This window comes from Ipomoea nil, unplaced genomic scaffold, assembly GCF_001879475.1.
Source record: "Ipomoea nil cultivar Tokyo-kokei standard unplaced genomic scaffold, Asagao_1.1 scaffold0480, whole genome shotgun sequence".
In the NCBI taxonomy this organism is placed as follows: Eukaryota; Viridiplantae; Streptophyta; class Magnoliopsida; order Solanales; family Convolvulaceae; genus Ipomoea; species Ipomoea nil.
Window position 1 is genome coordinate 162393 of NW_017616908.1, and position 144179 is coordinate 306571.

General features: G+C 38.4%; 2 protein-coding genes, 3 long non-coding RNA genes and 1 pseudogene across 5 annotated transcripts; 4 read left to right on the forward strand and 2 right to left on the reverse strand.

Annotated features, from left to right (window-relative positions):
• Nucleotides 1-12408: 12408 nt before the first annotated feature.
• LOC109173382 lies at nucleotides 12409-28778 on the reverse strand. Its single transcript, XR_002052888.1, has 3 exons — nucleotides 28689-28778; nucleotides 18713-18718; nucleotides 12409-12419 (listed from the first exon to the last, which is right to left on the reverse strand). It is a non-coding gene; the product is annotated as an uncharacterized LOC109173382 (long non-coding RNA).
• Nucleotides 28779-46934: 18156 nt separating this feature from the next.
• On the forward strand, nucleotides 46935-51510 carry LOC109173346 (annotated as a pseudogene).
• Nucleotides 51511-62098: 10588 nt separating this feature from the next.
• On the reverse strand, nucleotides 62099-62660 carry LOC109173412. The gene is made up of 3 exons (XR_002052895.1): nucleotides 62600-62660; nucleotides 62438-62507; nucleotides 62099-62170 (listed from the first exon to the last, which is right to left on the reverse strand). It is a non-coding gene; the product is annotated as an uncharacterized LOC109173412 (long non-coding RNA).
• A 1207-nt stretch (nucleotides 62661-63867) lies between these two features.
• Nucleotides 63868-81715, forward strand: LOC109173384. Its single transcript, XR_002052889.1, has 4 exons — nucleotides 63868-63935; nucleotides 64156-64159; nucleotides 78927-78930; nucleotides 81703-81715. It is a non-coding gene; the product is annotated as an uncharacterized LOC109173384 (long non-coding RNA).
• Nucleotides 81716-87010: 5295 nt separating this feature from the next.
• Nucleotides 87011-88317, forward strand: LOC109173347. Its single transcript, XM_019322585.1, has 2 exons — nucleotides 87011-87170; nucleotides 87915-88317. The coding sequence occupies exons 1-2, from the start codon at nucleotides 87043-87045 to the stop codon at nucleotides 88315-88317; spliced, it is 531 nt and encodes a 176-aa protein (XP_019178130.1). The 5' UTR covers nucleotides 87011-87042.
• A 9720-nt stretch (nucleotides 88318-98037) lies between these two features.
• LOC109173348 (formate dehydrogenase 2, mitochondrial-like) lies at nucleotides 98038-102436 on the forward strand. The gene is made up of 2 exons (XM_019322586.1): nucleotides 98038-98439; nucleotides 102266-102436. Exons 1-2 carry the CDS (start codon nucleotides 98038-98040, stop codon nucleotides 102434-102436), a joined length of 573 nt encoding a protein of 190 aa, XP_019178131.1.
• Nucleotides 102437-144179: the final 41743 nt, after the last annotated feature.

A 144179-nucleotide genomic window follows, 5' to 3' on the forward strand; every position in this document is an offset into this window, starting at 1 on the left:
GCCCTACAGGCTGGCACCAAAGGAAATGAAGGAACTGAAAACGCAACTCCAAGAACTGCTAGATAAAGGTTATATTCGACCCAGCACCTCCCCATGGGGAGCACCGGTACTATTCGTTAAGAAGAAGGATGGGAGCATGCGCCTATGCATCGACTACCGAGAACTCAACCAAGTTACCATAAAGAACAGGTACCCCCTTCCCCGAATAGATGACTTGTTTGACCAACTCAAAGGGGCAGGGGTATTTTCAAAGATCGACCTAAGATCCGGGTATCACCAAATCCAAGTGGCCAAACCAGACATCCAGAAAACGGCCTTCCGGACACGTTACGGCCACTACGAGTTTACCGTAATGCCTTTCGGCCTCACTAACGCGCCTGCCATATTCATGGACCTCATGAATCGAGTATTCTGACCTCACCTGGATGACTTCGTCATCGTGTTCATTGACGACATCCTAGTCTACTCCCGAAATAAAGAAGAACATGAGAAGCACCTTCGCCTATCTCTGCAAACCCTCAGAGAAAATCAACTCTACGCTAAATTCTCCAAGTGCGAATTCTGGCAAGACAGCGTAGCCTTCTTGGGCCACGTGATAACCAAAGAAGGAATTAGGGTGGACCCCACTAAGGTTCGCGCCGTTAAAGAATGGACCACACCGAACTCACTCTCGGAAGTCCGAAGCTTTCTAGGTCTAGCGGGCTACTACAGGAGGTTCGTACCCGACTTCACCAAGATAGCCCAACCTCTCATTAGGCTCATGAAAAAGGAAACCCCCTTCTGTTGGGGTGACAGCTGCATCTCGGCCTTCCAAGAATTAAAGGATAAACTAACCACTGCACCCGTGCTGGCTATACCTTCCGGATCGGAAGGGTTTGAAGTCTACAGCGACGCATCCAAGAAGGGGTTAGGATGCGTACTAATGCAAAATGGCAAGGTAATAGCTTACGCCTCCAGGCAACTCAAAACCCACGAAGAGAATTACCCCACCCATGACCTCGAGCTAGCCGCTATCGTATTCGCACTGAAAATCTGGAGGCACTACCTGTATGGGGTACAATGCAAGATCTACACCGACCATAAGAGCCTAGAGTACATCTTTACCCAAAAAGACCTAAACATGAGACAACGAAGATGGCTGGAACTCATAAAGGACTACGACCTAGACATTCAATACCACGAGGGAAAAGCCAACGTGGTGGCGGATGCCCTAAGCCGAAAGACGAATCATTCCCTTAACACCACGTGGGTCCTACCGGACCATCTGTACAGAGACTTCCAAAGGCTACACTTGGAAATAATAGAGCAGGGACAAACCCGCCTCAATGCTTATCTACTCAACACACAGGTCGTGCCCACCCTCTTCGAGGAAATTAAATCGGGACAACAACAGGACCCGGAACTAGATAAAATCCGCCTCGACCTAACTCGAGGGAAAGAGGGCCCCTTCGAAGCACACCCAGACGGCAGCCTCCGTTACAAAGGGAGATGGTGTGTACCCTCAACGCACCCCCACTTGAAACATCGGATCTTGGAGGAAGGACACAACTCCCCTTACTCCGTCCACCCAGGCGGTGACAAATTATACCAAGACGTAAAGAAAACGTTTTGGTGGCCGAATATGAAAAAGGAAATCGCAGACTTTGTGGCCAAGTGTCTGAATTGCCAAAGAGTAAAAGCCGAACGATGCAAGCCCAAGGGACTCGTACAACCCCTTGAAATACCACAAGGAAAATGGGATTCCATATCCATGGACTTCGTCGGAGGGCTACCCCCAACGAAAACCGGTAAGGATAAAATCTGGGTCATAGTGGATCGTCTAACCAAGACAGCGCGATTCATTGCCATGAAAGAAACGTGGACGATGACGCAACTAGCCCAAGCTTACGTAAACCGGGTAGTGAAATACCACGGAGTTCCCCGAAACATCGTATCCGACCGAGATTCCAGGTTCCTCTCGCAATTCTGGAAATCACTACAAGCAGCATTGGTGACACAACTAAAGCTAAGCACAGCCTTCCACCCCACCACAGACGGCCAAACCGAAAGAACCATCCAAACCCTCGAAGACATGCTAAGAGCCTGCACGCTCGACTTCCGAGGGACGTGGGAAGAACACCTAGACCTCATCGAGTTCTCGTACAACAACAGCTACCACGCGAGCATTCGCATGGCACCATACGAAGCACTGTATGGTCAGAAATGTAGAACCCATTATGTTGGGAAGATATGGTCAACCCGATAACACTAGGCCCCCAATACCTACAAGACACCATAGCTAAAGTCAAACACATCCAGGAAAGGATGAAGGCCGCCCAAGACCGCCAGAAGTCTTACGCCGACCTAAAGAGGAAGCAAGCCGAATTCAACCTCGGGGACAAGGTTTGGCTAAGGATCTCGCCCACACGAGGGGTAATGAGGTTCGGGAGAAAAGGAAAACTCAGCCCGCGGTTCATCGGCCCTTACGAAATCGTGGAATAAATCGGAGACTTGGCCTACCGTCTCGCCTTGCCCGCCGAGCTAGAACGAGTACACAACGTGTTCCACGTATCCCAGCTAAAGAAATACATACACGATCCAAACCACATACTCCAACACGAGACCGTGGACCTCGACGAGTCACTAGTATACGAAGAGAAACCCGTAAGAATCCTGGACACCAAGACAAGAAATACCCGGAACCGAGTCGTGGAAATGGTAAAGGTCCTCTGGACCAACCACGGGACCGAGGAAGCCACATGGGAACTTAAGGACACGATGAAGGAGCAGTACCCCGAGCTGTTCATTCCAGGTAACTAAGGACAAGCTTTCCTTTCTTTTGTCATCCCGGGCCAAGCTTCGGGGACGAAGCTTCCTGTTAAGGGGGGGAGAGTGTAACACCCCGTGTTACGGATCCTAAAACCAACTGATTAATTAACTAATTAATTAACAACCCAGGAGAAAGAATAAATTATAATGGTTAATTAGGGAAAAAGTCCACCATAGCCCATGGGCCCCATTTATATAAACCCAACCCCTAAACCCAATAGGAATAAACTCTAAAACCCTTGGATCTATAAATAGGGAACTTAGGGAGCACCTAGAACCCCTCTCACACGTCTACACGCCCCACCACCCCAGGAGAGCTCCAAGAATTCCCTTAGGAGAAATCAAGAAATCAAGAAAGCTTAAAGAAAGATCCTTCATAGCCAAGGAATTAATTAAGGCTAAGAGGTAACCCATGTCTCAACAAAACCTATTTTCATAGTTATGAATTCCCCTTAGGGTTTCCCCCATATTATGTGAATGGCGAAATTATGGTGATTATTATTGATTTAATGATTCCATGGGGAATCTTGATAATCTTGATATTGGGAGTTTCTTGATAATTATGATGTCTTGATGATTAATTGGTATTCTTGATGATTATGTGCTTGACGATTATAATGTTCTTGATGATTAATTGGTATCCTTGATGGTTATGTGTTACTCTTACGAATCTTGCAATTAGAAGACGAACCGTATTCTTGTTGATATAAAAGTGATTAGAACCCTAGATTGTATCGTATAATCTTATTCTTGGATTATCGGGTGGGGAAATCGCATGTTTGGGAGTTGATTATGTTAGAAAAGCATGATAGGATAAGTGTAGTTCGTTTCTCGTATTTGATCCGTTAATTGTCTACGTGTTGTCGTTAATTACGTTATAAAGTGTCTAAGCATGGTTTCGGGTTCCACTTTGGTTCCCGGGGCGAAAAGTGATGAAAAGAGTCAGTGGGGGGTAGGTGGGGGGTAGGGGACCCGCCACCTACCCACTACCGGAATAGTGTTCCCGGCAGCAAGCGGCCGGCGGGCGGGCAGCTGCCCGCCGGCGACCCGCTGCCCGGAACAGTAAAACCGGCGGGCAGCCGGCGGGTGGCCCACCACCCACCGGCTACCCGCTGGAATTTCTCCCACCTCGGGACCCCGGCTTCCCCGTTTGATGTTTCCCCGATCCCCGTGGTGTCCCAACGGACCCCGTTTGTCGTGCCTATGTCTAGTTTGGTATTTCGGGTACCGTTCGTAGGTTTATGAGTCAATTATATTGCATGCTAGTTGAATTGGTACCCGGTTGACCTAGGTGGAAGAAGTATGAACCCCTTAGGACTATTCTTAGTTGGTGACGGTTCACGCATAGGTTTATTTATACGTTTATTCCCCTTCCCAACGTGTAATGTGGGTTGCATGTGCTTGCTATGTGTTATGTGTGCGTGTTACCCCAATTCGGTTGCGATTGGATTGGTTATTCCTGAGCTGCGGTTCAGAAGCCGGCTACAGTCAGATGGGAATTCCTGGCTGTGGTCGGATGACGGTATCCTGGGCAGCGGTCCAGAAGCTGGTTGTAGTCAGATGGGAATTCCTGGCTGCAATCAGATAACATTTTCCCGAGCAGCGGTTCGGAAGTTGGCTGTAGTCAGATGGGAATTCCTGGCTACAGTCAGATTACACATTCTTATGAGCTGCGGTTCATTGGTCGGTTGCGATCGACCCCTCCGTGTGGTGATACGGGGCAGGGTGCTGCGGGGCCGTGTCAGAGCTATATGCGCTGACCCTCATGTATGGGCATGCGATTGGTCCTGTGGCGCCAACAAAGTGTGCTATGTGATGAGATATGGATGAGTTGTTATTATGAGTATCTTGGGGATGTGACTATGGGATTTATATTGGGGATTGTTCATATTGGGTTATGATTATTGTCTAATGCCTTGCCTTAACTGCCTTATCTGTTGTGAACTGCATATGCTCGTTATGACTGTTGCTCGTGTCTGGCCTTATCTGTCGAGTCATTCCCGGTTTTAAAGCTAGAGTTCGTCGGATACATCTTCATGTTCAAAATGGTTTTCGTATATCTATATATATCTCTATATGTATTGTATTTCAAACGCGTTGAAGTGGGTTACCAGCATCTCTCGCTGAACAGATATATTTGGCTTTCAGGCACAAGTCACTGGAGCGCGCTAGAACTCGGAACGTAGAAGTAGATAGTCCCCTTTTTGGCCTGCGTGCCGTATTATGCAATTACATTATTGAGGATATTAGTTAGTTGGCCTGTGCACCTGGGTCCTCTAGCCCAGGTGTGGCATAGCACCCCGCACACTTGTATTATGCTTTGAGATTTAATAAGATTCTACCTTTATTTTAAGTTTTAAATGTTTTGAAAATCCGGGGTGTTACATTAGGGACACAGGATTCAGGAATCCTAGGACGCGCGGTGAGATTGTTAAACCTACACATGACCTCCCCTCACTTTATTCCTCCCCTATCTAAAGAGAACTTTCCCCCGCTTATCACATCAAAAGAAGAGCACCAAGCTCTAATTTAACGTTCTTATAAACATTGACCCAGAAAGACGACAGCATGGCACCAAATAGAAGACAATCAAGGACTCCAGAACCCGCCACACACGACCCCCTGACCCAAACACTACAACAACTAACGCAAGTCGCCCAGGCACTAAGCGACGTAGCTCTTCGCAACAACAGGCCCCCGCCTCCTCCATCAAACGCGAACTCAGACGTCGCCCGACAAGTTTCAAACCATCGACCACCCACGTTCTCAGGAGAAGAGGACCCCGTAATCCTAGAGGAATGGATCCGGACCCTCGATAAAATTCTAGGGCTAGTGGAATGCCCAGAAGAACGTCGCGTGGAGATAGCCTCGTTCTACTTCGGGCATGAGGCCGACCTCTGGTGGATCCACGAGGGGCCCGCCTACCAACAAGAACCGGGGTTCGACTGGGAAAACCTCAAAACGCGACTACGAGAGCGATTCTATCCATCACACGTAAAAGCAACCCTGTACGAAGAGTTCCTCCATTTGAAACAAGGAACAGCTATTGTCATGGAATACCATAAATGATTCCTCAAACTAGCACGCTTCGCACCGGAACTAGTCCCCACTGAGGTGACCAAAATAGAGAGATTCGTATCGGGCTTCAACTTCGAAGCCCGAAAGGCACTAGTAGTAAGCAGACCTCGGACCCTCAACGAGGCTTACTCCAGTGCCGCAAATCTCTATCGGATCCAACTACTACAACGTGGGGTTCAAGAACAGATACGGAAAAGGAGCACCGGGGGTGGAACACCACCCATAAAAAGAACGAGAAACGACAGCAACACAAGACCAAGTAACCTAGCCAGCCAAAGGCCACCCCGAGGGAACAATGAAGCTAACACAAGGAGCTTCCCTTGCCCAAAATGCAACAAAAGCCATAGAGGTAAAGACTGGATGGGCAATCCCTAGCGCTGCTTCAACTGCGGAGAGGAAGGACACAAGGCCTTCCAGTGCACTCAACCCCAAAGACCACGCACCACCACCACAGGTCAACACGGAGGCACCACTCGCCAAGGAAACTACGGCACCCCCGGAAAGATATTTGTCATGAGCCGCACCCAAGCCGAACTCGGGGACGAGAGCAACCACGAAGAAGGGAACAAAACCCAAGAAGACGAGGACCACGTAAACCCCCCGGAAGAAAACCAAGAAGACGAATTCTGTCTAGGATAGACCGGCAATTCCCTTGTAATCACCTTCGCAGTAGAACTACTTACTTAGCTTAATTACTTCAAAATTATTATAAATAAAGGATTAGATCGAAATTCGATCCTGCTTACGGGGGGTGGAACTAAAATTATACAAACAAGCCAAGCCTCCCACCACTAAAAGACAAAAGAAGGAAAAAGACAAAAGCCACACCATCAAAAGCCTAGTGTTGCCAATAGGAATTGAACCCTTGACCTCCTACTTACAAGACCAAGGTCTTAACCACTAGGCTAAGGGTGTTTCTTAAAACCACAAGGGAATACTCCCCTCTTAAACCCCCAACAATCCCTAAAACCCACAAATCCCCAAATCAAAAACCCTTATTCTTCTTCCTCTTCTTCCACACTCCCTCACCCTCACCCCTCCTCTCCATCTCACCTCGCCGCCCCCCGAAAACACCACCCAACAACCGCCGAGCCACCGCCACTAGGCCGAACCTCCAACAGCCACCCCGCCGTCGCCGACCCGGAAGCAGCCCGCGACGCCACCACCACCCGTCGCTCACCCGAACGCCGCCCACTGCCAACACACACCGCTGCCAACCCGACACCGCCCAGGACCACCGCTACCTCGACAAGCCACGCCACCCCGCCGCCCTTCGCTGCCGCCGAAAACCCGGGTCGCCGGAGAAGTCGCGTCACCGGAGCACTCGCCGGAATCCCACTGGACGTCCGCCGGAAAACACCACCGAGAAGAGAAGTCCAAGAAAATGCCGAAAAAGCCCCTCGGAATCCGCACCCCAGATAGGAACAACGCCGGCTACACCGTCATCGGAGGTAAAGCCCTCGAACCCGATCAATTCTCTCCGGAATTGATCGACATGCTCAACCACCAAGGGCTTTTGGATACTTATCTCACCATTAAAGGGGATACGTACCTCGAATTGGTGAAGGAGTTCTATCAACAGTTGGTGGCCACCAAACGAGGTGATAAACTAGAAATCACCACTAAGGTCCGAGGCAAGGAAATCATACTTTCCGAAGGCCGTTTGGCCAAGCTCTTGAAATTGACCACCACGGGTGTGTCAAACTACGACCGAAAGGGGTGGATTGATACCCAAAACACGGGGTACAAAGACTATCTCGGGTACCTACTCGAGAAGGAGGAAGGATTCACCTCGGCCACACGACTGAATAGAAAGTGGCTATCGGCGGAGCAAAAGATATTGGTTATGATTGTAACCGATAGCCTCTTTCCCACGAACAATAAGAGAAAGGACGTGGGGAGTTTAGAGTGCACCTTTGCCTATCTCTTGAAACACAAAATCAAGTTCAACCTGCCGGCTCTCATGCTAAAACACATGGAGTTTTGCAAAACAAGCAACCGACTTAGCCTACCCTACGGGATAATCCTAAGTTGGATCATGGAAAAGAAGGGGGTGGACCTAAGCCACACCGAGGTTAAAACCTCGAATAGCGTGATCTTTAACGCCCAGAACCTCCGCCGCAATGATATCTACTACACTAAAGGGGGACATTACCTCACCCTCGAAGAAATTTGCCTCAAACCCGAGGAAGAGCGAAGAGAATTGGTCGACCGATTGGACATCTCCAACGAAAGGCTCAAACGAGCAATGCAAGATTGTGGGGGTCTGGAGGGAAATGAGGACCAGGAGGAGGATGACGAGCCTAACCCGTCGTTGCACCCACGATCGGGAGGGAACCCAAGAGAGCAAAACGAGGGCTCGATCAATGAGCGCATACTCGCACAACTCAACCGGCAAAACCAAATCATGGAGGAAGGGTTTTCATCCTTGATCCGTACGACACGCGCACTAGATCAGAAGGTGGCAGCAATCGAGGCCACCTTTGGCACTCGTGGGGCGTCCAGCTCAGGAGCAGGAGACCGAGGTAGACCCAAACTTTCCTATCACAACACCACCAGAAGTCCAGTTTACCCCAGCTAAGACAAAACATGGGGCCACATTCCTAACCGGGAGGCCAAGTTGCGGGATGTCTAGGGGTGAAAAGAGTGGATTAACACACCGGGCTTCGGGGACGAAGCCCCTTGCAAGGGGGGAGAGTGTAACACCCCGTGTTACGACCCCTAAAACCGATTAATCATTTAACCAATTGCCCAAAAGAAAGAATTAAATTACAATAATTAATTAGGAAAATGCCCACCATAGTCCGTTGGCCCTCATCTCTAAACCCAACCCCTAGTCCTAAAAGGAATAGAGTTAGCAAGCCTATAGTATTTGGGCCCTAAGTAAGACCCTTAGGTATATAAATAGGGAACATAGGAGGCACCTAGAACCCCCACCACAATAATCTCTCACCACACCAAGAATTCCAAGAATTCCCCTAGGAGAAGTCAAGAAAGAAGAAAGCTTAAAGAAAGACCCTTCATAGCCAAGGAATTAATTAAGGCTAAGAGGTAACCCATGTCTCAACAAGACCTATTTTCATAGCTATGATTCCCCTCTTAGGCTTTCCTCATATTCTTGTGTGTTGATGACTCGTTATATTGATCTTGGTAATTGGTGTTGTGATTCCATGGGTGATCTTGATAATCTTGATGATAAGAGGTTCTTGATGATTATAGGGTGTTCTTGATGTTCTTGATAATTATGTGGTGTTCTTGATGTTCTTGTTGTTTATATGATTTTCTTGATATTTATGTAATATTCCTATCGAATCTTGATATTAGAAGATGAATTGTGTTCTTGTTGATTTAAAAGTAATTAGAACCCTAGGTTGTATCGTGGAACTCGTATGGTATCGTTCTTGGTATATTGGGTAGGGATTCGTATGTTGGGGTGTTGATTATGTTAGAGAAGCATGATAGGTTATGTGCCGTATGTTCTTGCTTTTGGATCCGTTAATTGTCTACGTATTGTCGTCGATTGCGTTCGAAAGTGTCTAAGCATCGTTTCGGGTTCCACAAAGGTTCCCAGGGCGTTTTTGGTGAAAAAAAGAGTCAGTGGGGGGTAGGTGGGGGTAGGGGACCCGCCACCTAGCCGCGGCCAATATGGGCAACGCCGGCAGCGGGCAGCCGGCGGGCGGGCAGCTGCCCGCCGGGCAGCCGCTGCCCGGAATTACGCCACCGGCGGGCAGCCGGCGGGTGAACCCTCACCCACCGGCTACTCGCTGGAAAATACCCCACATCAGGTTTCTGGCTTCCCCGTTTGATGTTCCCCCGACCCCCGTGGTGTCCCAACGGACCCCGTCCATCGTGCCTATGTCTAGTTTGATGTTCGGGTACCATTCGTAGGTTGAATAAGTCATATATATATTGCATGCTAGTGAATTGGTATCCCATTGGCCTAGGTGTAAGAGGTATGAACCCCTTAGGATTATTCTTAGTATGTGGATGATCACGCATATGTTTCATTATACGACTTCTCCCCCTTCCCAATGTGTCAATGTGGGCTGCATGTGCTTGCTATGTGTTATGTGTGCATGATACCCCTATTCGGTTGTGATCGGATTGGTTATTCCTGAGCTGCGGTTCAGAAGCTGGCTACGGTCAGATGTACACTCTTGGGCTGCGGTCCACCGTTTGGTTGCGATCAAACGTTTCTACATGAGCTGCGGTTCATATTTCCTGGCTGCGGTCAGATGACATACTCTTGGGCTGCGGTCCACTGTTTGGTTGCGATCAAACTATGATGAGCTGCGGTTCATCGGTCGGTTGCGATCGACCCCTCCGTGTTGCGATACGGGGCAGGGTGTTGCGGGGCCGTGTCAGAGCTATATGCGCTGACCATCATGTATGGGCATGCGATTGGTCCTGTGGCGCCAAAAAAGTGTGCTTGAGTGATGAGATATGGATGAGTTTTTGTTATGAGTGTCTTCGGATGTGACTTTGGGATTTATGCCGGGAATCGTATATGTTGGGTTATGGATATTAACTGTGCTTATCTTCATCTGCCTTACCTGTTTCCCCATATTGTAAACTGTATATGTTTGGTATAACTGTTGTCTGTGCTTAGCTCTATCTGTTGAGTCTATTCCCTGTTTTGAAAGCTAGAGTCTCTTAGGATATATCTTCATGCTTCGAAATGGTTTTTCGTATAACTATGTATATATCTATATGTATGGTATTTCAACGCGTTGGAGTGGGTTACCAGCATCTCTCGCTGAACAGATATATTTGGCTTTCAGGCACAGAAGAGTAGACACTGGAGCTTGAAGCGTAGAAGTAGTTAGTTTCCCTTTCGGCCTGCGTGCCATGATTATGTATTACATTATTGAGGATAATAGTTAGTTAGCCTGTGCACCTGAGTTCTCTAGCTCAGGTGTGGCATAGCACCCCGTACTCTTTGTATTATGTTTTGGGAATTAATGAGATTTCACCTTTATTATATAAGCTTCAAAAGTTTAAAAATTTCGGGGTGTTACACCAATAATCCCTCTATATTTTGGTTGACCCACATCTTTTCCCTCATTATCAATTTCCATACGCAGAGATGTGCTCATTTGAATTTTGACATATGTTTTTCCATCGATTCCAAACTTCCGGATTAAATCTTTCATGTATTTTGCCTGATTGGTGAAAATTCCATCAGGACATTGTTTAACTTCTAACCCAAGAAACTATTTTAGTTCTCCCATCATGCTCATTTCAAATTTTCCTCGCATGAGCTTTGAGAACTTATCACATAGTTCTGGATTTGTGCATCCAAAGACAATATCATCAACGTATATTTGCACAAGTAGGATATGGTCACCATCTTTGATACGAAAGAGGGTTTTATCAACCACTCCTTTCGTAAAACTACATTTGATAAGGAAATATGATAGAGTGTCATACCAAGCACGTGGTGCTTGTTTTAAACCATTTAATGCTTTCTTTAAGTGATATACTTTATCACTATCAATGTCAGTTATGAACCGTGGAGGTTGTTCCACATAGACTTCTTCTTCAAGATGTCCATTTAGAAACGCACTCTTTACATCCATTTAGAACACTTTGAAGTTCATATGAGCAACATAGGCGAGAAATATTCGGATTGCTTCAAGTCTGGCAATTGGAGAGAATGTTTCATCAAAATTTATGCCATTTTCTTGGCAGTACCCTTTGGCTACTAGCCTTGCTTTATTCCTGACAATAACTCCATCCTCACTCATTTTTTTCTAAAAACCCATTTGGTTCCAATTACGTTCTAATGAGTTGGTCTGGGAACAAATTCCCAAAAATTGTTTCGTTCAAACTGATGAAGTTATTCTTGCATGGCTGAAACCCAATCTGGATCACCCAAGGCATCTTCGACGGATTTTGGCTCTATTTGATATAGGAAGCATGCCATCATAGTTTCTTGCATGGTAGCACGAGTTCTTACACTTTCTTAAATATTGCCAATGACTTGGTCAGGTGGAAGATCTCTCAACCAGGTGTTGGTGGATTTTGTGTTGGTGGATTTTGTGCATCCATCTCAGGTATGTAGGGTAGTTAAACATAGATCATTGGTTCAGCTTGAGCATATGGTGCAGGTGAAACTTCTTCGTTAGTTGCTTCAATCTTAACTTGTATTTCAGGTTCAATGGATTGAGATTGACATCTTTGATATGCTGTGTAAAGATCTTCATGATCCAAATCTTATTCTCTTGCTTGACTAGGTTTAGCTTGCATGCTCAGATTTTTGAGTGATGCATTGTTTTGTGAGATCTTTTCAGCACTTTCATCAAATTTGACGTGAATATATTCCTCAATGACCATATTTCTTTTGTTTAGAACCCTAAATGCATTGCTTACTGAAGAATATCCCATGAATAAACGTTCATCAGCTCTTTCATTGAAAGCTCATAGGTGATTCTTCCCATTGTTGTGAATGAAACACCTGCATCCAAAGACGTGAAAATAACTAACAATCGGTTTCTTACCTTTCAATAATTCATATGGAGTCATATTATGAGCTTTGATGATGAGAGTTCGGTTCTGAGTGAAGCACGCGGTATTGATGGCTTCGGCCCAGAAGCGTTTTGGCTGTCCTGAATGTGCTATCATGGTTCGTGCAGCTTCCTTCAAGGTTCTGTTTCTTCTTTCAGCTATTCCGTTTTGTTGAGGAGTGCGTGCGACCGAAAGTTGATGGGAAATGCCATTTTATCCACAGAAGTCCTTGATGGCATTGTTTACGAACTCTGTCCCTTGATCTGACCTGATCCTTACTATGCTGAGCTCTTTTTCAATTTTTAATTGCCTTAATAGATCTGGCAACACTTTCTCAGTTTCATTCTTCTTTTTCAGAAATTGTGTCCAAGTATATCTCGTGTAGTCATCTACGACAGCTAGAGAATACTTTCGTCCACTCAGGCTGGCAGGATCAACTGGTCCAAACAAATCCATTTGTAGAAGGCTTAAGGGGCGAGAATTTGTGTCTGAAGATTTTGATTTGAAAGATACTTTAATCTGTTTCCTTTTTGACATGCATCACAAATGTTGTCTTTGACATAGGTTACTTTTGGTAACCCTTCCACAAGAACTTTCTTTCATAGCTTGTTGATGGTTTTGAGATTTAAATGACTCATTTTGTTGTGCCATTCCAGGCTCAAATCTGCATTACTAGTAGCAACAAGAGAAATGTTAGTTTTACAAAGTTCCCAAGCAACTACATACATGTTTTTCTTTCGTTTTTCCGTGAGAACGATGTCACCATCTTTATTGCTAATGGCTTTGCATTCATCTTTGGAGAACTCCACTTTATAGCCCTTGTCACAAAATTGACCAGTGCTTAGCAGATTGAACTTGAGTCATTCAACGTGTGTAACATCTCGAATGATTACTCCATTTCTAATGATGTCTCCTGTTCCTTTCGTTTTTCCACTTGATTCTCCTCCAAATACAACTTTTGGTCCATCAACTTCTTTGTAATTGCTCAAGTTTGATTTGTCTCCGGTTATATGTGTTGAGCATCCACTATCAACATATCATATGACCTGTTTTCCTTAAAATAAAAAATTATGTAACTTTAGGTACCCCTTCGGTTTCGGGTCCTTGAGGGGTTAGTAGTCAATTTTGGGATCCACATGAACCTAGAGTTGACATAACTCATCCTTGGTCATTTGTACGCATTAGATACTTGATAAACATAATAAATCTTAGCAAATTTTTTGGCTTTGTATCGACTTTGAAAATAGTCACCATGTGGATTGCGATACTGCTTAGAATAGTTGGTTTGTTTATGCCTATGAATCTTTTCAAATTCTGCTTTTGATAAAGGTTCGGGATAAACAAGCCAATCTTATTCAGATGGTCCACTTCATCCGTTGCCCGTCATTGGTCTTCTAAGTGACCTTTTGGCATGTCTGTTTCGTTTTTCTTTCAGATTTCCTCGTAGAGGATCCTTTCATGGATACATAGAACGATTTTGCCTCTAATTTATATTCGATTTTACCTTCGTTTGGTTATTCCTTGTAGGCTGATCTTTTTGATAGTACAGACTAGGTCTATTTCCTTCTGATCCATTCCTTTTGACATTTGTGTTATGCCTAGGATTGCCTTTCAAGGAATTTCCATTCGGAAGTTCCACAACTCGTTGTACAGCCTTTCCTTTCGGTTGGCTTGTTGGTTGTGGTTGATTACGATTGTTAATATGTATCATTGGCTCAGACATTTGGGTAGGGCCTTGAACAAATGCAGACTTAAAACTTTCATGTGAGTAATTGTCTGTAGATTTGTTCAACAAGATATGTGAAGGGGAGCTGTGGTCATAACCAATTCCTGTTCTTTCCCCTGGCGGTTTTGATCCATTCACCAATCGATCCATTAGATTAGATGATTTGTTAAACGAATCAAGAACCTCATGCAGATGTTTCTCCCGCAACTCTCTTTCTGTACACTGCTCCTTAAGAAGAAGAACTTGTTTTTCGAGCTGATCCTTTGCGATGGCTAGCTTGATGTTATCGATTCTAACTCGCCGTAGCGCATCGTAGCTGATCAATAGTCGAGAGTTTTCTTCTTTTAATTTGGAGTATGTGTTTTTTATTACTTTGAAATCCATCGTCATCTCAAAGATAGTTTCATTTGGATTTCCTTCATTTTCCGAACTGGTCTCTATTTGAGTAGACGAGGAAGTCTGAGAGTTTACCTCATCATCATTTGCCATTAAGCACAAATTATCTGCTTCTTCTTCCTGACTGAATAGACACAAAAGGCCATTCTCATCCCTCGAACTTTCGCTCTCTGAACTTGAGCTTGAGGTGCTTGTTTCGGGTTGAGCTTCTCCAGCTGGTTCATTTACCACCATTGCCTTTCTTCTTCTCTCGTGTCGAGAACTTGTTGATTCTAGTTTTCCACTTCTCTTGCTCGATTCAACAGCTTCTTTTGCTGAGCTTGTGCTGGTATCCTGCTCCTGGTATTTGCGGACGATGGGATGAGGACAATTTGCTTTGAAATGTCCTGGATTTTGACAATTATAGCATAGCACTTGTGCATCCACCGTCTCTTGTTTCAATGACTAAGTAGATCTTTCGTATTGCCTTCGGTTGGAGGAATTTGGTGATCTTTGATGATCTTGAAAGTTGTTCTTCCTCATGAACCTTTTCATCTTTCGTACAAACAAAGCAAACTATTCATTAGATAAGAATTCACTAGGGTTAGAGTTTGACCTGTTTGATGTCAACATTTGTTGACTTACAACAAAGGCAATATTCCTAATTTCAGATTCCTCAGACTCTTTGGGCTCATACTCGAATTCGTAGGCCTTGAGATCACTAAAGATTTTACTTGTGTTGGTAGTCTTCATGTGTCTGTGATCTCTCACGGCTGTCATTTTCATCTCCCATGACTTCGGAAACCCTCGGAGTATCTTTAGATTCTTCTCCTTTTTAGTCAGCTCCTTTCCGAGATCTGAAAGGTCACCCATAAGTTTTGTGAACCTAAGCTCCATGTTGGTGATTGCTTCGTTTGGCATCATTTTGAAGTCTTCAAACTTCTTCATGGAAATAGTGAGCTTGTTGTCCTTTTCTTATTCGTCCCCTTCTCTTAGAATCATGATAGTATACCAGATTTGCTTTGTCGTAGTGCATTTCCGCAGAAATAACGAGTCATCTAGAGACTTGTAGAGAATATCTCGTGCAACGTTGTCAATATTTGCTCTTGTCTTCTCATCTGAAGTAAGCTGAGATTTCTAGATCTGCTCCTTGAGCAGCCGCTTGTGTATTCACCATCATAACGACGATAGGACCTTCTTTTATAACGTCCCACATTTCATCATGAATAGCCGAGAGATGAGCCTGCATCCATACTTTCCAATCATCAAATTTAGATAGATTAAAGGCAAGAGGCCTAGAATGGTTAGCATGATCTCTTTCCATTTCTTTTTAAGAAAATACGTGCAAAGACGAAAAAATAGTTTAACCTATATAGATTTTGCAAAAGGGATCTACCAGGCAGTAAAGCAAAACGTTTACTGTAACACCCCGTGTTACAGCCTTCAATCCCGGATTAATTATTTAATTAATCCCGTTAATAATAATTAAATATGATTTAATTCGGTTAGGTTTCCCTTTAATTAATTAATAAGGTCCACCATAAACCATGGACCCTTGCCTAAATTAGAGTCTTAAGCCTATTAGGAATAAAGAATGTGAACCTTTTACTATTCGGATTCTAACTAGGAATCCTAGACCTAGTTATCTATTAGGAATAAAGGAAGTAGGCCTTTTACTATTCAGATTATGATTAGGATTCTCTTTAAGTAATTAATATGTTCCACTATGGACCATGGACCCTTATCCCTAAAACAAGCCCTTAGTCCTATAAGGAATAGGATTAGTAAACCCATACCATTCAGGCCCTAATTAGGAGTCTTAAATATATAAATAGGGATATAGGAGGCACCTAGATCTTTCACCACAAATAATCTCTCACCACATAAGAAATTCCAAGAATTCCCTTAGGAGAAATCAAGAAAGAAGAAAGCTTAAAGAAAGACCCTTCATAGCCAAGGAATTAATTAAGGCTAAGAGGTAACCCATGTCTCAACAAAACCTATTTTCATAGCTACGATTCCCCTCTTAGGCTTTCCCCATATTCTTGTGTGTTGATGATTCGTTATATTGATCTTGATAATTGGTGTTATGATTCCATGGGTGATTTTGATGATCTTGATGATAAGAGGTTCTTGATGATTATGTGGTGTTCTTGATGTTCTTGATGATTATATGATGTTCTTGATGTTTATGTGATATTCCTACCGAATCTTGATATTAGAAGATGAATTGCGTTCTTGTTGATTTAAAAGTAATTAGAACCCAAGATTGTATCGTGGAACTCGTGTGGTATTATTCTTGGTGTATTGGGTGGGAATTTGAATGTTTGGGTGTTGATTATGTTTAGAAAAACATGATAGGTTATGTGCCGTATGATTCTTGCTTTTGGACCCGTTAATTGTCTACGTGTGGTTGTCAATTGCGTTTGAAAGTGTCTAAGCATGGTTTCGGGTTCCACAATGGTTCCCGGGGCGTTTTCTGTGATGAAAGAGTCAGTGGGGGGTAGTGGACCCGCCACCTACCCGCGGCCAATGTTAGCAACGCCGGCAGCGGGCAGCCGGCGGGCGGGCAGCTGCCCGCCGGGCACCCGCTACCCGAAAAGCTGCCGCCGGCGGGCAGCCGGCGGGTGACCCCTCACTCACCGGCTACCCGCTGGATTTTATCCCACCTTGGGTTTTTGGCTTCCCCGTTTGATGTTCCCCCGACCCCCGTGGTGTCCCAACGGACTTCGTCTATCGTGCCTATGTCTAGTTTGATATTTTGGGTACCGTTCGTAGGTTGTATGAGTCTTATTTATTGCATGCTAGTTGAATCGGTATCCCGTTGACCTAGGTGGAAGAAGTATGAACCCCTTAGGATTATTCTTAGTATGTGAAGGATCTCGCATAGGTTTCGTTATACGTTTTCTCCCCATTCCCAATGTGTTAATGTGGGTTGCATGAGCTTGCTATGTGTTATGTGTGCATGATACCCCAATTCGGTTGCGATCGGATTGGTTATTCCTGAGCTGTGGTTCAGAAGCTGGCTGCGGTCCACTTTGGTTGCGATCAAACGTTTCTACATGAGCTGCGGTTCATATTTCCTGACTGCGGTCAGATGACTACACTTGGGCTGTGGTCCATTGTTTGGTTGCGATGAAACATTATGATGAGCTGCGGTTCACCGGTCGGTTGCAATCGACCCCTCCGTGTTGCGATACGGGGCAGGGTGCTGCGGGGCCGTGTCAGAGCTATATGCACTGACCCTCATGTATGGGCATGCGATTGGTCCTGTGGCGCCCACAAAGTGTGCTTGTGTGATGAGATATGGATGGTTTGTTGTTATGAGTGTCTTGGGATGTGACTATGGGATTTATGCTGGGAATCGTATATGTTGGGTTATGGTTATTGATTGTGCTTATCTTTATCTGTCTTGCCTGTTCCCCATATTGTAAACTGGATATGCTTGATATAACTGTTGGTTGTGCTTAGCTCTATCTGTCGACTCTATCCCTGTTTTAAAAGCCAGAGTCTCGTAGGATATATCTTCATGCTTTAAAATGTTTTTCGTATAACTATATATATGTCTATATGTATTGTATTTCAACGCGTTGGAGTGGGTTACCAGCATCTCTCGCTGAACAGATATATTTGGCTTTCAGGCACTGATGAGTTGACACCGGAGCGTGCTAGAGATTCGAGGCGTAGTGTAGATAGTTTCCCTATCGGCCTGCGTGCCATTTACATTATTACGGAATTTAGTTAGTTAGCCTATGCATCTGAGTTCTCCAGCTCAGGTGTGGCATAGCACCCCATACCCTTATGTTTAACAATGCTCTGTTTGGGATTTAATAAGATAATACCTTATTATATAAGTCTTTAAAAGTTTTAAAATTTCGGGGTGTTACAGTTGGTATCAGAGCCTAAGTTTGACCCTAGGATAAGACTCTTAAGACCAGACCTTAGGACACTAGGCTTGAACTCTAGGTACTTAGGAACATAGGATTCAGGAATCTTAGGATGCGTGGTGAGATTGTGAAACCTACACATAACCTCCCCTCACTTCATCCCTCTCTAACTTAAAAGAACTCCCCCCTACGCTTACCACACCAAGGTAAGGGTGCAGCACACTAACTCATCATTACAATAAACATTGGCCCTGAAAACCAACAACATAGCGCCAACAAAAAGACAGTCAAGGACCCCACACTCCTCGCAGAACGAATCCGAACCTTCAACAAAATCCTCGGGTTAGTGGAATGCCCAGAGGAACGCCGCGTAAAGGTGGCCTCGTTCGGAGACACGAGGCCGATCTTTGATAAATCCAAGAAGAACCCACTTATGGGTAACAACCGGGGGTTCAACTAGGAGTGCCTAGGGGCACGACAACGAGGACGATTCCACCCCGCACCCGCAAGGGCAACCATGTACGAGGAAATTCTCCACCTAAAACAAGGGATAGCCACCATCAGGGAATACCACAAACAATTCCTCCAGCTGGCTCGTTTCGCGCCTGAATTAGATCCTACAGAGACAACCAAGATAAAGAAGTCGGTGACAGACCACAAACTACAAAACCCAGAAGGCCCTAATTGTAAGCATGTTGGTCCCAAAAGAGGTAGGGTGAAAGTCTAGAGTGGGGGGTGAATAGACTTTCAAAGTTTTTCGCACAGCACAACAATTGCTAAGACAGAGATAAACCAAAACTCATAAGTAGATTGTTAGAGTATGGTGCACAGCGGAAATAATTAAACATAAAGTGTGTGTGAGATTGTGTGAGCAGTATATCTTCGTGAGAGCATATATGTAAAGAGCGGTTTGTAAAGAAAGCAGTAAAGAACACAAGACAATTATAGTGGTTCGCGAGGTGGTGTAATCCTCCTACTCCACTTGCTCTTTTCTCCAAGAGCCAATTCACTATATCTACCACTCCTTGGTTCCAAGATACAATGAATTTCCGTGATCTAGTGCTTTGATCACAAAGCCCGCACTAATCACGCCCAGTGACACCACACTGCTGCTTCGGGTTTCACGTCGCCGCGCTACTATCCCAGGATTTCACGACTCCGCGTTACTTTCCCCCCGTCTTCCACACTCCGGTAGAAACGTATCCCGTGATCTGGTGCTTTGATCACCAAGCCCACACCAATCACGCCCAGTGTCTCCGACACTGCTGCTTCGGATCTCACAGCTCCGTGTGACAATCCAGGATTTCACAGCTCCGTGCTACTTTCCTCCCTTCTCTTGTTTTGCTCCAAAACAAGTGTTGTCTTGCTTCCAACTTCTGAGACTCTGTAGATGATCTTCAATGATACGCAGGTCTCTTTGATGAAGATAAACACTCTGGAATGATTTTTCTTGACAGCTCTGAGTGTTTTCTCTCTTTGAATATATGAAGTAAAGCACTTGATATTTTTGCTCTGCTTTGCTCTGTTTAAGAACTCTCAGAATATTTCTCTTTTGAAGCTCTCTGAGTTCTTTTTCTTTTCTCACTTCTCACTTGAAGATTTTTGGTATGCTCTGTACCAAATGAGATTTTTGCTCTATGCTCTTTCAAGCTTAATTGCTCTATTCGATCCCTTTGATGGATTCGAATTTTCTGCTCTCTTATTTTTGAGTTCGTTGTATGCTCTTCTACTCTTATTCACTGCTCTGTGCTCTTCAAGTCTTCACATCTTCATCATTTTATAGCTGGTGATGAGAATTCGTCCGTTGGAAAGAGACGCTCCCATGTCAGAAATCTTATCTTATCTTCTGCAAAAATGTTAGAAAGAGATAAGCTAGCCGTTTGAAAGATCTTCATCTCCATGTAAATGAGCTCCCAAACTTCATCTGATATTCCTCTGTTTTAACGTTGAATGGAAATATCTGGGTCTCAGTTTTAGTGTAGAATGGCTTCTCTGATCAGCTCTGAAGTGGTTCTTGTATCTTTGGGATTCAAAAATAATCTTTATTTTAATCCCATACTAGTTAGACTAGTATTTTCCTTGTGAGAATATTTTTCACTGTAAGTTCTGCTTCATCTTCTTCATTCTCACGTCTGGGTGTTCTCAGACTTCAAACTGGCTTTGAACTTCCACCCAATTTGACTTTGACTTGCAATTGGCTCCCAACATCTCCTGGTGCTCCAATTACTTCTCAATGTTGACTTCGAAATTGGACTTCTCTTTGAATTTCATCTCAATTCAATTGCTCCTCAATGTCTTCTTTTAATTGGTCCCCAATCTGAATTGCATCCCATACTACAACTTGAATTGGGAGCACCAATTACTTCTCAATGTTGACTTCGAAATTGGACTTCTCTTTGAATTTCATCTCAATTCAATTGCTCCTCAATGTCTTCTTTTAATTGGTCCCCAATCTGAATTGCATCCCATACTACAACTTGAATTGGCTCCCAATTTCAATTCTACATTGGCTCCCAACTTTGAATTGATTCCATTTGAAACTTGCTCCCAATTTCAATTTCTCTGAACTAGCCAAGTTCCTCTGTGACAACAACATTAGCGTTCATGATCCCCTCAGTCAATCTGCCCAGGCTCCAATGGTCAATACAACATCTACTACTACTACGAAACAGCAACCGTGGATTATGGACTCGGGAGCCTCGCATCATACGGTGACTGACCCGTCCCGACTGCAGTCATTTGTTAACTATACGGGTCCGGATGAGATTGTGCTTGGCAATGGTAAGTCCCTAAGCATTTCTCACACTGGTCAATTGTTTTTGCCTTCTTATGTTCGTCCCCTCACTCTATCTAATGTCTTGTGTGTTCCACACTTACAACGTAATTTAATCTCTGTTTCCCAACTTTGCAAGTCTAACTCAGTGTCTGTTGAATTTTTTGACACTCATTTTGTTGTCAATGATAGACAAACAGGGTTTCGTCTAATGTTGGGGAGATAGACCATGATGTTTAATATTTTCGAGCACCGTGTCATCCACAGGTTAATGTCTTGTCAAAAGTTTCAGTTTCGGACTGGCATCACAGTCTCGGACATCCATCCAATAAGATTCTTGCTTCTATTAGGAGTTGTAATAAATTAATTTATGACTCTAATGCTCTTACTTCCTTTTCATGTACTTCCTGTCATGTGAACAAGAGCCATAAATTGTCGTTCTCAGTAAACAGTATGTTAAGTTCCAAACCTCTTGAGTTAGTTTACTTAGATGTGTGGTCTACCTCTACTGTCTCCGTAGATGGTTATAAATACTATGTCATTTTTGTTGATCACTCACACAATATATTTGGCTTTTTCCCCTAAAATATAAATCTAGCGTTTCTATCATATTCCCCCAGTTCAAGCAAATGGTAGAAAATTACTTTGGATGTTGAATTATCTCTGTCTTATTAGACAATGGTGGAGAGTACAAAAAATTAGCACACTTTTTTAACAAATATGGCATTTCTCACTTCACTTCCCCGCATATATACTCCCGAGCACAATGGCTTGGCCGAGAGGCATCATAGGCATGTGGTAAAAACAACTATGTCATTGTTGCATTTCGCATCCATGCCTATTTTCTATTGGTCTTATGCGGTCCAAGTAGCAGTATATCTTATAAACCGTATGCCCACTTCCCCACTTGCAAATTTTTCTCCGTTTTCCAAACTCTTTCACAAAGAACCAAATTTACGAAAGATTCAACCGTTTGGTTGCTTGTGTTTCCCTTGGCTAAAATCGTACTTCCCCACAAAGTTACAACCCAAGTCAGTTCCATGTGTGTTCCTAGGCTATTCCTTAAGCCAGTCGGCCTACAAATGTTTAGATTTCTCTACAGGGCCAGTCTATCTCTCTTGGCATGTTCGTTTTGTTTATGATGTTTTTCCTTTTTCCTCAACTGCCTCTACCTCAAGTCAGTCTCTACAGTCATCAATTCCAACAGTGCAATATCCTCTATCCTCGATGTTATCTTCGTCTATACCACAAGTTACATAGGTTGTGTTGCCTACTTTACTAAATTCGCTTGCTGCCTCCCAACATACACCTACCATCTCACAAAATTCATCTTTTGCCTCACAAATATACTTGTTGCTCCACAAAATTCACCTTCTGCCTCACAAAATATACCTATTGCTCTACAAAATTCACCTACCGCCTCACTAAATTCACATGCTGCCTCCCAAAATCCACTAGTTATCTCACAAAACTCACCAACTTCACAAAATTCAATTTCTTCACATAACATGCCTGTGCTGCCTACCTCGAGTTTCGTGCCTTAACCAGAAGCGTCTAATGTTGGGTCTGATGCTTCGCATGTTTCTCCCTCTAATTCTGTGTCTAATCTATCTGGTGAGTTACATTGTCCAGCACAATCGCAACAGCCTGTTGTTCGCAGGTCCCAACGAACGAGGCGTCCGAATCCACGGTATTTTAATGACAAGTTTGTGAACTTCGTCACTGTGCATCCGCTATCTCCATCTGTTGAGCCACGCACAGTTACTCAAGCATTGCAAGATACTCGGTGGAAATTAGCGATGGTGGAAGAATATGATGCCTTAGTGCACAATTCTCCGTGGGAACTTGTTCCCCATGCTGATCATATTACTGTAAGTTGTAAGTAAATTTTTAGAGTGAAGCGCAAACCAGATGGCTCTGTTGACAGGTTCAAGGCTAGATTGGTAGCTAAAGGGTTCTCGCAGAACCGGGTCGTGACTATTATGAGACCTTTAGTCCGGTAGTCAAGCCAGTTACTATTCGTATTATATTTACTATTGCTTTGAAACAAGGGTGGTTACTACGTTAGTTAGGCATCAACAATGCATTCTTAAATGGAACTTTGCATGAGGATGTCTACATGGAGCAACCGACAAGTTTTGTTCAACCTGGACTAGAGCGTCACGTTTGCAGATTGAACAAAGCAATTTATGGATTGAAACTGGCCCCAAGGGCTTGGAATTTGGAGTTGTCTTGTTTTCTGCTTTCTGTTGGTTTTTCAAAGTCTGTAGCTGACTCTTCTTTATTTTTTTATCGGCTAGATGGTGTGGAGGTTTATTTTCTGGTGTACGTAGATGACATTGTAGTCACGGGGAACAATGACGGCTTTGTTAATTCATTTATCTGTAAACTAGCAGCTCGGTTTTCCCTAAAGGATTTGGGTGTGCTCTCACACTTTCTTGGTGTGGAGGTTATACCTACGTCCACTGGCATGTTTTTGTCGCCGGCCAGTATGTGGTGGATATTTTAGAGAAGTTCTCTATGGCGGGGGCGAAGGAGGTGTCTATTCCTATTGTTCATCAGTGAACTTGTCTCGACAAGGGGGTGATTCGGTTGATCCTACGTTATACCGGAAGGCGATTGGCAGGTTACAATATTTGGCAATTACTCGACCAGACATTGCCTTTGCTGTGAACAAACTTGCTCAGTTCATGTCCAAGCCTGCGGAAGCTCATTGGTCTGCGGTTAAGCGTGTGATGAGGTATTTGAAAGGCATGATACATTATGGTTTGCTTCTTCGTTCAGGTTCGTCCCTCTCGCTCGTGGCATATTCTGACTCTGACTGGGGGGTGGGGGTGCTCATGACGATGGCTGGTCTACTACGACTTATGTGGTGTATCTTGGTGCTAATGTTGTGTCCTGGAAGTCCGTGAAGCAGCGTTTTGTTTCCCGATCGTCTACTGAAGCTGAGTTTCGGGCTCTGGCCAACTCAGCTGCCTAAGTCTTATGGATTCAACATCTTTTGTCTAAGCTTGGTGTGGTTTTGCCTAGTTCCCCGAAGCTGGTTACGGATAATTGGAGTGCCACATATGTGTGTAAAAATCCGGTGTTTCATTCTCGGATGAAGCATTTGGCACTAGACTACTTTTTCGCCGGGAACGGATTGCAGATGGGTCGCTATGTGTTCAACATATATGGTATGCTTAGCAGGTGGCCGACTTACTCACTAAGCCTCTTGGGAGGCACCTGTTTACTTATTTTCGGGACAAGATTGGAGTTTCCGATGACTGCACCATCTTGCGGGGGCATGTGAAAGAATAGGTCCTGGCATTTTTATTCAACTCCTTTTTTGGTGTTCTGTTTCCTTTATTATTTTTAAGTTGGTTGTAACTGTTCCTGTATTCTCTAGTTGTAGCCTCTATATAAGAGGTAGCCTTTATTTATTTTAAACATTGAATACACATCCTCCATACGAACAATGTTAAGACTTGTAGTATGAAAGTATGAAGAAAATATCAGAATTTACATTATTTGCTCATATACACCCACTACAAAACACAATCTAGACCATTTCAATTTTGAGTTGTTTACCTTGGACCCTTGGCCATGGTATAACAATTGTTGAATTAGTTAACTGCTTAAGACCAACAACATTATTCTAGACTTTTTGGTACTTTTTTATACTGTCAATAAGGAAAGAGAATGTGGAAAGAGGAAAAATAGAAGGAAAAAAAAAAAAAAAAACTGACACTAAAAGTAAAAAAGAGAAAAACTTTTTACGCGCCGGTTGGGCACTTATGTGCGCTTGACACGCATCATTGTCATTGATTTTTAAATTTTTTTAGTGTGGCTCACAAAAAACAAGGCTTGCAAGAAGATCTCAAATTTCTCTTTCTTCCACATCATGCTTCATCCATAAAAAACCACCTAAAATTACTAAAAGCATTCCCATTAGTATAATTATATTTAAATTAGATTTAAATATAGTGATTAATATTATTCTAATTTAATGTTATTTAATAACCCGGTTAATGTTATTTAATTATATTTTGCAAAAAATGACCCGATTAATATTGACTTTGTTTTTTAATGATTGACATCTTCTTCTTCACCACCGATGTATATAGCACCTATACATAGGCGATGCATCAAATATTAATCCTAAAATTAAACTCTCAAAAAATCATTAGCATAAAAGAAAAAGAATATTAAACTTAGGATTAGGATAATTATATGTATGACAATAATTTATCTACTTCACAGCATAACAATAAGTGCACCTCTGTTTATGCAAACTAGTATTTGAACTCGTGCGATGCACGGTATAATAATATGATGAGAACATATATGTCAATAGTGTATTATAGACCGAGATATAATTATAAAATACAAAATACAATTGGGCATATGCACATTAACTATAATTAAATAAAAATTACATACATTTATTCCAATATTTAAAAATAAACACTTCCTTATATACAACATTTGTAGTTGAGGAACCAGACTAAGCATCTTCTTCGCAATAGAATAAGTCAATAAACTAACCATATTCCGCAACAATAAAAGGTGTCATAGGAATGGTATAAACATTATGACTATTTGAGCAATTCGTTTAAGATAATTTCACATTGCAACATATTGTACTATTAACAACATTATCTACAAACACAAACGTATAAATACATCAAATATATCAATACTCACAAACAACAATAAATTGTACATAATCAAAAATACAAACACACGTACCATCTCTCAAAATACAAAGTGGCTTACTAATTGAATCCCAAAATTCCAACCAACACTTGTCTATACATTTGTAACCCCTATTCATTTCATTTTTTGGGATAAATTTCATTTCATAAAACTACTCCAAAGTTTTCTACATTAAAAAAAAAAAAATAGCAGAAAAAAAATTAATAATCAAAAGCATATATTAAATAAATATAAGATGATTTATAACAATTTCAAATTTGTATTTTTTTTTTTAAAAAAAAACCAAATATTGATTTTTCATTCAAAATTATATTTAATTGATTAATAATCATATATTTATCTAAATACAATTTAAAATTTATTTAAATTTAATACTTCAATTTTTTTAAAAAAAAAACTACCCAATACATGAAATAAATTTTAAAAATTTAGAGAACAACTCTACTAATATAAATCATTTCAAAAAAATAATAAATAAGTTGTACAAATAGAAATAAATTACAATACGAAATAATTAATAATTATTACAAAATAATAACGATATATCTAAACAAATTATTTCAAAAATTAAAAATAAAAATTAATGTTATTCAATAACATTTCCATAATCAAATCTTATAAAACATAACTTATACAAAAAATAATATATATATATATATATATATATATATATATATATATATATATATATATAAACTAAAATAGCCCAACTAACCCATCTGTATATATAAATATATATAGCCCATAATACTAAACAGCCCACAAGCCCATACCCGACCCAAACCATAAACAAATAAAATCATACCACCCCACATGAGACCCCAAATTCCCCTCCCCCTTTCTCGTCGCCTTCCTCGTCACTCTGCCTGAACGCCTCCAAGCTCATCAAAAATGGAAACCGTGCCAAATCACTAACTACAACCTACAATCAAAGCTATAACTACACCAAAACAGCGTAAATATGATTGCAATTCCATCATTTCTACCTCTAAAACCCAGAACTCAGCAGATCCAAACTCTTCTACCACAAAGAGTTCAACGGAGAAAGAAGATGTTCAACGACAATGCATGAAAGAACCTACCCTATCAGGTAATTTTTATTCCATTCTTCAATCTACACATCTATTTATACCTATCTTCACACAAACCCTAATTCTTTTCTTAATACAATTTGTGGATAAAAACACAGTGAAACCATATGCAAAAACGCTCAACGATTATGAAGCAGAACACGAATTGGAAGAGAAAGAAACATACCAACAAAGATAAGTATCTTATTCCTATTTTTTTTGTTTATTTAGTGAAAATATGAAAAATCAGTAGCTATAATTTTCATATGATGTTTAGGTTTTTCAATTTTGATGATTTTTATGGCATGCATGTATATTTCTTTGCAATTTTAATTGAATAATTGCCTCGATTACTTCATAGAGATATAGTCCTAATTTGTTCAATTTTTTTACTATTCTAAGTTCACTCTCACCATGTTCAATAATTTCATGATATTTTTATTCTAATTTTTAACAGCATATTATTATTGTTTGATATCAATTTGCAGATTATATATATTTTTAAACTGCAAACTATAATTTACTTCTACACGAATATTGTTTTAAGTATTATATTACAAATATGGTGAGAATGACTGAAAAATACATTTTTTAAAAAAAAATTAATTCATCTATATACAAAATATATGCATCCCTGGATACATATACATGTATATTAGAAAATATGCATTTGTGTTTTTTTTTTTTTTTTTGGTAAAGGCATTTGTGTGTTTCTTGTTTAACTGTTTAGTTATCTCCGGCCTTGCAGCTCCACCACCCTCTCTTTAAAATAAATGTCAACATATTATATTTGAATAATCTGTCTGAAGATATATTCATCATTGATGAAGAAAAATGGGTTGGGGAATACCGGACAAAAACAATAAACAGCCTAGAGACACTAAGAAAATGTAAATTTATCTATTTCAATACAACTTTTTCCTTAAAAATGTTATATTTCCAGTTTTCTCATGAGTATCAATATATGTAATTTGCAATTATTGACTAAGTAACTTTAAATGTTAAAGTGGTTAGCTATTAATTTTTTTATCCTATAATATTTCATTGAACAATATGTATTTTATATTATGGCTTTATAGGAGTTTTTTTCCAACTGTTTTCTTAGCATTTCTGCATACACTTCTTTGTGTTTGAAAGGTCAGCAAGAATAAGGCTGACATTTCCAGTTAAGTCTTCTTTTTCCCACATTATGTTCTTTATGCTTTGATTGAGTTTCACTCCATCAGAACCAAAAAAATATATTATGGTTTTATAAATTAATATTGTGGAAAATATTGATAAATATTAATTTTAATCTTTAAAAAATCACAGTTCTCTAAAAACCAAAATCACAATTTAATAAATAACATGTTAATTTCAGTATGCAAATGGATTTCTAACTGCTTAAGAATGCATACTTGTTATGGTTTCTGAAAATAAACATTCTCTAATATTTCTATACTACTTTGCCTCAAAAGTATTTGAATTGAGTAATGTTTATATTTCACTTTAATATTTTTAAGTTTTAGCATAAATACGAATGTTGATTGACTACATAAATTTATATGTGTTTCTTGTATGTACTTTCATTTGCAAAATTTAGGTGGCTGTTGTTGACCCTTATTTTTGCTCGGAGGAAGTCTTGTGTTTAATAGACTGTTCAACTTGTGAGGAAGAAAATGAAGCTGGAAAGTTGATTAGCTACTCCAAAGCATGAACTTGAGTACGAAGAATTGTTGATGCTGGGTATTAAGAGGTGAACACATTTGCTATGGACTCGTTTGAACTAAATTCCATCAAAGACCTAGTATTTTAGTAACTACACCAAGTTTTTTTCTACATTGTGCAATACAATCTCATAGAAAACTAAAATGAATACCTGATTTCCTCTGCCTCCTATTGTAGTGGTTCATTCCAATTTTCTTTGTGAATGTTAAATATAATGATTTACTTTTGATTCTAAATCTTACCATAAACTTAATATACCATGTTTGTAATATCAACTTTTTGGTATGATGATCATACTTTACTCTTGATGATTTCAGGTCTCAATGCAATTTGAAACCCTCTTATAAAGTGTTTCTAATAGTACTGTTGAAACTTATTTATGCAGCTATGCTCTTGAAACCATGAAAGAATGGTTCCTATAAGTTTTGCATCTCACAATCCACTTCTTTCCATAACAAATTAGAAACACAAAACAAAGTTATATCAAGATATCATTTGCATAGATATTATTTGCATAAAAATGATAATACAGAGAAATCACCTCTTGTTTCCTGATTTCTTCTCTCATTGTGCTTTAAATGCAAGTGTGGATTTCACCTCAAGACATCAGTATTTATAGGCAATTTTCTTGCAGAATTTAGATTCAAAAAATGTAATAATTATTTTTAGCATGCTTGTATATCTCTATCAATTATTACGCATTGGAAAATGGAAAATATGTATATCTTTATCAGTTATTACGCATTGGAAAATGAAAAACAGCTGTATTACACTTGAAATTCTAAATTAGACTTTGAAAATAAGCAAATCTCAAATAAATGATGTAGTTCTCACGAATTTCACGGCGTATTTTTTGGTTTGGGTGGGATTTTACAACAAAAACTAATTAAACCCAAAAAAGATAAAAGAATCTAGATATCCTTCCATAAAATAAGGAAAAAAATAAAGAAGTCAAAATTCCCCCAAAACAGTTTGGGCGAGATTTGGAGGACAATTTGATTGGTCAAATCTATGGGCTTTATCTTAATTATAATAAAGCAATATGGTATTGAGAAAATTAAATGTTGATATTAATGGTTAAATGTTGGTATTAATTACATGTTGGTATTATAGTTAAGATTTAGCTAGCAAGTTCCATATGGTCTTGTGAAAATTAAATGTTGATATTAATGGTTTTTTTTTTTTTTTGAAAACATGATATTAATGGTTAAATGTTGGTATTAATTACATGTTGGTATTATAGTTAAGATTTAGAAAGTTTAGCAAATACTTTTTATATGAGTGAAAAACATATGATATATAACAGGAAACAAGTGAAGAAAATGTTTAGTGCAATACAACAAAATCTAATACATTACCCATATAATTACATGGAAATAGTGAAGTTTGTAACAAAAATTATAATATAGCATTAAAAATGATGCCAAACCAGATATCAAAGGGAAAACTACCCCTGAAAACTATTTATAAAATATCAAAGGGAAAAGAACACAAAAGTGAAGGACAAACCAGATAAGGAAAGTAAATGTTAACACTTGAAAATCATTTTTAACTCAAAAAAAACAATTGAAATCTTAACTATAATATAGCCATATGGTTTGGTGAGCAATTATTGTTACAATTATTTTTTTAAATGGAGATGATGATTAATAGTCGTTTATATTTATAAATAATTGTTTGGTCTTTAAAGGTCAATTGTATGTTGCTACATCTAGAGTTAGAAATCTCAAAGGTCTAAAAATTTTGATCCGTGTGACTCTAAAATTGTAATTCAATTACTATTGTAGTTTACTAAGTTCTTAAAAATTTGTAATATTAAATACTATGTACTAAATTTTTAATATAGTTTAAGATTTGTAGTAATCACCCACCTTAAATATTATTTTAATTGTAAATATATTTATGTTCATAATTTTATAATAAGAATTCAAACATAATAATTATTAAATAACAAAAATTTTATATATGAATAAACCTCTTATAGAGTATATTTTTATAACATATTTTCTGTGCATCGCACGGGGCAAATACTAGTTATTATATATAAGATTAACTTTTTAAGAGAATTAGCTATAAAAAAAAAAAAAAAAAAAAAAAAAAAAAAAAAAGTAGTTAATAACCAAAATGGTCCCTCGACTTTGCTGTAATTACTAATTTAATCCTCCACTATTATTGTTACCCAATTAAGTCTTCAATTATGAAATATTTACCTAATTTGGTCCTTTGTTAATTTATCAGTTAATATTAAGGACAAAATTGTCATTTTACCACTTTCTTGCATCTCCTTCCTCACACCAATATTTTTTTTTTTGATCGAACAGTGGAGGGGGAAACCCGGGAGAGAAGACTAGCTACTCTCCCTCAAAGTACGGATGCAATGTCTCTAAAGCCAAGTGGTAAGGTTCTGCCACTCAATCTGCTGCAAAGCACCAAACCACGCCAACCTGTCAGCCACCGTGTTTTGTTCCCGGTATATAGCCACGTCTCGGAACCCTTTCAGCCATGCCCACTCCAAAGCCTTGACAAGAGCTCTTGCTTCAACAATGGTGCAGTGGGATCCTCGTACACAGTTCTGCCCGATCGAGAATCCGTCAACCCAATCACCATTCTGGTTTCTGGCGACTCCCCATACCCCTCTGTAAGGGTGCTTGCTTTGACGCTTCGGTCGATATTGATGGTGACTAGTAGAAGGCTTCCAGCACATCTTCATCGTCTTCTCGGCCCTTGTCCTGATACGTTTTTCTCGAGCCATTCCTTATAGTTCCAGGTACTCCATCTGTTGATCCTATGGCTGCCTGCAACGTGTCTCCACACTTCCTTAGCCTTGCAACACTTCCTGAGGATGTGCTCAGCGGTTTCCTTAGATCCTGGGCAGAAGATTCAAGTTTCGTCCAGAGGAATGCCTACATTTATAATCCATAATTTCCACGCACCAGTGGATGTTGACAAAAGAGTGATACACTGTTGGTTTTCTATTATCACCCATTAATGTCTAACTACAGAAGCTTGTGCAACAGTATTGTCTAAACTCTTGGTTAAATTTATCCAAGAGTACAGAATGAATTGAAGCAAAAGCTATGAGAGATGCATTGCCATCTTACGACGAAGGTGGATGGGAGCTCTGCGGCTATGGTTGTTGGTTGACGCCATGGCTATGGCGAAGGGTCTCCAGTGGGTTTGGAATAAAGGGATACGTGAGATTGAAGTCCAGACTGATGCGGCTGAAGTTGTGAGGTGGATTTCCGACCATATATACCTCACTCTTGGGACCTGCTAGAGGAATCATGGAAGATGTCAGAAGTTGGCTTGCAGGATTCAGGAAGTTGGAAATCATAATTATTCTCCGGGAACAGAATGTCACGGCTGATCGCCTAGCTTCCATTGGGGCTTATCAAGAGACCAGTTGTAAGAATCATGTTCAGGGATGGAGCCAGAAATTCGGTTGAGGGGCGAAAAAGTACAGACGAATTAATAAATTTTTTCCAGTAAAGGCGAAACATTCAAACAAAAGAAATAGTATAAAAATAAATAAATAAATTACCTAAGAAATATAGTTGTAAATATTGTTAGATATGGACGAAAAATAAAACATATCAAAACATTATAAAAATATTCATAACAAAATATGAAACATAATTAATTTGAATAGAAAACACATTATAAATTATACATCTCATTATTTGCCTAATAAATATAGGTGTAAATATTGTTGGATATGAACGAAAAATAAAACACATCGAAACTTTATAAAAATATTCATAATAAAATATGAAACATAATTAATTTGATAAAATAATTTGAATAGAAAACACATTATAAATTATGCATCTCATTATTAATATAAAAGATATATATATATATATATATATATATATATATATATATATATATATATATATATTTGTGTGTGTGTGTGTGTGTGTGTTGGAATATAAACTCTTGACCTTTGCTATTTTCAAACACATGCTCTACCAACTACTCTAACCCACTTCTTAGTAACATATAGTAGTTTTTTTATACTAATACTAAAACATGTATTATATATACATATATACATACAATTATACAAAGACTATATTTGGGGTGGGGGTGGGGTGAGGGGGGCAGCTGCCCCTCCCCCCCCCCCCCCCGTCCCCCCTCTGGCTCCGTCCCTGATCATATTGATCCTCCCCCGGATTGGAAGAAGCTATCTTTGAAGATAGGTTGGGTGTGACCTGCATCCGCAGGGTGACTAGCATGAGTTAGGCTTGGTATAGCAAGACATGAGCTTCCACTTTCCACTAGTCTAGGGACAAAGGTCGATCAGTGTAGAAGCAGCGGCGGCTGTGCATCGGAATTTTATTTCCAATGATTTTTTGACAGTGGGAAGTGGTTTGGCGTTGCTGAACGGGGAGGAAGGAGAAAGTTGGTAAAATGACAATTTTGCCCTCAATATTAACAGCCCACTAACAGATAAATCAACAGAGGACAAAATTAGGTCAATATTGCATAGTTGAAGATTTAATTGAGTAAGAATGATAGTGGGGGACCATTTTGCTTATTATTATGCTAATCCTAGAACTTGTGATATATGGTTGTGAATAACTAACATACAATATGAAATTGTTTTTTTTTTTTTTTTTTTTTTTTTTACTACCATTTTATAAGCAGAATTCCACATACATACACAACACAATATCATATACTTCCAATAGAATATCAACACAATATCACATTGTTAAAAATTCTTCCATCATTGCAAACTACTGTAAAATAATCCTTCAAACATTGGCCATGTTTAGGAGGTGTAGTATAATCAAGCTTGGTAAATTGTACAACAAAATAGCCACTCAAAATAGACATTTTTGCTAATATTCAATACAAGCAAGAGATAGTCTAGACTGATACAAGCAAGATCTGAAGACAAGCGAGATGTGACTTATTTACAACAAGCACAATGTGGCTGATCATACAAGCAAAATATGAAACTAATCATATCAAGCAAGAAGGATCAAGTAAGGGAAAATTAAATAATTCGAATGAATTATTGAAGCAAAAGTGAATTAAATTCACTTAAGATAAAGGATGTTTCGACAGTTGAAAATGATGCAGATACGAATGTCAAATATGATGCCGTGTTCAAAATACACAGAGAATCGGGCAAAAGTTACGTGGAAGGAATGAATTCCATCGAGCTCGTGGCATGGTGGAACCTCGGCATTATATCAGGGTGAAACATCTTAGATGCTTACAACAATTATATAAGCTACAATCTTGCAGAGAAATATGAAGATCTAGTCCGAGAAAATCCAATCCGAGACGTCAGAGACTCAATCAACAACGAGCTAGACATCGAGAAAATGCTCAAGCAGCAAAAGGAACGTGATGATAAAGAACGAGCAGAAGCACGACATGTGAAATTAAATCTTCCGAACATGTAATTTCTTTATTACTTTCAACATCTTTCTTTTGTAATTTGCTCATTCTAAAAGAAAGTCTATTTTGCAATCTATCTTGAGTACATTTTGTCTTTAAATTTTAGTAAGTTCTTCGTAGATCTTCATGTTAACTCATCTATAAGGTTGTTTTGTAATAAAAACTCCTTTAAAGGATATCATTCAGCCTTGTAGTAAGAGTATAAGTTTTGGCATCATCATAAAGGGGGAAATTGTTAGGAACAAGTGTAATTAGAATTTGATGATACCAAACTCACCAGGATTGTAGACCCCTATTTTTCCTTTCGTGGTTACGTCTTTTGTTACAATGTGTAAAATAGGTCTACTTGAAGACATGAAGACAACAAGACGGACCAAAGATTGTTGCAGACAAAAGATGAAATGACCAAATCTCGGATAGACATCATTTGACAAAGAGGATCTCTCGTCTTAGTAAAAAGTCGAAAGATAAGGACAAGCTTTCGAAGATCTTCTCCGAGAAAACAAGTTTAAGTTTAACTTGTAAGGACAACCTTCATTAAGTGAAGCAAGAAGAATGTTGTCTATGACTCATAAATGGGCAATCATTCGGGACAAAAGGTGTCCTAGGAATGATCTTCACGAAAGACAAGGAGCATTAAAAGACTTGTACCATCTTGTCAGAAAACAAGGACAAAAGCCATAATACTTTTGAGAGTTAATAACCAAAATGGTCCCTCGACTATGCCGTAATTACCAATTTGGTCATCGACTATCATTCTTATACGATTTAGTCCTCAACTATGTAAAATTTATCCAATTTAGTCCTTGGTTAAATTTTCTGTTTGTTATATGTTAAAATTGAGGGCAAAATTGTTCAACAACCGCCTAGTTTTCTTCCTCCTATTAAACAATGCTAACAGCCGGTGAATCCTAGGATGTTATCGGCAACTCATCCACCATTTTTGTCGTTTCCAACGTACATACTACCACGTCGTGGACCATAAGACCCTATGCTTGAAAAGGCGGCGAATAGGCATTGAGGAGGGTTCGGAACCTGACCATCGCGGAGGTGCACCATTCTGACCAACGCATCCGACGTTGCACCACAAAGTACGATGTCCCGCCGTCGTTTTTTCCACCGGAGGCTTTGCTGGAAACCTCTTCCACGACTTCGCCGATCTCATCATCGCTCTCTACCTAACGTCGCAGGAGTTCGACGGAGAAGTACAGTTTCTGGTCACCGACGACAAAAGGTGGCCGAGGTGGACCAACAAGTTTAAGGAAGTGTTGCAAAGGTTGTCGAGATACGAAATTGTAGACCTCGACAACTGGGAAAAAGACGGCGAAAATGTTGTCCTTTGTTTTCCAAGAATCATCGTCGCGTTAAAAGCTAACAAGGAGTTCAACATCAATGTCGTCTCTTCAGATCATATTTACATGAAAAACTTCACGGCGTTCTTGAGAAACGCTTACGACCTGAAAAGGAATAATATTATCGCAAACGAGAAATTGCAGTCGCCGCGGCGGCGGCGGCTACTCTTAATAGTGAGGAACAAAACCAGGCGGCTGTTGAACGCGGGTGAGGTTTCCGCCGCGGCCGAAAACATAGGCTTAAGGTTGTCGTACAAGAAACAGACGGGAATATGAGCAGAGTGTCAAGATCGGTGTACGGAGTGGACCTGATGGTGGGGGTGCACGGGGCGGGGCTATCGAACATGGTGTTTTTACCAGAAAATACAGTGGTGGTGCAATGGTGAAGAACAGGCTGTTGCGTTCGTCCCTAAGAGCTTTTCAGGCGTCGTACGAACCATGGCGTTGTTTAGCTGGGAGGAGTATGAAAACTGGTAGAATGACAATTTTGCCCTCAATTTTAACGTTCAACAAACAGAAAATTTAACTAAGGACTAAATTGGGTATATTTTACATAGTTGAGGACTAAATCGTGTAAGAATGATAGTCGAGGACCAAATTGGTAATTATGGCATAGTCGAGGGACCATTTTGGTTATTAACTCTATTTTGACACCAACGGCTACATAGTACAAGCGCATTAAATGCTCAGTGCCCACTGGTCAATACACACTGGTTATTAGGATTGAAATCTTCATCTCCCTCCAACGGATGAATTTTTCCTCCTATAAATACCTCTCTTCACCATTGAAGAATGTGCTGGTTATTCTATCGTTGAAATCTTAAGAAAATTTCTTTAAACAAGTTCATTTGCAAAAGCTTTTTAAACCAGCGTGTAAGTTGTGAAGATCTTTGAAAGAAGCACATCCAGATTCCATCTTCACAACTTTGAAGAAGTCTTGCATCTTATGAAAGCAAATCATTCATCAACCAGCCAGCTAGTCAAGACTTCAACTCGTTGGAGAAACACAACATCATCTTTCCAACACTCAACTCTTAGGAAGAAGTTGATAGAGGCGGAGTAAACTCGAGGAGTTGAAAAACCTTTCAAGTGGCTGTCCAGCTTAGTGATCAAGGAAGCCAGCTTGAAGTAGTTTGTACTAGGAGTGATAGTGCAAACCCTTTCACGAGTTGTGAAAGAAGAGTGGAGTACGCTTTGTTAACAACCGAACCACTATAAACACCTCTCTCTCCCCATATCTCTTTAAATACTGCTCTTTTCCTTTCATGCATTGCATATCATATCGACCAAACGCTGAAATCTTCTAACGAACTTGTGCAAAGTAAAACTAGGTAAACACCTTTATTCCTCGCTGTGCATTACCCCGAAAGGAGTAGCTTTGAAAAATCAATTAGAGTCTATTCACCTCCCCCCCTCCCCCCTCTAGACTCTCTTTTGACCCTACCGGGACCAACATCGAACACGCGATTTTTTTAACAGTTAAAAGTTTATGTACATTATCATATACAATTATGTACATTTTAGTATACAATTATGTACATTTTCTAAACATGAAATTTTTTTAACAAGTTAACAGCAAACACGGAAAAAACGGAATTTTAAAAAAAAATGCAAAAACGACGTCGTTTCGCACCAGGGCGCACATTGCAATGCGCGCCCTGGTGCACGATATAAATTGCCGTTCAAACCTAAGACCTTTTTTTTATATAAATTATAATAAGTATGTTAAGAATAATAAATAGTTAACGGAATATTCCGTTACTAAAGTTTATACTAACAAAGTTTAGGGTTATTTAAGGGAAGAAAATAATATAATAGAGGGTAAATAAGAAAAATTATAAAAAAAAATACTAAAATAAAAATAATATGAATCATTCATTTTAATAAACAACTACTACCAACATTTTTTTTTTTCATTTAAAGGCCTAACATTATTGGCTCTTATTAGATTTGTATTTGCATGTAGATGGTAGATAGATGTCCCTATCAATTCGAAACCTACCATCACATAAAAATATATAGAATTAATTTCTTTTTACTCCAACCACTCATTAATTAGAAAATCTTAAATTTAGAGTCCAACATGGGTATTGCATAGTAATTCAGAGTTTTTTGCACTTTTAGTCCCACGACTATTGTGGCACTGGCAAAATTGATCCACGACTTTTGAACCTTACAATTTTAGTCCACGACTATTGATTTTTTTGCAAAAATGGTCCTTCCGGCCACTTTTCCGTCAAAATTTCACCGGAAAAAAAAATTCTCTATTTTTAGCCGGGTTAAAATTGACATTTTACTTATCTCAAAAAATTAAAAGAAAAAAATTGATATTTGACTACATACAATATTATTGGGCTACATACTACTGCCTCAGGCGGCAGAGTTCCTGGAGCAGTAGTATGTATCCCAGTAATATTGTATGTAGTCAAATATCAATTTTTTTCTATTAATTTTTTGAGATAAGTAAAATGTCAATTTTAACCCGGCTAAAAATAGAGAATTTTTTTTTTCCGGTAAAATTTTGACGGAAAAGTGGCCGGAAAGACCATTTTTACAAAAAAATCAATAGTCGTGGACTAAAATTGCAAGATTCAAAAGTCGTGGATCAATTCTGCCAGTGCCACTATAGTGGTGGGACTAAAAGTGCAAAAAACTCTATTCGCAATCGAGGAGAGGGAGACTACAATTTTACCTTAAATACAACTTTAGCAATTTTGAGACGGCATTCTGCAAACCCTATCGTATCAGTTCCTAGGATACGATGGGAGCATCGGAGAAGACGGCGACGGAGCGTGATTCAACGCTACCTCTTCTTCCCCATGACATTCTCGTCGAGATCCTTCCCGCTAAATCGCTAGTACGATTCAGCCATTCAGGTGTGTTTCTAAATCTTTTTGCGCTCTCATAGCCGATCATGGCTTTGGCGTTCTGCATCGTAGCTTGTCCTTGACACTTCCCAGTAGAGCGGGCATCATCTCTATCATACCTCGAACGCCGCTCTCCATCCCTTCCGCTCCTGCGTATTACACCATAAATTTCAGCGAAGAAAACTGTGGGCGGCCGGGAATGCTCCAAGCCAACCGTCTCGCCTACTTGGACGCTGAACCCTTTCTGAAAGGCTTTCTATACTCCTCTTATGATGGCCTGATTTCTCTGTCCAGACCTGATGGAGTCGTAGTTGTTTGCAACGTTAGTACGGGACAACATATTTCCCTTCCAAGAATCCAATTCTACCCTCCCCATCCACCTTCAACCTGTGCAATGTTGGGGTTCGATTCACAATCTAAAAGATACAAGGTTTTGATGTCAACCTGGAAGATTGATCAAGGCAATAGGCAAATCCACTATAAGCACTGGGTTTTGAGTGGACAAATCATGGAGGGAGATAAACTATTATTTCCACCCCTTTGATTGCAATGACTACACTAGCTATTCCAATACTAGTGTGTACATCGACAACGTTATCTATTCCTATAATTGGCTGACTAAAGCTGACCTTCCTAGCTTCCAGATAGTAGCATTTGAAGTGGGGCCTGAGAGTTATTATTTGATACCATTTCCAGCTGAAGTTTCATCATCATCGCAGTATTATTCAGTTTCTTCTTCAACTTCATTTGAGGAAAAATATCTCTTTCTTCACAAAAATTTTGCATTGTTCCAAGTTGATGGAGGTCGACTGGCTATTGTTCTTGTTCACCAAATAGGCAGCCTATTCTACATGAATGTTTGGACTTGGAAGAAATGTAAGGAATGCTGGGAGAAGATTATTATGACCATTCCATTAGAAGAGAGTAGAGCAATCAACGAAGCTATATACCTGCGCTATACTACGAATCATGCTAGGGAGATTGTGTTGTTATGTATGAATAGTGAACTATTTTCCATTTTGGTTTGTAACTTGATAAGTGGGGTTTGGAGACAATTTGATGTAGATGGAGTTGAGGAATTTCCAATTCTTTGCCCTACGGATGTTAGAATGTACGGGACTATGGACAATGTGTTTTCTTTGAGTAGTAAGATTTTGAAGGTTTAATTTGGGGTTGACAAGTGCGGGATCCGAGGCCTGATTTGTTGTAAAGATTGGGCAAAATGACAGCTGCAGTTCACTGCAAAACTTGCTGATGAGAGAGGGCTTAACTTCAATAATTTGAGATTATTTCCTTTTTATATATTAGTATAATTGTATAAGGTTGTCCATTAATTTCAGTATTAGAAATTATACTTCATTAATTTGAGAATGTTTTTCTTTTCCTTGGTTAGACGACAAGGTTTTCTGAGTAGGCCCTAATAGTAGAAGACATTTTTAAGCAGATACTATACTCAAACTCGTAATCTAAGGACAATTTTAAATATGAATATGATTAGTACAGCTGTACAGGCACACTAGGGATATCCAACTTTGGAAGGGGTTGAGGCAACCCCCCTCCCCCAGCCCTTAGTTTATTCAAAGCTAAAGGTTTGAGAAAACAATGCCTAAAAAAATTTGATCTATTGGTGATAATTACTTTTTTTTTTTTTCTGGCAGAAGAACCCATTTTTGGGATTCTTGCTAAACTTCATATGCAGAGGATAGGATGACATAGCAATTGTCGGTTAATTGTTTAGATGAGGTAGGTAAATTTAAATAAAATTATGTATAATTAAATTTTAATTAAATTTTAATTTATTATTAACATATTTAATAATTAATAATTTGATCAATTAAATTATTTTGTACGCATTTGAACACGACATAGTTGAGATTTGAGACTTGTGAATGAAATACTTTTTGGAAGAGTGTATGTAACTTTTTTTTAGATTAATTGTCATCTTTTATCTCAATTAGTTAAGTATTGTACATTAATGCTTGATATATTGTCATGTTGAACAATTATCCTGCTTTCAATTTTAAATGTGTGTCTATTGTTATTATTGTGTTGATAGTAAGTATTGTGATGATAATTGTGAAGTTTAGAGTATATTTTTGTGTTATTGTGAAGAATATATTATATATTTTGTTGTGTTGGTTCTATACATGATTTTTTTTTTAATAAAAAAGGTGTTAAAATTAAATAAATTATTTTTTTAAAAAAAAAGGGAAAATGGCACTTTTTCAATTCCCCCTGTGTTATATACTTATAGCACTTTTTCCCCCTATATTATTTAAGTGGCAATTTTCCCCCCTGATATATTAAATGAACATATTTACCCTTAAAATAAATATTTCCTTTATTTTACTTCTCCAACAAATTATAACCACAATTTGAAAAAATAAAATACATTAATTGTTGAATTTAGAATACTTTAAAAATAAAAAAATAAAATTTTAAAATAATGTTTGAACCAACAGTTCAAATTGGATCCGAAATTGTGAAACAACGATTCAAAATAAAAACCAAATCGCGATTATATATACTTATATGTGAGAGTCAATATAAATGCGAAAAAAACATACACTATTTGCAAATATTATAATTCTAATTTTAAGCTATTGCTAGTAGTTGTTCCGATTTGAACCTCTGGTTCACGGTTCAGAATCTATTTTTTTCCACTTCACAATTTTAATAAACGGAAACCCAAATATTGGGTTATGTTATGAATCATAACCGAATTTTTTTTATTTGATTGCTATAGTGTTCGGTTCAGTTCGAACCGAACCGTGGTCATCCCTACGTATAAACAATAATTTGTTGAACAAGAGAAATAAATAAAATATGTATTTTAAGGGTAAAAATGTCTATTTAATATTATCAGGGGGAAAAACCGCCACTTTTATAATAATTGAGGGGGCAAATGTGGATGCATGAATAACTCAGGGGGAAAAAGTGCTATAAGCATATAACATAGGGGGAAAAAGTGCCATTTTCCCAAAAAAAAATTATTCACTACCTTTTCTTAAAAGAAAGGGTCACGGAATTCTTTTTTTTTTTTTTTTTTTTTTAAGTATCTAGAAAGAGTCACAAATACCCTTTAAAAAAAAAATTGAATTTGCAATTTTTTGTATAAGCGTCATGAATTAGTAGCTTTGTACATGTGCCTTTAATCTTAATTTTAAGAGTAATCGGACGCCTTTGATTTGTATAAAAAGTCCTAAGGTAGAAGGCATATTTAATTTCTTACCGTATGAATGTATTAAGTGTACAAATGGTAGCAATATATTAAGAGAAAACAACAATAGTAAGTATTGGAGACTAAAACTAGACACCAACTACCGAACTCAACTATCAATTGAAGCAAGTTTGTTTCATCTAAAGCTCTAAGATGTGGTTGTTGGAATTTTTTTTTAGCACAAAATGACAAAGTGGCTATATTGTGGTACAAATATAAGTGGGTTCCACTTTCAATTTGGGTGGAGTCAAAGTGGAATCGGGTTTTCGTAGTGAGACTAAGAAATCAATATATTGTAAACTTAAAACGGATAATGGGTGAAATTGATTCTTTAAGTATACCCATTTGAGTGGAAAAATGGAGTTGCGAAGGCTTGTAAGTAGCATTTGTCTCACATTGATTTGGTACGAGGATTTGTATCACTATATATACAAGACCCTTTTAGAATTGAAGAAGATTGAATTGTATATCATAGAGGTTGTCTCTCACACGCAAGGGATGAAAATTGCAGGCAGGAATGCCGTCCAGAAACATTTTTTAATTTTTAGAATTAATCTCCAGATAATTTTAAAATTCTTCTTCAAAATCCTTTCGTTTGCTCTCTTCAATATCAAAATATTATTTTCTTGAAATATATTTTGCCAACACTTTCGTAAATAATACAAAGTGCTCGATCTTTGTTCTAGTTCGTCAGACTTTTTGTTTGAGTGTTCAAACACGAGTTGTAATTCATTTATCATGAGAGACTGACGCTACGACGCTGATAACCCCGTCAAGAGGTAGAGAATTGACTTTAAGGAGAGTGTGTGGTACACACGATTTCGATTTCTTTTCCTTCTTGTTCTTTTGTTTTCTTGGTAGTTTTACACTATCTAAACATGAAACCCTCTTTTCAATTTTATTTATTTTTGTATAAATAAATTGGAACCCTTTGGTTTTTACCAAATTTTGCGGTTGGGATTATTTTAGCTAAAATTATAAATCCCTATTTTGTGTTTCTCTCTCTCTCTCTCTCTATATATATATATATATATATATATATATATATATATATATATATATATATATATTTTTTTTTTTTTTGGATCCAAAGGGCCCGGCAATCATACCACGGCGGTCAAAAAAGCGTGTTCTCTTCAGATAAGACGCACCGTAGGCCATCCTCGGCCTTCTTCGTTTTCGATGAAAAACAAATCTCGATCTCCGAAAGCATTTTCCTTCCCCCGACACATCTCCCTCCCTTCGTCGAGTCTTTCCTTTAATGGTTAGGGAAAGCATTCCCTTATCTGAACTTGGTGGGCATTCCTTCCGGCCTTAGTAAAATAGGGGGTGGGTTTTGGTTTTCACATAGGCTCAAACATGATTTGAAGGGTCCTAGCTACGCCATGCGTTCAATACAAAATCTGGAAAGCTGCAGGGATGACAAAAAGAGGGCGCAGTCACTTTCATTGTTGCACTGAAAAAAAAAAAAAGAACCGACCACTCTAATTAAGTGAGATCGTGAGATTCAATCATGAGCATCCGTTTTTTCAATTTAACGGTTCAGATTTGTGGGGTTTCTTTATTGTTTGCCGCTAATGTGTAACATGTTTATGGGTTGTGAAGTAATTTCTCATACTGAGTGATTTGAATACCGAAATATGCTCGATTCTTTCCTTGTGTGTTTGGTCTTCAGCGTATCGAGATTTTTTGCATTTAGTTTTTTTTTTTACTTCTTCACTCCACGCAATACACATTGGCGGCTCTCTCTCTCTCTTCCTTCCGTGTGTGCAGTCGAGTCTAAGGTTCCATGGTAGGCTCCTTGCTCCAGCGGTCAATGAGGTTGAAGCCGTGCGTTGAGCGGTGGGGGTTGGTGTCTCGGTATGGCTTGGTGGATTTCGCTAGTGGCGTTGGGTTTCACTGGTCGGGGGTGGGGTTGCATCGCATTAAAAAAAAATATCATACCTTTTATATTCTTGGCGAGAAAGAATAGATTCAGGCGTTTCCTAGTGAAGTGTAAGAACTGAAGAGAGAAGGGGAATATGGTATACAGTAGCAAAAAGCTTTTCATTCTTTACAAAAGGTTGAATCCCAACTCTAAGGGGCTCCCACACCCCGGCCCGACAGAGAAGAGGAATATAGCTTTCCAACTTTTCACCTCTATGACCAATTAAGCTACCCGGGCAGCAAAAAGCTTTTCATGTTAAGACAAGTGGTTGTTGGGAATCCAAAGGAGAAGATATGTGAAGCTGTTGAAAAATTTCATGTTGATTTACTAGTAATGGAAACCGTGAATTTGGTCAAATTAAAAGGTAAAAGATCTCTTGAAATTTGATTCAATTGTTGATTATTGTTCGGTGTGATATTAAGGTTTTAGATCAACATCAATCTCCTAACTTCCTTCCTGCAACTCTGCTTCTTGTGTTCTAAATATCCAGGATTCTAGCAAGATGTCTATATTTTGAAACTTATTTTAATACCATTGAGAAATATTTAGTATGGAATTGCCATGAATTCGTTTCATTTTGTTCGTACAAGTTATACAGAATGATTATGTACATTATCCTCAGCCTTTGAGATGTGTGCTATAGTAGTTGGGTGTGTGCTTAATTAGAGTAAACCAAAAATTTCATCCGTGGATGTGTGCATCATATTATAGTTTGAAAGTAACAAAAATCTACATTTATTATATTTAAAAAAATTTAAATAAATCAAGGTCTATCTTTCCCACTTGTTCACATTTTCAATTTTCTCTTAAAACAATGCAGTATTTTCTAGTTATTTCCCTAAAAATATTTTCTAATTCTATTGTGCTTTGTGTGCATATATTCTTTGAATGTGTTTTTTGTATGCGCATCAACGTAGTTTGTTATTTCAATTTATGTTTTGTTGGGACTACCTTTCTCTTTTTCTTTTTTTTTGTATTTAAGTTTGTGCATTCCAAATTGTACGTGGTTTGTGCGCATATTGTATTACTATGTTCTTTTGGTGTGTGCATCAAATATGTGGTATGTGCGAATCAGCTGTGAGGCGTGAGCGGTGTACTCTACAAACCTTTCTCAATGCATCCCTCCACCTTTCAACCTTTGCCTAGTCATTCTTTTAGCATTTTTCATGTTCTGCAAATGACTTAGCAAAACTTCATGTTTGAACTTGGTGTGTAGGTAAGTTCGGGATGTCGTGTGCATTTTGTGAACTTGGTGGTTGCATAGGTGTGGTATGGCGTGTGCATTTATTTTAAACTGTTTGGTGGTGGTTTTCTAAACTTGTATTATTGGTATACAGAGCTTGTACGAAGTATGGAAGAATATTGTGAAAATTAGGGAGGAGTGTGTAGATTTAATTGGAGGTAGAAGTCTAAATGACTTAGGTGTGTGCATGTTTATTTTGTGGTGGGTGCATTGGGATAAATTATATGAAAAAATGAATTAATGAATAAATATAATATTTTAGCAGCATTGGCCCGCACTTCTATATTGGAATTCTTAACTAAGTCATGCTATTGAAGATACTCTTGTTTGTTCTTTGTGTTTTGTTACTATAGGTAGTGTGTGCATTGCAGTGTTATATGTCTGTGCGTAAAGCTTGGTATTTTTTTGTAAGGTTCACTTCTGAAAACTTTGTGCCCCCTACCCCTCCTCCCCCCCCCCCCCCCCCCCCCGATGTGGCATACCCTCCTGCTCAAGTAGACCCGACAGCTCCCCCTATTGCGGTGTCTTCTCATGTTCAAGCACATCCGGCTCTGGATGATCTTGAAGACGGGCTCGATGCGGATGATGTAGCTATCTTCCCACTATGAAGACTCATGCATTTCCAAAGTATTTAGTCGCACATGCACGAATACACGATCGCACCAAATAACAATTTCATATGATTTTATTTAAATAATAATAATAACAACGACTAGTTTTTGCCCGCGGCTCAGTAACTTGCACAAGCCCAACAACACCCATGCACACATGATTAATAATAACAATATAACAACGACTAGTTTTTGTCTGCGGCTCAGTAACTTGCACAAGCCCAGCAACACCCATGCATACATCACCGTAAAGAAATAATTTCGGTTCAAAAAAACAACCCACCGCCACCTAATTTTATAATTTTTTTTTTAAAATAACAAATAAAAGAATACCGTGAATACACACACACATTTAATTACAATTTCCGTAAAATTTAAAACAAGAAATGGCTGAGTTGACCATGCACACATCACCATAAGTAAACAATTTCGGAACATCGTGAATGCGCACACACATGTAAGTAGAGTTTACCTTGGACCCTTGACCATGGTATAACAATCGTTGAATTAGTTAACCGCTTAAGAGCAACTACATTAGTCTAGATTTTGTTGGTTGTTTTTATGCTGCCAATCAGGTAAGAGAATGAGGAGGGAAGAGGAAAAATAGAAGAAAAATAAACTTATACTAAAGTTTTTTATTAAAAAAATGGTTTACGCGCCCCTGGGCATGTGCAGTGCACGCGCCCAACTGAGCGCTTCTGTACGCCTGACACGCATCATTGTTATTGGTTTTTAATTTTTCTTAGCGCAGCTCACAGACAAATCGTGAGTTTTCTCAATTTTTTCTCTCATCTTCTCTCTCTAGTGGTTTTTACGCGCGGGGAGAAAGAGAAAAGGAAAAGAAAAAGTCATATGTTGCCCATGGAATGCAACTTTCGCACCCAGTAAGACACATGCCATGATAGGCGCATAAAAGCTAACTTTTACTTTTCATTTTTTTTTTTTTTTTGCCTAAGGGCATCCCCAATAAGGGGTTCATCCAAAACTTTTAGAATAGTAAAATCCTTAAAGCTCAATTTTTGACAAATGGGGGAGGAAAGTTTTAGGCATTTCTTCCTCCTGCAAGAAACACAAATTTGTCAGATTGTGCAGTAAAAAAAAAAAGAAAAGAAAAGCAGTCTGCAGCGGACTGTAGACCTCATGGGAGATTGTGAAATTTGAGAGTGGCCGCCAGCAGTCTCAATTGGAGACTATTTTGATTTTATGTTTGATATAAAATTACGCTAGCCGTTGCATTTGCAACCGCCAGCTTCATGTTTTTTTTTTTAATTTAACTTTTTTTAATTGTTAATTTAATTTAATTTAATTTTTTAAGTTATTATTGTTATTAAATTTAAATTTGTAGATATGTTATACGTATGTTCATATTTACGTATGTTCATAAGGTTCATTTATAGTACTATCTCCATATTTATGTATGTTCATTCATTTATGTTTATTATAAAATTATTATAAAATTATAAATTAAATAAATAATGAAATAATTAAAATATGGAGGTTCACAAAAAATTAACAAAAAATATCAAGAAATGAGGATGCTCTAATTAAGCTATACCTCGAGATCCAAGACAGTCAACTAGACAAGTGACGCCTACGTACGTTTTGGTATCCCGCTCCTGTTTGTATCCAAATGTGTGAAACAGAGAAGTAGGCAAGGAAAGTGAGGTGCCATGGAATCTGAACCCCAAACCCAACAGTTTGGTGCCACTCTCCCGGTGCCTAATGTCCAGGAATTGGCTAAACAGAAACCGGCTACAGTTCCAAGCCGGTATATTCGCCAGGATCTACGGTCTCCAGCTGAATCCAAGTCCCCCTGTTCTTCCACCCAAGTCCCAGTAATCGACATGCACAAATTAATGTCCCAGGAATCAACACATGATTCGGAGCTTTGGAGGTTGCACTTTGCCTGCAAAGATTGGGGGTTTTCCAGGTAGCCAAACTCATATCTGACTGTTGCTCTTCATCTTGATGAATGAATTGAAGTGCATATATTTTTATTTAATTAATTTGAAATATATGCAATGGAATTATATTGATGAATGAATTGAAGTGCAGTTGATAAATCATGGAGTGAGCTCTTCACTTTTGGAGAAAGCAAAAGTTGAGGTCCAAGGATTCTTCAATCTGCCATTGGAAGACAAGCAAAAGTGTGGGCAAATTGCAGGGGAGATTGAGGGATTTGGGCAGCTATTTGTTGTATCTGAGGAGCAGAAACTTGATTGGGCAGATATGTTCTTCATAAAAACTCTACCACCACATATAAGATCACCACATCTATTCCCTAAGCTACCACCCACTTTCAGGTAAATAGTTAATTAGACAAAAAGAAATAGGGAAAATAGTCAAATAAATAAGCCCCTAAACTTTTATAACAATCCCCTGCGTGCCTTTCCTTTAAAAACATTTGTTAAAAGTTAGTCTCCTATGTTTTTTTTGTATTAGTGTATGATCGGTCGCCATTATCAATGAAGAAGGCAACCGAATTGGTTGCCTTCACGGGAGAAGGCAACCATGCCGGTCACCTTCTTCATCGATCGAAAGAAGGTGACCAATCCAATCGATCGGCCGTCAACTTTTTGTAAACGGTGATAATTTTCTTATCAACAACTAGCGGTGGTTAACAGCAGTCTGCATACCGGTAACCAATAGGTTACCGGTAATTGAGGCATATATGACTGATTTTAATAAGTTGTAGTGTTTAATTAATTGCAACTTTTAAAAGTTCAAGAGCCTTATTGTTTTCTTGTGTAAGTTCAATGACCTATTTCAGTATTTTTTTCCAAAGAAATAAGTTTATAATAGGAACTTTAGAGTAGTTAATTATTTAATTAGTATTATTTGACTCATATATATTATATTATAACTGGATTTTATTCAACTCAATTCGACCTTTATCCAATCTTAAATTCTTACGCACCCTGACCAGTCGAAATTTGTAAATTTGTGCTCCTTTTTGGACTGACCAGGGACACTATAGAAGCGTACTCAGTTGAAGTGAACAAGGTAGCCATGAAGGTACTAAGACTTATTGCTAAAAATCTGGGAATAAAAGATGAAGAAATGTGTGATTTATATGAGGGGGGATGCAGTCAATGAGGATGAACTATTATCCACCATGTCCCCAGCCAGAGCTAGTGATGGGTCTCAGCCCCCACTCTGATGTATATGGGCTATCTATCCTCCTTCAAGTCAACGAAACAGAAGGTCTTCAAATTAAAAACAATGGCGTTTGGCTTCCCGTTGTGCCAATTCCTAATTCTCTCATTGTCAATATTGGGGATACATTGGAGGTAAAGTACGTGATTTCATGTTTTTTTTTTTACATTCCATTTTTTAGAAAGAGCTTATAAAATGTGTAATCTAATTTTTAACTTATAGGAACATATTTTTTAATTTGTTATCGGAGTCAATCTCGTACAAAAGATAACTCAATTATCAATTTAGACATTTATGAGCTGCTTAGTTGAATGTAATTACAATTCTTTTTTCAACCAAATTGTATAACATTTGAAACTTAAACATTGGTTGGAGCGAATTGCAATTCACTCAACTCATTGGATTGAAATTCATAACTTCCCCATGAATTGGAGTTTAGCAGAATTAGGTAAAGGAAAAAAAATAAATGACAAAATTATCCTTGATTATTATTATCATTATTATTACACAGGGGCATTTTAGTTTTTATATCACTTATTTTCTTTCAATTCTCAGTAATTCTATTCATCATATCCTTACTAACAAAAACAATGTAATTTGAATTCCTACTTGATTTCGCATTCTTTTCCTACGAAATTACAATTCCTTTTTTTTTTTCTTAGGGTGTGTTTGGTTCGCACATGTGAATCGGAATCGGAATGGGTATCAAATACTTGGTACTGGTAATGGGTTTTAGTGAAAGTATTTTGCATGTTTGGTAGTAGGGTGGAATGAGAATGATTATCAATAGTGTTGTTTGGTTATGTATGATTCAATAATGGGAATAAATATTTTAAAAATACAAGAATACAAAATCAAGACAATTGAGGGTATGTTTGGTTCGCACATGGGAATTGGAATCGCAATGGAAATCAAATATTTGGTAATGGTAATGGGTTTTGGTGAAAGTATTTTGCATGTTTGGTATTAGGGTGGAATTTGAATGATTATCAATATTGATGTTTGGTTATGTATGATTCTATAATGGCAATAAAGGTTTTAAAAATACAACAAAAAATCAAGACAATTTATTCTAATATAAAGACATCCAAAACACAAATATAAAGAAAAAAAAATCTAAAAGCACTAATCCAACCTTAAAAATCAAATTACCAATGAGGAGGGAGAATAATAGAATGAAACCCTTATTTTATTAGGGAATTGATTTTCTAATGAACGGGTTAATCAATCCCATATTAATACTCTAGAAACCTATCAACCAAACAATAACAATGACTTTTGTAAGTGTAAAAATGTTGTACATTTAAACCTCTTAATAAGGATGGAAAGAGTGCTTGATTTCTGGATCAAAGGATCCTTTACTACCTATACAAAATGCTACTTTGATTAGCATTTTTCACACACTCTTTCACATGATTTTACTCTGAAATTCTTGGTTCATCTATTCCAAATATATTATGTACTATTGAGTGTGAAGAAAGACTCGTAATCAGATTATGAAGTTATGAAGATCGCCTGCACATCGGATCCACTGGAGTAGGCTCTGGAGTAGTTATAGGTTATACTTTAGTGTATAATTAACTCTCCTCTTGTACTCATTTTTATCATAGTGAATTTGAGTTGATGTGAGTGGCCCCGCAGACGTAGGAGTGAGGCTCCGAACTGCGTGAACATTTTCTGGTGTATGCTTTCTTTTACTGCTATCTATTTTATGTTCTTATCATAACTGGAGTAGGGTTGCATCTAGTCCAGCTTTATTATTGAAATAAAATTAATTTCTTAAGCTAGATCTTGCATTCAAGACTCACGTGCTTTTTCAATTGGTATCAGAGCCCTGGGACTTAAGTTACTAGTCTAACCGATCTGGCTATCACGTGTTTTTTGAACTCAAGATCTCAATATCTGCCTTTTTTTTTTTTTTTTCTGTTTGTCTGGTTTATTTGTTGCTCACTATGCATTCAGTCTTACAGCATGGAACGACATAGAGAACCTCTTGAACTAACAGGTGACAACTATGCGTACTGGAAGGCCCGCAAAAAAATGCATCTACGAGCTCAAGGAGAGAGGGTCTAGAGGGTTGTTCTTACTAGTTGGTCTCAATAAAGATCCAATCGCTCATCCTTAGTCAGTTAAAAAATGAAAGGATTGAGATCAGAATGGCTAGCCATGTGAGAGAGTAAGAGATAACAAGTAGACTTGACGAAAGATTTTGTCAAGGATTAGAATTTTAGAAGGCAAATTTGAGAAGAATTAAAAGAAGATGGGAGAGATCTTAGGGATTTGATTCTAAAAAAAATGGGGAAGAAGACGGTGGTGTATAAAATTTTTTTAAAAAAAGGCGAGACTTTTAGTGCAGTCTGATGACTCATTATACGGTCTGGAGTACTGACTGGAGAAGAGAGCAGATCTGGAGGATTTTCTGGATTATATATGCAAAGAAAAAAAAACTGCACCAAAAACGGAAAAAAAAAAAAAAACACAAAAAGCTTTATTTTGTCAAAGAGGGAAAAAGATTATATGGAAAACCTGCATACTCCAAGAGCAGCCCGGAGTAACTCAAATCTTGTGTTATCAAGAGGTTTTGTGAATAGGTCAACTAGATTTTTCTCCGTTGAAATGTACTCTAGGTTGATCTCTTTGCCTTCTACCAATTCTCTTATGAAGTGATGTCTTATTTCAATATGTTTAGTGCGGGAATGATGAACTGGGTTCTTGGAGATATTGATAGCACTGGTATTGTCGCAATAGAGTGTCATGCACTCTTGATGTAGACCATAATCTAGAAGCATTTGTCTCATCCATAAGAGCTGCGTACAACAGCTACCAGCTGCTATATATTTAGCTTCTGCTCTAGGCTCTATTCCAGAGGATGTTGGGGTTTCCATTCATGACATAGTCTCTGAACCTGAGGATCCCTCTGTTCAAGTAGCAATTATGTCATATATTATTGCCAATATGCCCAACACTGCCCATGCACAAAAGGCTGTCCCAGTGATCACTGTGCCGTTTGCATCACTAAGGCCAAAGGGAAGGCCAAAATCACTGATCCAAACGAACCTCAGTTGCTCCTGTCCCAGCTCCAACGGTTAAGAGAAAATTAAATTTGTCCGAAGATATTGAATTTGTGTCTGAAACTCGCCCAAGTAAACGATCTGAACATCGTCGGACTGGCCTTGCTCCGCGTACTAGATCTAGGACTGGCATGTCTAGTCCAGCTCCTCCTCCAGCTTCTGCTCCTGCTCCAAAGCCGGCCACTTCGTCTAAGACCAAGGCCATTAAGGTATCCAAAGAGACTCTTTTCAGACCAATCTTGCTCTCTCCTGCCCTGGAAGTCATATGGCAACAACGTTCCAGTCATGACATCCTTGTTGAGAAGAACTTTAGCATTGAGTATCTTATCCGCACTTGCAACATCATTCCTCTTCTTCGTACCCAGAATCTTCTTTAGACTATAAAGAATGTGGGTGCTTACTCTATCTGGCTAATCCCAGAATTCTATGCTATAATCTGCAATCTGATTCTCTCCTACCAGCTTCTCCGCACTATCATCAGGTTTTCTTGAGGGATGTTTGGTATGACTTCAGTCCCTCTATTATAAATGCTTACTTTTAGTGTGATGCTTGTGATGATCTGTTTGGGCCTGCTGGGGATTTTCTTGCATCGCACCTTACCCAGAATGAAGTTACCATCTGGCCCAAAGATGGTCTACCTTCGAATCTTCTTACTGTTGTCTACTCTGTTATGTTCCGTCTAGCATCAAGTAACTGGATTCCGAATGTCTCTGAGCATACCGTCACTAAGAAGATGGCTTCTATGTTATACAAAGTCATGCATCAATTGCCCATTGATCTTGGTCATCTCATTTATCATTATATTATGAGCTTTGCTAAAAAGAAGGAAGCCAAGATTCATCTCCCGATCCCATGTCTGATCACCGGGATTTTACAACAACATGGTCTACAACTCTATTCAAACCAAGAGATTTGCCATGTCACTCACAAAACATCTATAGACTCTCGCATCTTCCAAAGATCGCATTATGATGATCGGGCCACTCTCTCGTCGATTCCACCTGCCCCTGCTCCAGCTGCTCCACCAACTACAGGCATAGAATCTACATCGACTGCTCTGCTACTAGCTCTGCTTTGACATAGGTTGTGCTTAGACAGCAGGTCACCTTTCTCATATCTCATATTGCTACATGAAGGATGCCTCTCTTGCCCTTCAATCCTCCATCTCTACTGCCGAGGCTTAGCTGCTCCGCACCAATCGTCACATTGCCTCCCTTGAGAATGTCTCTCCTACTGCTCCTGCTGGTGATGATGAAGCCTTGGAGACATCCTCCTCCTCCTCCCAGTCCTGATGGTGCTCTTTGTCCATTAGCTTGACAAAAAGGGGGAGTGTTGTTTTTTTTTTTTTTTTTTTTTGGAACTTACCATGAGTGCCAGTGAATAAGTGTGGTGTGCTATCTGCAATCTACTTCTAGTAATGTGTAGTTACTTGATAAGTTTTTGCGTGTTTAGCTTTGACTATGTGAGCCTTGTCTATGTGATAAATGCTAAGTGGTTACCCTATGTTAAATATATGTGTTTTAATTTGCTATGTGCTTGTATGCTCTAAATGTGTTTGCATTCTCTGGCACATCATTGGTTAAGTCTAAGAAGGGTGTGTATCAAGCTACTCCTGACTAATGACTAATCCGCTTGTCAAAATTGTATATTTTGACTCATCTGGCAATTGTTTTGTTTTTAAAGCCATTGATATCCTTTTTTTAGTTTTCTCAACTAATAGCCAAAGGGGGAGATTGTAAATGTAAAAATGTTGCACATTTAAACCTCTTAATATTGGCTTAGATTAGTTGTCAAAGTAGTTCTGGATTAGTTGCTGGATTAGTCATAACGTCTGGAGTAGTTGACTGGATCAGCGCAAGAAAGTAATCCAGGAGGTATGAAACTTCTTCAAATCTTTTATTCAGTCAAGGCCCTATCATGGAGGATATCTAAATCAATTGGAGCAGCCGAAATTAAGGATGGAAAGAGTGCTTGATTTGTGGATCGAAGGATCCTTTACTACCTATATAAAATGCTACTTTAGTTAGCATTTTTCACACTCTCTTTCACATGATTTTACTATGAAATTCTTGGTTCATCTATTCCAAATATATTTTGTACTATTGAGTGTGAAGAAATGCCCGTAATCAGATTTTGAAGCTATGAAGACTGCCTGTACATCAGATCCATTGGAGTAGGCTCTGGAGTAGTTATAGGTTATACTTTAGTGTGTAATTAACTTTCCTCTTGTACTCCTTTTTATCATAGTGGATTTGGGTTGATGTGAGTGGCCCCGCAGACGTAGGAGTGAGGCTCCGAACTGCGTGAACATTTCCCGGTGCATGCATTCTTTTACTGCTATATATTTTATGTTCTTATCATAACTGGAGTAGGGTTGCATCTAGTCCAGCTTTACAATTGAAATAAAATTAATTTCTTAAGCTAGATCTTGCATTCAAGACTCACGTGCTTTTTCAACTTTGATTTCCATTCCTGATGGCTAAACCCATGAACCAAACATACCCTTAATTCCCTCCTCCCAATCAAAGTTATGTTAGTTTAGACAAAACACATCTTTGAATTTAGGGTCTGTTTGGAAAGCAAGAAAATGAATTTTGGATGCACAACGAAAAACAGTCTTTGCTTGTTTGGTTCATTTTCCAGAAAATGAATAGGAAAATGGAAAAAATTGTATGCTTCATTTTTTTTTTAAACTTTATTTGATAAGTTCATTTTCTAGAATAACAACTTTAACCCAGCAATAAGTTATTTTGTATACTTCAATTATTTTTATTTTTACTCTACTGTGTTCATCTTTCATGGCTTACAATTTAGAAAAATAGAGGAGCAATTCCATCAAAACAAATAAGCTCAAGAACTCATCTGGCAATTGTTTTGTTTTTAAAGCCATTGATATCCTTTTTGTAGTTTTGTCAACTAATAGCCAAAGGGGGAGATTGTAAGTGTAAAAATGTTTCACATTTAAACCTCTTAATATTGGCTTAGATTAGTTGTCAAAGTAGTTCTGGATTAGTTGCTGGATTAGTCATAACGTCTGGAGTAGTTGACTTGATCAGCGCAAGAAAGTAATCCAGGAGGTATGAAACTTCTTCAAATCTTTTATTCAGTCAAGGCTCTATCATGGAGGAGATCTAAATCAATTGGAGCAGCCGAAATTAAGGATGGAAAGAGTGCTTGATTTGTGGATCGGATCCTTTACTACCTATATAAAATGCTACTTTAGTTAGCATTTTTCACACACTCTTTCACATGATTTTCCTCTGAAATTCTTGGTTCATCTATTCCAAATATATTCTGTTTCTATTGAGTGTGAAGAAATGCCCGTAATCAGATTATGAAGCTATGAAGACCGCCTGTACATCGGATCCATTGGAATAGGCTCTGGAGTAGTTATAGGTTATACTTTAGTGTGTAATTAACTCTCATCTTGTACTCCTTTTCAATTCCCGTTGCTTTTTGTCTAAAGCTACTGGAAGCCGTGCTAAAGACTGGAAACAGAATGAACGTGGGAACAATACGAGGAGGAGCTAGGGCATTAAAGCTCGACGGTCTCCTAAAGTTGGCAGACTTGAAGGGAACCGACGACAAAACCACACTGCTCTATTTCGTGGTCCAAGAAATCGTGCGACCAGAAGGGCTCAAAGTCTCCAAGAGCATAATGGGAAAGATCGGGCAAAGAAACAAACCCAGAGAGGTTGAACACGACAGAGATGAAGTGTAGCACCCCGTGTTACGGCCTCTAAACCATTTAATTATTTAATCATTTACCCAAAAGAAAGAATTAAATTTCATTAATTAATTAGGAAGAGTCCACCATAAGCCCATGGACCCTTATCTCTAAAATCAACCCCTTAGTCCTATAAGAAATAGAATTAGCAAACCCATACCATTTAGACCCTAATTGGGACTCTTAGATATATAAATAGGGATATAGGAGGCACCTAGAACCCACACCACAATAACTTTCACCACACAAGAATTCTCAAGAATTCCCATAGGAGAAATCAAGAAAGAAGAGATCTTAAAGAAAGACCCTTCATAGCCAAGGAATTTAATTAAGGCTAAGAGGTAACCCATGTCTCAACAAAACCTATTTTCTTTGCTATAATCTTCTTCTTTGGCTTCCTCTATATGCTTGTGTCTTGATATGATAATTGTGATTTGATCTTGATGATTGATGAGATGATTTTATGTGTGATCTTGATAATCTTGATGATGATAAGAGGATCTTGATGATTGTGTGATATTGTTGATAAGTCTTGATGTTTCTTGATATTAAAGATGAACTATGATCTTGTTGATTTAAATATCATTAGAGCCCTAGGTTGAATCATGAATTTCGTATTGGGATTTTCTTGGTATATTTGGGTGGGAATTCACATGTTCGGGTGTTGATTATGTTTAGAAGTCATGATAGGTTGTGTTCTATGTGATTGTTGCTTTTGATCCGTTAATTGTCTACGTGGTGTCGTCATTTGAGTTTAAAAGTGTTTAAGCATGGTTTCGGGTTCCACGAAGGATCCCGGGACTTATATTTTGGAAAAGAGTCAGTGGGGGGTAGGTGGGGGTAGGGGGACCCGCCACCTACCCGCTGCCCAACTTTGACGCCACCGGCAGCGGGCAGACGTTTGCCCGCCGGGCACCCGCTGCCCGGAGGTTCATGGCCGGCGGGTGGCCCTCCACCCGCCGGCCACCCGCTGGAAAATTGCCCACTTTGGGACTTCGGCTTCCCCGTTTGATGTTCCCCAGCCCCCGTGGTGTCCTAACGGACTCCGTTTGTCGTGCATGAGTCTAGTTGATGTTTCGGGTACCGTTCGTAGGATAAAAGAGCCTCGTTTATTGCATGCTAGTTGAATCGGTAACCCGTTGGCCTAGGAGGAAGATGTATGAACCCCTTAGGACTACTCTTAGTTTGTGGATAATCACGCATAAGTTTATTTATACGTTTTCCCCCTTCCCAATGTGCTATTATGTGTTACTATGTGTTATGTGAGCATGATACCCTAATTTGGTTGCGATCGAATTGGTTATACACGAGCTGCGGTTCGTTATCTTGGCTGCGGTCAAGCTGGTTACTCATGAGCTGCGGTTCATTCTCCTGGCTGCGGTCAGTGACTCACTTCTTGGGCTGTGGTCCACATGGGCCTCGTGTGCTATGGTTCACCGACTGGACGCGCCAAGCGGTGTGTAGGGCCACTAGCCCGAGGAAGGCCATAGTGTGACACCCCGTAATCCAAATTCAATTAAGGGATTAATTAAATAATTAATCCTATTTCAATTGGTAATTTAATTCCTTAAATTCCTGAAAATTCAATAGTCGGGGACTAGTAATTGACTAGTCAAGCCCAAAGTCAAAGTTGTACCTTGAGCTTTGTAAGGAGTTCCCTTGTTCCCTTACACCTCTTCATGTTAGTAAGGGTATTCTTGACTTTTCACCTTGTGTTGGTATTGTAAGCTAACCTAGTAGAACAACCTCATTTCTATCCTTACACTTTCCAAATTCTAGCTCCACCTTCTCTCTAAAAAGGTAGATAACTTTTCTTCCAAGCCAAGTTGAAGCTTGGTCAAAACTTCAAGAGTTGTCTCCAAGATTCTACCTTTCATACATTTGGGCATCTAGGAGGGTAAGATCTATGTTCATCTTGTGTTTTTAGTGTTTTCTTATGTGTCTTTTCTTAAAGATAGAATCTTTATGATCTTTTGGTGTGTTCTTGAAGTGGGTTTGGAAGGTGAGCTTTGTTAGGAGCTTGGTGAGGTATTAAGTGAAGGTTTTTGTCTACAAGAGGTAACCCATGCTCTACAAAATCTATTTTGTTTACCTATTTGATGATTATTGGATTCTACATGTTATTTTGCTATGAAATGTGAGTGTTTATGCATTATCTTGTGAAAATGCATATCTAGAGCTTGTGTTTAGGGTTCTTTTATGCCATTTCTTGGCTATTCCTTTGATTCAAGTCATTTTATTGTATTTGGTGAGATTTTGCATATTTTGGACTTGAATTTGAGTTTGGTGTGAAAAATCCCCGAAGGGATGTTGTGGTGTACAGGTATGTACCCGCTGGCGGAACGGCGGGTAGGGGTCCACCCGTCGCCCATCCGCGGGGTACATGGTGCTTGTGGGTAATGTACCCGCGGGCGGAACCGCGGGTAGGGGCCTACCCATGGGTCCACCCGCGGGGTACAATGTATGGTTGGTTGGGGATTTGTTCCCCGTGATTCTTTTGACTCGGTATTTGGTCTTTTGACTTCCCGATGTTCTTTTGTGGAACTATTTGAGCGTCTTCTTGATGTTTCGTATGTCTAGAACTATATGGTAGGAATCCATGTAGGTTTTGGTGTCTTGAATCATGCTAAGTGTTCAACATTGTGTTTCGTTGAACCGTGATGAGTCTTGTCTGTTCTTCGGAACTATGTTTGGTTTACCCGTTTGATGAGCATGCTAGTTCGGTGTTTAAATGCTAGCGTGTGTGTTGTTTGCACCTTCTTATTGGTTGATGATAACTTGTGTTATTCATCGTTGTTGTTGTTGGGTTGTGACCCATTCCTTGATTGAGTATGGTTTCATATTTTCGTTGTGATCCGTTGATTGATTCCTGTTGTGGTGTTATGTGTGTGTGGCTTTACCTGGATTGCACGATTAGTGGTATGGGACACTAGTCACCAAGGTATCGCAGTGGTCCTCGTGGTGGCCATGATGTGATTATGGAGTTGTGACCTTTGTGTAAGGTTCACGTATTTCTTGGGTGGCATGTGTTGCCGTGTGTGTGATCGGTACCCTCGTGTACTATGAAATCGGTGGTTCTATTGGAGGGACTGTTGGAGGGGGAACGACGATTCCCAGAGGAATAAGGTTGGACTTGGTGTACAGGGGTCCTGGAGGTAAAGGTTGGAACTAGACATAAGGTTGGGGGTAGCCATAAGGTTGGAACCGGGCATAAGGAAGGCATATCAACTCGTGATGGGTGATGTCACGAGGGCTTGTGTAGCCGTTGTTGTGAGTTCTCTTCTTGTGACGTGTGTAGTCACAAAGGCATGTGTTGCCTTGTCATGTGTTGTCGTTGGGTGCGTCCTTATTCATTTGAGTTATGCATGTCGGGTATTAATCTATTATGTGATGATAGATTATGCCTTGAGAGTTTTTGTGAGTCGTTGTCGTTCCTTGTAATCTTGGGATGTGTTCCCGTGTTCTTGTTAAGAGTGTTTGAGTCTTGTGTTGACTATTACTCTTGGTTTTGAACTTATATATATGTATTCCGTTTCAAAAATGGCTTTACAAACTTATATCTTATCTATGTATGATATTTCACATGTATTGGTGGGTTACAAACTTATATATATGTATTGCGTCGTCCCATGTTTTATATGATTCTTTCAGGTGATGCTTAGACGAGTGCGCGGTTTAGTGCCAGCTAGTGTAGCTCCTCTCTTATGTTTTGTGGCCTGTGAACCAATTTAGACTTAGTACTTTGTCATGTTGGTTTTAGATGTTGAACAATGCAGATGTAGCCTGTGCGTTCACCTCTGGGTGAGCGTGGCATAGCACCCCATTTCTTCCAGTTTATATATTTCATCTTTCAGTCTTCCGCTGTGTTTGATGTTTTGGTTTAGATATCTGCATGTTTTAAGGCTTTAAATAGCGTGGAATTTAGGGGGTGTTACAGTTGGTATCAGAGCCTAGGTTTGAGCCTAGGAGGGTAAAGTCTAGACTTCTAAGTGGCTAAGTGTGGTTTGAGACCTTAAGGTGACCTTAAGAATCTAAGTGTTAGGCTTAGGACTTTAGGACGCGTGGTGAGGTTGTGAGTTCTTGTGTTGTTTTCTGTTGTGTTTTATGTGCTTGTTTTCCTTTTAGCTTTAGTTCTCTTTAGTTAAGGCACCAGGTAAGGGTGCGGGCCCTAAGTTTCCTCCCGTTATCGTGCTGTTGCTATAGAAGTCGAGGATGGCACCATCGAATGAGTCCCTCAAGTGGTGTGTAGGGCTTTGATCAGCTACGACCCACCGACTACGCTCGTCAAGCGGTGTGTAGGGTCGCAGTCCCCAAAAGAGGATCACAGTCCACCGACTGAGCATGTAAGCGGTGTGTAGGGCTGTGATCCTCCGTTGAAACTATCGACGGTCTATACAGTTGGCTGCGGTTAACTCCTTCATGCTGCGGTATGAGGTAGGGTGCTGCGGGGCCGTGTTAGTGCTATACGCACTAACCCTCATGCTCGGGGCATGTGATTGGTCTCGTGGCGCCACCAAAGTGTGCTTGTGTGACATGAATGTTGATTGAATGATGATGTGAATACCAAGTGGCTTGTGGTCCACTGGTATTGGATTGCTCCCCTATGTGGGAGGTCTAAATTTCGAGCCTCAGTGTAGGCATAGATTGTATGGGTATCCCCCTCTCTTTGTAATAAAATGATGATGTGAAGCATGATGAAGGATAGCCGGCATTGTTACATTTTCGTTCATAGGAGGGAAAAGGGTATGTTACGAGAGGGGTTATATGTGCACCGTTTTAATAATTGCGGGGCAACATTTACATCACTCATAATTTAGGGGTGACATTGATAATTGGCCTATTATAGAGGTGCATTTTTTACAATTTTCCCTTTTAAAAATGATGGAATAAATTGATTCGAGGTGCTTACGAATATTAGTTCGCAATAATAAAAAGGAAAAAATGGTAAGGGAAAAATATTGTTAATATTCCGTAGATCGATATTAGAATATTACAAAGGATGTTTTGTACTCCGTAATAGATTTGGACATGGTTATTTAGATCCAAGACAATGACAATTTATACAAGGAAAATGGTCCCAATAAATATCTAGAAACGTTACGGGCCACAAAACCAAGTCAAGGCCCATGTGTTGGGCCGTGTGACTAAGTCGCGACCCATCATTCCGCGCCCGAAGTAGGACTCAAGGTGCCCTCACTCTATATCAGGGTCACAGACTCTTCTCGGGCCCCAAGTCGTGGATTTGAGGTCCGAGAGCCAAAGCCCCGTCGACCCCAAGCACCCACGCTCCGCCAATCACCAAAGCCCTGTCGACCCCAGTCGCCTAAGTCAAACTGGACCGACGTGATGGCCCCGGGCCTCTATGCTCCATTACTCAATGAAGCCCTATCCACCTCTAGCACCTAAGTTGGGCTATAAAATATGTAAGCTAGCTTAAAGTATTGATTATATATGTAATTTTGTTATTTTTACTTTATTTGTTGCAAATTGTCTATTACAATTTTGCTATAAAAGGACTATATATAAGACTTAAATGTATTGATTTTATATGAAATTATGCTATATATGTTATTACTTTATTCTTGGCAAATTGTCTATTAATGTTTTGCTATAAAGTACTTGTTAAGCCTACATGTGGTTGACAGTTTCTATTTCTATATTATTTGTTCTAATTATTAAATGTATTCCTGTAGTTTAGCTCTTGTTATAACTTCCATTTCTATTTCCTCTCTTTGTACTCTATTTATAGTCTGTTGTGTTTATACATCAAATATACATTCAGTTTCTGCTATCTCCATATGGTATTAAAAGCCTAAATCTCCTATGAAAGATTTTTTCTTTCTTTCTTCTCTTTTATCAATGGCTTCTACTACTATTGCTAGCTCCTGCAAACTTCCCTATTAAACTCACTACCACAAATTTCCGAGTTTGGAGACGCCAAGTCCAATCTACATACACTTATTGGCTTTAATCTCCTTGGCTAATTGATGGTTCCACCAAGGAACCAACAAAGTTCCGATCCTGCTCAAACAATCACAACCCCAGGCCATTTAATTTGGTATCGCCAGGCCAAGGCCAAATTATTATTAGTGCACTTCTGGGGAGCTGTTCTGACACGATACAACCTCTCATCTCTTCAGTTACGACAACGCATGATGCCTTGCAGTGACCTGTAGCCACTTACGCTAGTGCCTCTCGAGGACAAATCATTTCCCTCAAGGCCAAGCTCACGAAAAACGTAAGAGATTCTCGGCCTCACTACTACACAGAAGGTCTTTAACGTCGGCTAAATAGAACCTTTAACGTCGGCTAAATACCGACGTTGTTCTTGGCGACGTTGTATATATTATATATAACGTCGACTATTTAAATAGCCGACGTTATATATATTTTTTAATTTAATTATTAAATATCTATAACGTCGGCAAATGCGAATTAGCCGACGTTGTAATGTTTTTTTTAAATACTATACAACGTCGGCTAATACGAATTAGGCGACGTTGTAAGGTTTTTATTTTTATTTTAAATATTATACAACGTCGACTAATACTAATTAGCCGACGTTGTAAAGTGTTTATTTATTTTTTTAATATATATACAACGTCGACTAATAATAAATAGCCGACGTTGTATGTTTTTTTTTGAATATACAGTTTATTTGTCCATTTATACCCAAAAACATGCTCAAATTACTCACAACCACATCCAAAACCTGCTCAATTATTGGACCACAACCACAGCAAAATATGTAGAATCTAATATTTATAATCGAACAAGTAATAAATCTCACAATTTGATACTAATTAATAATACAAGTTAAAATTATCAACCTAAGATCAATTAGTTTAATTTACATACTTAACCATACATCAACAAAGAAGTCGGCCCATACGTCTCTAACTTGATCAATTTTTTGTTGAGTGTAGCTCGATCCACCAACTCTCTCAACAATCTACAAAGTTGATAATTAATAAGTAATTAGTAAGCTAGCATTTATAAAATTAGAAAGAGAAAGGTATTATATTAAATTACATGCCTTATCCATTCCCACACATGCTTCTTTGAAAAGAATTTCAAGCATGTATTTCATCACATAATATCCACATGCCGTACTTCCAACTTGTTGAGCACACTACATTTGAATTAAATTACATTTAAAATTTTATTTAATAAAAAACAATAAAATATATGTAGTTTTACAAATGTATAAAATACTTACCAAAACTTTAATCCATTTTGGTGAACGAGTTGATCCATTGCTTCTCAACAACTTTGCTGAATTCACACACCTAAAATTATAAGAGATTAGTATACACAAATACTTTATGACATCATGCATACTTTATTAATAATAAATATTAATACTTATAAGTTCACATACGTTTCAACAATATTTTTGATGTCATCACGTGGCTGGCCTCCAATTGAATCAAACCAATAGATTTCATTAAGTTGATGACAAATTGCCATCAACATCCAATGGTCACTACAAATAAATAATGTATTAGTTGTAAGTAAATATAATATATAATAGAAGTATATTATATATAAGTTATTTTATTTGAAACAATTAAAACTTACTTTAAAATATATGGCGCTAGATAGCATTGTTTCTGTCCATTCCCTGTTCGTTCATCTATAGTATTCGAAGCTGGTTGAATATAATACGGATCTAAGAAGCCATATGTGGTCTTTGATGCCAATTCAAATTTGTCATAAAGACCCCTATTCAAAAATACAACCAATCATATATATTAGTAATATAATAGATGAAATGAAAAATATTATATAAACAAATAATAGTAAAGAACTTATTATTACATTATAAAGAACTGCAATATGGAAACATCTAACGTCTCAATCCTTAAGAAACGCATAATCTCCAACGGGTCAAGTTGTAAGGTATAGTCAACATCACCCACAATATCACGCCACATCTTTATCACAACATTTTCATCAAGTTTGCGAACAATTTTATATACCGTTAGACATCAAGAACTCAAAGAAGTCGGATCAGCTATAGTGAGATCAACATAAGGTCGTTGCACACCGGAATCATAAGTCATTTTTAACTGTTCAATATAAGTAACAATTACTATTTTTAAAAAGTAAATTAAATACTATTTTAAAATCCAAATATTTTGAAAATACATACCTCATCAACTTGGGTATACAACTCAACCAACTTCTTTGGCCAAATAATAAAGTTGTGCAGTGCATCCCTTAACAGTTGAACCTGGCTCAATGACATGAAGTCCATAGCTGATTATCTGGCATTGGCTCAATGTCTGGTGTCTAATGAGGATCTGATTGTCTACATATTAACTCAACTTGGGGAGGAATATAACTCCATTATATCTGCTATTTGTTGAAAAAAAAAAAACATAAATTGGCATAAAATGACATTTTAAGTAGCTATTTTGTGGTACAATTATCAGTGGGGTCTACTTCCGATTTGGGTCGGGTCAAAGTGAATTCGGGTTCTTCGTAGGTATATATTATTATAATATGGATAAATTACAATTTTGACCCTCCTCCTAATTTTTTTACACTTTCTGCTTCTACTCCTCTCTTAGCCTACTGTGTTCTAAGCTTTGCTATAGTTCATCGGGTTCAAATTTTGGGTGCTCAAACGTTGAACCATAGCACTTTTTATCCTGGAAAACCTAAGCTACAACGCTCCTAGCACTTGTGGGAGGTAGCAAATAAGGTTTTAAGTAAAAGAACAATTCGTCCAACTCGTGCTAACCTCTAACCGAATCATCTACCCTTTCCTTCCCAATTATTTGCCTTTCCATATAATAATAATCTTTTTGTAGGATTATTATTTTTGGGGTATACCAACAAGAAACTACCCAACACTATTCGCATTCGTATAACACCCATCTCTTTAGGAGAGTAAGCACATTTACTCATTGAGCATGAACGTCAGTTAAGGGATGTTGATGATGCAAGCCAGTCTCTATTGGCCATTGCCAATCTAACTCAACGAATCCCCCAGGAATAACCATCAGTCTAATTCCAATCGGAGGATCCGTAGTAGTAGTAATAATAATAATAATAAAAAAGAAATAAAAAATAATAATAATAACAATAATAATAATAATAATAATAATAATAATAATAATAATAATAATAACAATAATAACAATAATAATAATAATAATAATAATAATAATAATAATAATAATAATAATAATAATAATAATAATAATAATAATAATAATAATCCGCCACTAACCGACAAAATGGCAATAAGGGGGACACAATTGGTTCGGTGTTATATGCAAGTTTTGTAATTTTTTAGGTCATGAAACGAAGGTGTGACGTAAGTTGGCCATGTTTTTAAAGGAACATAATGTTCTCCACAAGAAGGCTTCTACTTCAATATCCTACAGCTAATTCCATGATCAGGGCATCTCAGCTAGGGGTGTAAACGAGCCGAGCCCGAACCTGGGTAGGCTCATGTTCGTGCTCGTTAATGATAGCACTGCTCGAGTTCGAGCTCGAGCTCGTGAACTAATGCTCGAGCTCGAGCTCGGCAATTGTCGAGCTGCTCGAGCTCGAACTCGAGCAGCTCGATTGTTCGAGTTCGAGCTTGAATTCGAGCTCGAGTTTAGGCTTGAATTTGAGCTCAATTTTGATCTCGAATTTGACCTGTTTGATTTAAAATTTAAACTACTTTGTTTTATGACTTTTATCCATACATAATTATTAAAGTATTTTAATTTCCCTCCCCTAATCATTATTTTTATATACTAAATATAATATAATTATATTATATATTATATATTATATAATATATTATAAGGCTCACGAACGGCTCGTCGAGCCGCGAGCCTACAATACCTAAGCTCGGCTCGTGCTCGTTTAATCCACGAGCTGGTCGAGCTCGAGCCGAGCTCGATTTTGACCGAGTTCGAGCCGAGCGTTGACCGAACCGCTCACAAGCGACTCGTGAGCGGCTCAGCTCATTTACACCCCTAATCTCAGCCCTGGTTATTTTCACACTATACCACCCCGAGTGTCACCCTCTACAGACCTTCTCTGAGTATAATGGTTTTGATGAAATTCGTATGGGTGACGGTAATTCATTATAAATATCTCAGGTTAGCCAGTCTATCATTCTTACTTCATGTTATGTTCTTACTCTAGAAAATGTCCTATGTGTCCCACAATTGCATAATAACTTAGTTTCCATATCCCAACTATGCAAAACTAATTGCGTGTCTGTTGAATTTTTTTATTCTCATTTTATTGTCAAGGATCTTTGAACGGGGATGTCACTACTGCGGGGAGCGAACATTAATAGTGTTTACTATGGACCTCCCTCTTCTCAACCCTCAATAAATAATGTTACGCACCTGTCACATGTGTCTCAGTTGCACCATCGGCTTGGTCATCCGTCTAATAAGGTATTGCAACGCTGTAATGTCCCAATAACTGTGTCGTCACTGCATCAGTTCTACTGTTCGTCTTGCAATGTACATGTGACGCCCCGTACTTTTCATTCAAAAAATTATATCCTGTAATTATTTCTCTAAGGGATTTAGTCTTCCAATTTAGCCTAATTATATTAAATAAATCACAAACTTATATAAATTCCATTAAAGGCCCAAATTCCTAAGAATTATTATTATTATATACCCTATTTCCTAAGACTAAACTATTCGTTGACCTTAGTATTATTTCCTACTTATATACATTTTGGGGTTGAATGAGGCCCAAAAACAAACCTAATGCCATGATATTTATTTCATGTTCTTATTTATCCTATATTGGGGTTTAGGAGTATTAGAAGACTAGGTTTATGATGAGTTACTAGGGTGATCTTGCTTGGGGACTAGAGTTGTTTGGCTACGTAAGAGGTAAACTCCATGTCCATCAAAACTTATTTTCCTTCCAATATGTGATGAATGTTCTTCTTGAAAATCCTGAACATATTCTTGGTGTTATTTCTTGATATGAGTCTGGTTCTTGTGTATTCTTGGTGTTTTTGTTGAGCTATGATGTCTATCATTGATTCCCCATGCTTTGTTGGTATTCTAGTGTTGTTGGAATAGAGTTCTTTATGTGTTTTAGCCTTTGTTGTTGATGAACTTGAGCTACTATTACATTAAACCTTGATGTCTGTTGTACACTGCTTCTGCTTCGTTTATTGACCGCACGGGTGGACCTCACAGGTGGGAAACCCCCATAAAGTTGGACCGCACGGTCTATGATAGCTAGGGGTGAGTGGTGGGGAGCTCATGCCTGCCACCCACATTTGTTTCCTTCTTGCGGGTAGCCGGCGGAATTCTCTCCCCGTGGCAATGGACCGTGAGGTCCTGAGCGAATTCCAGTGATCATTCCCTATTTGTTTAATGTATTATTGTTGGCCCGTGATAGGTGTATCTTGAGTTATTGTTGAGTATTGTGAACCTAGTGTCTTCACTATTCATTATCAATCGGTCTTAAATCCTAGTTCCTTGATATTGATTGAATTGGAGGATTTTATATATATATATATATATATATATATATATATATATATATATATATATATGTATATATATATATATATATATATGTATATATATATATATATAGTCCCGTTCTCGTGCGAATGGCGCATCCATGTGCGAATATGCGAACCAATCAGCATGCGCCACGTGTCCTGATCTAGGTGCACATATAGTAATAACTAGGTACACCTAAGTGAAAGTATGTACACTTGTAGGTAAAAGTAGGTGCACTTGATCAATGAATGTTAACAAGACAAAATTATTATTTTTTTTCGTATTTTTCTTATTTACTAAAAGTATAGTCCTGCTCTGTGTTTTTCGCTTCTGGTTTCTCCGATCAGGCCTGCTCTGTATAGGCCTGTTCTGCGGAGTTTGGTATCGGAGAAACGAGAAGCGAAAAACGCAGAGTAATTAGGAATGGTTCACTGTGCGAGATGACACTTTAGCCAATATTATATTCTATGGCAAAAGAAAACTAAAATTATTTAACTCTTTGAATTAGATAGGGCAAATCATACTATGGACTAGGGTCTATTTTGTAAGACTTTCCCGTATAATATATATTATATATTATGGGTCTTACTTATGTGGTGCAAGTGGACTAGGCCCATTAAGTAATTGGTTGGGTTGGACCTTTAGGTTTAAGTCTTATATCCACCAATGTGCCTATATAAAGCTTGTATTGATGGGATACAAGATACATGAATATTATATGGTACTCATACTACTCAGAAAATACCAGTACACCATCTAGGGTTCTGAGTCAAGTATGAGACAAAACGGCTAACCATATTCTGCAGATCTACCGTTCAAGAGGCAATACAAGGATATCAACTATGGCTGGAGATCTACAGTGTTTCCGCTTCCGCTACTACGAGTTAAGTTTCTCATAGATCATACTTTGTATATTTAAATCTCACATTTGGTATCAGAGCCTTTATCAATCTCTGCCTGGTTGATTGTTTTGCCTAAAAACAATATTAAGTTATTATATACATCAAGTTTTTTGTATATGTTTTGTATATTAATTCTTCAAAATATGCATTCAAAATATTTCTATTTGCTTATGATTTAAATAACATGTATGTATTTTGAAAGAATATGACGGTTGACAATAAGCAAGATTTTAATTTGCTATTATTGAAAACACCTTCTGCTAAGTATTTCTTTTCGCTGGATTTATTTATTTTTTTTTCCGGCAACTGCTGCTGGCGGCGAATTGATCTAACGCTACTACGACGGAGACAAGTGAAGGATTCTCCAAGCGCTCATCGGCCGGTTGTGGCGTTGCGATGAAGACGGCGGCGGTGGCTTGCTGTTGCTGTCTTGGTGTCACGCAAGGCCGGGGATTCTACTGCAAATTTCCCCTTGTTTCCGGTCGGGCGATCGGAGAAGCCGATGGAAGAGATCAGACGCGTAAGGCATTGAAGCTAGCTATTCTTGTCGCTGCTGTTTGGGCTTCGCGCTTGCCATATTTTCTTCTTCTTTCGGTTCTCACTGTGAGCTTCGTCGCTCGAACAAAGGCGTTGTTTTTTGGTGATGCGGAAGGAGTACTGCGTACTGGTACATTCCTTATTTTTTGCAATCTTCCTTTATTTAATTTTATACACATTAATTTTAGTAAATATAGGAAGATTGCATTAAGTTAAGTTTAACCGTGTATTAAAGTAATTAAAGTAATTACCATTATGGTTAATATTTATATTTATTTTACCATATAAGAATTTATTTTATTTAATATTATATATTAATTTTGGTAAATGGTAATAATTTAGTTTAATATTGCCATATTATGTTACCCTAATTAATATTATATTGTATATTATTTTGGCAAATGGACATGTATGGTAATTACTTGATTTTGAAATATTGATGCCCTTTAGTTTTCTTTTATTTTTGGCATTAAATTCATAATTAAATTATTATTCAATTTTGAGCAAATATTAAGTATTGAATTTGCTATGTGAATTTTAATTTAATATTGAGATGCATATTAAATTGCCTGAAGTATTGCAATTTATTTAGAATTTATGGGTTAGTATATATTAATATGTAAAAATTCAAGCATGCTATGTATATTCATAAATTATTTTATTATAATTATACATTCATAAAAGCATGCATTAAAGTTGGATTAACATATTATTAACTCATAGTCTGTATTAAATATCATTCAACTTTGGATCCTTAGGTCAATTTTGGACATTATGACCTATTAAGACAGCTTGTTTGGTTTCCCGTTTAATTTTAGGCATATTTTAGTCCTATATTTTACTTAGGACTTTAAAACCTATTTTGAACAAGCTATTTGGGACCTATATTGGGTCATTAAAGTTTGGATCCCACCATTATTGAGTGATATTTTAACAATAATTATAGCTATTTTATTTTGACTTATAACATGTTTATTATGGTAATAATATTAATTATTATGCATAACATGTTCACTAAGTCTTAATTATTACTGACTACCATATTATGTTAATGGTATTCCTGGTTGGTAATAATATTAATTATTAAGTTTGGATATATTTCAGTACTAGACCATTTTATATCCATGTCACAACTCACTTGGACCATTGAGTTTATGAGTCTAATTTGAGTGATTAAGTGCTATAATTATTATATTGGGTCTATTTATGAGCCATTAAGAATTTAAGGATTATAATTGTTATTTTGGCCATTAAGAATTATAACTATTGTTTAAGTTGATTATATATATTTTAATCTATCAAATAGTTTTCAGGGCCTTAATAATAATATTAATTCCTTTAATGATATAGTAAGCAATATAGTTGGTATATTGCCTTTACAATGGTAATTTGATTATTACCATAATTTCAGTCTCCCTGAAAGACATTATAGTCTTGGTTAATTATTATGTGGTAATATGAGATTGGCATTCAGTATCCCCTTAATTATGGTTTTGCGGTTTGCCATTTATTAAGTTATATTTGGCATTATTAATTACTATTATTAAGTTTAGGGGCTAATCTCGTATATTACCTTTCATAGTAATTATTATTTCTTGGTAATCTATTATGTTTGGAAAGATTACCTATTTAGTGTTTATTGTTACGTGACGTTGCATTGAGGTTACTGACGATGAAGATGTGAGAATTATAGCACTATGGGAGATGCAATTTGCATCATTAAGGTTAGTCATTAAATTTTATCATTATTCATTTTTGGTAATTAGTGCTATAGTTATAGTTTGACTGCTATAATTTTGAAATTGCCACATTTTAATTTCTTTAAGAAAAATGAAAACATTAAAGAAGGTATATTACCATACTTTGGTTGTTATTACCAAATATTAATGGTGATTATAAGGTTATTTATTACCATTAATATTTTAATGATAACATTATTATTATGGTTTATTTATGAATCCTAAATTGTTTCCAATTATGTTTATGTGACAATGTTTCAGATAAGAAAATTTTTTTTAGGCAATTACTGACTATTGCCATTATTGTACATTTATTCCATAGTTCATTCAGTCTTTGAATTATGATTAATGTTTTTGCCCATATTTGGTTAAGTATGAATAAATGAATATTTGGTGTATTTTAATACTCTTTAGATTGTTTTATGCATTTGATCACATTATGTGCATAATATTGAGTTTAATTATGCAATTAGGTTTTGTGAGATTTTGATTTACAAATGACAACATATCATTTTTGTTTGATATTGTTAGAATTTGTAAATTCAGCTATTTCTCATAAATTTGATCTTTATGCGTTAAACATTTTGTCATGGGCTTACAGTTTAAAATTTCAAAGATTTTTTGAAATCTCATATTGTAAATTGCTTTTAATTTATGCAATTTGTTTGGAATATATGAGTTTAATGTTTAATTTTATGCATATTTGTCCTAAGCATAATATTCTGTTTTAAATTATGCAAATTTTTTTTATTATGCCTTTAGCAATGCATAAATTTAGGATGGAATTATATTAGTTCCTATTTAAGTTGGACTAATGCATAAACTTTAATTGTGGTAGTGCTTGAATTTAAGAACGTTTAGTCCGTTAACTTAATTCATCAATTTAAAGCCTTAACCGTAGGTGAATCTACAATCTTTAGATCTTCCAAACGATTTTACTTCAAACATGAGAACACATAACTTAGGGAAGTTACTTGGGGAGGAATACTAGCTCTATGGCCCTGGCTTAAAAGCCTTGTTGCTACTAGTCCCCTTGCGACGCTACTCTCTCTAAGGAGTTGGTATTTAACCGAGCTTCGTCTCGACCAACTTTCCTGGGAGTATACCTAATAATTGTTTATCATGTGTTGGTTTAATTTGTTTGTTAGGCTTTAAATTCCCCTTTTGCCAAGTGATTACAATTTTAGATTAATTAAAGAGCAGCCACATGCAACATCTTTAATTTACTAAAAATTGACTATGGTTTAAATTACATAAAGATTGGCAATGATAATTGTCTAGTGATCTTATAATTTTAATGAGTTGGGGAGTAGCCACAACATCCTTAATTAGTTAAAATTATATATTAAGCAGTTTATCTTGATCACATACAGTTTTGGACATATCATTTGTGATTAATTGTATGTAATATGATGGAATATAGCCCACAGGCAATTTCGTTATATTTGTATAGTTAATCAGGATGAAATACTGGACTACGGTCATAATTTAGCCCACAGGCAATTATGTATCGGAATGTGGTTTAGTAGTTTTATCAGTGATGATAGAAATAAATTAATTTTATTTACTTTATGGTTATTTGTAAATAATTCTCATCTCTATCATAAAGTTTAATTTTATGATGTAAATCTTTAGATCATATTTCTTAATTTACCCACAGGGATTAAGGAAAGGAACATGATTTCTTAAGTTTTTATCATAATAGTTGTAATGAATCTTTTTGAGTAAAACTTTAGCCTACAGGCAAGTTTTATGTCACTTTATTCTTCAACTTATTTGATAATTGTTTCATCATAAAATTTCAGTTGGATCTAATTGAGTAAAACTTTAGACCACAGGCAAGTTTTATGTCACTAGTTTCTTCTGTCTATTTAGTAATTGAGATAAAATATTATCATAAGGGTTTTGTTGGATTTAATAGAATTAAAACTTTAGCCCACAGGCAAGTTTTATGTCAATAAATCCTTTAACCCATTAGGTAATAATTTTATCACAATTTCTTAGAATTTATAAATTTAGTTCAATTATAATTCTAAGTTTCATGGTTTGCATTAGCAAAACATGTATTCAGTCACTTCCCAATATTTAGCCGTCTTTATTAATTGCTTCACGAACTTACTTGGTTATTTAGATCAACTATAGTAAGTTATGCGATGTGATATACCTCTTTTGGATTCCAAAACTAAAATGTACCTTTTAAGCCAAATTCTAACTTGGTTTTGGAAGGTGTGTTTTATTATTTTAGTATGTCCAACTAATAGTGGGGAATTAATTTAGTTGGACTTTAATTGGAACCAAAAATTGATTATTTAGTATGTCCAACTAATGGTGGGAATTATGTCTTCATTTGTTAGTTGGTCAAATCAATTACGAGTACGTATATCATTAATTTTGTTAAAGAATATCTTAATCAGTGGGAGTGATCATTTAGAAAAAGATCATTAAGATACTCCATTAAAGATTTTGGATTTAATTCGCTTCATACATCCCATATTGGATTGTATGTCAAACAATAAGTCCGAAAGATTCCACGAGTATTAATCATGTATTTGTTCATATAAATTCATATTGATTGTGCAACATATTTATGAAGATGTTGTAACAATATTAAAGAGTTTATTAGAACAAAACATATAACTTGTGGTGCACTTTTAAGTAATAAATTCTTCAGCATTTAATAGTATTTAGTTTCTTCAAAATTGATCCTGGGCCATTTTAGTTTGTAAGGCTCAAGACAATTTTGAGAAACATAAAAGTAATACTCATAATGTTCAGTTCATTTTGAGGTGGACCTTAAGATTATTTGGGAAGTTATGATGTATGTTTAACATTCCAAATTTATGGACTTAGAGTTTTGGTTTATTGTCTAAGTTGTTGGAATGCTTCTATGACTAAACTACCTTTTGGCTATTTTGATGAGTGGGAGTGACAGACGTGTCAACTCCAAGCTCTTAGCCATTAGATGTAGTTCTTATGTTAACTTATAAAGAAGTCATGGAATATATAGTTAGCATTATGCTAACATTAAGAGATCTCTACTTAAGGCATGCTTTTAAGAATCTTAGAGATCATACAGTGTACTCTTTTGTACAATTTGGATGGTTTTCTCTCTTAAGTTGCGCATATATATTTTATTTTGAGAAACATCCCTTAAGGTACCAAGAATAAACATTGGGTTTGTTCATAAAGGTTTCAAGTTGGGGAATAAAAATGCATGTGATCACAGGAGATATTACTCACTTATTCAGTAGAGGACATATTACTATGATTCGTGTGTTTTGTTCTTTAATGCGAATTGTGCTATTACTTGCACCAAGTGGGAGACTGTAAGACTTTCCCGTATAATATATATTATATATTATGGGTCTTACTTATGTGGTGCAAGTGGACTAGGCCCATTAAGTAATTGGTTGGGTTGGACCTTTAGGTTTAAGTCTTATATCCACCAATGTGCCTATATAAAGCTTGTATTGATGGGATACAAGATACATGAATATTATATGGTACTCATACTACTCAGAAAATACCAGTACACCATCTAGGGTTCTGAGTCAAGTATGAGACAAAACGGCTAACCATATTCTGCAGATCTACCGTTCAAGAGGCAATACAAGGATATCAACTATGGCTGGAGATCTACAGTGCTTCCGCTTCCGCTACTACGAGTTAAGTTTCTCGTAGATCATACTTTGTATATTTAAATCTCACATATTTTGCATTGCGAACACTGATATAAAATGACATTCATATTTGTTTTTCCCTGATTAACATATAACAGATTATGTATCTGATCTGTAAATAAATTGAAGACACATAATTTATTAATTATATATACATAGTGTTAACTACATGCACATAATATGTGAATTGCATGCACATAATATGTTAACTACATATTATGTGTCTACAGTTAACATATTATGTGTCTTGAATTTATTTACAGAGTAATTTATTAACTAAAAGCACATATTATGTTTACAGTAGACACATCATTTTTAAATAAAGGTTTACCTTGGACCCATGGCCCCTTGGCCATAAAATTGCTGGAAATATGCAAATTTTCGATCACCAAAAAGTGATCGGAAATAGCTGATTTTCGGTGGGAAACTTGTGTTCTGATTACATTTTCGACCACTTTGGGTCGCGGAAAAACCATCTTCGGTATTTCCGACAACCATATAGCTAGTCTGTGTTATTGAATCCTTTTTCAGTTGCTTTGTTCCAATCCTGTAATATTATAAGATTCCTCAATCTTTTCAAAGTTCTAGAACATAAGATTAAGGTTACTTAAGTTTAGGATAATATAATCCAATGATCATGCAAGAACAAAGATCAAGGGTTACTTAACTTTAGGATATATAATACATGAACAAAAGATCCAAGGATCTTCAAAATACACTGTCTTTCATAAACTGCATATTAGAAACAAACAAATTTCAGGATAAGTAAATTAAAAAAAAAAAAAAAATTAGGCTTGGGGTTACTCAGTTTCTTCTGATTCTGCTGGCTCCTGTACAGTATTCTTTAATTAGCTGCTTCAATTTTGTTCTTCTCTTTCCCTGTCTTCTGTTTGTGTTGCTGGACAACAGAAATTTGATCCTGGGAAGTCGAGAAGTGAGCTATTTTACCTCTGTAAAACCAAATAATTCAGTAATCTATTAGTGAACTGATTAAGCACACTTTTAATATTCTGATATTGAATCACATATCTGAAAAAGTAACCTTTAAATAATTTTAGTCTACTATAATAAAGCCACAACTTTTAGAAATAAAATTGATAAAATTATTCCCGCTAAATGAAAACGCAGTCATTTAGGTCTGTAATAACAATAGTAGTAATTAAAGAATATTATGTGAAACGAATCTTTCAACAAAGCATAATATCAAATCTAGATTGCACTTCTTAATAACAGTCTACAATATAAACTGATACGGAGTATCAATTAAGCAACTCATTACATTTCATATATCTAGGAAACTGCACAGTACATATCACATAAACTTTTAGTCTTCCAAGACTAATTTGTACAGACAACTTTAATTGAGGATGTTTAACTAATGAAAACATATATGGTTCACAAAGAGTTGTCATATATAAAAAATTCACCAAAAAAAAAAAAGAGTTGTCATATAAAATACATACACTTCTACTAGAACTCCCTATCTGTGCCAGCATATTATAAATAAAAATAATAAATAAAAATAATAAAATATAACGTCGGCTATCTATATAGCCGACGTCGTAAGCTATTTTAATTTTTATTTTTATAAATATATTTAATATAACATTTATCAACTTTTATAAAATTTGTCAAATTACGACTTCAATAGACTTTTTCTTCTCTAATATAAATCATTGTAATCCATCCCTCAGACTCAAACTTCTAAATTTTCTGGACTAACTTTTTCTTCCAAATTTCTAAACTTTATCTAGGAACCTTTTCTCCCTAAATACATGAACAAAGAAAACTTTTCATCTATCACCAACAAATTCTACTATATGTTTCATAATATTCATTTTATTCTTTCTACTAATTTTTTTATCCCTAACTCCTAACATTTCTCTACGAAATTTTTCTCCCTATTACTTGAACATAGCAAATTTGTTACTTATCACCGTCAAATTTTACTATATATTTCATATTATTCGTATAAATACTTATATATTTTTCATTTAGATTCTTTCTACGAACCATTTTTCCCTAACTTCTAAACATTCTCTACAAACATTTCCCCCCTAAATACCTAAACAAAGGAAACTTTTCATCTATCACCATCGAAGTTTACTATATCTTTCATAATATTCATATAAATACTAGTATATTTTGATTTTTATTATTTCTACAAACTTTTTATCCTTAACTTCTAAACTATTTCTACAAACTTTATCTTCCTAAATACCTTAACATAACAAACTTTTCATCCATCACCATCAAACTTTACTATATGTTTCATAGTATTCATATAAATACTTGTATATTTTGATTTTGATTCTTTCTACGAACTTTTTATCCCTAACTTCTAAATTTTCTCTACAAACTTTTTCTCCCTAAATTCCTGAATAAAGAAAACGTTGCATCTGTCATCATCAAATTTTACTATATATTTTATAATATGCTTGTTGCATCTCGCAACCCGAAATTGTTATTGTGAATAATAGCTCATTTGCTTAATGATGTAGCAATATATAAAATATGCTTGTTGCATATCGCAACCCGAAATTGTTATTGTGAATAATAACTCATTTGCTTAATGATGTAGCAATATATTCAGTATCAATATATATATATATATATATATATATATATATATATATGTGTGTGTGTGTGTGTGTGTGTGTGTGTGTGTGTGTGTGTGTGTGTGTATTCACCGTATACATTCACCGTTTTATTTTATTCAACTAGTAAGTATATTTTTAAATACTATAAATTTTTTAAAAATTGAATATTATTATGAATTTTTATATGAAATAATTTTGTTTGTAGGCGAATAGGTGATTATCAATATTATATAAGTGATTGGTATATATGTCCTGTTTGGTAAATGGCTGTTAGTTAGTTGATAATTAATTGATAACATACATTAGCTGATTATATAAAAGTGTTTGGTATAATTTCTTTTCTCAAAAAGCTAATTGAAAAAGTTGTTTTGAGTAGCTTTTTGAATTTTTACATTTTGGAGTTACAAAAAGCCAATTAACCAAATATTTATATTGATTTTTTAACCATGTCAAATAATTAATAGTAGTTAAATAAGTCAAAATTGGCTGATAGGCTAACATTTTACTAATCAGGGCCATAATGTCTCACTGTTCTATATATGGAGAAAAATAATAAAGTTAAGAATGTTGATGTGAAAGAAGAACTAGATTGTTATAATAATAATAATAATAATATTATTATTATTATTATTATTAGTAATGGTTAAACCAAGTATTAAATTAGTTTGTTATGAATAATGCATGGATGCAGTAGGTGGGTTATGCATGGTATCACTACATAGATTGTGGCCTTAATTGTAGCTTTACATGGAGCATTACTCCTAATCTTTAGCTTTATTAGTGGTTATCTTTTAGTATAAATAGGTTACTATTGTTCATTCATTAATAATCAATTAAAAGAGTTATTTCCTCTCTCTCTCTCTCTCTTCTCAATATATAAATATAATATATAGATATATTATATTTAATATATATTATAGATATATTATATTATATTTAATATATATTATATTAAATATATTATATTTAATATATCTAACATTTGGTATCAGAGCCAGTCAACCTTTCAACCCCGAAATATTTCCCGTAGTGAAATATGGCAACAAATTTCAATATTGTATGGTCGGGTCCCAAATTGGACGGGAAACTCGATTACAATTATTGACAAATTATGATGTCCACACATTTGCAAGCTCAAAATCTTTGGAGCTTTGTTGATCCCGGTCTACCCGAAGGAGCTGATGCAGCCGCTATACGGCGAGATAAATTGGCCTTGGGTCAGATTCACCAAGGTGTTCATTATTCCATTTTTGGGCAATTAGCTCGTGCTCAAATAGCAAAACAAGCTTGGGACATCTTAAAGGTGTCACACAAAGGAGTCGATCGGGCACAGAAGTCTAAGTTGCAGTCGTTGAGAAGGTTGTATGATAATTGTGAGATGACCTCTACAGAAACAGTAGATGCGTATTTCACTCGTCTTATTGATATGGTGAATAAGATGAGGCTATATGGAGATACGATTGAAGATGGTGTAGTGGTTGAAAAAGTTCTTCGAACTATGCCGATGAAGTATGACCATGTGGTGGCTTCGATCACAGAGTCACACAAAACCGAGCTCTTATCAATTGCAGAGCTGAAAGGTATGGTAGAAAGTCATATTGACAGGATTGCGTCAAAATCGGAACCACTAGCAGAAGAAGCTTTGAAGAGTCAAGTCACCCTTAATGTGACTGGCACTAATCAAAGAGGTGGAGGATCTGGTAGAGGTCGTGGAAGAGGAAGAGGAGGTTCTAGTGGAAGAGGTCGTGGTAACTTCAACCAAGGAGGAAGACGTGGTAACTCCAACCAAGGAAGAGGTGGAGGTAATACCAAACAAGGTAAATTTCCATTTCATTGCTACAATTGTGGCAAGTATGGGCACAAGATTGCAGATTGTTGGTATAATGAGGACAACAATCGTGGAAATCAAGCAAACATTGCTGAAAACACTGCTGAAAAGTCTGGTGAGAGTTATGAAACTTTACTTTTAGCCAGCGATAGTTTTTCTGCAGATAAGAACATATGGTTCTTGGATACTGGGTGTAGTAACCATATGTGTGGGAAGAAAGAATTGTTTTCTGAACTGGATGAATCAGTCCAGTCTGAAGTGACATTTGGCAATAAGTCAAAGGTGCCAATTTTGGGAAAAGGTAAAATCTCTATTCAGTTGAAGGATGGTACTCGCAATTTTATATCCGATGTGTTCTATGTTCCTGAACTACACCAAAATTTGTTGAGTATGGGTCAGTTGTCAGAAAAAGGATATAAGATACATATTGCTCAGGGGTGTTGTACCATTGCAGATGCTAAAGGAGTTTTGATTGCAAAGGTAAATATGTCTCAAAATCGACTATTTCCTTTGAAAATTAAGCATACTCTCCTTGCTTGCTTTAATTCTGAAGTTTGTGATGATAGTTGGTTATGGCATATGCAGTTTGGGCATTTTCATTTTTCTGGATTACACTATCTTGCGAGAAAGGAACTTGTTTCTGATTTACCTGTTGTGAATGTCCCTGATCGTATATGTGAGATTTGTGTGATTGGGAAGAAACATAGAGATCCCTTTCCCGTGGGCAAGTCAAGGAGAGCTACAAAACAGGTGGAGATTATTCACTCAGACCTATGTTCGTTGGAGGTTCCCTCACATGGAGGTTGTAAGTACTTTATTACTTTCATTGATGATTTCAGTAGAAAAACATGGGTTTACTTTCTGAAGCAAAAGTCTGAAGCATGTGATGTTTTCAAACAATTTAAGGCTTTTGTTGAAAAGCAGAGTGGTTATGAAATTAAAATCTTGAGAACTGATAGAGGTACAGAATATATTGCCTGTGATGATTTTATGAAAGAAAAGGGTATTCAGCACCAAATGACAGCTAGATACACTCCACAACAAAATGGAGTGGCTGAGAGGAAGAATAGGTCTATCATGGATATGGTAAGGTGCATGTTGAAATCCAAGAATCTGCCTAAGCCTTTTTGGGCAGAAGCTGTTGCTTGTGCTGTCTATGTGTTGAATAGGTGTCCAACTAAAAGTGTCCGTGATAAGACACCCGAAGAAGCTTGGAGTGGGAGAAAACCCTCTATCAAATATCTCAAGGTTTTTGGATGTTTGGCATATGCACATGTGCCAGATCCATTGAGAAAGAAGTTGGATGATAAAGGTGAGAAGTGCATATTCATTGGTTATAGTGACGCTTCAAAGGCTTATAAACTGTACAATCCTGAAACTAAAAAGGTTGTTATAAGTCGTGATGTCACTTTTGATGAATATGGTGCTTGGGATTGGTTAGCTAAAGATGAAAGTTCAGTTGTTATTCCTGCTGTTGAAAATATTGTTGATGAGCAACCGATTCCAGATAATGTCCAATCTCCTTCACAGCCAGAGTCGTCAGTTCGACGATCTCAGCGCGAGCGCCACTTACCAGCTCGCTTGCAAGATTATGTTTTGGGTCATGATAATGACCTGTCTGATGAAGAGATTATTCAATTTGCTCTCTTTGCAGATTGTGATCCTTTAACTTTTGAGGAGGCTGCTACGGAAACTCATTGGCTTAAGGTGATGGATGAAGAGATACGTGTCATTGAAAAGAATGGTACTCGGGAATTAACAGAATTACCTCCTGAAAAGAAGTCAATTGGAGTCAAGTGGCTTTACAGAACGAAATACAAGTCAGTATATCCAACTTGAAGACAGAGACATTTCTTAAATTGAAGAAGGAGATATTGGGATGACCAATATATCCAACTTGGTTTAAAGGAGGCAATGTTATAATAATAATAATAATAATAATAATATTATTATTAGTAGTAATGGTTAAACCAAGTATTAAATTAGTTTGTTATGAATAATGCATGGATGCAGTAGGTGGGTTATGCATGGTATCACTACATAGATTGTGGCCTTAATTGTAGCTTACATGGAGCATTACTCCTAATCTTTAGCTTTATTAGTGGTTATCTTTTAGTATAAATAGGTTACTATTGTTCATTCATTAATAATCAATTAAAAGAGTTATTTCCGGCCTCTCTCTCTCTCTTCTCAATATATAAATATAATATATAGATATATTATATTTAATATATATTATAGATATATTATATTATATTTAATATATATTATATTAAATATATTATATTTAATATATCTAACATGCTTAATGATGTAGCAATATATTCAGTATCAATATATATATATATATATATATATATATATATATATATATATATATGTGTGTGTGTGTGTGTGTGTGTGTGTGTGTGTGTGTGTGTGTGTGTGTGTGTGTGTGTGTGTGTGTGTGTGTGTGTGTGTGTGTGTGTGTGTGTGTGTGTGTGTATTCACCGTATACATTCACCGTTTTATTTTATTCAACTAGTAAGTATATTTTTAAATACTATAAATTTTTTAAATTGAATATTATTATGAATTTTTATATGAAATAATTTTGTTTGTAGGCGAATAGGTGATTATCAATATTATATAAGTGATTGGCATATATGTCCTGTTTGGTAAGTGGCTGTTAGTTAGTTGATAATTAATTGATAACATACATTAGCTGATTATATAAAAGTGTTTGGTATAATTTCTTTTCTCAAAAAGCTAATTGAAAAAGTTGTTTTGAGTAGCTTTTTGAATTTTTACATTTTGGAGTTACAAAAAGCCAATTAACCAAATATTTATATTGATTTTTTAACCATGTCAAATAATTAATAGTAGTTAAATAAGTCAAAATTGGCTGATAGGCTAACATTTTACTAATCAGGGCCATAATGTCTCACTGTTCTATATATGGAGAAAAATAATAAAGTTAAGAATGTTGATGTGAAAGAAGAACTAGATAAAGAATTTTATGATATATTATAATATTTTTGTAAGAAAATCTATTAGATAATAAATATAAATATAATAAGAGTCAATGTTGGTAACTGGGTTATAATGAGAATAAAAATTATGTTCGTGTAATAATATTGTTAGGAACAAGTGTACTTAGATTTTGATGATACTAATCTTGCTAGGACTGTAGGCCCCTCTTTTTTATATTTCTTTTATTAGAACTTTTGTGTTAGACGAAAGCAATCTCAACTCACCATGTGATTCGGTTAAGTAGCATATATACACTAATCAGAGTTGTGTTTAGCAATTTAGGTCTACCTAAAAAAGAGAAGATCAAGAGAAGAACGAGAGAACAATAATATAGACCGAAAGTTGGAAGGATCTAACTCTCGTATAGCCATCAAATGATGAGGAAGATCATTTGACTAAAAGGAAAAAACGAAAGATGAGAGCTATCTTTCGTGTGACCCTCCCGAGATCGTTAAGTCTAAGTCAGACTTAAAAGACAACCCTTATAAATGAGACAAGAAGATTGTTGTCTAAATCTTAATGCTGGGCAATCATCCTAGACAAAAGGTGTCAAAGGAATGATATACACAAAAACCAAGGAAACATTAAATGATTGGTACTTCATGTCAGTGAGAAAGGACAAAAAGCCATGTTGCTTTTTGACTCCAACGGCTACACAATACAGCCACAATAAATGCTTCGTGCCCAGTGGATAATACACGCTAGTTAATAGGTTTAAAATTCCATCTCCCTCCAACGGATGAATTTCTCCTCACCTATAAATACCTCTCTTCACCACTGAAGAAATGGTTGGTTGTTCAACTGATTTTATCTAAGAAAAGCTCTTCAAACAAGTTCATCCAAAAAGCTTTTCAAAAACCAGTGTGTGTGATTGTGAAGTTTTTAAAGAAGTTCATCCAGATTTTTTCTTCACAATCCCAAAAGAAGTCTTGCATCATTATAAGAAGATTCATCCGACCATCAAGTCAAGACTTCAAGCTGTTGGAGAAACACATCAAATCCATCCAACACTCAACTCTGAAGAAGAAGTTGATAGAGGCGGAGTAAACTCTAGTAGTTGAAAAACCTTTCAAGTAGCTGTCCGGCTTAGTGATCAAGGAAGCTAGCTTGAGTAGTTTGTACTTGGAGTGATAGTGCAAACCCTTTCACAAGTTGTGAAAGAAGAGTGGAGTAGGCTTTGTTGATAGCCGAACCACTATAAAATCTCTCTCTCCATCTCTCTTTACTACTATCTATTTGGCATTGCATGCATATTGTCCATACCTTAAACTTTCATAACGAAATCGTGCAAAATTCATCTTAAAACGTAAATACAATTTCCGCTGTGCATAACCCCGAAAGGAGTTAATCTAAAAAATTGATTAGAGTCTATTCACCCCCCCCCCCCTAGACTCACTTTCGACCCTACCGGGGCCAACAAATATGAATTGATAACTTGTATATTTTTATTTATTCCTTGTACGATGATAAGAAACTTTCAAAGTTACAATCTTTCTCATTTTATTTTTTCCATATGTACAAACTTTAGTAACGGAATATTCTGTTAAATTTTTATTATTTTTTACTTACTTGTTGCAAAATATTTGCTAACATTTTAACAACAACAACAACAACTACGATGACGACGATGGGCATTTTGTTTTTATTATTATTATTATAATAATTAAATTAGTGTACAAAAAAGGAACTCATCATGTCATTTTTAAATTTTTAAAATTTTATATTCTTTTTACAACTATATTCGTCATTGTGGTAAGAATTAAAATATAATAATATTTACTTAATTTGATTTGTTCCTTTCAACTATTAAAGAAAAAAGTGAAAGCTATTATTTTTTGACTCTTCATCCTAAAAGAATATTTATATCAAACTATAATTATTCTAAAAATACATCGTCTTATCTTTGCTTAAATCAAACATTATTTTTGTAGCATAAATTCTATTTAAGCTTTGAAATCCAAGATTGCAAAGTGTCTTGAGCTTGAAAATTAAAAGAAACAACAAATCTACTTTAATCTAAGCTATTCTAGAGCTAACCCTAGAAAAGGTAAGGGAAAGTTCCGCCAATGGAATCAAGTAAAGCCACAGTTGTTACGGGATACCTCCATATATAGATTCTCACAGTGAGAGCACCACTTCTTACGACCATAGATAGAACCGTAACCAATAAGAAATCTTTCGATTAGGTTTCTAGCTCATAACCGTATTTGAGTCACAGTAAACTCCAATTCCAAACTTCGAGCATATGAGAACTCTAATAAGAATAAGAAGAATAAAGAAGAACATGAGCAAGAATATTATATTTCTCTCTGGTTCCTCAATATTCGTATACAATGGATCTATTTATACTATATTACTAAAACATATAATAAGTAAAGTACTAAAATTACTAATAATTAATCTACTAAAATTATACTAAATATACAAGGTAACTAACACATATAACCAGCTTGGTTGGCGTGAGTGACCGAGCACTCTCATCTCTTAAGAGAAGTCGGGAGCATTTTGCCCCTTAATTGGGAGTATGGTTGTTGGGCGTCGGCCGGGTTGACCGAGTCCAGCCCCTGCTCGATTCGAGATGTGGTGCTGTGGCTTACCATGGAGAAATGTGGTTAAATAGTTAATGTCCACCTATTTATCACCAATTGATTTCAAGTAGGATATGGTAACCAGGTACCATAGAATTTTGTGGTTAAGCATGCTTGACTTCCGGCAATCCCGAGATGGGTGACCCCTGGGAAGTAAGTATACTGCACCGCTGAGATTCTGTTATCCTCTAATTACACCTCCAAATTGATTATTTTCTTTTAGGCTCAAAATTAATTAAGTCACCAATTATTTCTTTCCTTTTATACATATTTCTAAATTGAAATACTAATTATCATTGAAAAAATATATAAATATAATTAGATAGCACGCAAGTTACCCAAAGACTGCTACTGCCTACTAGTGGATTAGGCACCCATCACATCTATTCTCTATGTATATTAAAGCAAAATGAGATACTGTAAACAGTTTCCGCCTAATCCAATACTAAGTTACAACCAATACTAAGTTTAAGCCAATCAAAATCAATTACTAAGTTTAAGCCAATCAATCAAAATCAATTACTATGTTTAAGCCAATCAAGTCAATTACTAAGATATCTAAACATCTATATATATTTCACATCCTCTGCAATACAAACACTATCAAGAAAGTTGTGATAGCCTATGAAATCCAGAAACTCTTCGCTTGCGAGTTGTGAGAGCGTATGAAATCCCCGAGATAAAATCTTCTTCCATAATAAAATCCAAGGAAGTTGTCTTCCATGACCAGCAGGTAAGTTCTTTTACAAATCTCAATTCAAATCAGGTTACATCAACAGTTTATACGAGACCACGTTAAAAGCTCTATTCTATGAAAATTGAGAAACTGAAGGAATTGTGAACATCAGGATGGGATCTTTGTGTGTCTGAATTTTGAATTTTAAACAATTGAATGATGGTGGTTTTGGTTTTGTTTTGTTCTTTTTTTTTTTTTTTTTTTTTTTTTTTTTTTTTTGAACAATGAACGGATAGACATTTTTTGTCTAAGGAATTTCAATGGGGGATGAGATGCCATTCCTATTTCGAATCTAATAGAAGTTTTATTATGTTTTTCTATATTTCATGATGCATCTGTCTAAGTTATTCCTAAATCCTTATTACTATTTAGAATAAGGTAGCAACAGTGCTTTCTATGCTATTTCATAATATTTTGCAGGTTTAGAAGTACATATACAAGAACACATCACACATAGCAAATGAGAGGATCGGACTCCAAAAGCTTATAGAATTTTATTATTCTTATCTATATTTCAAGGTAGATCTCTCTAAGTTATTCCTAATTCCTTATTACCAATTAGAATCACGTAACAAACAGTGCTTCCTTTTGACTTTGGGTTTCTATTTTGCAGGTTTTGGAGTACATATACAAGAACACATCACACAGCAATAAATATATTAGGGGGATGCTATTATATATTCAATTATTTATGTAAGCGCATTTTATTTCTACCCCCTAATATATTCAATTATTTATGTAAGCGCATTTTATTTATTTTACCCTTATGAACCGTGAACCGGCGGTTCTGGATCCAGTTCGCGATTTTGAACTGTCTTTATTTTAAAATTTTATTTTTTATTTTAAAATAGTCTAAATTCAACAATAAATGTATTTTATTTTTTTCAGTTCGGAACATGAACCGGCCATTCCGGTTCGCGATTTTAATAAACTCTAAATATCGCGTTTTGATTATAAATTGTAATTGAAATATTTTGGTTTGGTTGCTATAGTATCTGTTTGGTTTGAACCCAATTATAGTAATAATTTGTTTGGAGAAAAAAAATAAATGAAATATTAATTTTAAATATTTATTTTAAGGGTAAATATGTTCATTTAACATTTCAGGGGGAAAAAGAGCCACTTAAATAATTCAGGGGGAAAAAGTGCTATAAGTATATAACTTAGGGGGAAAAAGTGCCATTTTCTCTTTATATATTTATATATTATTATATACATATATATCGTGCATCATATAGAGTTATTAGGATCGTAATTAGGAATGATATATATAATTGGGTAGAATAATTTAATTATATATATATATATATATATATATATATATATATATATGTATGTATGTATATATATTGTATATATATATATATACACACACACACATACATATATAGAAGAGCACTCGTATGTGGTCATGTCATTAGGTGTGGCGGTGTGATCGTATCTGTGTCGTTGAATCAGTTTAATATAACGGCAGTAGCTAATTATGAGGATTTGAGAATTTTCACGCGTGGGGGTATTATGGTAATTAATGTGGCCATTTATAGCGGCCGGGTTCCAAAATACACCAACAGTGTTGACAACATGCACCAATAGTGTAATAAAACACACCACAGTGAAACACACCGATAGTGTATTCCCGAACACTGTATGGTGCATATCTAATGGCGCGTTTCTGGGGATGCGTACCTAATTTGTGTATGTTTTTTGTTGTGCATTTCATAACATGGATTGTGTATATTTTTATAACAATTGGTGCGGCCGCACTGACCACACGGGAAGACGTTGCCGCACCTAAACTTGGCACCAATGAGAATCTACAAATACACCAGAGTAAGGCTAATAATGCACCAATTACACAAATAAAACACACAACAATATGATTTTTCCTATTTTGGTGCATGATGACAAGTTTACCCTTGCAGTTCGCTGGGTAGGAGAATGTGCGCGAAAATACTAGAAGAATCTTGATTAATGTGATTCATTGGATCTATCTAATCTAATGACATGTAATTGACCATATGACCACACCTAACAACATGGCCACATATGATCTTCTCTCTCTCTCTCTCTCTCTCTCTCTCTCTCTCTCTATATATATATATATATATATATATATATATATATATATATATATATATATATATATATATATATATATATATATATATAAATTTAAAAGTAACATATTAAAAGGTTTGAATTGATGTAATAAATTATTTTAAAATTATTTGACAGATTCGAGTGCGGCAAAAGTCTCCCTGCAATTAAGAATTTTTATTTGTAATTATGAAATTAATTACCATATATAAAAATAGTCTATTAAAATACTGAATATTTATTTATATTATAATTATTTCATTATGACGTATGTAATTGTCAATTCCATTATTTACAATATACATAATCTACTTTAATAATGTAAAAAAAAAAAAAAAAAACATTAACTACTACAAATTTGTAGGCCGTGCATCATACGTGTATCATATTAGTAAAAACGTATAGAATTAATTTCTTTTTACTCCATTCCCTCTTTAATTAGGAAATTTTTTAAATTTAGAGGCCAACATTGATTAGTTGCATAGCAATTCGCAATCAAGGGGAGAGGGAGAATACAATTTTACCTTAAATACAGCTCTATCAAAATAACGGTATTCTTGAAAATCCCTAAAACTCCTCCAAACCCTCGATCAGCTCGTAGGATACAATGGGCGCATCGGAGAAGAATGCGACGGCGCGTGTTTCAACGCTACCTCTTCTTCTTGATCTTCTTCCCCAAGACATTCTCTTCGAGATCCTCTCCAAGCTCCGTGCTAAATCGCTAGTACGATTCAGGTGCGTTTCTAAACTCTTTTACGCTCTCATAGCTGATCATGGTTTTGGTGTTCTGCATCGCAGCTTGTCCTTGACACTTCCCAGTAGGGCGGGCATCCTCATCGCTATAAGGCCGCGCTCCTCCGGTTCCTCCCATGCGTATTACACCATAAATTTCAGCGAAGAAAACCCCCAGCGGCGGGGAATGCTCCAAGCCAACCGTCTAGGCTACTTGGACGCTGAACCATTTCTGAAAGGCTGTCTACACTCCTCCTGGGACGGCCTGATTTGTCTGTCCAGACTCAATGGAGACGTAGTTGTTTGCAACGTTAGTCCAGGACAGCGTATTTCCCTTCCAAGAATCCAATTCCCTTCAACCTGTGCACTGTTGGGGTTCGATGCACAATCTAAAAGATACAAGGTTTTGATGATTGATCTGAGGAGGAGCAGCTTCGGGTATAAGCATTGGGTTTTGACGGTAGGAGTGGATAAATCATGGAGGGAGATCAACTATTCCCACCCCTTTGGTGGCTATGGCTGCCCTAACTATTCCAATACTACTAATACTAGTGTCTACATTGGCGGGGTTATCTATTCCTATAATTGGCTGACTAAATCTGACCTTCCAAACTTCAACATAGTAGCATTTGAAGTTGGGTCTGAGAGTTGTTCTTTGATACCATTTCCGGCCGAAGTTTCATCATCATCGCAGCATTATTCAGTTCATTCTTCAGCTTCATTTACAAAAGCATATCACGTTCTCAGAAATTTTGAATTGCTACAAGTTGATGGAGGTCGAGTGGCTATTGTTCTTGTTCGCCAAATAGACCGCCAATTCTACATGGATGTTTGGACTTGGGAGAAATCTAAAGAATGTTGGGAGAAGACTATTATGACCATTCCATTAGAAGAGAGTAGAATAATCTACGGAGTTACAGGAGTTACATACCACCTGCGCTATACTACGAATCCTGTTGGGGAGATTGTGTTGTTATGTATGAATAGTAAACGATTTACCATTTTGGTTTGTAACTTGAAAAATGAGGTTTGGAGACAATTTAATGTGGGTGGAGTTGAGGAATTTCCAAATCTTTGTCTCACCGATGTTAGAATATACAGGACTATGGACAGTGTGTTTTCTTTGGAGCAGGAGAACTTTGGGGTTTGAAAAGTAGGTTTAGTTTGGGGTTAACGAGTGCGGGATCCGGGGTTTCAATATGATTAGTATAGGCACAGTAGGGATATCCAACTTTGGAAGGGTTCGAGGCAAACCCCTAAGTTTATTCAAAGCTAAAGGTTTGAGAAAACAATGCCTAAGCAAAATTTGATCTATTGGTGATTTTTTTTATTTTTATTTTCTAGCAGATGAACACATTTTTGGGATTCTTGCTGAACTTCATGTGCAGGATATGATGAATGTGGCTGGCCTGCCCCGCCATGCCAAAGCCCGCCAATCAATTTTTTCACTTTGTTAATTTAAAAAAAAAAAAAATCATTGTACAATATCCTTAAAAAAAAAAAAAAGAGTCACTGTATAGATGTACAGTAGCACTACCTAGTATTGTATTCCTATAAATCTATAATCCTATAAGTTATAACACACTAACACAATTACACAAACCAAAATAATATATATTAAATACTAAATATATATACAAAATATATATGTATTAGCAGGTCGCGGGCTAAACCCATGACCCGCCTGACCCGCCCCGCCTAGACCCGTGACCCAGGCGGGACGGGCTAAAAAGCCCGCCTCCTGGCGGATCAAAATTTGAAGAACCCGTCCCCTACCTACGGCGGTACGGGACGGGTCGACCCGGCGGGTAAAACCCATTTTTGACGGCTCTAGCCTAGGGTTCCTAGGAGGACAACCACCTAGCACTTAAGCACGATTTTTGCAACACTGTTCACAACTTTTTCTTAAAAGAAAGGAAGAAAGGGTCGCTGATTTTTTTTTTAAATGGCATTCGCGACCCCTTTATTCATCAATGCAACAATGGAAAGAGACAATGTAGAATAGAAAGCTTTTATTCATTAACCTCCTCAATACAATGATACAACAAGTATATGTATATATAGGCTTCGAATTTGGTGCAACCCCTATACTAGATGAGATCATATATGAGATCTCATGATATCCATTGATTCATTTTCCATAAATGGTTGAGATTATAAGAGATTGTGAAAGTAATTAAGGATATATTTAAATCAAAAGGATTAAATAGTAATTGTAGACATATGTTTAATTGTGGATATAATTCAATTGGAATCTTAAGCATTATATTAGGGAGATTATGAATGGAAATTGATATTTTAAATTATTAGGGACCCTATCAATGGTAATAACTAATTATATTTTGTACATCTGAAATTTTAAATTATGGAAAATTTTACGGCGGTGTGTGCGTGGGTGTGGAATGGTGTGTGCGTTTTATAGTTTGTCATGCTGTACACCTCTTGTTACAGAAAACCGCACACGCCATTCCACACCCGTGCACACACCGTCGTAAAATTCCCCACAATTAAAAAAAAAAAAAAAACACAACAAGCCCAATACTATATGTACTACGCACTGATTATCTACTCGAAATTCAAACGCCAATACCCAAATTAGATTCGTATATTTTTGTTTTCTTTTAGATATGTTTCGCACACGGCCGAAACTAGTAAAACACAAACCAAAATGTACATGTCTGTATCACAAAACGCACATAGAAATGAAAAAAACCAGCACGCCATGGTGTACGAGCCCTGTTACAGTAAAACGCACACACCATTCCACACCCACGCACACACCGCCGTAAAATTCCAAAGAAAATCACTAAGAGAGAGAGAGAGAGAAATATTGATTAAGGAGATCTGACATAACGCTACAAATCTTTATAAACATGGAAATAAATGAAATGGAAAGTAATAAATATAGTGCTTAAGGACAAAAAGATCCATGCTTCATCTAAAATCAGTATAACATGGGATCCAAGTGGTAATCAATCTGAATCATCAAAAAATTAAAATCAACGATTAGGGAGTGTGCTCACGGGCTCGACTGACTAGGGGGTGTGCACCGGATTCAAAAATAAATAAATAAATAAATAAATAAATAAATAAATATATATATATATATATATATATATATATATATATATATATATATATATATATATATATAAAGACAATAATAATGCTGACTGCTAACCTTTACCACTGTTACGTATTGAATGCCCATAATGTCCTTAATAATAATATATTTATAACATCCCCCTTGGACATTATCATGTCATAACCATGCCTAGTTAAAAACTCCCTAGTTAAATCCTTTGGGAAAAACGTAGTCGAGTAAGAGTACATGATGTATGGGTAGTTCAGGTGTTGTTTGGGTTGAGTCATTAAAAACCTTATCCAAAGAAAATCCTGTGGGAATAAATTTAGTTAAGGAAATTAAAAGAGTATAATCATAAGCTTTCAGGGCATAATCTTCAGGATTTTGTCTATTTAAGTATTTATTTGTAGTTTCCACATTGACATTACTATATCATACTCATGCCTCATTAAAAATCACACTAGAAAAATCCAATGGGAAAGAGCTAGTGAGGAAAAGAGTACATGATATGTATTCATTAATGTGTAGCAAAAGAGTACAAGTGTTAGTCTTTAAAACCCAATCTTCAGGATTATTTAAGTCTAATCTTCAGGATTGATTCTAGTAGATGTCACTTCCTCTGAAGATAACAATCTTCAATCAAGGTTTACATGTTCTAAAATAAAACCATTGTTTCAAAAGAGTGTAGAGAGGAGATATGGTACAATATTCAAGATTGTCACTAGAGTTAATCATTTTATACAATAATCTCGTGACTCTTATGGAGCTCACATGGATTGAATATTTTAGTTATATATTTAGTCTAATATTCTTTAAACATACCACTTATTATATGTATACCACAAGCTTTATTGCTCTCATATAGGACAGTGAAGGTAAAATAAAACAGAACTAGTTTGGGATTTGGCATCATGGAGATAAGAGAGAGTCAATATCCAAATGGTCTATGAAAGTCACACATTGGTATATCGCATGAATTTCAAAATCGTTTATAAATCGAAGATACTGGAGGATATTTGAATATTATTCCGATATTTAATTGTAGGAGGAACACTTAGTAATTTTATCGCAAAGACGATGTCAGTCCTGATGCGATTACAGAATTTCGATCTAGTTCTATAATAATGCTCCAAAAGCAATGAATTAATGGAATTTTAGTCCCAAAATTGTCCTCATTACCTTTTTCGGGTCTAAATGGTCTCTTATCTACTTCAAGATATTATTGGACAACTGTTAGTGTGATAAGTCAGTGGTGCACCATATAGAACATCTTCAAGGCGTTTTTCAATGTAGGCTAACTGGTGTATAAAGCTCCTTCAAGGATATGCTTGATCTTAGGCTAAGACAATACTTGGTATTTCTAAGTCTTTCATTTCAAACTCCGCCATAAGACACAAGCTAATATCATTAAGCTCTTTATATATATTTCAATAACTCCACTAGTAACTCTTTAATAAGCACATAATGTCACATAATGATTTTTACATATTCCTACTTCAGGAGGAAATTACTCAATCTATTGCTTATTGTCTCAAGTTAAGTAAAGCTTTTGTACTTCAACAACAAACATGTTGTGATATTTATTTTCTTTTATTCCAAGAATTATAAATCCATCAAGGATTTTCCCAAATAAATATTAGTGTCTAATGACCCATTATTATACGGTCATGACTTTCATCAGCTGGATATCTATATTTATTATTCTATAAATTATGTAGCGGAACATAATGACGTCCATTATGGAAGAGTATATCTGATTCTGGGTCTCTGTGTGAACCTTTTGGGCTACAAACTCGTTTAATATTACACCACCTTATCATTCTTGTTTCTCTTTCATATAAATACCCATTTGTAACCTACAAGGTTAATATTTTAATAGTGTTTATGTTATAAAGAGAATATATTTATAGTGAGCTGAGCTATATATATGCCTTAATTGCTCTTTTTATACGTTAATCAATCAAAGCGCTTTTGGCTCCTAGCTCTGGATCTATATTGTCATATAATATGAGTAATTTTGAAGGCAATTGTGTTGTCGACAACTATAATATTTTCATATATTTCTGACACATATATATAAAAATACATAGTAATTTCTAAGTCAACCATATTCTAGTCATTTTGTAAAGATATTTATATCTGGTTCTTTTGCATCCCAATATTATGATTATTTGATGCACCTATAAATTTACTAGGTTTTCTAGTCTTCTAGACAAACGTCTTAAAGACATAACTCTTTAAGATTTTTCAAGAGTGTTGAAAATTCATTACTAAATCTTGTTATTGTGGATTCTTATTTTTCTACACCAATTGTCCTCCCGCACTTCTTGTGCCAAGGAGCGTCGGTAGATATATATGGTCCAATTTGGGGAATGTGTATGAGACCTAAGCTAGTCACTCTTTTATGATTATTATAATCAATAGATATGTTTGGCAAATATTTGCAAATTAATTTCCTTATGAACTTCCATTCAATGTAATTGGTATGTGGGTTTTAATGTTGTAGATCATTTCTTTTCATGAAATCTCTCGGCATTCCATTTAAATTTGATCATATCTCATCCTAATGCCGTGAACCAATCTTCATGCAGTCAGCATATCCAATGATTCCCTCTCAGGGGCTCTAAATATTTAGACAACAAATGGAGGTATAGAGATACACTAGGGTGGTGATAGAGTAGAATGGACTACACACTTAAGAATAGAAACACATATTGGGAAATGTTTGATTTGAAACCACATATTAGGTATAAGGGGGAATAATGATATGCAGTGGGCCGGAGTTATACTATATCAGTAGAATGCAATATTGCATTTCCCCAATAAGTAACCGACAAACTAGACTTTTAAAATCATGGTCTTAATAAGAGATTCAGCTAAACCATGTTGTGTGTGGACATAAGGTATTTGATGCTCCACTTTAATGCCTGATGCTAAAAAAAAATGTAAGTCCTTGAAATTTTGTTTAAAATAAGTTGAACACACGAAACCTAAGGTTGAATATAAGAATAGTATAATTTTGAGGAAAAGGAAACAAGTTCTTCAATTTGACTTCCTGTTTTCTACTATTAACAAATTGGGCTATTATAAGGTATTCCAAGTCATGAACATTTCTGATTTCGTCATGAAAATCAATTGACTTAATGTCTTTAAATTGAGGGAGTAAAAGTGAAGCTCTACCGAAACCCACAAAGGACACATTATCGTCTGCAATAATGGCTGAGAGAATTTTGAGGTTTGCATATAAAGATTATCCAAAAGTAAATATCACTAAAAATACGTTGAATGAATTCAAATATATATGAACCTCAAAAAACAGGGAAAACTTTGTCAAAAGGCATTATTTATGAAATAAGGATCAACCATCGAACTCATTTTTTAGTAGGTCATCATCATTACCAACAAGAGTGTTTGCTTCAGGCAATGCAACATGGTTGGATTTAACCTTGTATTTTTCATTATCGTGCTTTTGCATTCGTTGGTAGGTTTCAACAAAATGTTTCGAGGTGTGGAACGTACGTGACTAGTGCCTTTTACACCCACACTTGAAGCATACTTGATGTTGGGCCAGAGTTCTAGTTGGATGAATAGGAGTGTGCAAACTTCGGATAATTTTCGGTTAACCGACCGAACCGACAAAGTTCGGTTAACCGTTTTCGAACCGAACTTTTTCGGTTCGGTTAATAGTTAAAGGAAATTTAAAACTTCGGTTAACGGTTAATTCGGTTCGAAATGTCGATTAACCGAATTAACCGAACGATTAACCGAAGTTTTTAATATATATATATATATATATATATATATATATATATATATATACATATATATATATATATATATATATAAATTCTAATTTGAAGTTATGGATGCTTGGAGTTTATAATTCATGTTTTTTTATATTTTGCTAAGAATTTATTATGATATTTATTTTATTTTAATTGGATTTATTATTTTAGGTGTTATTTTTAGAATTTTAAATTTTAGCTTTAAAAAGTTCGGTTAATCGGTTAACCGACCGATTAACCGAACAAAATTTCGGTTCAGTGAATTCGGTAGAGCAAACTTCGGTTCGGTTAATGGTTAAAGAAAAAAAAAAACTTCGATCAATTCGGTTTGGTTAAAACGGTTCGGTTAACCGTTCATTGAACACCCCTATGGATGAATGCACAACAATGAAATGCACAAATACACCGTACCACAAAAACGCACAACATACCCAAAAAAATGCATTATACCTCCCCACACCTAATTGTGCATTTTCGAACATTGTGTGGTGCTTTTATGGATACCTAATGGTGCATTTTTGGTGATGTGTACCTAATAGTGCGTATTTTGGTGTATTTGTACATTTTTGTTGTTGTGAGGTTTCCTAACACTATTGGTGCATATTTGCATAACTGTTGATGCGGCCGCACTAACCGCACGTTAAGGCGCGGCCGCATGCACCTGAGCTAGACTCTATCTCTCTCTCTCTCTCTCTCTATATATATATATATATATATATATATATATATATATATATATATATATATATAGTTAGAGGATCAAATGAGGTCATGTTTCTGTGTGAGGTTTGTGGTCAAATAATGACCCTTGATTTTAGTTAGATCTATGGCTATTAATTTTTGATTTATATTTAGGGGGATTTTATTTATGTGTTGCCGCCTCTTTAGGTGGGGTGTTTTTAGTCTTTGTATTTTTTTCCATCCTTTAGTTATTTATTTTATTTTGGGTGATTGCATGATTGTAGTTGGCTTAAATATGGTAATTAAGATTTTTTTTTTTTGATTCCCTGAGTTATTTACCGTGTCTCTTTATATTGAGCGCCTAGTTCACTGGTTTATGTTGTCTTGCTTTGTGTTTTGTCAGACACTACTGTCTCTTAGTTATCACTGGGTTTTTTTCTGCGGTTGGTGCTATGGATTCTCCAGGTGTGTATTTTTGTTGTCTCCAATATTTATTCATTGTGCATCGTTAATTGATGTTCGAATATATATTTCTTTTGTGCATCGTTGTTTCTGTTTTTTGTGTTTAGTTATGTATTTGTTTTTAAGATTGTCGTTGTGTGGGTTGTGGGTTATTAGTATTCATCGTTTTGTATGCATCATTTTATATGTATGTATTTTTATGCGCTCTTTTTGTTGTGCGTAATATTTTTTAATATTAATATACGGTTTTTTTGTTTGGGGGGATAAAGATGTTTACCGTGTGTGTTGTTAATATTCTCTATTTTAATTTTGTCATTTTGATTTTTTTTCCATCTTTTCATACGGGGTTGTTGCTTTCAACGATTTAGTTGGTTATTATCATTCGTTTGTGTTTTTTTTTTTTTTTTTTTTGTTTTATAGATACATATACTATGTTTGATATTGGTATTTATTTTTTAAAATTCACTTTCGTTATTGACTGTTGCGTTTAGTTTTGTGTACCTTGTTGTCGTTTTTTTAGTATTTGGTGCGGTAGGTGGTTTTTTACGCCCTGTGCATGTATGAGAGTTGGCAGTGTGCAAATGGAGTTTTTTTTTTCCCTTTTTTTTCGGTTTGTTGTGCCTTTTTGTTGCATGTTTGTACGCTTGTTTTGTGCGTAGTTGGCTCTAGTTTTTATTTAGGTTAGTTTCGCTTTTTTGTTTTGTTTTTTGTTTTTTGTTTTTTTTTTTTTTGTTTTTTGTTTTTTTTTGGCATTTCGGTGCTGTAGACTTTTTTTTACGTTGTGTGCATGCGTTGGGGTTTCATTGTGCACGGGGTTGATTTATTTTTTTCCCCTTTTTTGGGTTTTTTGGGTATGTTTTTGCATTTTTGTTAAAGTTTTGTAGTCTTGTTTTGTATCTAGTTCGTTTTTGTTTTTAGTTATGTTTTTTCCTCATTCTAAATTGTGCAATTTACCATGTTACTTTGTGCAACCAGTGTGTAACAAATTATGTTTCCAACTATAGTTTGTGCACTCCCACATTTGATTAGTGTGCAACCAGTACCTATATCCCCTATATCTGCAACAATTAATTGTGCACTACCACTTCTTGTAAGACTGCAAGGTAGCCCCCGTGTACATTGTGTGCAACTAGTTCCTTTCATTAGTTTGTCAATATTCTAAACTGTGCAGGTTGCCAATATATGTTTTTTGTTGATACTTGTTCTTTTTGCTCTGTGCATGTATGGGGGGTTTCATTGTGCTGACAGTGTGTTGTTTTCTTTGTTTTGGGCATATTGTGCATTTTTGTAACACGTTTTTAATCATGTTGTTTACCTAGTTTTTTGGGTTGGATGGTTGTGCAGTTCGGTCGAGTTCTCAACAGGCTTGTGTCATGGACGTGTCTCCCGATGGGACGAAGTATTTGAATCCTTCTTGTGATGAGGTTGTTAGTGACGTTGATATTCGTCCCCCTCCTCTCCCTAATAACAAGGGTTGTGGCAAACGTATCAAAAGTACGAGGGAGTTAGCTGTTGAGAAGTCGAAACGTCGTCAGCGACAATGCCACACATGTGACGAGTATGGCCATAATAGCCGTACTTGCCCCATGCGCTAAGAGAAAAATTAAGCTTGCTTTTGCATTGGAATTATTATTTGAGTCAGACTTTCATTTATTTATTTTTGTTTTAAGTTTTCTGCTCCTGTGGTGACTTTAGTCGTTTTGTTTTGTTTGAATAAATGTTTGGAGTTTTTTCTTTAAGTTTTATTTTCCATGTTATGTTCGTGTTGTGGTTAAATTTCATGATTTCGCAACTTGTTTTACAACCGTCGCACTTAATTTTCTGGGCACTATACCGGTCTTGCACAATATATTGTGGGTTCGTTGCACATCCACATACACATAACTTTAATCCTACCACTGTCTCGCATTTTCACCAATTGGTAATGGTTACTTACTTTTGCACCAAGATACAGAGTTACATTGGACTAGCCAGTCAATTTACAGGCCTCATTCGTTTGGCTCTTAAATTACAAATTGTGTTTACGTAGTTACGTACCTAATAGATTTTCGTATATCTATTTCGTTATTTCGGTGCACCGCTTCTTAACTATCAGGTGCACTTCTTTTTAAATCGTTTTTACCCTTTTTGCCTATATTATAGCTCTACCACCTACGACTGCAATTGCAGTGTTGTATTCATCATACTTGCACATTCCAGAGGTGGGGTTAATACTGGATGCACATTCAAGTGCAGAGTCTTTGCACAATTCCTGAATAATGAATTAATTGCATTTCTTTAAGCTTCAACTTTGCACATTCCAGTTTTGGGGATTACTGCTGTTTGCACTTTCGAATAAGTAGTCGTTGCATGAGTTATAAACGATGTATAAATTGCATTTCTATAACCTTCCTATTTGCACATTCCATCTTTGAGGCTTATTCTGATTGCACATTCAAGTACGCATTCGGTGCACATATCCTGATTAATAACTACCCATTTGTCGATTTTAAAATATTGCATCTTCCCATATTTGGGGTTCTATTAAGACATAGTCAGTAGCGCGTTGCATGTTTGTGAACCTAATGTTGGGAAAAACACAACACCATTCAGTACTAGTCCCCTTTTCTCGCAATGTATTTGCCGCCCTCACCCACCGCCGGTAGTCCTTGTCAGTAGCCCTAATCCACACCCACAACCGGTCATTTTTTCATAACCCAAAAAATACTGTAATTTGCACATACACAGAGCATTTGAACATGCACAATCTCAAAAATTCGTCAAAAAATGGAATGCACATACACAGAGCATTGGACGGTTTCTCCTGCAGAGGCTGAAACCGTTTAATTGTAATATGTTGTATCATGATCGCCGAAAGATGGAGCCGGAGTTGGAGAAGGAAATAGGTGCAAAATTTGAGGAAGATCTTGGCGCCATGCTGTCAAAATGTGACGTAGTTGTCATCAACATGCCTCTCACTGATAAAACCAGAGGGATGTTCGACAAAAATAGAATTGCAAAGATGAAGAAGGGAGTTCTTATAGTGAACAACGCCCGCGGAGCAATCATGGACACTCAAGCAGTTGTTGATGCCTATTCCAGTGGCCACATTGCTGGTTACAGTGGCGATGTTTGGAACCCACAGCCAGCTCCCAAGGATCACCCATGGAGATATATGCCAAACCAAGCAATGACCCCTCATATTTCTGGAACTACCATTGACGGACAGTTGTGCTATGCTGCGGGAGTTAAGGACATGCTGGACACAGAGACGGAGGCAGTATGGGGGCAGTGGGGGCAGCTGCCCCCACTCCCCCAACCCCACCCCTTTATATATATGTATGTATATATAGACATATATAGCATTAAATATTATATAAAATTTAAATTTATGTTTAATGTATTAATAGTGTATGGTCATAGGTTCGAATCTCATTACAAACACTTTTCCTTATCTTCACTTTTTTTTTTTTGAATGCTACTAGCTCTATTACATTGTAGTATCTGTTCATATACTTTCTCAACCTACTGAAACACAAAGAGCTAATAACGCCTCCACTGAGGCTCGAACTTACAACCTTCCTTATCTTCACTTATTTATTTTATATCTCATTCCTTCTCAAGATAAATATTTTTTAGCCTACTTTTATGAATCATTTAATTAACAAATTAAATGTTCTTTTAGTTTATTTTTTATGAATCATTTAATTAATATAGTAATGTAGTATACACGTTTATATTATACTTCATTTTATTCAAATTATTTTATCGAATTGATTATGTTTCCTATTTTGTCATAAATATTTTTACATTTTCACCTCACTCAAGTATATTTTTTGCTCCGACTCTAACTAATACTTTTACATTTTCACCTCACTCAAGTATATTTTTTGCTCCGACGGTAACTATCGTTTAATATATCAAAAATATTCTATTGCAATCTATTATAATATATTTTGTATTTTAACCTTATGACTGTTAGATATTTCGTAATTGATATTTCTAACCGTCATTTAAACTTCGCCCCCGCTCAAGTATTTTTCTGGCTCCGTCCCTGGCTGGACAAGTACTTTAAGGCGAAGAGTTTCCTGCACAAAATTACATTGTCAATGATGGAAAACTGGCAAGCCAATACAGATAAATCGCTTCTACTACTTCCCTGGAGTATTGATCGAGTGTCTAGCAATACAAGTGTAATAAATCGATCATTTTAAGGAGTTTAGGTTTTTCTACCAAAAGCAGTTGTGTTTGTGTGTTTCGTACTTTCGTGATGAATAAATGAAGAAAGAAGCTTGTATTAAATAAAAAAAAAAGTTTGCGTAAAAAATCAAAACCATAAACAACTGTTGGCTTACCGAGTTTGGTTGATGCCTCCAGAGATGCACGCCTTTTACTCCTTCTCGCACTTCCGTCCGCCATTATTCTCGGCTCTGTTCTATACCCCACCGCTTAAACAAGTTGTCGTTTGAGCTCTCGGGTTCGCCGTTCGTCAATGTGCACTGCGGACAACCTTCCAGATCTTTCGCCTGTTAAACCCTACGCGTTACTCCCATCATTTTCGCTTATTCCTTTTATTAATTGCACAATTAATTTGCATTTTTACTCTTTTACCCCTTCTATTGATTACTGATAATCTTATAACCCAAAAGTCCGCACGGTTTAATATAATTGTTGTGCAATCTGGTCCTTTAATTCCCTTGATCTGATGATTACAATTTGACCACAATCCTCACCTAATACCATGGTCTCACTTGAACCTCACCCTATATATATATGGAAAATGACACTTTTTCTCCTTGAGTTATATACGATAGCACTTTTCCCCTTGAATTATTTAGGTAAGCACATTAGGCCCCTCAATTATTCTAAAAGTGGCGGTTCCCCCCCCCCCCCCCCCCCCCCGATATATTAAATTGGCATTTCTACCCTTAAAGTAAACATTCTATTTATTTTTCTTCTCCAATAAATTATTGCGTATACGTATGGATGACCACAGTTCGGTTCGAACTGAACCGTACACTATAGCAATCGAATTAAAAGTTTTCGGTTATGATTCAGATCCAGAATCTAATATTTGGATTTCAGTTTATTAAAATTATGAATCGAAAAAATTGGAGCCTGAACCGTGAACCGACGGTTCCGGATCCGTTTCGCGATTTTGAACTGTATTTATTTTTAAATTTTATTTTTTTTTATTTTAAAATAGTCTAAATTCAACAAAAAATGTATTTAATCTTTTTCAGTTTGGAACATGAACCGGCGGTTTCCGGTTCGTGATTTTAATAAATTCTAAATACCGGGTTTTGATTTTAAATTGTAATTGGAATATTTCGGTTTGGTTGCTATGGTGTCTGTTTGAGTTGAACCAAATTGTGGTCATAATTTGTTGGAAAAGAAAAATAAATGAAATATGTATTTTAAATATTTATTTTAAGGGTAAATATGTCTATTTAATATTTCAGGGGAGAAAACAGCCACTTAAATAATTCAGGGGGAATAGTGCTATAAGTATATAACTCAGGAGGAAAAAGTGTTATTTTCCCTATATATATATATATATATATATATATATATATATATATATATATATATATATATATATATATATATATATATATATATATATAAAATTTTATTTTATCGACTTACTTCCACCTACAGTCGTAACTAAGGTGAAACTAAGGGACCATATAGTTAAGGATTTGTAGCCTAAGAATTATTTTTAAAAAAAACATTTTAAAAGAAAAATAATTTTTTTTGTTAGTATATACAAAATATCATGTTGTCTACTATTTGAGTAATTTTCCATTTTTTTTTTTCTGAATCCAGTTGACTAGATAAGGGTTGCACTCTAATTTTGATAATCTCACTATTCTATCATGAAAATGAACAACCACTAGTTAAATACAATGTGCATACACAGTAAATTTTACTCATGTATAATAGTTAGTAAATTACACAAAAGTGGTAAACCCTCTCCGGAGTCTCACTATTCTTGTTTTGAAGTTTTGATATGATGGAACAGGTAAATTAGGAATATGCTTCAATCGTATATATGTTTTCAAAGTAATTATATAATCAACAACAAAACAAATTCAATATCTTTATTTATGTAAGAATCAAATATTATATTTTGTGGGAAAAGAAAACTAAAACTAATTATCTGTTTAAATTAGATAGGGCAAATCTAGGGTGGGTCCAGAAATCTTCGTCATTGGGGGCGAAAGATTAAAAATCAATGAGATATTTTGAAAAAAAAAAATACTTAGAGACCAATCATAAATATTGTTAATTAGGATAAAAAATTAAAATACATCAAAATGAGATAAAAGAATATTCAAAACAAAATATGAAATATAATTAATTAGATAAAATAATTTGAATAGAAACCATATTATAATAAAACACTCATATCACTGTTAATATTTAAACCAAAAAAAAAAGATAAAAAACACAATTTTACAAATAAAAATTTCACAAAATATGAAATATAATTAATTAGATATAAAATTCGAATAGAAAATATATTATAAATCACTAATGGAAAAAATTGGAGAGCAATTTTTTTTCCTACAAGTAATGAGTTTTATTTGAGCTCGCAAGGAGAGAGAAGGTCATCTAGTGCCCATGGAGTGCAACATTCGTGCCCAATAAGGCAACTGCATAGCACTCGCCATGCTGGGCGCGTAAAAGCTAACTTTTACTCTTTTTTTTTGGTCAAGATAGTGTTGTTCTTTTTTTTTTTTTTTTTTTTTTTTTGAGTAAATACTCAAAATGGTCCCTCCACTATAGCTAAATTCACAAATTGATCATCGACTTTCAATTTTAACCAATTAAGTCCCTAACTTTGCAATTTTATCACGATTTGGTCCTCTTTCTATTTGACCGTTTGTTGACTATGATTTTTGAGGATATATATGTAATTTCATGGTTAATCGTTGGTTTTTTAAGGTTCCGGTTGCATTTCCAGACCGCACTGTTACATTTGAATCCACCGCCGAAAGCAATCTGCAAAGGCGAATCCTGTCGCCTTTCTTCATCCTCCCTTTGGATTCAATGTAGTTGAGTTCGTACCAGAGCGAAGAAGACAATGTGTTTCCGAACAGGTGCAGCGTCATCCTGGAGGCCTCCACGTGCTCCGACGAGAGTTGCAGTTTCTTCTAGAGATCGTTGATGACAGCGCGACCGCCAGCGTTGAAGCAAAAGTGTTCGAAGGCTTGTTTGAAGTCGGGAATGTAGGGTTTCCATTTGGGATTAAAGTTTTTCCAGTCGATTAGGGTGAAGAGGAAAATGAGCTGCTCTGACGGTGGAAGAACAAGAGGGCCGATTGTAGTTATGTTGGATTTGAGGGCTTCGCCGGCGATAACCATTAGGTCTTTTGAGAGGTTCATTCGGACTTTCCCTTACGGATCTTCCTGCTCGTAAACACAGCGGTAGACTTTATCGTTGGCGCCCTTGTGCGTGTGAACCACGTGCAAGAGCCGGTACTTGGCCTGGCCCGAATCGCGCTACTTGTTGGACACGAGAATCGCGACACCGCAAATGATGAATTATGCGAAGGTGTTTGGGCAGTAGATTGTGTCGTGGCAGTAGGTGAAGGCTAGGCAGTAGAGTGTGTCATGGCAGTAGATGAGGGCGGCTGGGCAGTGGCTTGTGGCTGGGCGATAGACTGTGTCACGGCAGGGGATGAGGGTGGGTGGCGATGAAATTACATATATATCCTCAGAGATCACGGTCAACAAACGGTCAAATAGACGGGGGCCCAAATCGTGTTAAAATTGTAAAGTTAAGGACTTAATTGGTTAAAATTGAAAGTCGATGACTAATTTATGAATTTAGCTATAGTTGAGGGACCATTATTGGTATTAACTCTTTTTTTCCCTCCCTTATTCTCTCTCCTCTCTCCTAGTGTATATGCAAAAAACTCATAAGAAAACTTCAACAAATGTGGTTGCTCTAATTAAGCTATACCTCGAGGCCCAAGACAATCAACTAGAAGTGTACAAATGGTAGCAATATACTAACAGCACGTTTGGTTCACGGAATGAATTTGGAGGGAATAGGAATGCTATTCCACAGGGAATGAAATAGGTAAGGAATAGAATATGAATTGTATTATGTTGTTTGGTTGGCAGAAGGAATATACTTTAGTAATTGTATTCCAGTGTTTGGTTGGTTAAAGAAATAGAAATGGAATAGGTTTTAAAGACATAAATACCCTTATACAAAATAATAATAATAATAATAATAATAATAATAATAATAATAATAATAATAATAATAATAATAATGAATATGATTATGATATACTGAATGTTATATATATATATATATATATATATATATATATATATATATATATATATATATATACACACATATATATGCATGTGTGTGTGAGAGAGAGAATAATAATAATAATAATGATAATAATAATAATAATAATAATAATAATAATAATAATAATAATAATAATTATTATTATTATTATTATTATTATTATTATACAAATACATATTTATATTTATATTTATATTTATATTTATATTTATTTTTCCACTTATCCCACATCGGTTGGAGAAGTAAGGAATGGAGCCTTGAGGCTCCTATAAAAGGAGCCTCAAGGCTCTATAATTTTAATTGCAATGCTCATTTGCTAGACACGCTTGCAATGCACATCTGCTAGGCATGTAGACGGGCATGCTACTTAACTTAGGAGCTAAGGCTCCATAATTAAGGAGTCTTATTATACAGTTAATTTTTTTTTTATTTACACACACACACACACACACACACACACACACACACATATATATATATATATATATATATATATATATATATATATAATGTCAACGGTGTTTTGAGAAAATACTTTTTTTTTTCTCAAAATGCGAATTGCAAACGCTGCAAAATGTGTGTGTTTGTGCATCTATATATTTAAATAGTTTATTTAAATATATATATATATTTATTGATAGATAAAAATTATAATTAATTAAATATATACATTTATATAATACTTTATATTTATTAAATAAATATAAATATTATATAATGTGCAAAGGGTATTTTTGGTATTTGTGATATAAAAGCTATTCCCAAGGGCATGGGAATAGCTAATACCAAGACCCCCCTAGGAATGGCTATTCCCCTTGCGAAGGTAATAGCTCATTCCTAGGCATGTTATTCCCTTGACAAAATGATCCAACCAAACGATGGAATATGTCTATTCCAAGGAATGCTATTCCATTCCTGACCTATTCAATGAACCAAACATGCCATAAGAGTAAACAACAATAGTAAAGTATTGGAGACTAAAAGTAGACACCAAGTCACCAACTACCCAACTCAACTATCAAGCAAGTTTGTTTCATCTAAACCTCTAAGATGCCATTGTTGGAATTTTTTTTTAGCATAACATGACATTTAAGTAGCTATATTGTGGTACAAATATATGTGGGTTCCACTTTTAAATTGGGTTGGATCAAAGTGGATTCAGGTTTTTCGTAGTGAGACTAAGAAATCAATATATTGTATGTTCAAAATTAATAATGAATAAATGATGCATTGATTTTTTAAGTAGACTCATTTGAGTTAGAAAATTGAGTTGCGAAGGCTTGTAAGTAACATTTGTCCCACATTGATTTGAGAAGTGGATTTGCACCACAATATATACAAAACCCATTTTAAAAGTAGTTTGAATTGTATAATATTGTATAGTATAGAGGTTTTTTCTAGTATGCAAGGGTGCAAATAGTGGGCACGAACGTCGTTCATAAACTTTAATTTTGATATGTAAGAATTAATTTCAATTTTAATTTTTATAATCAATCTCCATATTAAAGTTGTCAGTTAAGGCTTGGCCGATGGTTAGCTGGTTTTTGAATTCAGTTATGGGTTGGCAGATGGTTAGCTGATTTTTTAAACTTAATTAAAAATCCTTTGGTTTTCTCTCTGACATCTCAATATATTATTTTATTGAAAGATATTTTGTCAACACTTCCGTAAATAATATAAAGTACGTGCTTGATATTTATTCTAGTTTGCTAGACTTTTTGTTTGTGTGCTCAACACTAAAGTTGTAATCCATTTATCCTGCGAAACTGACACAAGAACACTCCTGCACCCTCAGGAGATAGTGAAATGATTTAATTTTAAGGAGAGTGTGTGGTACACACGATTTCAATTTCTTCTCCTTCTCATTTTTTTTTCTTGGTGAGTTTATACTATCCAAAATTGAAAATCCTCTTTCGGTTTGTGTGTGTGTGTGTGTGTATATATATATATATATATATATATATATATATATATATATATATGTCACGCCCCAAAAATGAGCGTAACCCGGCCGTATTATTACGACAAAAAAAAAAAAAATCGTTATAATACGAAGCCTGCTAAACAAAATATCAATCACAAGATAACCTAAACAACTTCTTGGTCTTAAAGTTCCTTCTCCCAAAGATAGCTTAATTGGAAATATAATATACACATTTAAGTTTCTAGACATGGTCCAAAATTACAACTTGAGATCCAAGGTCCTACTATGGACTTTGATCTCCACAAAAAGACTAGAAGTAGTCCTCCTCTATCACAAAACAGTAGACTAATACCCCATGGTCTTTAACCCCAAAATGTGACCTCCCTTGTCTTAACCTCGATCAACACTCTAATCTGAAAACATGAACACACAAGTGAGCTCAAAGCATGGTACATCATATAACACTTCTCTACCAAATAAAGTATAAAGAATAAAGATGACCACAAATAAATAAGGTAACATAAGATGTTTAATAAAAAGTATAATAAAAGCGTTAGTATTCTTATACAATTTTATCGCATAAGAGTATCAATAATTCCAAAGCTTTCCCTTCAAGTCATGAATCCTAGATCGGTGCTCAAATATCATAGAAATAAATAAATAAAAATATTACATACCTAACTCACCATTTTACTTTGAGAACTACAATATATTCATAGGATGAGCCAAGATCAATTAATAAAATTACACTAGTCAAGGGTAGCAAAGCTACCAATTAAAATCAAGGGAATGTTCCAAATCAAGGGTGGTGATACCACCAATTGGGAATCAAGGGAACATTCCAAGTCAAGACAAGGGTGGTTAGACCACCAATATGATTAATACCTTTGAAAATCTATATATACCATGATCAACATTAAAACGCATCAAATTCCCAAATTTTCACGAGATATGTACTAATTCTTTATCATACAAAACATGCCCATAATATTCAAGAATAGCTTCAATATTTTACAATCATTTAAGCTATGGTATATAAGTTACAATGAGTAAGTAAGTGCAAAGTTCCCTTACCTTAGTAAGCTTTTAAGCATAGAAATTCCTTTATGCCCTAACCTTCACGGTCACCTATCAAATACATACACCATTATAACTTACGAACATTCCAAATATTTACAAATTCTTCTTGTAAATTTATAAACAATCATGTTTTCCCCACACTAAAACAACCCAAAAAAAATATAAATAATGAGCCTAAGACCTCTATTACTCTCCTTGAAACAAGTATGGTCAAAAATTTAATAAAGAAGATGTAGCTCATTAGAGAGAAAAATCAGCCGCAACATGGGTAATAAATCGTAGATTTGCAAGGAAAATAAAATAATAAAATAGCACATAACCCTACTAAAGCCATCCCAAAACACCCACTTTAAAAACAACCCTGGGCAATTTCAATTCTTCACTAGAATTCCCATTCTTGAGCTTCGAAATACAACAAAGATTAACAGGGAAGCTAAAGTGTTTAATATCTTCTTTTAACAACCAAAAGCTAAATTAATTACCTTGTCTTTTTTATTTTGAGCACAAAAACAAAACCTATTGCTTTCTTCCTCTTGTTACGCCAAAAGCAGAATGTGTGCCTCTTCTCCCCTCTTTCTTCTCTATTAAGTTTCCAGAATAATCCCCTTCCCCCTAATGGACTTCTCAAGCTTAAGATATACAATTATTATTGGGCCCAAGAATAGACTAAGCCCAAATCAAAACTTAACCAACTAAATTATAATTTGGGCCTAGGTAGAATAAGACCTAAAATATCTAGTTAGCCTATTATTATTATTATTACTATCAAAAAAAATGAAAATTTGTCATTACATACTCTACCCCTTAATGAAAGTTTCGTCCTCGAAACTTACATACCTTCCTCCGTAAAGAGCTCAGGATAACATTCTCTCATGATCTCCTCTCGTTCCCAAGTAGCTTATCTTGATGTGTGATTAGACCATTGTATCTTGACCCACTGGATTTTACGTCGCCTTAAGGTTTGTTCCTTCTTGTCAATTATACGAATAGGCACTTCTGTGTAGGACAAGTTATCTTTGATATGCAGTGGCTCATAGTCCAATATGTGACTAGGATTTGAGATATATTTTCTTAACATAGATACATGGAAGACATTGTGGACACTAGATAATCCTGGTGGAAGTGTGACCCTATAGGCCAAATCACCAACTCTTTCAAGAACTTCAAATGGTCCCACATAGCGAGGACTTAACTTTGCACGCTTTCCAAATCTCATCACGCCCTTAGTAGGAGACACTCTCACATACACAAAATCTCCGTTATTAAATTCTAAGCCTCGTCTTTTCAAATCAGCCCAACTCTTCTGCCTATCTTGAGAAGTTTTGATCCTATCTCTTATTAATTGAATCTTCTCAACTGTAAGTTCTACCAATTCAGGACCCAATATCTTTCTTTCTCCAACTTCATCCCAACACAAAGGTGACCTACACTTCCTCCCATATAATGCTTCATAAGGTGCCATTCCAATGCTTGATTGATAACTATTATTATAAGCAAACTCAATTAAGGGCAAATGTTTACTCCAACTGCCTTTAAAGTCAAGCACACAAGCTCTAAGCATATCCTCTAAGGTCTGAATTGTCCTTTCTGTTTGCCCATCAGTTTGGGGGTGAAAGGCTGTACTGAGTTTAAGTTCTGCACCCAAGGCTCTTTGCAAACTTTTCCAAAATTTTGATAAAAACCTTGAGTCCCTATCTGAAATAATGCTCACTGGAACTCCATGCAATCGAACAATCTCATCAATATAGAGTTGAGCCAAATCATTCAATGGTGTAGTACGTCTAACTGGTAAAAAGTGTGCAGTCTTAGTGAGCCTATCAACAATCACCCAAATAGAATCATTTCCTCGAGTAGTCCTTGGTAGCCCACACACAAAATCCATTGAAATGTGTTCCCACTTCCATTCTGGTATTTCTAAGGGCCTTAGTAATCCTGCAGGCCTTTGATGTTCTGCTTTGACTTGTTGACAAACCATGCATTTTGATACAAAGTCCGCTACGTCACGCTTCATGCCGCTCCACCAAAAGTTTCTTTTCAAATCTTTATACATCTTTGTGGCACTGGGGTGTATTGCAAAATGAGACTTATGAGCTTCACTTAAGACATCCCTCTTAATCACCTCATCATTTGGCACACACAACCTAGACCTGAAGCGCAATGAACCATCCCCACAAATTAAAAAGTTTGTAGTCTCACCCTTCTCTAATCTTTCTTTTATCTTTTTCAACCCTGGATCATCAATTTGAGCAACCTTAATTCTATCCAATAATGCGGGTTGAGCAGTTAAAGTTGCCAGAACCTTACTAAACTTATCCTTAGTTATCACTTCTACCTCCATCCTTTCAAACTCTTTTAGTATCTGAGGTTGCATAGTTAGAAAGTTTGCAAGTCGCATAGATGATTTTCGACTAAGAGCATCTGCAACCACATTAGCTTTTCTTGGGTGATAGTGAAATCTTATATCATAGTCTTTAATTAACTCTAGCCAACGCCTTTGCCTCATATTTAGATCTTTTTGTGTGAACAAGTATTTCAAACTTTTGTGATCAGTGAAAATCTCACAAGGTTCCCCATATAAATAATGTCTCCAAATTTTCAAAGAAAAAACCACCGCTGCAAGCTCTAAGTCATGAGTTGGGTAGTTCGCTTCATAAGGTTTTAGTTGGCGAGAAGCATAAGCCACCACTCTATCATTTTGCATCAACACACAACTCAAACCTCTCTTTGAGGCATCACTGTATATAACAAATCCTCCCATGCTCGAGGGGAGTGCTAATATGGGTGCACTTACTAGACGGCTTTTCAAATCCTCAAAACATCTTTCACATTCTGCTGTCCACTCAAATTTCACAAGCTTCCGTGTTAAGTTAGTTAAGGGGGAAGCAATTTGAGAAAATCCTTCCACAAACCTTCTATAATAGCCGGCCAGCCCTAGGAAACTCCTCACCTCAGTTACATTCGTAGGTCGTGGCCAATTAGACACTGCTTCTACTTTGGCTGGATCAACAGAAATTCCATTTTCTGATATTACATGACCAAGAAAAGATACTTTGTTAAGCCAAAACTCACACTTACTTAGTTTTGCATATAACTTCTTGTCTCTCAGTGTTTGCAACACCATCCTTAAGTGTTCTACATGCTCTTCTTTGGTTTTAGAGTAAACCAAAATATCATCAATGAAGACTACATGATGGTGGGGGTCTACCCGTGGGTCCACCCGCGGGGAACATGATGGTGTTGTTTGGGGATTTGTTCCCCGTGATTCTTTTGACTCGGTATTTGGACTTTTGACTTCCCGATGTTCTTTTATGGAACTATTTGAGTGTCTTCTTGATGTTTCGTATGTCTAGAACTATATGGTAGGATTCCATGTAGGTTTTGGTGTCTTGAATCGTGCTAAGTGTTCAACATTGTGATTCGTTGGACCGTGATGAGTGTTGTGTGTTCTTCAGAACTACGTTTGGTTTACCCGTTTGATGAGCATGCTAGTTCGGTGTTTAAATGATAGTGTGTGTGTTGTTTGTACCTTCCTAATGTTGATGATAACTTGTGTTATTCATCGTTGTTGTTGGACTGTGATCCATTCCTTGATTGAGTATGGTTTCGTATCTTCGTTGTGATCCGTTTATTGATTCTTGTTGTGGTGTGATGTGTGTGCGGCTGTACCTGGATTGAACGATTTTGATTTATGGGGCCTTAATCACCAAAGTACGGCAGTGGTCCTCGTGGTGGCCATGACGTGATTATGGAGTTTGTGACCTGTGTGTCGGGTTTACGTATTTCTTGGGAGGCGTGTGTCGCCGTGTGTGTGATCAGTACCCTCGTGTACTATGAATTGGTGGTCTTGTTGGTGGTCGTTGGTGGGGGACGACGGTCCCAGGAGGGAAAAGGTTGGACTTGGTTTTACAGGGGTCCTGGAGGTAATGGTTGGAACTAGACATAAGGTTGGGGGTAGCCATAAGGTTGGAACCGGGCATTAGGAAGGCATATCAATTCGTGATGGGTGATGTCACAAAGGCTTCTGTAGCCGTTGTTGTGAGTTTATCTTCTTGTGACGTGTGTAGTCACAAAGGCACGTGTTGCAATCCGTTGTGTCCTTATTCTCTTGTGTTATGCATGTCGGGTGTTAATCTACTGTGTGATGGTAGATTATACCTTGAACCGTTCTTCTGAGTCGTTGTATCTCGTGTGGTCTTGGGATGTGTTCCCTTATCTTGTTGTGAGTGCTTAGAGTCTTGTGTTGACTTCTGCTCTTGGTTTTGAACATATATATATATATATATATATATATATATATATATATATATATATATATATATATATATATATATATATATATATATTCCGTTTCGCAAATGATTTTACATACATATATCCTATCTATGTATAATACTTAACGCGTATTGGTGGGTTACCAGCATTATTCGCTGACCGGGCGTCGTCCCATTTCTATTTGTTGCTTTACAGGTTGGGTAGCTTTGGAGAGCGCGCTAGTGGCTTGTAGATAGATTAATCTCACCCTTTAATAGTTGTTGAGGCCTGTGAGCCTAAGTAGTTGATTTGTTAGACTGCTGTAGTTGTAGTACCTGCCTGTGCACCTATGTTTGATATAGATGTGGCATAGCATCTTCCGGTTTTGTTTAGTTAGCTTCCGCCTTGTTTAATCTTAATGTGTAGAATTTATCTCTTTTCTAAGCTTTAAATTGGTTTTAAAAGTTATAGCGCGGTGTTGTGGTAACCCCTGTCTTCCCTTCCTTAGCTTGTTGTTATCTTTCTGGTTGTTGTCACCGTTGCTAGTTATTTGTTGTTGCTTCGTGTGATCGTTTTTGCTTGCTTGTTTGGTTGGTTAGTTAGTTTAGTGGCTTGTGCTAGGAGCTAGTTGTTTAGATCTTTGGTTGTTGGATAGAAGTTGGTGGTTGTGTTTGGCATAGAGTTTGTTATGCTCAATATCTCTGTTGATTGATCCTTCCAATCCTTGCAATGATATGACTTCTTGCTCGTTTCGATATCTTTTGAATCCTTTATGTTTTGACCAAAGAGGATGCTTTTGACACTCTTGTCACGTCGTTGTTTCGTTCCACCTTTTGTTTTATTTCGTCGTACCCAAGCTTCGGGGACGAAGCTTCTTTTAAGGGGGAGAGGATGTGACACCCCGTAATCCAAATTCAATTAAGGGATTAATTAAGTAATTAATCCTAATTCAATTGGTAATTTAATTCCTTAAATTCCTAAAAATTCAATAGTTGGGGACTAGTAATTGACTAGTCAACCCAAGTCAAGGTATTGTACCTAAAGCTTTGTGAGTAGTTCCATTGTTCCCTTACACCTCTTCATTTTAGTAAGGGTAAATTGGACATTTCCTTTCATGATTGTATTCCAAGTTAACCTAGGAGACATCTCTCATTTCTATCCTAACACTTTCAAAGCAAAAAGCTCTCCATTCTCTCTAAAAACCTAGCTAGCTTTCTCTCCAAGCTAAGTTTAAACTTTCCAAGATCTTCAAAGTTCATCTCCAAGATTCCAACTTTCCTACCTTTGAGCATATAGGAGGTTAAGATCTATGTTTCTTTTGTGTTTTTAGTGTCTTCTAAGGTGTCTTTTCTTAAAGATGAAATCTTTATGATCTTTTGCTGTGTTCTTGAAGTGGGTGTGGAAGGTGAACCTTGTTAGGAGCTTTGAGAAGTGTTAAGTGAAGGTTTTTTTCTACAAGAGGTAACCCATGCTCTACAAAATCTATTTTGCTTACATATATGACGATTTATTAGATTCTACATATGATTTTGCTATGAAATGTGAGTGTTGATGCATTGTCTTGTGAAAATGCATATCTAGAGCTTGTTATTAGGGTTCATGTATGCCATTGCTTGGCTATTCCTTTGATTCAAGTCATTTTGTTGTATTTGGTGAGATTTGGCATGTTTTGGACTTGAATTTGATCTTGGTGTTGAAAATCCCCGAAGGGATAATTTGTTGTACAGAGGTGTACCCGCGGGCGGAACAGCGGGTAGGCGTCCACCCGCCGCTCCACCCGCGGGGTACGTGGTGTGTGGGAGATTGTGTTCCCGCGGGCGGAACCACATGTGGGGGTTTGTCAGTGTTGGGCGGAGATTTGTTCCCTGTGATTCTTTTGACTCGGTATTTGGTCTTTTGACTTCCCAATGTTCTTTTGTGGAACTATTTGAGTGTCTTCTTGATGTTTCGTATGTCTAGAACTATATGGTAGGAATCCATGTAGGTTTTGGTGTCCTGAATCGTGCTAAGTGTTCAACCTTGTGATTCGTTGAACCGTGATGAGTCTTGTGTGTTCTTCGAAACTATGTTTGGTTTACCCGTTTGATAAGCATGCTAGTTCGGTGTTTAAATGCTAGCGTGTGTGTTGTTTGTCTTATCCTATTGTGGATGATGACTTGTGTCAGTCATCGTTGTTGTTGGATTGTAATCCATTCCTTATTGAGTATGGTTTGATATCTTCGTTGTGATCCGTTGATTGATTCCTGTGATGGTGTTGTGTGTGTGGCTGTACTTAGATTGCACGATTAATGGTATGGGACTTTAGTCACCAAGGTACGACAGTGGTCCTCGTGGTGGCCATAACGTGATTATGAAGTTTGTGACCTGTGTGTCGGGTTCACGTATTTCTTGGGAGGCATGTGTTGCCAAGGCATGTGTTGCCATGTGTGTGATTGGTGCCCTCGTGTACTATGAATTGGTGGATTTGTTGGCAGTTTGTCGGCGGATAGGGACGACGGTCCTCAGAGGGAAAAGGTTGGACTTGTATGTACAGGGGTCCTGGAGGTAATGGTTGGAACTAGCTATAAGGTTGGGGGTAGCCATAAGGTTGGAACAAGGCATAAGGAAGGCATATCAATTCGTGATGGGTGATGCAACGAAGGCATGTGTTGCCATTGTTGTGTATTTCTCTATTTGTGGCATATGTTGTCACAAAGGCATGTGTTGCCAATGTGTGTGTCCTTATTCTCTTGAATTATGCATGTCGGGTGATATTCTACTGTGTGAGGGTAGAATACGCCTTGAGCCGTTCTTATGAGTCGTTATTGCTTCTTGTTGTCTTGGGATGTGTTCCCTTATCTTTATTGTGAGTGCAATGAGTCTTGTGTTTGACTACTACTCTTGGCTTTGAACTTATATATACTATATCCCGTTTCACAAATGATTATATATATATATATATATATATATATATATATATATATATATATATATCATATCTATGTATGTTATTTCACATGTATTGGTGGGTTACCAGCATCATTCGCTGACCGAGCGTCATCCCATATATTTATGTGTTTCTTTCAGGTGCCGAGTAGAGGCGAGCGCGATCTAGAGACGGATAGAATAGATCCCTCAATCCTTGTAGTATGGTTGGCCTGTGTGCCCTTTGTTAGACTTTAGACTTGTTGTTGTTGACCTTGTTCTTGGATAGACAGATTATGTTGATGTGGTTAACGCCTGTGCGTTCACCATTGTGCGGACGTGGCAAAACACTCTTCGTTTTCCATCTATTTCATGTTTAGTCTTCCGCTATGTATGCTTTTATGGTTAGAATTATCTGCATGTTTAAGGTTTAATTTGGTGTGGAAATCGGGGGTGTTACACCTCGGTCCATGATCCTAATCTCTGCTGCTCGGGTGCCCTCTGTCCCAATCGTTCTGGTGCAGATTGGGAAGGGCCCGGTTGTCGTCTGGCCGATCCACTTCTTTGGGACTCTACCCCTATTTCCTGGGGCCGCGGCAGGGGCACTTGGCCTTGCAGTCCCACCACCACCTGATTTAGCGCCGCCGTCACTGCTTGCTGTATGGTCGCCTGGAGGTTCACGGCTTGGTTCACCTCTCCATTGTTGAGTTGGTCTCGAAGGTCCCCTCCATTGTTGAGTTGGTCTCGAAGGTTCCCTCCATTGTTGAATTGGTCTCGAAGGTCCCCGGGCCTCCCATTGTTGAGCTGTTCTCGAAGGTCCCCTCCGCGCTTGTTGGTGAGTTGGTCCCGGAGGTCACCTGAGGCATTGCCATTGTTCACGTTGCGGGAATTGTGGGAGCTGCGGGACACCATTCTTTCAATCTTGCTGTTGAAAGAGGAATGAGTTGTTTGTGTCGTCGCCTGTTTGAGTGTGGGACTCAGGCTCTCAATGAAAGCACCAATGACGGTAAATACGTTACCGGATAATATTTTTTTGTGTAAATGAGTAACAATAGTTGTATTGCTAAGTATTTCAGTACAAGAATCAGAATGTGTCCTAGTACAGAGTATTGAACCCCCTTTGCTAGCTGAGGAGAGCCCCATTTATACTAAAGTCCTAACGGTAACAACATGGGACATAAATGGGGAGCCTAGGCCTTTTAATTCACTCTCATCAATGGTGGCGTCAATGGTGACTTCAATGGTGGCTTCAATGGCAGTAAAGGTGGCACCTGTTGGAATTCTGTTCGTTGGAGTTTTGCCCGTTGGGTTTCCACGTGGTGCCGGGTCAAATATGGCGCCGAGTCGGATGCCCACTTATGATCTGGGTCGGGTGCCAGCCCTATTATCCTGTCAGACTGTTTGCTTACTTGTTGTGGATATGCTTGGATTTAAGGATCTAATCGTGTCGATAGCTGAATATTGTGTTGGTTATCTTATTCTGTTAAGTATTGTTGAAAAATCGATAGGCACTCCTCAGACGCTCGGCTTAATAGGCGCATGTGTATTTCTTATTTTATAAAATTTATTTAAAATTTTTAATTTTTTTTAAACTTGATAATTATGAACTATTTAATACTTTAATAGTTAATACTAAAATATTAAATGTTAATCTAAAAAGGTCTAGAGTTTGAGCAATTTATGGCTATCTCGTGCTGGAAAAAATAGCTTAAAATGACACAAAATGTAATAATAAGTGGCTATTTTGTGATACATTTATTAGTGGAGTCCACTTTCGATTTGGATTGGGTTAAAGTGGATTCGGGTTCTTCATAATGAGACGAAGAGATTGATATATTGTACGCTCAAAACGGATAATAGGTGAATGAGAAATTGATTCTTAAACTCATTTGAGTTGGAAAAGGAAGGTGGAAAAGCTTTGGGAAAAACTTTTGTCCCACATTGGTTTGTGAAGTGGGTTTGCACCACTATTTATACAAGGGCCTTTCTAAGGGTTAATGAATTGTATAGCATAGATGCTTTCTCTTGTGCGTAATTAAATTCATGTACGCCTCCTTATATAAAGTGCTGGGTTTTAAGGAAACAGTGTTACACTCGACTTATAGGATTATTATTGGGTTTGTCCTACATCTCATTCAAAACGATGCTTTTTGAGTGAAATAACTCGTTTAAAAAAAAAGGGAACAATAGCTAATCGGCCGACTAAGTGACCCATTCGGTGTCTAGGCGATCTAGTCGGTGTCTAGTCATCGCCTAGGAGGCCTGGGCAACCAGCGCCGGCCTAGTCGGCTGCCTAGACCGTACCACCGATTATGGTGATATGCTAGGCGGCCGACCAGTGCCTAGCGCCTAGGCGCAGATTAATCGGTGCCTAGACGGGATTTTTGCAACACTGAAGTGGTATCTAGCTGTGGATATGAAGTGTTGATTAGCTTAAAATGTAGTCACTGCTGTGGATCTTCAATTTATTCTTTAAATTGCAGCTAAAAGACTTGGTTGTGCATATCTCTCGTGCAAGTTGTGTTTGTCCTTTCATTTTGGTTGTCCTGTATTCAGTTTTACATTGTATGTTTTCAATCTATTATGTCAAATTTGTAGCAATGGAACACCTCTGGAGCTAGAGATTAACATAATTCATACATTATTGCAAAAGAAATGCACGCTCTATATTTTTTTTGTTTTTTTTTTTTTTGGTTTTTTTTTTTTTTTTTTTTTTGGTTTTTTTTTTTTGTTTTTTTTTTGTTTTTTTTGTTTTTTTTTGTTTTTGTTTTTGGTAACTACAATAACCTATCTGCTCATTATATTGGATTTCTTTAAATATTTGATTTAATTCTTAATGATAGGGTTGATTAAGTTAATGTACTCTGTAGTCTGCACTAAAATAAACAACAGAGGTTTTTATTTTATTTTTATAGAAAGTTTCGGAATGATTCCTTATATATGGAGATAAATTGACAGATTTGCATCAAAATCTAAAATCATACCAAATGTCCAGATTGACAAAACAAAAATTTGTTTAGAACTTATTGATTGTACCTTAAAAATATTATGCTTCGATGCTTTTACTTGCTTGTAATGTAACTGTGCTATGCTATGATATGTTATGATTTGTCTATCTGGTTAATAATTGCTGGTGTGCTATGTGCAATATATTAATGACTGGAAAGTTGCTTCTAAGGAATTAATTTTGACCCCCATTTTCAGTATCATGAACTTTAGCAACTTAAAGACAATGCCTAATTTGATATAGTGATATGAGTTTTCTAGTTGTTTATTGCTTCAATCGTTATGCTATGGACCCGTGTCCAGTATGCATTGTGGACACGGTAACGATGCCGTTAGTGGCACTGTTATCTTTCAGTTTTTTTTTTTTTTTTTTTTTTTTTTTTTTTTTTTTTTTTTTTTTTTTTTAATTTCAGACCGCTTCGTTATAAGAGTATATGTTCATAATTTTATCACTATATGTTCATAATTGTAAGTTCATAATGTCAGAGCTCTGTGTTCATAATTCCATAACTGTACATTCATACTTCCATAACTGGACATTCATTATTCCGTAACTGTACATTCATTATTCAATAACTGTAAATTCATAATTTTAGAAGCTCTATGTTCACAATTTTAGAGCTCTATGTTCATAATTTTATCACTATATGTTCATAATTGTAAGTTTATAATATCAGAGCTCTGTGTTCATAATTCCATAACTGTACATTCATACTTCCATAATTGTACATTCATACTTCCATAATTGTACATTCATAATTCCGTAATTGTACATTCATAATTCAATAATTGTAAATTCATAATTTTCGAAGCTCTATGTTCACAATTTTAAAGCTCTATGTTCATAATTTTATCACTATATGTTCATAATTGTAAGTTCATAATGTCAGAGCTCTGTGTTCATAATTCCATAATTCCATAATTCCATAACTATATTGAGCAGTTAGATTATCTCTCAGATAGTTAGCTTAATTCTTGTTATTTCCCTTGTATAAATTGCTGTGAGTTTTATCATTGAAGATATACAAGATTTACATTCAATCATCTGGCATCAGACTTGCCCATAGATCCTATGGCCAATGAACAGAAACCCCCCCCCCCCCCCCCCCCGTACCCGCTGCCAACAATGGCTCTTCCGGTGGCTCCGCCGCCACTACCACCGTCTCCGACACCCGAACCCATAACATGCTTCATCAAGCTCATCATTTTGTCTCTATAAAACTATCTTCCGTCAATTACCTTTTCTGGAAGGCTCAATTAGTCCCGTTCTTACGCGGGCAAAGCCTTTATGGATTCGTCGACGGTTCGAACAGCTGTCTGCCGGAAATTGTTGCCGCCACCACGTCGACGGTAGCTCAGACCGCCAACCCTCTCTACGCCGTATGGGTCCAACAGGACCAGTCTATTCTCAGCATGTTCATCTCGTCAATTGCTGAAGACATCCTATACCTCGCCATTGGGCATCTGACATCTCGGTCGCTATGGGAAGCGATCGAAACGGCGTTGAGTTCTACCTCCCGTGTGCGTTCCCTCTGTCTGCTAATCCAGCTGCAAAGCTTGCGCCAAGGAGATTCCATGCCGGCGGTGTACCTCGGAAGAGCTCAGATCTTAGTGGAACAACTTGCTCAGGCCGGCCGCCCGATTGGCCTCGATGAACAGAATTTGCACCTGTTCAAGGGTCTCCGCCTGGAATACCATGGCCTTGTTGCCTCTCTTATGACGAAGAGCACGCCGCTGACCATTCCAGAAGTAGTGGACCTCCTAACGACTCATCAATATTTATTTCCAGAAGAAGCTCCGGCGCCGCTCACTCACTCGCCGACAGCTATGGTCGCTCAGCATCCGAACCCCGGTCGTGGTCCAGGACGTGGCAACAGAGGTCAGTGGGGAAGAGGACAACGCGGTCGAGGCGGCGTACGGTGTCAGCTGTGTGATGTCCCTGGACATACGGCTCTCACCTGCTATCGCCAGTTTGTAGATCCCGTCGGCGCACGCTTCAATCCTCCGTCGGGCACTCATCCGTTGCCTCCCCCTCAGGCGCATGTCGCCTCCCACCAGCACCAAGAAGATTTTGGTACAGCTCCGTTTTCTAATGTTTGGTTACCTGACACTGGTGCAAATGCACATGCTACACTGGACGCAGCTGCGATGAATCAGGTCGAACCGTATGCTGGTGATGAGACACTTCGAGTTGGGGATGGCACAGGTCTGTTAATACAACACACAGGTTCTTTTACTTTACCTACTCAGTCTCGGTCACTGTTTCTTAATACTATTCTGCATGTACCAAAATTACGTGCTTCTCTTCTGTCAGTTCACAAATTTACTCGCGATAATAATGTTTATTTCGAGTTTCACCCCGATTACTTTGTTGTGAAGGATCGTACCACCCAACATGTACTTCTTAGAGGCCCCAGTCTTGGTGGGATGTACTCACTCTATACATCTTCCTCGGTTGCGTTCGTATCAGCTAAAGCGTCGCCACAAATATGGCACAACCGCCTGGGTCACCCGCACAATCGCGTGTTGCGTCAGGGTTTATCTAGTTGTTCAGTTCCAGGCTCTTTACGTTCAATCAATAATCTTTGAACTGCGTCTCAGATGGGAAAATCTGCTCGCTTTTCCCTACCCCGAGTTACAAATTCTAGTAATTCTGTACTTGACTTAGTGTTCACAGACATCTGGGGTCTGTCTCCGGTCCCGTCAGTGGACGGTCATAAATATTTCATTTTATTGGTAGATGATTTTTCCCATTATGTATGGTATTATCCTATGAAGTTAAAAACGGACGTATATTCCATATTTCACATATTCCGTGCTAATGTAGAAAAATGCTTCTCAAAGTCAATTAAATGTATTCAGTCTGACATGGGTGGCGAGTACCGTAACCTTCACTCGGTATTCACTACAACATGCATTTCACATAAACAATCGTCCCCACACACCCACGAACAAAATGGTCGTGTGGAACGGAAACACCATCACGTGGTTGAAACAGGACTGGCCCTACTGGCCCAAAGTCATGTCCCGAAAAAATATTGGTTGTTTGCGTTCGAGTCAGTTGTCCATTTAATTAATCGTCTATCGTCCCCTGTTACACAAAATGTCAGTCCATACTACTGTCTGTTCCAAAAGTCTCCTAATTATAGTCAATTACGTGTTTTCGACTGTGAGTGTTTTCCCTGCTTGCGCCCGTACAATAAACACAAAATGGACTATCGATCCACTACTTGTGTCTTTCTGGGATACCCAGAGTCATTACTTGGTTACAGGTTTTTGGACAGAGGATCGGGGCGTGTCTACTATGCTCACCATGTCCGATTCAAAGAAGACGTGTTCCCATTTGCAATACGGCGAGAAGATGCCGTAAGCTCAACCAACGGCACTACTCCTCCAGCGCCGTGGGCCTCTACGCAAATCCACCAGCCAACATTAATGACCCAATTTCCACCAGCACCACCCCCCTTGCCTTCGGTACTGCCGGCAGTTAGTGATCACAACGGTGTCCTGGCGACGTCCTCAACAGCGGATGCCCCCACGACAAGCTACTACCCGTCCACTTCTTCCACCACCACCACCCGACGCCGGCGCATAATACGGCCCACAGTCCGCACACATGTCATGCAGATGTGTCAGACGACGAGTTCACGTCGACGTCGTCCAACGGCGTTAGTAGCTTCGGTCGATGATGATGAGCCGACATGCCACTCGCAAGCTGTGAAGCATGCCCAGTGGCGAACAACGATCGACACCGAGTTTAATGCACTCATACAAAACCAAACTTGGCAGCTGGTTCCTCCCCGACCAGATATGAACATCATCGGCTGTAAATGGGTCTTTCGCATCAAGAAGAAGTCCGAAGGCTCAATCGAGCGTTTTAAAGCACGACTAGTCGCCAAAAGGTTTAATCAAATCCTGAGCGAAGACTACCGTGAGGCGTATAGCCCTGTGGTCAAACCGACCACCATTCGGCTGCTCCTGGCTTTTACGGTCTCAAGTAAATGGAAAATGCGTCAGCTGGACGTACATAACGCTTTTCTAAATGGACACATTGATGAAGATATTTACATGCGCCAGCCACCTGGCTACGCAGATTCTAGTCTACCGAATTATGTATGCAAGTTACATCGCTCATTATATGGCCTTAAACAGGCCCCGAGATCGTGGTTTAAACGACTACACAACTTTCTGCTAAAAATTGGGTTCCGTCCCTCCAAAACAGATGTTTCATTATTTATTTTTGATTATGGACAAGCTTGTGTATACATTTTGGTCTATGTGGACGACATACTGCTTCTCGACAATGACTCCGGCGTGATTGACAAGGTTATGTCACATATGTCCTTGACATTTAAAATCCATGATTTAGGTGTGCCGCGGTTCTTTCTTGGAGTTGAAGCGTCCTACCACAACGACATTGTCTTGCTGTCCCAACAACGCTATATGAGTGAACTTCTGCGTAAAGCAGCTATGGAGTCATGCAAACCCCTTATGACACCCATGACCGTGGCAACCTCGTCGTCCTCCGACGGTGCAGTTCTGCTGGATGATCCAACACCATACTGGAGGCTAGTTGGGTCGCTAATGTACCTTCTTATCACTTGTCCTGACTTAGCTTTCGCACTCAACCGTTTGTGTCAATTTATGCATAGTCCAACAGAGGAGCATTGGGGGGCACTCAAACGGGTCTTACGCTATGTTCAAGGTACACGCACTTTGGGCATTCGTCTCACCTCCATGTCATCATCGGTTCTGCATGCTTTCGCCAACTCGGACTGGGCTGGTTGCACAACAGACCGGAAGTCGACGGTCGGATATGCAGTCTTCATCGGCCCCAACCTGGTTTCTTGGGTGCCCAGGAAACAGCGCACCGTGGCTCACTCCTCAACTGAAGCGGAGTATAAGTCCCTAGCCGATGCTGCGGCAAAAGTCACATGGGTGTAGTCCCTTCTGCTGGAGCTTGGGCTACATCCGCCTACCGTGCCGGTACTGTGGTGTGACAACTTGGGCGCCACGTACCTGTGCGCTAACCCGATTTTTCACGCAAGGACCAAGCACGTTGAAGTTGACTACCATTTCGTCCGCGACAAAGTATCATCTGGGGAAATGAAAGTCAATTTTGTGTCTACCCACGACCAGCTGGCAGATATATTCACCAAACCGCTTCCTTCGACGCGCTACAGTGTTCTATGTCCCAAGCTAGGCATGGTTCCGTGTACCCCGTTTGCTTGCGGGGGAGTATTGAGCAGTTAGAGTATATGTAGGAGCAGTTAGATTATCTCTCAGATAGTTAGCTTAATTCTTGTTATTTCCCTTGTATAAATTGCTGTGAGTTTTATCATTGAAGATATACAAGATTTACATTCAATCATCAACTGTACATTCATAATTCCATAACTGTACATTCATAATTCCACAAACGAATAACGCCGTTAACGGCGAGACAAAATCAATTTATTTTTTTAACTGGAATGCCACGTTTTCCCTAAAAACGATGTCGTTTTGGACCCGTGTCCACAATGAGTCCACAACATAATTTGCGTTATTGCTTGGTTATGTACTTATGTTTTTCTATCCATAAAATTGTTGGTGTGCAATATATTTATGAGTGTATATTTGCTTAGATGAATAACTTCACAGAAACAAATGATGACGAGGCAAAATGGCTCGATACAACCATTATAGACTTTTTTGGAATTCGAAATGAAAGAGTAAAAAAAAAATAAGGATGGAAAGTTTTTATTAAAGCCCTCAAACTGGGCTGAAAATTTAAAAGCCTAAATTCAATCATCCAAGGCAAAAGATATTTTTTTTTTTTGAATGTCCAAGGCAAAAGATATAATAAGCAATGTCTTGCTAGTATGTCAACCTTAATTGTGACACCCCGGAAATTCCTGCCTTAATCCCGAATTAATTCCTTGTGATCTTATCCTAAATTCCCTTTGAAATTAGTTGAGGGACCAAATTTGACCAAATCCCTTACACTTTTAATTTGGTCAATGAGTTGTACCTTGGGCTTTAGACCTTGTACCTTAGACTTTGCCTTTCTTCTAACAAGTTTTGGGAGGAAGGGGCCCTTTTTGTCATTTCACACAATGCAAGCATTAAAACCCTACCCTAACCAAGGAAATCCAAATCACTTTTCAGGATTTCCCTTCTCTCTACATCTCTTTCTTGCTCCCTACTCCTCCTTCTCTCTAGGAAATCCTAGGGTTCATGCTCACAAGTTCTTTAAGGAATCCCAAGCCAAGATTCGACATTTCCAACTCTACAAGGCTAGGAATGGTAAGATCTATCCTTCCCCATCTTTTCCTTACAAGATTCCTCCATCTTTTCTCTAAATCTTTCTTCTACCTTGTGGGTTTTGGGAGTTTGTAGAAGATCTAGTGGTGGGTGAAGTGCTAGGTTGTTCTAGAGGAGCTTTGGTATTGCTTTGAGGTTGAAGAAGGTGTTCTTGGTCTACAAGAGGTAACCCATGTGACACAAAACCTATTTTCACTTGATAATAATGATTATTGGCTTCTATGTGACATTCTTGATGTGTTTGAGTGGTTGATGCATGATCTTGTGATGATGCATTTTTAGAGCTTGTATTTAGGGTTCTTGGATGCCATTTTATGAGTTATTCATAGGTTCAAGTCATATCTTTGTTGTGTGGAAGATTTGGGGTCATTTGGACTTGAACTTGGCCTTAAAACTGAAAAATGGCGAATGCTGATTTTTGGGTGCAGGACGTACCCGCTGGTGGAACCGCGGGTGGAGCCCTACCCGCGGGGAACATGTTTGAGAAATGGTTTGGGGTTGTTTTCCCACCCTTTCGCCCGTTCGTGTGTGATTCTTTGGCCCCCGTTTGATTGGATTGTTGAGCTTTTGTGTGTCTCCTTGTTGTTAAGTATGTCTAGAGCGATGTCTTAAGTATCCATGTTAGGATTTGGTGTCTTGAATCGTGCTAATGATCCAACCTTGTGATTCGTTGGATTGATGTTGAGTCTTTGTGGTTCATTGGAACTATTTTGGTTTAACCGTTTGATATGCATGCTAGTCTTGGTGTCATTGATGCTAGCGTGTGTTGTTTGTCCTTTCCTATTTGTGGATGATGACTTGTGTTAATCATCATTGTGGTCGGATTGTGATCCATTCCTTGATTGAGTATGGTTTCATATCTTCGTTGTGATCCGTTGATTAATTCTTATGATGGTGTTGTGTGTCTGGCTGTACCTTGATTGCACGGTTATTGGTATGGGACATTAATCACCAAGGTATAGATGTGGTCCTCGTGGTGTCCATGGATTGATGTGATGAGATGTTTGAGCTGGTAAAGTGGACAGTGTGGGGACTTATGTGTGAACGGACCGGTAGTGTAGCTCCGGATGGCCGTTGGATACTTTACTTGTGGGCAACATGGGAAACTTATCCCCGTTGCCAGAGATGGTAACTAACCCGTTGAACTTGGAATCTCAATAGGGGGTGTATACACTTAAAGTTGCTAGCTCTGCTTCCATTGGGCTGCGGTCCTTGTCATTGCGATGACACTTGCATGTGATCCAGGTCGTTGATGACCACGTGAAGCATGATTGTTGATGATTTGGAGCCCTCCACACTGATCCACTATGAATCGAGCCGTGGTGCTGACTCCACGGTATTTGACTTGGTGTGATAGTGTCCTATGTGGACTTGGAACTCGTTATGGTGTGAATCTGGCCTTCCATTGCTTAAGAACATGTCTATTGTGAGTCCTTCGTTGTGTATCGTATGTTGTACCTTGCTGTTGAGCTTGTTGCTTGTGGTTCTGTTGTCTTGTTGAGTATGTTGGTCTTTGGACCTTTGTTGTGAGTGATTGATAAGTATATTGATGTTTTCTCTCTCGGCTTTAAATGTTATATACTGTATTCCCAGTTCCAAATGGTTGTGATTATATCTATGTATATTATGATACTTAACGCGTGTTGGTGGGTTACCAGCATTATTCGCTGACCGGGCGTCGTCCCATGTTTCTTTGTGTTCTTTCAGGTGATGTCTAGACGAGCGCGATGTCTAGTGCCCGATAGTTTAGTACCTTTCCTTTGCTTTATGGCCTGTGAGCCGATGTAGAGATAGACTTATGAGTTTGGGATAGTTGTGTACACAATGCAGATTTGACCGCCGTAGCGTTTATCATTGTTGGTAAACGTGGCATAACACCCCTGTTTTGGATTTACTTTTATCCAGTTACCTTTTTATCTTCCGCTGTGCTAGTGTTTTGTTGTGTTATCTGCATGTGTTAAGGCTTTTTATATAACATGTTTGGGGGGTGTTACAGTTGGTATCAGAGCCTAGGTTTGAGCCTAGGAAGAGTTAAGTCTAGACTTTCTAAGTGGCTAAGTGTGGTTTGAGACCTTAAGGTGACATTAAGAATCTAAGTGTTAGGCTTAGGACTTTAGGACGCGCGGTGAGGTTGTGAGTTCTTTTATCGTTTTCTGTTGTGCTTCCTGTGCTTGTTTTCCTTTTTAGCTTTGTTTCTCTTTAGTTAAGGCACCAGGTAATGGTGCGGGCCCTAAGTTTCCTCCCGTTATCGTGCTATTGCTGTAGAAGTCGAGGATGGCACCATCGAGACGTCATGCAAGGTCTTCAGAAGCAGTCACCAGTGAACAGTCGACCTTCGCAGTGGTGGTATGCCCGGAGAATCGCAAAGTGGAGTTGGTTACGTTCTATCTTCGGCAAGAAGCGGACTCGTGGTGGATGCTTGAAGGGCCAGTTTGTAGACAAGATCCGGAGTTCAGTTGGGTGAATCTGAAGGTTAAGTTACGTGAGCGGTTCTGTAACACCCTAGATTTTTAAGACTTTTTAAAGCTTATAATAAAGGTAGAATCTTATTAAATCCCAGAATATAATACAAGTGTTCGGGGTGCTATGCCACACCTGAGCTAGAGAACTCAGGTGCACAGGCTAACTAACTAATATCCTCAACAATGTAAAGGCATAAGCATGGCACGCAGGCCGAAAAGGGAAACTATCTACTTCTACGTTCCAAGTTCTAGCGCGCTCCCGTGACTTATTCTTCTGTGCCTGAAAGCCAAGTATATCTGTTCAGCGAGAGATGCTGGTAACCCACTCCAACGTGTTGAAATACAATGCATATAGAGATATATATAGATATACGAAACCATTTTGAGCATGAAGATATATCCTACGAACTCTAGCTTTAAAACCGGGAATGACTCGACAGATAAGGCCAGACACAAGCAACAGTTATAACGAGCATATGCAGTTCACAACAGATAAGGCAGATAAGGCAAAGCATAAACAATAATCATAACCCAACATGAACAATCCCCAATATAAATCCCATAGTCACATCCCTCAAGACACTCGTAATCATAACTCATCCATGTCACAACACATAACACACTTTGTTGGCGCCACAGGACCAATCGCATGCCCATACATGAGGGTCAGCGCATATAGCTCTGACACGACCCCGTAGCACCCTGCCCCGTGTCGCAACACGGAGGGGTCGATCGCAACCGACCGATGAACCGCAGCTCATCATAGTGTTTGATCGCAACCAAACAGGGGACCGCAGCCCAAGAGAATGTCATCTGACCGCAGCCAGGAAAGAGGACGAACCGCAGCTCGTATAGAAACATTTGATCGCAACCAAACGGTGGACCGCAGCCCAAGAGTATCAATCTGATCGCAGCCAGCTTCTGAACCGCAGCTCAGGATAACCAATCCGATCGCAACCGAATTGGGGTAGCACACACATAACACATAGCAAGCACATGCAACCCACATTACACATTAGGAAGGGGGAGAAAACGTATAACAAAGCCTATGCGTGATCCATCACTTACTAAGAATAGTCCTAAGGGGTTCATACCTCTTCCACCTAGGTCAACGGGATACCAATTCAACTAGCATGCAATATAATAGACTCATAAACCTACGAACGGTACCCGAAACATCAAACTAGACATAGGCACGATAAACGGAGTCCGTTGGGACACCACGGGGAACGGGGAACGTCAAACGGGGAAGCCGGGGTCCCGGGTGGGACAATTTTCCAGCGGGTAGTCGGTGGGTGGTGGGCCACCCGCCGGCTGCCCGCCGGATTCTACTGTTCCGGGCAGCGGGTCGCCGGCGGGCAGCTGCCCGCCCGCCGGCCACCCGCTGCCGGGCGGTGTTTTACGGCCATGGGTAGGTGGCTGGTCCCCTACCCCCCACCTACCCCCCACTGACTCCTTTCACACACTTTACGCCCCGGGAACCGTTGTGGAACCCGAAACCATGCTTAGACACTTTACAACGCAATTAACGACAACACGTAGATAATTAACGAATCAAATACAAGAAACGATCGGCACATAACCTATCATGCTTTTCTAAATATAATCAACCCCCAAACATGCGATTTCCCCACCCGATAATCCAAGAATAAGATCATACGATACAACCTAGGGTTCTAATCACTTTTATATCAACAAGAATACGGTTCGTCTTCTAATTGCAAGATTCGGTAAGAATAACACATAATTATCAAGATCATCACCCAATTATCAAGAACAACACATAATCATCAAGAACTCCATATAATCATCAAGAATATCATAATTATCAAGAATCTCCCAATATCAAGATTATCAAGATCCCCCAAGGGATCATCACATCAATCATCAATAATAATCATCACAAGTCATTAATACACAATAATATGGGGAAACCCTAAGGGGGAAATCATAGCTATGAAAATAGGTTTTGTTGAGACATGGGTTACCTCTTAGCCTTAATTAATTCCTTGGCTATGAAAGATCTTTCTTTAAGCTTCCTTGCTTTCTTGATTTCTCCTAAGGGGATTCTTGGAGCTCTTTTTGGGGTGGTGGGACGTTAATCTTGCGAGGGGGTTCTAGGTGCCTCTTAAGTCCCCTATTTATATATTTAGGAGTCCTAATTAGGAACTAATATTATAGGCTTGCTAATTCTATTCCTTTTGGGACTAAGGATTGGGTTCCATGGTCCATAGTGGACCATATTAATTAATTAAAGAGAATCCTAATCATAATCTGAATAGTAAAAGACCTACTTCCTTTATTCCTAATAGATAACTAGGTCTAGGATTCCTAATCAGAATCTGAATAGTAAAAGGTTTACTTTCTTTATTCCTAATAAGCTTAAGGCTCTAATTCAGGCAAGGGCCCACGGTTCATGGTGGCCTTATTAATTAATTAAAGGGAAACCTAACCGAATTAAATCATATTTAATTATTATTAACGGGATTAATTAAATAATTAATCCAGGATTGAAGGCCGTAACACGGGGTGTTACAGGTTCTATCCTGCTCAAGTCAAGGAGACCTACCTTTGTGCAACCAACCCCTACCGAGTTCAGCAAGTTCAAAAAGGAATCCGGGAGAACCGTAAGAAGCAGCTTGATGAAAGTGTTTCACCTGTGGTTAAGGGTTTGATGGTTACCTGTGTTGGATCAACAAGAAGCCTGCAAAGAAACGACTCTATGAGAGGGAAGGCTCCCCAGCCAATCCGGAAGATCAAGGCTAAGGGAAGGCGCTCCGTTTGCAAGAAGTGTCGAAGTGACCACCCCGGTGTGGACTGTTTTGGGAAACCAATAGAGTGCTTTGCTTGTGGCAATAAGAGTCACCGGTCCTTTGAGTGCAGGACTAAGAGGAAGACTTCAACAGACTCAACAACAACCTCGGCAAGGCAAGATCAACAGTTGTGAGGCAGGTGCAAGTGGGAACCGTTGAAGTGAGCACTTGTACCCTTTAGTTGCACCTTCCTTCATCCTTGTGCCTTTCCTGCGAGTTAGCTTCTGGCGTTAGCTTGTTTGAGTGTTACCCTTGACCCTCGTTAATCTTCCCTTTCCATAGTCAAACCCTATTCCCCTTTTTGCCAAGTAATCCTTTTCTTTCGAACCTTGTTTTTGTTTTCTTTCCGAACCATCTTGTGCATGGCGGCGGTGACATCAGCTTATGAAGGAATCGGCAAGGTCTAAGAGTTTAACAGCGTTCGAGTCGAAGTAGAAGTTGCCTAGAGTCGAGAATCCTTAACCCTCTTTAAGCCGTTTTCTCTCCTCTTCTTGTCAAACCAACTGTCTCTTTCCGAGAAATCTTTCCTATCTTTTCGAGCGTCGTTCTCGTTTCCTTCTTGATTTGATTCTATACAAGATGACAACCTCGTTTTCCTAAGATGTAATCTTGAAAATCTTGATTTCTTTTCTAATCTACGCTATCCTTGAGCCTAAATCTAGTACCTTTCGTTAGGAAATCCTTTCAATTCTTTCAAACCTCGTTCTTGTTCCTCTCTTGATTTGACTCTGTCCAAGGTTACGACCTCATCTTTCCTAAGTTGTGACTTTGAAAATCTTGATCCCCTTCCTAATCAACTTTTTCCTTGAGTTTAAATTGGATATCCTCCGTGGGGAAATTCTTTTCAACTCCTTTAAACCTCGTTTTGATTCCTTACTCCTTGAGTTGTAGCCTTGTTTACAACCCACTTCCTCTTCATCAACATGGTCCTCGAATTGTTGAACCTAAACTCTTACCTTGATCGTCCCTTTGAATCGAACCTCCTTCTTGTATTCCCCGTTTCTAATGATTCTGTGCAAGGTGGCAACCTTATTTCCTAAGTTGCAACTTTGCTGACTTTGACCCTACTCCTAAGTAACGTGGTCCTTGAGTTTCTGAACATTAAAACCTTTCACTTTAATCCTTTCCGTTGAACCGCATATCTTCTTGTGAGCCTTCTTTCCCCTGAGATACCTTTCTCCTTTATTACCGTTCCTATTTTGAACCTTTCATCCGGACCGAAACTTTTGAGGTTTCAAGCGTTGCTTTGTAGAGAGATGGAGGTGGTGTGCTAATGCAAGTGTTAAGTTGGTAGCCTGCATAAATTTAGCCCAAGAGCCGGAGAGAAGGACATCCAACTCGTGTTTTGGATCTAGCAGTTGTAGTTTTGTCGGATGTGACGGATCAAGTTCAAGCAGATGCCGAGCTCAAGTTAAGTAGTGGGAGTACCTTGTTTCCTTTGGTTGAAGAAGTCAGCAGAGAGCAGTTGAAGATGCAACCCTAGTTCCGTGATCCCGAGTGATCTATCTTTAGAGTTCTCTTGGTGTTAGTTTTCGTTGTAGCTTGTTCCTTAGCTAAGACGTCTAGGTCTGGGTAGTCTGGTGGCTAGTGATGGGTAGAGAGTTGAGTATAAGGTAGGATTAGTTTTTCCTCCCGGTAAATCTTCTATCTATCGCTTCATTTTTCATTCTTGTCTCACCTTTACGAACCTTCAGTTTTTTCTAGATCTATCAATCTTTCCACCTTAATTTGAATCTTTGGCCTATTTTTAAATCTTACCAATCTTTCCACTTTGATTTGAATTCTTGATTAATTCCAAATCCTATCTTTCATCGTAACCTTCATTCTTGTCACACGACTTGTAGTCCAGTTTGTTGACCTTACTCAACCCTCGTTGCATCTAAGCTTCGAGGACGAAGCTTCTTTTGAGGGGGGAAGAGTGTGACACCCAGAAAATTCGTGCCTTAATCCCGAATTAATTCCTTGTGATCTTATCCTAAATTCCCTTTGAAATTAGTTGAGGGACCAAATTTGACCAAATCCCTTACTCTTTTAATTTGGTCAATGAGTTATACATTGGGCTTTAGACCTTGTACCTTAGACTTTGCCTTTCTCCTAACAAGTTTTGGGAGGAAGGGGCCCTTTTTGTCATTTCACACAATGCAAGCATTAAAACCCTACCCTAACCAAGGAAATCCAAATCACTTTTCAGGATTTCCCTTCTCTCTACATCTCTTTCTTGCTCCCTACTCCTCCTTCTCTCTAGGAAATCCTAGGGTTCATGCTCACAAGTTCTTTAAGGAATCCCAAGACAAGATTCGACATTTCCAACTCTACAAGGCTAGGAATGGTAAGATCTATCCTTCCCCATCTTTTCCTTACAAGATTCCACCATTTTTTTTCTAAATCTTTCTTCTACCTTGTGGGTTTTGGGAGTTTGTAGAAGATCTAGTGGTGGGTGAAGTGCTAGGTTGTTCTAGAGGAGCTTTGGTCTTGCTTTGAGGTTGAAGAAGGTCTTCTTGGTCTACAAGAGGTAACCCATGTGACACAAAACCTATTTTCACTTGATAATAAGGATTATTGGCTTCTATGTGACATTCTTGATGTGTTTGAGTGGTTGATGCATGATCTTGTGATGATGCATTTTAGAGCTTGTATTTAGGGTTCTTGGATGCCATTTTATGAGTTATTCATAGGTTCAAGTCATATCTTTGTTGTGTGGAAGATTTGGGGTCATTTCGACTTGAACTTGGCTTTAAAACTGAAAAATGGCGAATGCTGATTTTTGGGTGCAGGACGTACCCGCGGGTGGAACCGCGGGCGGAGCCCTACCCGTGGCCCTACCCGCGGGGAACATGTTTGAGAAATGGTTTGGGGTTGTTTTACCACCCTTTCGCCCATTCGTGTGTGATTCTTTGGCCCCCGTTTGATTGGATTGTTGAGCTTTTGTGTAACACGCCGAAAAATTTAAACTTTTGAAGCTTATATAATGAAGGTAAGTTCTCATTAAATCCCAAAACATAATATAAATAGTACAGGGTGCTATGCCACACCTGAGCTAGAGAACTCAGGTGCACAGGCTAACTAAGTAATATCCTCAACAATGTAAACGCATAAGCATGACACGCAGGCCGAAAGGGAAACTATCTACTTCTACGCTCCAAGATTCTAGCGCGCTCCAGTGTCTACTCCTCTGTGCCTGAAAGCCAAATATATCTGTTCAGCGAGAGTTGCTGGTAACCCACTCCAACGCGTTGAAATACAATACATATAGATATATACATAGACATACGAAAAACCATTTCGAAGCATGAAGATATATCCTAGGAGACTCTAGCTTTCAAAACAGGGAATAGACTCGACAGATAGGGATAAGCACAACCACCAGTCATAACCAAGCATGTACAATTCACAGGTATAGGGAACAGATACGACAGATAGAGATAAGCACAACCAATAGTCATAATCAAGCATATACAGTTTACTAGCATGTATCCTATGGTCACGTTTTCATTACAATCATAACATCAAACCATCCCTATCTCAACACATAGCACACTTTGTTGGCGCCACAGGACCAATCGCATGCCCATACATGAGGGTCAGCGCATATAGCTCTGACACGGCCCCGCAGCACCCTGCCCCGTATCGCAACACGGAGGGGTCGATCGCAACCGACTGATGAACCGCAGCTCATCATAGTTTGATCGCAACCAAACAGTGGACCGCAGCCCAAGAGTAGTCATCTGACCGCAGCCAGGAATATGAACCGCAGCTCATGTAAAACGTTGGACCGCAGCCCAAGAGTGTAAATCTGACCGCAGCCAGCTTCTGAACCGAACCTCAGGAATAACCAATTCGATCGCAACCGAATTGGGGTATCATGCACACATAACACATAGCAAGCACATGCAGCCCACATTAGCACATTGGGAAGGGGGAGAAATCGTATAACGAAACCTATGCGTGATCATCCACATACTAAGAGTGATCCTAAGGGGTTCATACTTCTTACACCTAGGCCAACGGGATACCAATTCAGCTAGCATGCAATATATAAGACTCATACAACCTAGGAACGGTACCCGAAATATCGAACTAGACACAGGCACGATAGACGGTGTTCGTTGGGACACCACGAGGATTGGGGGAACATCAAACGGGGAAGCCAAAATCCCAAGGTAGGGTAAAAACCTGCGGGTAGCCGGTGGGTGAGGGGTCACCCGCCGGCTGCAGCTTTCCGGGCAGCGGGTGCCCGGCGGGCAGCTGCCCGCCCGCCGGCTGCCCACTGCCGGCGTTACCAACATCGGCCGCGGGTAGGTGGCGGGTCCCCTACCCCCACCTACCCCCCACTGACTCTTTCATCACAGATAAACGCCCCGGGAACCATTGTGGAACCCAAGACCATGCTTAGACACATTCAAACGCAATTGACAACAACACTTAGACAGTTAACGGATCCAAAAGCAAGAACATACGGCACATAACCTATCATGCTTTTCTAAACATAATTAACAACCAAACATACGAATTCCCACCCCATATACCAAGAATAATACCATACGAATTCCACGATACAACCTAGGGTTCTAATTATTTTTAAATCAACAAGGATACAATTCATCTTCTAGTATCATGATTCGGTAGGAATATCATATAAACATCAAGAACATCATATAATCATCAAGAACATCAAGATCACCATATAATCATCAAGAACATCAAGAACACCATAATCATCAAGAACCTCTTATCATCAAGATCACCCATGGAATCATAACACCAATTATCAAGATCATTATAACGAATCATCAACACACAAGAATATGGGGGAAATCCTAAGAGGGGAATCATAGCTATGAAAATAGGTTTTGTTGAGACATGGGTTACCTCTTAGCCTTAATTAATTCCTTGGCTATGAAGGGTCTTTCTTTAAGCTTTCTTCTTTCTTGATTTCTCCTAAGGGAATTCTTGGACCTCCTTGGGTGGGGAGAGATTATTGTGGTGGGGGTTCTAGGTGCCTTTCATGTTCCCTATTTATATACCCAAGAGTCCTAATTTGGGTCTAGGTACTATAGGTTGCTAACTCTATTCCTTTTAGGGCTAGGGCTGGATTTTAAAGGTGAGGGCCCACGGACTATGGTGGGCCTTTTCTTAATTAATTATTATAATTTAATTCTTTCTTTTGGATAATTGGTTAAAGATTAATTGGTTTTAGGGGTCATAACACGGGGTGTTACACTCTCCTCCCCTTAACAGGAAGCTTCGTCCCCGAAGCTTGGTCCTTGCCGAGCGACTTCTTCTTGGTTACCTGGTGTGAAGAGTTCGGGGTAGCGTTCCCTCATTGTGTCCTTGAGTTCCCATGTTGCTTCTTCGGTCCCATGATTGGTCCAGAGGACTTTGACCATTTCTTTGGCTCGACGTCGGGTGGTTCTTGTCTTGGTGTCCAGGATTCTTACGGGTCTTTCTTCGTATACTAGTGACTCGTCGAGGTCCACGGCCTCGGGTTGTAGTACGTGGCTTGGGTCGTGCACGTATTTCTTTAGCTGGGATATGTGGAATACGTTGTGTACTCGTTCTAGTTCAATGGGTAAAGCGAGGTGGTAGGCCAGGTTCCCGATTCTTTCTACGATTTCATAGGGGCCGATAAATCGAGGGCTGAGTTTTCCTTTTCTGCCAAATCTCATTATCCCTTGTGTGGGTGAGATTCTCAACCAGATCCTGTCTCCGGGGTTGAATTCGGCTTGTTTTCTCTTTTGGTCGGCGTAGGATTTCTGGCGGTCCTGGGTCGCCTTCATCCTTTCTTGGATGTGTTTGACTTTGGTTATGGTGTCCTGTAGGTATTGGGGCCTTAGTGTCATTGGTTCGACCAAGTCTTCCCAACATAAGGGGGTTCTACATTTTTGTCTGTATAGGGCTTCGTAGGGTGCCATGCGAATGCTTGAGTGGTAGCTGTTGTTGTATGAGAATTCAATGAGGTCTAGGTGTTCTTCCCATGTCCCTTGAAAGTCTAACACACAGGCTGTTAGCATGTCTTCGAGAGTCTGAATGGTTCTCTCGGTTTGTCCGTCAGTGGTGGGATGGAAAGCAGTGCTTAGTTTTAGTTGTGTCCCCAAGGCCGATTGTGAGAGGAACCTGGAGTCTCTATCGGACACAATGTTTCGGGGGATTCCGTGGTATTTTACCACTCGGTTTAGGTAGGCTTGGGCCAGTTGCGTCATTGTCCATGTTTCCTTCATGGCGATGAATCGCGCTGTTTTGGTTAGTCGGTCCACTATAACCCAAATTTTATCCTTGCCGGTTTTTGTTGGGGGTAGCCCTCCGACGAAGTCCATGGATATGGAATCCCATTTTCCTTGTGGTATCTCAAGGGGTTGTACGAGCCCCTTGGGTTTGCATCGTTCGGCTTTCACCCTTTGGCAATTTAGGCATTTGGCCACGAAGTCCGCGATTTCCTTTTTCATGTTGGGCCACCAAAACGACCTCTTCACCTCTTGGTATAGTTTGTCGCCCCCTGGGTGGACTGAGTATGGGGAATTGTGCCCTTCCTCCAAGATTTGTTGTTTTAAGTGGGGATGTGTCGTGGGCACGCACCACCTACCTTGGTAGCGGAGGCTGCCATCTTCGTGTATTGCGAAGGGCCCTTCTTTCCCTTGGGTTAGGTCGACACGAATTTTATCTAGTTCCGGATCCTGTTGTTGTCCTATTTTGATTTCTTTGAAGAGTGTGGGTATGATTTGCGTGTTGAATAGGTGGATCTCGGGGTGGGTATGATTTTGCTCGATTATTTCCAAGTTCAGCTTCTGGAAGTCTTTGTATAGCTGGTCGGGTAGGATCCAGGTGGCGTTGAGCGAGTGGTTAGCTTTCCTGCTTAGGCCATCCGCCACAATGTTAGCTTTCCCCTCGTGGTACTGGATGTCTAGGTCGTAGTCTTTTATGAGTTCCAGCCACCTTCGTTGTCTCATGTTTAGGTCTTTCTGGGTGAAGATGTACTTTAGGCTCTTATGGTCTGTGTAAATCTTGCATTGCACTCCGTATAGGTAGTGCCTCCAAATTTTCAGTGCGAATACGGTAGTGGCCAACTCGAGGTCGTGGGTGGGGTAATTTTCTTCGTGGGTTTTGAGTTGTCTGGATGCGTATGCTATTACCTTGCCGTGTTGCATTAGCACACACCCCAACCCCTTTTTTGACGCGTCACTGAAGACCTCGAACCCTTCCACTCCGGAGGGGATGGCTAGCACGGGTGCCGTGGTTAGCTTATCTTTAAATTCCTGAAAGGCCATGACGCAGTTGTCGTCCCATCGGAAGGGGGTCTCCTTTTTCATGAGTTTGATGAGAGGCTGAGCTATCTTAGTAAAGTCGGGTACAAACCTCCTGTAGTAGCCGGCCAAGCCTAGGAAGCTTCGGACTTCTGAAAGTGAGCTTGGCGTGGTCCACTCTCTAACGGCACGGACCTTGGCGGGGTCCACCTTAATTCCTTCTTTGGTTATTACGTGGCCCAGGAAGGCCATGCTGTCTTGCCAGAATTCGCATTTGGATAATTTGGCGTATAGTTGGTGTTCCCTTAGGGTTTGCAAGGTTATGCGGAGGTGCTTCTCGTGTTCTTCCTTGTTTCGGGAATAGACTAGGATGTCGTCAATGAACACAATGACGAGGTCATCCAGGTGGGGTCGGAATACTCGGTTCATGAGGTCCATGAATATGGCGGGTGCGTTGGTGAGTCCGAAGGGCATTACGGTAAACTCGTAGTGGCCGTAACGCGTTCGGAATGCCGTTTTCTGAATGTCTGGCTTGGCCACTTGTATTTGGTGATATCCGGATCTTAGGTCAATCTTCGAGAATACCCCTACCCCCTTAAGTTGGTCGAATAAGTCATCGATTTGGGGAAGGGGGTACCTATTCTTTATCGTGACTTGGTTAAGTTCCCTGTAGTTGATGCACAGGCGCATGCTCCCATCTTTCTTTTTAACGAATAGTACTGGTGTTCCCCATGGGGAGGTGCTGGGTCGGATGTAACCTTTATCTAGTAGTTCCTGAAGTTGTGTTTTCAGTTCCTTCATTTCCTTTGGTGCTAGCCTGTAGGGTGGTTTAGAGATTGGGGGGCGCTAGGTACGAGGTCTATGGTGAACTCGACTTCCCTAGCTGGGGGTGCCCCGGGGATTTCGTCTGGGAAGACGTCAGTGAATTCGTTTACCACTAGAATGGTTTGCGGTTCGGGTGTCTTGGTGTTGAGGTCTTCGACCGAGCATAGGAAGGCCTCACTCCCTTGGTTTAGGTATTTCTTCATTTTTATCATGTTCACAAGTTTGATCCCTGGATCCTGGCGGGTCCCGTGGTATGACACTCTGTAACGCCCCAGATTTTTAAGACTTTTAAAACTTATATAATAAAGATAGAATCTCATTAAATCCCAAAATACGATACAAAGAGTACGGGGTGTTATGCCACACCCGAGCTAGGGAACTCGAGTGCACAGGCTAAATTCTAGAACCTCAATCAGTATCAATACTAAATCATGGCACGCAGGCCGAAAGGGAAAACTATCTAAGCTACGCCCCAAGCTTCTAGCGCGCTCCAGTGATCTACTCGTCTGTGCCTGAAAGCCAAATATATCTGTTCAGCGAGAGATGCTGGTAACCCACTCCAACGCGTTGAAATACAATACATATAGAAATAAATATAGATATATGAAAACAATTTTGAAGCATGAAGATATATCCTACGAGACTCTAGCTTTTGAAACAGGGATAGACTCGGTAGATAGAGCTAAGCACAGACAACAGTTATACCAAGCATATACAGTTTACAACAGGCAAGACAGGTAACGATAAGCACAATTAATAATCATAACCCAACATATATGATTCTCAGTATAGATCCCATAGTCACATCCCCAAGACACTCATAACAACAGCTCATCCATATTTCATCACATAGCACACTTTGTTGGCGCCACAGGACCAATCGTATGCCCATACATGAGGGTCAGCGCATATAGCTCTGACACGGCCCCACAGCACCCTGCCCCGTATCGCAACACGGAGGGGTCGATCGCAACCGACCGATGAACCGCAGCTCATCATAGTTTGATCGCAACCAAACAGTGGACCGCAGCCCAAGAGTATGTCATCTGACCGCAGCCAGGAAAATGAACCGCAGCTCATGTAGAAACATTTGATCGCAACCAAACGGTGGACCGCAGCCCAAGAGTGTAAATCTGACCGCAGCCAGCTTCTGAACCGCAGCTCATGAATGACCAATCCGATCGCAACCGAATTGGGGTATCATGCACACATAACACATAGCAAGCACATGCAACCCACATTAACACATTGGGAAGGGGGAGAAAACGTATAACAAAACCTATGCGTGATCCTTCACATACTAAGAATAATCCTAAGGGGTTCATACTTCTTTCACCTAGGTCAACGGGATACCAATTCAACTAGCATGCAATATATATGACTCATACAACCTACGAACGGTACCCGAAATATCAAACTAGACATAGGCACGATAGACGGAGTCCGTTGGGACACCACGGGGGTCGGGGGAACATCAAACGGGGAAGCCAAAATTCCATGGTGGGGTACAAACCAGCGGGTAGCCGGTGGGTGAGGGGTCACCCACCGGCTGCCCGCCGGCGGCACTGTTCTGGGCCGCGGGTGCCCGGCAGGCAGCTGCCCGCCCGCCGGCGAGACCTCCTTTGGCCGTGGGTAGGTGGCGGGTCCCCTACCCCCACCTACCCCCCACTGACTCTTTTTCACAAAAAACGCCCCGGGAACCTTTGTGGAACCCGAAACCATGCTTAGACACTTTCAAACGCAATTGATAACACAAGTAGACAATTAACGGATCAAAATCAAGAAACATATGGCACATAACCTATCATGCTTTTCTAAACATAATCAACACCCAATGATGCGCATTCCCACCCAATATACCAAGAATAATACCATACGAATTCCACGATATAACCTAGGGTTCTAATTATTTTTAAATCAACAAGAACACAATTCATCTTCTAAAATCAAGATTCGGTAGGAATATCATATAAATATCAAGAACATCATATAATCATTAAGAACATCAAGGACAACATATAATTATCAAGAACGTCATATAATCATCAAGAACACCATAATTATCAAGAACCTCTCATCATCAAGACCACCCATGGAATCATCCCACCAATCATCAATAATAATATCACAAATCATCAATACACAATAATATGGGGAAATCCTAAGAGGGGAATCATAGCTATGAAAATAGGTTTTGTTGAGACATGGGTTACCTTTTAGCCTTAATTAATTCCTTGGCTATGAAGGGTCTTTCTTGAAGCTTTCTTATTTCTTGATTTCTCCTAGGGGAATTCTTGGAACTTCTTGTGTGTTGAGGGATTATTGTGGTGGGGGGATTCTAGGTGCCTCTTAAGTCCCCTATTTATATATTTAGGAGTCCTAATTAGGAACTAATATTATAGGCTTGCTAATTCTATTCCTTTTAGGGCTAGGGGTTGGGTTTTAGGGGTGAGGGCCCACGGACCATGGTGGGCCTTTTCCCTAATCAATTATTGTAATTTAATTCTTTCTTTGGATAATTGGTTAAATAATTAATTGGTTTTAGGGGTCGTTACACGGGGTGTTACACTCTCCCACCCTTACGAGAGGCTTCGTCCCCGAAGCCCGGTGTGGTAGTCCATCCTTTCACCCCTAGACATCCCGCATCTTGGCCTCCTAGTTTAGGAGTGTGGCCCCATGTTTTGTCTTAGCTGGGGTAGACTGGACTTCTGGTGGTGTTGTGATAGGAAAATTTGGGTCTACCTCGGTTTCCTGCTCCTGAACTGGACGCCCCGCGAGTGCTCAAGGTGGCCTCGATTGCTGCCACCCTCTGATCTAGTGCGCGTGTCGTACGGATTAATGATGAGAACCCTTCCTCCATGATTTGGTTTTGCCGGTTGAGCTGTGCGAGTATGCGTTCATTGATTGAGCCCTCGTTTTGCCCCCTTGGGCTCCCTCCTGATCGTGGTTGCACCGATGGGTTGGGTTCGTCATCCTCCTCCGGACCCTCATATCCCTCCAGGACTCCATAATCTTGCATTGCCCGTTTGAGCTTCTTGTTGGAGATGTCTAATTGGTCGACCAACTCTCTTCGCTCTTCCTCGGGTTTGAGGCAGATTTCTTCGAGGGTGAGGTAATGTCCTCCCTCGGTGTAGTAGATATCATTGCGGCGTAGGTTCTGGGCATAAAAGACCATGCCGTTTGCGGTTTTTACCTCGGTGTGGCTTAGGTCCACCCCCTTTTTCTCCATGATCCAACTTAGGATCATCCCATAGGATAGGCTAAGTCGGTTGCTTGTTTTGCAAAACTCCATGTGTTTTAGCATGAGGGCCGGCAGGTTGAACTTGATTTTGTGTTTCAAGAAGTAGGCAAAGGTGCACTCTAAACTCCCCACGTCCTTGCTTTTATTGTTCATGGGCAAGAGGCTATCGGTTACGATCATAACCAATATCTTTTGTTCCGCCGATAGCCACTTTCTATTCGGTCGTGTGGCTGAGGTGAATCCTTCCTCTTTCCCGAGTAGGTACCCGAGGTAGTCTTTGTACCCCGTGTTTTGGGTATCAATCCACCCTTTCCGGTCATAGTTGGACACACCCGTGGTGGTCAATTTCAAAAGCTTGGCCAACCGGCCTTCGGAGAGTATAATTTCCTTGCCGCGGACCTTGGTGGTGATTTCTAGCTTATCACCCCGTTTGGTGGCTACAAGATGTTGATAGAATTCTTTCACCAATTCGGGGTACGTATCCCCCTTGATGGGGAGGTACGTATCCAAAAGCCATTGGTGTTTAAGCATATCAACCAATTCCAGAGAAAATTGGTCGGGTTCAAGGGCTTTACCTCCGATTACGGTGTAATCGGCGTCGCTCCATTCCGGGGTACGGGTCCCGAGGGGTTTCTTTGGCATTGTGATGCTTCGCTCGATGGTGACGTTTTCCGGCGACTTTCCGGCAGGGCTCCGGCGCGTTTTTCAGGTGGTCTTTGGTGTTGCGGCTCTGTTGCGAGGGAGGCGGCGGTAACTGGGCTCCGGTGTTGGCTTGGCGAGGTGGGGCGGTGGTTTTCGGTGGCGTCGGGCAGTGGTGGCAGCGGGTGGAGCTCGGGCAGGTGGCGGGCGGCGCTGGCGTCGCGGGCGTCCTCCGGTGGCGAGGTCGGCGTCCGGCGGGTCGCGGTCTGGGCGACTGGCGACGTCCCGGCTGTTGTCGGCGGAGGTCTGTGAATTCCGGCGTGGGGGCGGTGGGATGGGTAGGTAGGGTGAGGAAGAGGGAGTGTGGAAGAAGAAAAGGAAGGAGAAGGGTTTTTGATTTGGATATTTTGTGGGTTTTAGGAATTTGTGGGGGCTTAAGAAAGGATTGTTCCCTTGTGGTTTTAAGAAACACTCTTAGCCTAGTGGTCAAGACTGTAGTCTTGCAGGTGGGAGGTTAAGGGTTCAATTCCCATTGGTAAAACTAGTCTTTTCTTGATGATGTGGTCCTTGTCTTTTTCCCTCTTTCGTCTTCTAGTGATGGGAGGCTTGGCTTGTTATATAATTTTTGGTTTCATCTTTATAAGCAGGATCGAATTTTGATCGAATCTTTTATTTATAATAATTCCGAAGTAATTGCTAAATAAGTAGTTTCACTATGAAGGTGATTACAAGGAATTGTTGGTTTATCCTAGACAGAATTCGTCTTCTTGGTTTTCTCCCACGGGGTTTGCGTGGTCCTCGTCTTCTGGGGTTAAGTTCCCATCCTCGAGGTTGCTTTCGTTCCCGAGGTCGGCTTGAGTGCGGCTCATGACGAATATTTTCCCGGGAGCGCCGTAGTTCCCTTGGTGGGTGGGGCGTGGCCTTTGGGGTTGAGTGCACTGGAAGGTCTGTGAATTCCGGCGTGGGGGCGGTGGGATGGGTAGGTAGGGTGAGGAAGAGGGAGTGTGGAAGAAGAAAAGGAAGGAGAAGGGTTTTTGATTTGGATATTTTGTGGGTTTTAGGAATTTGTGGGGGCTTAAGAAAGGATTGTTCCCTTGTGGTTTTAAGAAACACTCTTAGCCTAGTGGTCAAGACTGTAGTCTTGCAGGTGGGAGGTCAAGGGTTCAATTCCCATTGGTAAAACTAGTCTTTTCTTGATGATGTGGTCCTTGTCTTTTTCCCTCTTTCGTCTTCTAGTGATGGGAGGCTTGGCTTGTTATATAATTTTTGGTTTCATCTTTATAAGCAGGATCGAATTTTGATCGAATCTTTTATTTATAATAATTCCGAAGTAATTGCTAAATAAGTAGTTTCACTATGAAGGTGATTACAAGGAATTGTTGGTTTATCCTAGACAGAATTCGTCTTCTTGGTTTTCTCCCACGGGGTTTGCGTGGTCCTCGTCTTCTGGGGTTAAGTTCCCATCCTCGAGGTTGCTTTCGTTCCCGAGGTCGGCTTGAGTGCGGCTCATGACGAATATTTTCCCGGGAGCGCCGTAGTTCCCTTGGTGGGTGGGGCGTGGCCTTTGGGGTTGAGTGCACTGGAAGGTCTGTGAATTCCGGCGTGGGGGCGGTGGGATGGGTAGGTAGGGTGAGGAAGAGGGAGTGTGGAAGAAGAAAAGGAAGGAGAAGGGTTTTTGATTTGGATATTTTGTGGGTTTTAGGAATTTGTGGGGGCTTAAGAAAGGATTGTTCCCTTGTGGTTTTAAGAAACACTCTTAGCCTAGTGGTCAAGACTGTAGTCTTGCAGGTGGGAGGTCAAGGGTTCAATTCCCATTGGTAAAACTAGTCTTTTCTTGATGATGTGGTCCTTGTCTTTTTCCCTCTTTCGTCTTCTAGTGATGGGAGGCTTGGCTTGTTATATAATTTTTGGTTTCATCTTTATAAGCAGGATCGAATTTTGATCGAATCTTTTATTTATAATAATTCCGAAGTAATTGCTAAATAAGTAGTTTCACTATGAAGGTGATTACAAGGAATTGTTGGTTTATCCTAGACAGAATTCGTCTTCTTGGTTTTCTCCCACGGGGTTTGCGTGGTCCTCGTCTTCTGGGGTTAAGTTCCCATCCTCGAGGTTGCTTTCGTTCCCGAGGTCGGCTTGAGTGCGGCTCATGACGAATATTTTCCCGGGAGCGCCGTAGTTCCCTTGGTGGGTGGGGCGTGGCCTTTGGGGTTGAGTGCACTGGAAGGTCTGTGAATTCCGGCGTGGGGGCGGTGGGATGGGTAGGTAGGGTGAGGAAGAGGGAGTGTGGAAGAAGAAAAGGAAGGAGAAGGGTTTTTGATTTGGATATTTTGTGGGTTTTAGGAATTTGTGGGGGCTTAAGAAAGGATTGTTCCCTTGTGGTTTTAAGAAACACTCTTAGCCTAGTGGTCAAGACTGTAGTCTTGCAGGTGGGAGGTCAAGGGTTCAATTCCCATTGGTAAAACTAGTCTTTTCTTGATGATGTGGTCCTTGTCTTTTTCCCTCTTTCGTCTTCTAGTGATGGGAGGCTTGGCTTGTTATATAATTTTTGGTTTCATCTTTATAAGCAGGATCGAATTTTGATCGAATCTTTTATTTATAATAATTCCGAAGTAATTGCTAAATAAGTAGTTTCACTATGAAGGTGATTACAAGGAATTGTTGGTTTATCCTAGACAGAATTCGTCTTCTTGGTTTTCTCCCACGGGGTTTGCGTGGTCCTCGTCTTCTGGGGTTAAGTTCCCATCCTCGAGGTTGCTTTCGTTCCCGAGGTCGGCTTGAGTGCGGCTCATGACGAATATTTTCCCGGGAGCGCCGTAGTTCCCTTGGTGGGTGGGGCGTGGCCTTTGGGGTTGAGTGCACTGGAAGGTCTGTGAATTCCGGCGTGGGGGCGGTGGGATGGGTAGGTAGGGTGAGGAAGAGGGAGTGTGGAAGAAGAAAAGGAAGGAGAAGGGTTTTTGATTTGGATATTTTGTGGGTTTTAGGAATTTGTGGGGGCTTAAGAAAGGATTGTTCCCTTGTGGTTTTAAGAAACACTCTTAGCCTAGTGGTCAAGACTGTAGTCTTGCAGGTGGGAGGTCAAGGGTTCAATTCCCATTGGTAAAACTAGTCTTTTCTTGATGATGTGGTCCTTGTCTTTTTCCCTCTTTCGTCTTCTAGTGATGGGAGGCTTGGCTTGTTATATAATTTTTGGTTTCATCTTTATAAGCAGGATCGAATTTTGATCGAATCTTTTATTTATAATAATTCCGAAGTAATTGCTAAATAAGTAGTTTCACTATGAAGGTGATTACAAGGAATTGTTGGTTTATCCTAGACAGAATTCGTCTTCTTGGTTTTCTCCCACGGGGTTTGCGTGGTCCTCGTCTTCTGGGGTTAAGTTCCCATCCTCGAGGTTGCTTTCGTTCCCGAGGTCGGCTTGAGTGCGGCTCATGACGAATATTTTCCCGGGAGCGCCGTAGTTCCCTTGGTGGGTGGGGCGTGGCCTTTGGGGTTGAGTGCACTGGAAGGTCTGTGAATTCCGGCGTGGGGGCGGTGGGATGGGTAGGTAGGGTGAGGAAGAGGGAGTGTGGAAGAAGAAAAGGAAGGAGAAGGGTTTTTGATTTGGATATTTTGTGGGTTTTAGGAATTTGTGGGGGCTTAAGAAAGGATTGTTCCCTTGTGGTTTTAAGAAACACTCTTAGCCTAGTGGTTAAGACTGTAGTCTTGCAGGTGGGAGGTCAAGGGTTCAATTCCCATTGGTAAAACTAGTCTTTTCTTGATGATGTGGTCCTTGTCTTTTTCCCTCTTTCGTCTTCTAGTGATGGGAGGCTTGGCTTGTTATATAATTTTTGGTTTCATCTTTATAAGCAGGATCGAATTTTGATCGAATCTTTTATTTATAATAATTCCGAAGTAATTGCTAAATAAGTAGTTTTACTATGAAGGTGATTACAAGGAATTGTTGGTTTATCCTAGACAGAATTCGTCTTCTTGGTTTTCTCCCACGGGGTTT

Excerpts from the sequence above, each read along its gene's own strand:
- LOC109173347 (XM_019322585.1), top strand. The coding sequence starts at position 87,043 with ATGGGCGCATCGGAGAAGAATGCGACGGCGCGTGTTTCAACGCTACCT. Across the intron at positions 87,171-87,914 it reads AAATCGCTAGTACGATTCAG|AAATTTTGAATTGCTACAAG; the intron begins GTGCGTTTCTAA and ends TCACGTTCTCAG.
- LOC109173348 (XM_019322586.1), top strand. The coding sequence starts at position 98,038 with ATGGAGCCGGAGTTGGAGAAGGAAATAGGTGCAAAATTTGAGGAAGAT. Across the intron at positions 98,440-102,265 it reads TGGACACAGAGACGGAGGCA|GTGCAGCGTCATCCTGGAGG; the intron begins GTATGGGGGCAG and ends GTTTCCGAACAG.